Source organism: Pecten maximus, chromosome 4 (assembly GCF_902652985.1).
Source record: "Pecten maximus chromosome 4, xPecMax1.1, whole genome shotgun sequence".
Lineage (NCBI taxonomy): Eukaryota > Metazoa > Mollusca > Bivalvia > Pectinida > Pectinidae > Pecten > Pecten maximus.
In genome coordinates this window covers 51,099,794-51,243,972 of record NC_047018.1, presented here as the reverse complement: position 1 = coordinate 51,243,972, position 144,179 = coordinate 51,099,794, and the positions used below count along the sequence as shown (strand labels likewise).

The 144,179-nt window shown below is 37.7% G+C and overlaps 1 protein-coding gene across 5 annotated transcripts; it reads right to left on the bottom strand.

The window, feature by feature from the left end:
• Window positions 1-46,786: 46,786 nt before the first annotated feature.
• On the bottom strand, window positions 46,787-110,500 carry LOC117326374. Of its 5 annotated transcripts, XM_033883097.1 has the most exons (4): window positions 110,423-110,500; window positions 93,217-93,368; window positions 61,647-62,185; window positions 46,787-47,929 (listed from the first exon to the last, which is right to left on the bottom strand). In XM_033883097.1, exons 3-4 carry the CDS (start codon window positions 61,740-61,742, stop codon window positions 47,009-47,011), a joined length of 1,017 nt encoding a protein of 338 aa, XP_033738988.1. In that variant the 5' UTR covers window positions 61,743-62,185; window positions 93,217-93,368; window positions 110,423-110,500; the 3' UTR covers window positions 46,787-47,008. The 5 variants fall into 5 exon arrangements, with proteins under 5 accessions (XP_033738988.1, XP_033738987.1, XP_033738990.1 ...); XM_033883096.1 differs by lacking the exons at window positions 93,217-93,368; window positions 110,423-110,500 and adding an exon at window positions 66,155-66,631; XM_033883099.1 differs by lacking the exons at window positions 93,217-93,368; window positions 110,423-110,500 and adding an exon at window positions 65,836-65,933.
• Window positions 110,501-144,179: the final 33,679 nt, after the last annotated feature.

Below are 144,179 nucleotides of genomic sequence, written 5' to 3'. Positions count from 1 at the left end.
GTTATTGCTCAATAACGTAAAAAAAATATTACAGTTAATCCTTATAATTTAATTAACAACGATAAGAAACATTTTTATTAGGTTTAACATGTTTATTTTGCTCCAGATATTTAAAAACACATCGATAAATACAAAATCCCGTGAACAACGATTACTCCGCTGACGTCACAGTTTATTTTTTTATGTTATGAGATGATAACATAATTTGTTGAGCCAATGAAAATGCTTGTTACAAGCAAAATTAAATTATATGTATATAAAGTACATCATAATATTGCATAATGAGATCTGTATGATCAGGATCTATGACATATTTACGTCTCTATCCGACGTGACAACGTCAGACACGGACGTCAGGAAAACGTTCACATACAACTTTGTAACCAGCAAATTGCGACATTACTGTCAGACAAAAACACAACTTACATGTATGCACCCACTGGGTCACAACACAATCTCTGACACAGGGCAGGTTGTTCTTATATGAGTACAGCTGTAGACAAAAGGATTATTAATAAAAAGCTAAACCGAACTTATGTGAAAAATTGCGATTCTTTGACTTCTAAATTGGCACATACCAATATACCAGTATTTGAACGGCGACGTGATACACTCTAGATCATCTCTAACTACGTTACCAAATTATATGGGTTTATTTTCCTTTATATTGCTTCTGTATACTTTTCATAATGTTTGAAAATGACGTATTTTCAATAATAACAAATGTAGAAACACCCATACCCGGTCCGATTGGTGTCAGATGTATAGGAACTCTATCTGAATTCATCAACACCATCATTTTTGTCCTAAGACATCATCAGAGCAAGCGGCATGTACATGTTTGTACCAATAGCTTTTCATTGTTAGTTATGGATAAAATAAAATACGCTTGGTAATGGAACTAACGTACATTATCAACCGTAACAACCTTGAGATAATTTTGTCAGGGTATTGTGATAATTGTTTTTTTTTTTTTTTTTGCTTTTTTTTTTTTTTTTGCTTTTTTTAACAGTTCTTTGCTCTCTCCTGAGTTCTGTTTTTATCATACATGTCCGTAATACGGACGTTTTACGGATCGACCTCGTAAGCTTGCTCTTCCTCGTAAGCAATGTCTTTGTTAGTCCAACAATGGGCAATTATATGATAATCAGTTGAATTGATTATGCAAACCAAAATATTAAAAAAAATAACAGTCCATTTTATACAGCTACCAAGTGAAGCATTAATATAAACACAACATGTCGCGCGCTACGACGTATGTAACTAAATCGCCATCAATGGTTGGCAAAATGGTGATATATCGTTTGTTTGTTTGCTTATTTATTTGCTGGGTTTATCGCCCCGTTAACAGCCAGATTCATTCAGGGGCGGGGTCCTCTTGTAGTAGTTGGTGACTACCTCACTAAACAGCATACGAGAGGTTCGTTACATGCCATCGAGATCAATTGGAGTAAAGTGTCTTTCCCAAGGACACAGCTACGACAGCACAGACCAGTCCGGTTCTCAGCGTCCCGAGAAACACAAACCGACACGGGTAGGGAGTGTCGAACTACGTACCTCGGATCTCACCTCAGGTTACCTGGCCGGCGCTTTAAAGGACTGAGATATCGCGGCCGGTCTGGTGGAAACCAACAGAATTAAAATGTATCTTAGTGCATACTTGTTCGTTCTATAGTGGTTCAAGCTATACATAAGCTCTAAACAGTAAAACATCTGACTTGTCTGAATAGTAGTAAAGTCGCTCTATAACACCCGCTTACTATTTTTATCGTTTTGAAGACAGTGAATGAAATACATCTCCTCAACACGTTTGAACATCCCTTCATTTGGATGGAAGGCATCGTCGGTACACATGTGATCTGGCTTTAACTCCAGTCGACCCTGTGGAGTCACTAGCGCAAAAAAGTGTCGTATTCTTGTATAATTCATGTATTAGATCCAGTAATCTGATTGGTTCCGTAGAAAATTTCAATTTACCAATCAATAACGTCGTTATATATGTTCTTTGGCTTGATTTGCAAGATGTCCGATAAAAAAATCATGCCGAAACATAGATGAAGCCAGCATGATTCACCGTTTTTGTTTTAAGAAGCACTTTGATTGGTCTATGAAAATATGAACATTTATTGCTTTGTCAGATAATTGTGATACAATATTGAAAGCTGTATGTCCCACGGGTCAAACAAGTGAAAAATAGAAAAGTCTCCGATGAGACCGACGATTCATGGACAGTTATAGTCAGGTACTTTAAAATAAATCCTTGAAAATTGGAACATTTCTACTTACTAAACGCATTCTTCATTTTAAAAGAAATACAGATAGCTCCAAGTACAATTCCGTCATGCTGTGATTTTTCTTTACGTATATGTTAATATAAAATTATACGGGATGTACCTGAAAATGGAAGATACAATCTTCTAATTGTATCATATTCTTGGTGACTGTGTGACAATGTCCTAATTGTATCATTCCTGGCTACCTATGTGACAATCTCCATACGCCATGCACATTTCTTAAATAGTTCTGCCCGGATAATAAAGTAGGCAGATGTTAGGAAAATGAGAACATAGCATTAGATGTTTTTGTCCTGAGCCAAAGCGGCGATGATAATTGTAGAGTGTAGTAGATGGTATGCATTTCCATTTTTTCAGTGCAGACACAGTTTTTATATGTAATTGTCTTCTACAAGAAGTACACGTAAACTGGCCTGATTGCTCCAGAGACGACTGCTGAAGCAAAAGTACACGGGCATTGTCTGTTGGTGATGGTTATCAACCAAGTACACCATAAATCAGGTCATATCGGGGTCTACCTTCACCTCCTTCCTGTAATTTGCAACTCCATGAGAAAATTACAAATATTTATCATGTCGGCAAATAATAAATTAACCATGCAACAATTGAATGACGCAGTCATTTAAAGGAGTACTTTATGTTATCAATGGTTGAATCAGTGATACCCTTACTCAGTTGACTGGTATTGACAGAGTATTGACGATCTTCAAAGATCAGGGTCCGAAACCGGATACCGTAGTCCGAACATCAGCTTGTCGTACGCGGGGTCTTCGAAAGTACATGTTTTTTCTTCACATTATTTTTGTTAAGCATTAACTGATTAATTTTGAATGGTTTGAAAAAATACATCAATAAATAGTTTGAATGAAATAATGCGTTTTAAAACTTCTTCGATACATTTACTATAGAACAGATGATGATATAACTAGAAAAGGAGTGGCTTGGTTAATGCAACGATGAATCTGGGGATGTAAAGTGCGATGAGAGATGGTTATTGATTACACTAATACATTGATTTAATTATTTGCATGGACATTAAACTGATGGGTTATGAACTCTATGTTTGAAACAAACGATTGCTTTGACAAATTCAATTATCAATGAGCTGATGATCAATAGTAGTTGGTACGATATCGGCAATAACCGTATGTTCGTTAATTTTTGTCGAGGCTTGAGTGAAAAAGATCGGAGGTGTGTGGTGCTGAAAAAGAAGTTTTTTTACTGGCTTAACTCCCTGTCTGTTTTATGAAAACTTGGAATTCCAGGATGAAATATAAATAATTAAGTCGTAATTACGACATAGTTACATTTTATCTCTAATTACGACTTATTTTATAAATAATTAACGAATTGATTCGTATATTGTTGCAGGATATACAACGAGGACGAGGATATTTTGCAATTAAATTAATAACGAAGGCCGCAGGCCTGAGTTATTAATTCAAATTGCAAAATATCCGAGTCCGAGTTGTATATCCTGCAACAATACACGAGTCAAAGTTGATTATTTCTATTTTACCATGTTTTGTCTAGTTCTGAGATCTACATCTTCCTAATAGAAAGAAACCTCAGGAAATGTGTCGCTACATGGCTGTTACAATTCACAAGAAACGATAAGGCGCGCGTGCTAATGAATATTCAAAAGCTGACGTCAATCCAAAGCCAGTTGACCGCAACGCAATGTAGAAATGCTCTCCAAAGGTTGTCTGTGGAAATTGACCTTACAACATATTGTTTAGCAAAGTCTGCTCTGGGTTGATAGAAATTAACAATCTGGCAAATTTCTCCGTTGTAAAATACACGGTCTCCGACGTTCAAACGTTTTGGCGCCGCCATGTTTGTTTACAAATGCACGATTTTGGAGGGGAAAGATTGTAAAAGCCGTGACTCACGAGCGTGTATTACTGACACGAGAGTGGATTACTGGCAAATCATACACGGGTTTTAAACCAATCAAAACTGGAGTTGCATAGCAAACGTGGTAGAATATTTCGTAATTCATAGTTACATGTATCTCGTTTTATCGTTTGCCATGTTTTATTAATTCTTGTGCGCACTGGCTTTAAATATTGATAATAAGTCATATTGTTGTGTCACAAAACTAGACAATACCAATAAATATAAGATATACGTTCGCGACCACCAAAATAGAATTTCATGTCCTAACAAATTCCAGTTCAATGAGGCCCGTCATAAAGGACCCTCAAACTACCATCGCATTCTCTAATGAAGCTTAAACCGCAATCTTATTACCAAGCTCATAATTCACCATAGCATCAAAACAAGAACAATATCCATTGTGACTAGTGAGAAATCAGCCAATTGAAATTTGACTTTGATATCAACAAAATTACCGGTGTCATGACATGCCTACATATCTTCAAAATTGGACTATGTTTAAATTTCGAGAAATCGACCAAGAAAAAATGTTAAAAAACAACCTAGGCTTTGATAGGTTCGACATCGGTATCTGCAATTTGGCCATTGTGATCGACTGACTTCCAGAGGCAAAGTTTTCTGCAGACTATCGATGTGGACGGGGGTTCGCGTACATGACGAAGTGGGCGAATGTAGTCCCGCAGTTCCCGTTCAAGACGCAGTGCGGTCTTTGACCCGGTAACAGATCTATGATTGATATAGTGTACCCGTTGCTTAAGTTTTAAGCCTTTCTTCTATGTTGTGTAATTGTCACTTAGATGGCAGGAATACTAAAAACAATATCCTGTATGATTTAACTGGCCTTGGATTATCGCTATATTAGGAGTGGGCCTTTCCTAAACTGAAACTGTCTGACTACGTTACAGTTAAAGAGGCTTACCCGCAGACGGACCGGTAAACGGCACATCTCCGATCACTAAATAAACTTCAGTACACGTTTCTATGTGACAAAATTAGAGGCTTTCCGACTTTATTTCTTGAAAACAATTACAGAATATGTATTTAAAAGACGTTTTAAAACTCAACCTGAGAGGGAAATGTATGGAATATAACGGCAAATCTTTGTAAATCGCCGCTGCCTTTGAAGTTATCACTGTGCGGCACTGTGCACGTGCTTGTTTCTTTGATGTGTCAATCAAATTAGACTTATTGCGGGTTGCGATTAAATAAATAACATTTAAAAATGAGGTTTTAATATCACTTTTCAGCGTTTTATAAGGAAAATAAAATGAAAAACTCAACAATTCCAACAATCTGTCATGTGTAAAAAATCTTTTTCTATTAGCCAATTTTTCTGATCTCTCTGCGGGCAAGCCTCTTTAACAACTGGCTGGGGATTCTTTCGTCTGGGTATACATTCGATCGAGTCTGCTTGATTTATATCTGTCATGCTTGACTTAATTGTCCTTTTAACACTTCAATGATAAGAAGAGAATAGGGAGGAAATTGAACAATTGCATTAATTAAGAATGAGGCGACCACAAAATTCACCATTGTTGTAAAACTCTCAAAAACTGCAAGATTGTGTCGTGAAAATGATACAACGAAGTTTTCGTTACAACATACTACGTCTAAATAACGAGATATTAAAGTCGTAATGACACCATAAACGTCGTAAATACGAGATAAGTCGTAATAACGGGATAATCATCTCCTTATTCCGACATACTAAGTCGTTATAACGGGATAATCATCTCCTTATTACGACGTACTAAGTCGTAATAACGATATTATGTCATGATTTCTAGATAATAAAAGTACTTCCTGTGGCTTCCGTAATGAATCTGTGGGTTTTATTTCCAAACGATTACATTATATATATGTAGCGGCATGTTTTAACCTGACACGGTTTCCACTGTATTCATTTCAATGACTGGGCGAGTTCAAAGCATCTCTTCGTCTTGTTCAATAAGACATGCATGTTTAACGCTACTTTAAATACCTCTTGTCTATCTGATTACAATGCTTCATATCATTGGCGGTCATAGCCCTCAGGCAAGTCAAACGCAGGTATCGCCTAACCAGGGGAAACATAACAGAACATTTAATTCAGACATGTTTATCAATTCTAATTTATATGCTGGTACTACTGGTTTCCTATATCACTTACGTAAACCTGCTGGCTGTGATGTGGTCTCCGCTCAATGAAATGACCTGTGTGTGGTGTCCAGCACTTTATTACCCAGAAATACAATATGGCGTTACCTGTTACACCTACGTTTGAAGTTGTTAGTTTTATCACAATCTGGTGTCCAATTTTCACAATGATGCCCGTAAATATACACACCCATGGTATTAGACAAACCAGGCCGTTCTGAGTATCCAAAAATATGTCAGCGATGCGCGTCCTCGTTGCAAACGCCCCACACACCCTGTACCTACCCGTACTGATGTTTTACTCTGTACCTACCCACACTGATGTTTCACCCTGTACCTACCCGTACTGATGTTTTACCCTGTACCTACCCGTACTGATGTTTCACCCTGTACCTACCCGTACTGATGTTTTACCCTGTACCTACCCGTACTGATGTTTCACCCTGTACCTACCCGTACTGATGTTTTACCCTGTACCTACCCGTACCAATAATTAACCCTGTACCTACCCGTACTGATGTTTTACCCTATACCTACCCGTACTGATGTTTTACCCTGTACCTACCCGTACTGATGTTTTACTCTGTACCTACCCGTACTGATGTTTCACCCTGTACCTACCCGTACTGATGTTTTACCCTGTACCTACCCGTACTGATGTTTTACCCTGTACCTACCCGTACTGATGTTTTACCCTGTACCTACCCGTACTGATGTTTTACCCTGTACCTACCCGTACTGATGTTTTACCCTGTACCTACACGTACTAATGTTTTACCCTCTACCTACCCGTACTGATGTTTTACCCTGTACCTACCCGTACTGATGTTTCACCCTGTACCTACCCGTACTGATGTTTTACCCTGTACCTACCCGTACTGATGTTTCACCCTGTACCTACCCGTACTGATGTTTCACCCTGTATCTACCCGTACTGATGTTTCACCCTGTACCTACCCGTACTGATGTTTTACCCTGTACCTACCCGTACTGGTGTTTTACCCTGTACCTAACCGTACTGATGTTTTACTCTGTACCTACCCGTACTGATGTTTTACCCTGTACCTACCCGTGCTGATGTTTTACCCTGTACCTACACGTACTGATGTTTTACCCTGTACCTACCCGTACTGATGTTTCACCCTGTACCTACCCATACTGATGTTTTACCCTGTACCTACCCGTACTGATGTTTCACCTTGTACCTACCCATACTGATGTTTTACCCTGTACCTACCCGTACTGATGTTTCACCCTGTACCTACCCGTACTGGTGTTTTACCATGTACCTACCCGTACTGATGTTTTACCCTGTACCTACACGTACTGATGTTTTACCCTGTACCTACCCGTACTGATGTTTTACCCTGTACCTACCCGTACTGATGTTTCACCCTGTACCTACCCGTACTGATGCTTTACCCTGTACCTACCCGTACTGATGTTTTACCCTGTACCTACCCGTACTGATGTTTTACCCTATACCTACCCGTACTGATGTTTTACCCTGTACCTACCCGTGCTGATGTTTTACCCTGTACCTACACGTACTGATGTTTTACCCTGTACCTACACGTACTGATGTTTTACCCTGTACCTACCCGTACTGATGTTTTACCCTGTACCTACCCGTACTGATGTTTCACCCTGTACCTACCCGTACTGATGTTTTACCCTGTACCTACCCGTACTGATGTTTTACCATGTACCTACACGTACTGATGTTTTACCCTGTACCTACACGTACTGATGTTTTACCCTGTACCTACCCGTGCTGATGTTTTACCCTGTACCTACCCATACTGATGTTTTACCCTGTACCTACCCGTACTGATGTTTCACCTTGTACCTACCCATACTGATGTTTCACCCTGTACCTACCCGTACTGATGTTTTACTCTGTACCTACCCATACTGATGTTTTACCCTGTACCTACCCGTGCTGATGTTTTACCCTGTACCTACCCGTACTGATGTTTCACCCTTTACCTACCCGTGCTGATGTTTCAAATGTATAACGACACCATGTTTCTGCTAATTTGGTATCATTTTATAGCGGGCTAATAGAAAATCCGGCTGCACCCTTTCATACAAAACAAAACATAAAATGGCGATGATGTTTCGGTCGTTGTTGTCGAGTGTGACAGTATTTTGATGTGGTTTTATATCTACGGGTTGTATGACGTTCTCATCTTTACTTCGAATGGTTTAAAGGGTGGCAGTTTTGTGTAATTTTAACTAATGTGTTGACCCTTTCAGGGAACAATTTCTTTGGGTTAATGTTCGTTAATCATGTTATTGGTTATCTATGGTTGCCTGTATGATAGAATCACAAATTAAAACAATGATTGTATTTGAGGAAGTACGGGTCATTCATTTGTATTGTGTCATAACCGGGAAGACTTTGTAATACGTTCACGTAGAAGCTTTCCAAAAAGAGGGATACCAACAGACTTGTTATTGGTGAGCAATTATTTTAAAATCTGAGAAAGATGGGTATGTAGAAGCTGTTGAGTTATGATGCAAATTTATTTAAGAGAGATATAATGTGGTGTTCAGTGAGTCCATGAGCGGACAAGCGTTAAAACCTGTTTGTCGGGTGTTACTTTAGAGTCTCATACTCAGTATGTTAAAAATGTTTCTCACTGATTTTATCGATTTCAAACCATAGCCGCTGTGCGTGGAATAGCAAAACAATGTCCAAGAATCACGTTTAAACATTTGGATGCCTCTTCCTATATCGATCACATTTGCTTGTAATTAATTTCCCCGTGTGAACCCCTATGAAAATGACATCACGGACAGCAGATAACTTATCACTTCATGTCAAGTATGTTAGGGAACCAATCAAAATAGACAGATTATTAATATCTGTGTGAATACCCCACGATATGCAGCGACCAATTATAGGAACCACATAACCAAATTATAAATATATTGTGGGTTTCCAAGTTTTGGCAGAAGATTTGATAGGAAAGTGAATGCATCAGGGCTACTGATTGTATATTTAGGCGAGAGAAGTTTCCAAAGTTTTATGTGTGGGTTTGGCAATACATTAAGGGGCATCTAAACAGCAAATCCAGTCAAAACATTGATATTTTTACAGGCCTATAAATCCCTATTATGGTGCAATGTCACAGAAGTAACATGATGAACTGTTAGTATGTATCATGGCAAACCCTGGGTCTTGCTGTTGACATGTAATTTGTTAAGTTGTTTGTAAATTTCAACAAAACGTAAGAAAAATGCATGTTTCAGGGGGACATAATTAACTCATTTGTATCCAATATATTACACAAACTTGCCATGTCGTTTTGCTCACAAGTGTCTAAAGCACAAAATAGGAGCATTGGTTTGACCAGCTTTGACGTTATTATATGTATAAACGCTGTTTTTATTTTGACCTTGAATTGCAAATGGCTGTCGTGAATGATATCACACAAATATGGCATATAAGGAGGTATTTAAAACATCAAAAATGCTCTTATTAGACAATATAAAGTATTCTTGAAGTGGCAAGAAGACTGCTTTTATGAAAACATGTTCAACCGTTGAGTTTGGGGTAAAATATGCCTATTTCTGAAAAAGGCTGCAAACTCACCATTTTAACAAATTGACATTCAAATGTTCATGTTACTATGATGAGATGTCTTAAAAGTACGATATAGGAGTTTTGTTATTAACTGAAATGCCTCCTTTAAGCCATATTTGTGTAATATTATTCTCAGCTGCCATTTGCATTTCAAGGTCAAAACAAAATAAGTGTTTATACGTACATACAGTAAAATCCGGTAAAACAAATGCTCCTACCCTGTGCTATAGACACTTGTGAACATAACAGCATGGCTATTTTTCAGGTTTGATCATTTGCGTGACTTAGAATTATTCCATGCCAAATCTTACCACAAAGTTACTCTACAGAAGAAACTAGTAGCATCTATAGCATATTATTGGTGATTGTAAGAAGCTACATGTCCAAACAAACATTTTGGTATATTACATGACATTTTTTGTGCAAATCTTAAGGTATTTATTCGTGTTTGAAATTCAACACTATTCTGCTATATAGATGACCCTTAAGTGAATTATTTATTGTAAATCTAGGTGATTTTTTGATACTGAATTAAATACAAGATGTTGGTCCCTACATAAAAAAAAAAAAAAAAGGATTAGTGGACCAGAGTTGGAAACTCCATTTAACCAGGACAGTGGTAAACGTTAACACTATCGTCTATGGGGAATCATTTAATCAGGACAGTGGTAAACGTTAACAGTATCGTCTATGGGGAATCATTTAATCAGGACAGTGGTAAACGTTAACATTATCGTCTATGGGGAATCATTTAATCAGGACAGTGGTAAACGTTAACATTATCGTCTATGGGGAATCATTTAATCAGGACAGTGGTAAACGTTAACATTATCGTCTATGGGAATCATTTAACCAGGACAGTGGTAAACGTTAATATTATCGTCTATGGGGAATCATTTTGTTCCGTGGTTCCTATAAAGTTAACAGTAAAGCTCCTCGCGACCATGTCCTGGACGTCAGCTGGTGTGGAATGACAATACCACGTGGGAGGATAATTCAAAGGAAGCTTGGGGTTATGGCTGCGTGAAAGCAACCTAATAATATCACATTTTAAATGTTTTACTATTATAGTAATTGATGTTTAAATTGTTTATATTGCTTGTATACTACACTAATATTGCTATGGCAGCCAGGTCAAATGATACGAAATAATTGTAATTATACAGTATTACGTCCGTTATATTGGTGAGCTGTCTATTTAAAGTAACATGTTCGCGTCACAGAGGGGCTCGGGTTTCTCGCTGCAGTAATCATTCCTGTGTGCCGTAATGACCCGGGCTATTTTTGGAATAATAGCTGTTTTAGTGGAGTTAAGTAGATCTTAATCCCGGAACCGATAATAAAACCGACCTTTGATCTGTAGTGGTAATGGTAGTGTATTTAGATTGTGTCGCGATCCGACCTTGGGTTACTTAACTTGGACGACTTAAGCTAGCATTAATGCTATTCTAGATCTGGAAAAGTACCTAACAAAATAGGTATTGAATTCAAAATTATTTAATTCTTGGATTAATCATTAGAAACGATTAAAATGATTAGTATTTCATCAATAATACCGGTATCTATGTAGATATTTTTGGATAATACCTTTTGTATTAAATGCTACAAAAGTAGACTAACATTAATCTTCCTATAGATGGATTTTTTTAGAATGAACGTATACCGGGAAGTTTTCATAGCAGTCTGATTTTTGCACTTTTCTCTGTCTGGCTAATTAGCGAAATCGAGTTATTCGTCCAACATTGCCCGTACTGGTCGGCATGTTGTTAAACATGGTTTGGTCCGGCCTGGTCCGGACTCATTGGTCTAGAAACAAAATCTGGTCTGGCCTGGTCTGGACTCATAGGTCTAGAAACAAAATCTGGTCTGGCCTGGTCTGGACTCATAGGTCTAGAAACAAAATCTGGTCCGGCCTGGTCTGGACTCATTGGTCTAGTAACAAAATCTGGTATCCTTAAGGCGTTTTCCCCCCCTCAGCAATGTGTTTGGGAACAATGCCCGTGTCAGTACGTGTCACATATTGTTGTTAACGCTCTTAAATCTGCGTTTGTACTTTTATTTTGTGAATTTTGTGTAATATTGTTATACACGGTTAAAAAGTGCCAGTATATCTGACAGAACACTGACATTCCCGATTGCACCGAGCTCATGACACCCTACGTAGCAAAGTAGCTGTCTCGAATGCGATACTGGATATCATTTTGATCATGAGTGGTCACAGAAAATGAAGTCTCAATTTTAACACTGTTAGACATCACAAAACAGACTGGTATCAGCAATATGTTATATCAAGTACATGGACACATCACTATCATACTTTAAATACTGTGGAATACCGCCAATCTTCAAATCAACGTTTCTCTATTGACTTTTATCAGAATTTCCATCCATAAACGCCAGTGCGACAATGAAATTCTATATTTTAAGAAAGTCACATACATTCTCTACTAATCTGTGACTAAAATTAAAATCGGTATATCAGTATAATTGTCAAAGCTCTCATGATTAATCAGTGAACTTGAAAGTAGGTCAAGGTCAGTCATTTGAACAAACTGTCAGAGCCTTTATCGCAGGATGTTTCTTGTCCATTGTGAATCAAGCCAACAGATGGATTTAATATGGGGGTTCAAACATGATCTGCAATCCATTAAGATAAGCCACTTACAAATTGATAAGTTGTTGAAGCATGCAGTAGTAAAAACAGTATGAAGTGGTAGCGTCAAAGTCCAGAAGCAGGTAGAAGCTAATTTGTAATTCGTTGTGTGCTAAGTGTAGCAAGTAAGGAAACTTGTATTCGAACCAAGGATCCCGAGTATGGGTCCGAATTCAACCGATCAACGCCATACCAATAGGAACAGATTGACAAAACGTCTAAATAATTCGGACTTATTGACCATCAGCTATATATCTCGCGGAGATTGGCTATCAGCGAGGTCCAGTTCTAGGAATTGGTAAAAAGTGTGTGCTACAAGCTCAAACCGGCGACCTCTAGCTTCCTTGAGCGGACTTATCTTACCAATAGATTAACACGAATTTCGCCCTAGGTGTCAAGTCTAAGTTAGGGAAGGGACAATCAGCTCAGCCTGATAAGGATCCCCCAACAATGCAAAAGTTAAGCTTAGACATATCCTACCACTAGGATAAACAGAAATACATTAACGTAGGTACATGTGATATATCTGTCAAAATATGGTTTGGGGACAACAGAAATCCTGTGTGTATTTACGAGTGAAAGTGTTATAAATGATCAATAGTAAATTAATTCAGAGATTATACTTCATTTGTGGGAATTAATATCCCAATGATATGCTGTATACATTGTAGTAACCTTACTGTGTCAGACGTCATAATAGTCACATTTTGTTAATGCATTGTTTCATTTTTTTTTTTTTTGTATTGGGTTATTATATGTGTCGAGCTTAATATAACTCTTGAAATTCACACTTGAACATAGAAATCCATTCCTTTCAGTAGACAGATTTCTATTATCGTATCGTTCGCCATGAAAACGTTGGGAAATGTAATTCCAGGATTTGATTTAGCGGTATGAAAAAAAAAAGAAATTAATTAACATTTGTCATTTAAAAACTATTTTCCTTTTTTTCAATATGATTAACCTGAGTTAAATTGTAAGTTAATGTCATGTTACGCAATGCTAAATCACCTATAATTAAAATTGAAATATAATATTTCTTTCCACTTCTCCAGCCATTTGGAATTTTCAATGTCATTGTCACGAGGTCACAGTTGTGTTTGAATCGATGTGGAAATTAAACGAATAAAGCATGTTCATGATTAAGACTTTTCAATCATGGTCGCCGCTAAGGATTCGTTTTGCGGACGACGGATTAAATCATTAATTTCTCAAGAGGTAGGGCGATTTTTTCTCACTTGGCAGATTCGCTACAAAAGCCATTTTAATTGTTATAGTTATAAATTATGTATTTAATTAAAGCTTATTAAATATTGATTTGAACACCCAAACCATCATCATATTTCACCAATTTCTAAAATCAAGTGACGTTTCCAATCCATTGCAGGTGTCGAAATCGAGTCTGGAATGACGTTAGTAACCAAGTCTGGGATGACGTTAGTAACCAAGTCTGGAATGACATTAGTAACCAAGTCTGGAATGACGTTAGTAACCAAGTCTGGAATGACGTTAGTAACCAAGTCTGGAATGACGTTAGTAACCAAGTCTGGAATGACGTTAGTAACCAAGTCTGGAATGACGTCAGTAACCAAGTCTGGAATGACGTTAGTAACCAAGTCTGGGATGACGTTAGTAACCAAGTCTGGAATGACGTTAGTAACCAAGTCTGGGATGACGTTAGTAACCAAGTCTGGAATGACGTTAGTAACCAAGTCTGGAATGACGTTAGTAACCAAGTCTGGAATGACGTTAGTAACCAAGTCTGGAATGACATTAGTAACCAAGTCTGGAATGACGTTAGTAACCAAGTCTGGAATGACGTTAGTAACCAAGTCTGGAATGACGTTAGTAACCAAGTCTGGGATGACGTTAGTAACCAAGTCTGGAATGACGTTAGTAACCAAGTCTGGAATGACGTTAGTAACCAAGTCTGGAATGACGTTAGTAACCAAGTCTGGGATGACGTTAGTAACCAAGTCTGGAATGACGTCAGTAACCAAGTCTGGGATGACGTAAGGTGTGTTTCTCAAAGTTTCTGTATAAAGATATAATATCTTCATACATATATGTTTAAACCGAAAGAAAGCTAGGTTCCTAATTTCTTCTCATATCAAATTCCGTAGTTAGACAACTGACGGGGGAACAGATGTTTTAGAATAACTTGTTGATCCGAGTGTCGAGAACGAACCAAGTGAACGAGGATTATCAGTTTTTTCCTCCTCCTTTTCTCCTTCTTTAATTCTATTTGTTTATTTACAAATTTATTTTTCTATTTCTTTATTTTCATATTTTTAAGTAGAATAATTTTGTGTGGTTTTCTTTGATATAGAAGATAATTGTCTCCATGTATAAGTTTCTGTGTAATAAGTTTGCTCTACTAGTAAGTACACAAACACCAATCATTATCTTTATTAGTATACCTTAACGTTTCGAGGTCTAAGCTAAAATCAGAAGACAAATATACACCACGGTGTTTGTGAGACGCTAAATTGTATACTGCTGGTTTGTTCTTCAATGATGGCGAAGGATTCCATATTTTTACTTACTATCAGTGATTCCGTTTTTGCTGGATTAAGAAACTTAGATTGATCAGTCTAATCATTTATTTTAGAAAGATAGTTAATTGATGTTGATTTGTTGTAGGTAAATACATGTCATATAATTTAAGTGTCATCTTTAATTGTGCTGTCGTTGTCGGTGACATTATCAGACAAGAAATTAAAGTGATCCTAGAAGAGATCCCTAGGGAACTCCTGTCGTAATTTCCTCATGTGATGATGATTTCGCGATGACAACAACCATTTATTGTCTATTTGATAGATAAGATGAAGCCAATCAACAGCTTTCTTCCCTGAATCCGTGTTTATGATTGGTTGTATATTCCAGACGCTAGCAGGAAGGACAGCGCTAAATGTGTTTTAATATGAAACGACTAGTTTTGATCTTTACACGTTCCTGTGGTGACGTCGGCTTTTGGTTTATAATTTGTGTCTTTATTATGGTCATTGAAACACAAACCAGGATATTAACCGTTGTTGTAGTCCCATTTTGAACCAGATATTTCTAAAAGCACGTTATATTGTTCAGATTTTTATTATCATTCAAGAACATTTATTGTGATTTCATGTCTTATATTCTAAAACAATTTTAGTGATACCAATCAAATTTGATTGAATTCTTGTTTTATTTGAAAACCGCACTATGACATTCATACAGATATATCGGTTTGGGTTGTAAACATTTCACAGTTTCTACTTTAAATTAACCAAATATCGATGAGTCGAATATTTATCAAAAAACCTGTTTCCTGTTTTTGCCCTTCATCAGTCCATTATGGTTTTCCAGATCTATTTGAGGTTTAATTCGGATCCAAATGGCGAAATTCATATATCAGAAAAGGCGTGAAACATCTCTCTTGTCATTGGGTAATACATCTCCTGACCAATAGAAGATAACAACAAAATACACACCAAATAAACATCAGTAGATGAGGAGAGGAACTACGAACAGGTCGGCGCCTACACACAAGACCACACGAAACGCCTGGTAAAGGGCAGTGGTGTTGATAATCGGATATATGGAGTCCCCTCGAACACACACACACACACACACACACACACACGCATACACACACACACACAAAATAAAAATGAAAATAAAATAATAATAATGAATTTGATATTTAAATGTATCCCATAACTACGCTTGTTTCACAACTGATATGGTACGTGATGAAATTCATAGCAGTGTGTTATTGTTTTTTTGTTTGTTTACACTCACATCGCAGTGTGTAACCACTTTCTATGCCTCCGATTGGTCATTTGGGACAACCAACAAATCTGATTGGCTAATGCCCCTGTCACACTTTACCGGATTGGGCCACCGGACGTGAAACGGATAACATTTTTGGATATCCGGTGATGTTCGTCAATATCCGTTTTATGTCCGTTTTATGTTCGGTTGATTCGTTTCATGTCAGGTGATGTACGGTGCGTCCGGTGGTATCCGTTGGAAAGTTTTGTGCATGCACAAAACTTGAAACGGACAGTAACGGATAAGAATATTCGTTGGCTGTCCTGTGCATGTCCGTTTTGTCCTGTATACATCCTGTCATTGTTCGTTTATATGCGGTAGGTGTACGAGGGCATGCGTTACCCAGTCCGTTGATGGAACTTGAACGCATACGCCACGCATAAACCGGACCTTCAGCGGACACATAACGAACACATAACGGACACATAACGGACAAACACAGGATGCTTGCAGGATTAACACCGGACACGACGAATAGACAAACGGATTGAAAACGGATAACACGCACAGAACGGATGAATACAGAATACCTACAGGATACCTACAGGGGGAGGAACTGACTACCGACAGAAACTGATTAATTATCGCAGGCATATAAAAAGGTTCTTGGAAGCTTCCAAATTAGATTCACAGACAGTTGTCAGCATGGAATGTCAGACTAAAGTTTCTGTGCAGTTTAGGGCCGCCTTGCACTTCTTCTGTGTCTTTCGCTTTTGCAGGAACGTTTTGTTTTGTTGTTTTTTTTCTACCGCGAGGCATTTTGGCGAGGCAGTCAGCACTGTAACTTTTTGACAACTGATCGACGGAGAAATGCATATATCTTGTTTTTTTCTGCACGCGCGCGTTAATGTCCGTTAGGTGTTCGGTTCGTCCGGAATGCATCCTGTACACGTCCTGATTCACCGGTTCATGTACGTTTGTTGTTCGTTACTCATTCGGAGACACCCGGTTGGTAGTACGGTAGCCGATGTTCGTTATTGGTACGTTTTATCCGTTCCATATTCGGTGCAAGTACAGTCGTCAGTTTGGATTTTTCTACCGGACTGACAACTTTGCTACCGTATACCACCGGATAACAAAATTTCTATCCGTTGATGTCCGGTACACCAATCCGGTCAAGTGTGACAGGGGCATAACCTCTGGCCTTTGACCACGGACTATTTTTATTACTCTCACTTATTCTTTTTTTTTTTTTTTTTGTCGTCTGTCTTCAAAAGACAGCCTATAGGCCTGGCGAACTAAAACTGACACCCACCTCCACCTTGATTCTCGATATGCAGTGGACCCCGATAGCCATGAATGAATTATCAAAACAATAAACAAATGTAATACAAAATGGTTAAATCGCTGTCTGTAATCGTAGTCATTTGAATGAAGCGTCCGCGTCATCTAACACAGGTCTAAGCCTAGAGCTTCCCTTTTAGTTCGGTGTCATTCGGTACGGATATTGTACCAGCAGAAAAAAAAAATCAACGAATAAACACTTTCCTATCATTCCACTTACCTTTATTACGAATATATATATCCCAAATATAAAAATGTAAAAATCATTTTGAAACATTTGTCTCATGTCAGTAAACTGATGAGATTTCGTGTAAACACACTGACAAACGTAAAATACATATTGCTCAGCACTCCAGCTCCGTTTCCGAAATATTTGTTGAAATGCACGGTGTCTTGAATGAATAAATCTCAGAATGAACATTTAACATCACAATAACCAGTAATAGCATACCTACGAAATCCAGTAAAGGACCGATAATTGAATCGGACAATGATTAATCAAATATTCAGCGGTGACGTTCGACTTCGTGATGACGGTGTCGTCTTCGATATTTATTTGAGCGGAGTCATTTAAACAAGTTACTTATCAATAAATCACACAGACACAAGGATTGTCAAACTAATATTTCGTTTTGTTAAAGTATATCATGTACAAATAAATTACCGCTAAAGCTCGTGTCTTTTCAAAATTAGAAAATTAACTTACTCGAGTTGGATAAAAATGATAAACAATCTCCACTCGTATTGTATAATATACTAAAAATTAATGTAATTTCCATACATATATTTTCTTGCTACTGGCCCAATGTCACGAGTATATGCCTCTTGAGAAGAAGTCAAAAATGTGAATTGTTTACGACGCCTGGCGCTGGGTAAAATTCGCCTTCAATAGATAATCTTCGTTTAAGGTGACCTAAGACAAACATGTTTAGTATACTCTTTTCATGATTTCAAAAATCATTTCAATCATTTTTATCGCTTGATATCAAATTAAAATAATGAATCTTGACAAGCATAGGATAATTTGAGAAATACACTTCTGGTTTACCTAAACATCATTAATTTTGGAAGATTTGACAACAGCGACCTACTTTTAACAAGCTCATTACATCAAATTGAAATGGAATATTCTTATTTCTTTCTCTTCTTCCAATTAATTCGGACATAAGGTGAGGGTCGAAAAGTGGCAAACTGGTCAATACATCTGATGGACAACAACAATGTTAGTAAATAATGACGAACAGATTATTTCAGTTTATTAAAGTATCACAGCTTAGTAGTTTAAGGCGAGGGAAACTAAGAATGTAGACTAGTATAGCACAGCGTGGAATACCACATATTAGAGGGGTTTCTATAAGTTTATAAGTAACACCACAGACAGAATCAAGAGCAATGCTGTTAAAACTTAAAAAAAAACTTCCCAACCATCAGCTTCATTCTTACAACACGAGGAATGGAAATGCTTGTTTTATCCAGTAGTTCTTTAAGATCAGAAGTGAAGCAAATAATCAACCCCAATACTTAAAAGTTGGCATGATCCTCACAGATAATCTCAGAATTTGCAACATTAAAATGTTTGAGGACTTTCTTACCAAAGCGCAGAGACTGAAATTTGTCTCGGATTGATTTTATACCTTTAATGGCGAACTATTGTATTGAAATAGTTCTCTAAAACGTCCTTCAAAGTAATAAATTCTTACCCAGAGTATTGACTTCCCAATGAATATTGACATCTAAACAATAAGGGACTCGTCTTCATTACAATAAAAAAAAAGTCATTCATAAAAGTATGAAAATTAAGCGGACTAAGAATTGATTCCTGTGGCACCCCACTCACTTGTTTTGCAGCCCTCATTACAAGCTCATTACATCATTTTCGTCTCAGGTGACCTAAGACAATAGATAATCTTAGACTTCGTCTCAGGTGACCTAAGACAATAGATAATCTTAGACTTCGTCTTAGGTGACCTAAGACAATAGATAATCTTAGACTTCGTCTCAGGTGACCTAAGACAATAGATAATCTTAGACTTCGTCTCAGGTGACCTAAGACAATAGATAATCTTAGACTTCGTCTCAGGTGACCTAAGACAATAGATAATCTTAGACTTCGTCTCAGGTGACCTAAGACAATAGATAATCTTAGACTTCGTCTCAGGTGACCTAAGACAATAGATAATCTTAGATTTCGTCTCAGGTGACCTAAGACAATAGATAATCTTCGTCTCAGGTGACCTTAGACAATAGATAATCTTAGACTTCGTCTCAGGTGACCTAAGACAATAGATAATCTTAGACTTCGTCTCAGGTGACCTAAGGCAATAGATAATCTTAGACTTCGTCTCAGGTGACCTAAGGCAATAGATAATCTTAGACTTCGTCTCAGGTGACCTAAGACAATAGATAATCTTAGACTTCGTCTCAGGTGACCTAAGACAATAGATAATCTTAGACTTCGTCTAAGGTGACCTAAGACAATAGATAATCTTAGACTTCGTCTAAGGTGACCTAAGACAATAGATAATCTTAGACTTCGTCTCAGGTGACCTAAGACAATAGATAATCTTAGACTTCGTCTCAGGTGACCTAAGACAATAGATAATCTTAGACTTCGTCTCAGGTGACCTAAGACAATAGATAATCTTAGACTTCGTCTCAGGTGACCTAAGACAATAGATAATCTTAGACTTCGTCTCAGGTGACCTAAGACAATAGATAATCTTAGACTTCGTCTCAGGAGACCTAAGACAATAGATAATCTTAGACTTCGTCTCAGGTGACCTAAGACAAACATGTTTAGTATACTCTTTTCATGATTTCAAAAATCATTTCAATCATTTTTATCGCTTGATATCAAATTAAAATAATGAATCTTGACAAGCATAGGATAATTTAAGAAATACACTTCTGGTTTACCTAAACATCATTAATTTTGGAAGATTTGACAACAGCGACCTACTTTTAACAAGCTCATTACATCAAATTGAAATGGAATATTCTTATTTCTTTCTCTTCTTCCAATTAATTCGGACATAAGGTGAGGGTCGAAAAGTGGCAAATTCGTCAATACATCTGATGGACAACAACAATGTTAGTAAATAATGACGAACAGATTATTTCAGTTTATTAAAGTATCACAGCTTAGTAGTTTAAGGCGAGGGAAACTAAGAATATAGACTAGTATAGCACAGCGTGGAATACCACAAATTAGAGGGGCTTCTATAAGTTTATAAGTAACACCACAGACAGAATCAAGAGCAATGCTGTTAAAACTTAAAAAAAACTTCACAAGCCATCAGCTTCATTCTTACAACACGAGGAAAGGAAATGCTTGTTTTATCCAGTAGTTCTTTAAGATCAGAAGTAAAGCAAATAATCAACCCCAATACTGAAAAGTTGGCATGATCCTCACAGATAATCTCAGAATTTGCAACATTAAAATGTTTGAGGACTTTCTTACCAAAGCGTAGAGACTGAAATTTGTCTCGGATTGATTTAAACCTTTAATGGCGAACTATTGTATTGAAATAGTTCTCTAAAACGTCCTTCAAAGTAATAAATTCTTACCCAGAGTATTGACTTCCCAATGAATATTGACATCAATAAGGGACTCGTCTTCATCACAATAAAAAAAATGTCATTCATAAAAGTATGAAAATTAAGCGGCACCCCACTCACTTGTTTTGCAGCCCCCCCCCCCCCCCCCCCCCCCCCCCCCCCCTTGCTGTCCCCCAGTGATCATGAGACTGACGATCCCAGTCGATACCCTTCAATATGACTCCTGAGCAACAGGTCATGCAGAAGCCTGTCGAAGGCCTTGAAGAGACCTGTAAGTATAGCTAAACTTTGACCATCCAGAGCCTGTCGCAAGTCCCCAGCATGCGTAGCAAAGTAGTCTTGCCCTCGAAAACGATTCTATAGGCAGCCTAAAAGGATAGGAAATATTTTGCAGGATTCTTTCAAAGCATGTTTGAGATATTGGGAAGCATGCTGACTGGACTATAATCACATTTGTCCAGAAGGTCATATTTCTTATAAACTTACCTGAGCGAACTTCAGAGTACCCAGAAAAGTGAAACTATTGATAAAAATGTTTACACGATCAGACTGCTTTTTCAGTTTATCAACAACATTTATTTGTTTATAAACAAGTAACAAACACACAGCGACAATGATGTCACGTATTGTCAAGTTCGCTTACTCAAATCCTCAAGTAGTTTTACTCTGTTAAATGATCTGAACATTTCTATTGTGAAAAGCTCTTCAAGGATGGTACAATCAGAAATGTTTACTGATAAAAACATTTAATACCAAATCCTCGTAGTAAGTAATGTACAGTAGAAAGTGTTCTTCATTTCTATTAAGTGTGTATGGCAGGACGACCATGGAATGATATGGCTGAACCGTGACAATCAAATATCAAGGTCAACTGTATCATCTACGGTCAAGGTGGATGACTTGCAGATTGGTTGTGGTCGGTATCGTGATGGTGGACACTAAACCGTGGGCTGACCTTGGGACAGGACATTTACCCTGCTATTGTATGACCAGGTCGCCTCGTCATGAACTTTCGTTAATGGAATTTACAAAATCTCCTCAGGCTAAGCAAAATATGCTCTCTCAACGATTTAAACGTAAACTTGTTTTCAGAATGATATTAATATTGTTGTTTGTGAAGCAGTGTGTGTGTATGAGTATTATGATAATAAACAGAAGATACAAAAATAAGAAATAGTTGTGAATGTTTGGAGAGAGTATGAGACTGCAAACCTAAATGTCTGATAAATTCTCAAATGTATGGTAATACCGGACGTTTAATACAATTATAGAGTGGATCTCGGAAGAAGTATCAATGTGTCAATGGGGTTATGCTAAAAGATCGAGGGAAAACGTATGCATTCCTGATTGCAATATTGATGTGTTTTCTATATACCATCTTATCAGGTCAAGACATGTAAAGAGTTTTAACAACATAAGCACATGTCAAGAAGAACTTGTTATTCTAAATAAAAAGCAACCGCAATTTTTTTTAATTTTTATTTTTAAAGAGTAATCAATGTTGAAATGCAATAATCTGAGACTCATCGTTTGTGCAGTTGATGTTATAAGTGATTTACATGGTGGGTATCACCAGACACGGACTCAGATTTACATCGTGGGTATCACCAGACATTGACTCAGATTTACATGGTGGGTATCACCAGACACGGACTCAGATTTACAGGGTGGGTATCACCAGACATTGACTCAGATTTACATGGTGGGTATCACCAGACATTGACTCAGATTGACATGGTGGGTGTCACCAGATATTGACTCAGATTTACATGGTGGGTATCACCAGACATTGACTCAGATTTACATGGTTGGTATCACCAGACATTGACTCAGATTTACATGGTGGGTATCACCAGACACGGACTCAGATTTACAGGGTGGGTATCACCAGACATTGACTCAGATTTACATGGTGGGTATCACCAGACATCGACTCAGATTGACATGGTGGGTATCACCAGATATTGACTCAGATTTACATTGTGGGTATCACCAGACACGGACTCAGATTTAAATGGTGGGTATCACCAGACATTGACTCAGATTTACATGGTGGGTATCACCAGACATTGACTCAGATTTACATGGTAGGTATCACCAGACATTGACTCAGATTTACATGGTGGGTATCACCAGACATTGACTCAGATTTACATGGTAGGTATCACCAGACATTGATTCAGATTTACATGGTGGATATCACCAGACATTGACTCAGTTTACATGGTGGGTATCACCAGACATCGACTCAGATTTACATGGTCGGTATCACCAGACATTGACTCAGATTTACATGGTGGGTATCACCAGACATTGACTCAGATTTACATGGTAGATATCACCAGACAATGACTCAGATTTACGTGGAGGGTATCACCAGACATTGACTCAGATTTACATGGTCGGTATCACCAGACATTGACTCAGATTTACATGGTAGGTATCACCAGACATTGACTCAGATTTACATGATAGGTATCACCAGACATTGACTCAGATTTACATGGTGGGTATCACCAGACATTGACTCAGATTTACATGGTCGGTATCACCAGACATTGACTCAGATTTACACGGTGGATATTACCAGACATTGACTCAGATTTACATGGTCGGTATCACCAGACATTGACTCAGATTTACATGGTGGGTATCACCAGACATTGACTCAGATTTACATGGTGGGTATCACCAGACATTGACTCAGATTTACATGGTGGGTATCACCAGACATCGACTCAGATTTACATGGTAGGTATCACCAGACATTGACTCAGATTTACATGGTGGGTATCACCAGACATTGACTCAGATTTACATGGTAGGTATCACCAGACATTGACTCAGATTTACATGGTAGGTATCACCAGACATTGACTCAGATTTACATGGTCGGTATCACCAGACACGGACTCAGATTTACATGGTAGGTATCACCAGACATTGACTCAGATTTACACGGTGGATATTACCAGACATTGACTCAGATTTACATGGTGGGTATCACCAGACACGGACTCAGATTTACATGGTAGGTATCACCAGACATTGACTCAGATTTACATGGTAGGTATCACCAGACATTGACTCTGATTTACACGGTAGGTATCACCAGACATTGATTCAGATTTACATGGTGGATATCACCAGACATTGACTCAGTTTACATGGTGGGTATCACCAGACATCGACTCAGATTTACATGGTCGGTATCACCAGACATTGACTCAGATTTACATGGTAGGTATCACCAGACATTGACTCAAATTTACATGGTCGGTATCACCAGACATTGACTCAGATTTACACGGTGGATATTACCAGACATTGACTCAGATTTACATGGTCGGTATCACCAGACATTGACTCAGATTTACATGGTGGGTATCACCAGACATTGACTCAGATTTACATGGTGGGTATCACCAGACATTGACTCAGATTTACATGGTGGGTATCACCAGACATCGACTCAGATTTACATGGTAGGTATCACCAGACATTGACTCAGATTTACATGATAGGTATCACCAGACATTGACTCAGATTTACATGGTGGGTATCACCAGACATTGACTCAGATTTACATGGTGGGTATCACCAGACATTGACACAGATTTACATGGTAGGTATCACCAGACATTGACTCAGATTTACATGGTAGGTATCACCAGACATTGACTCAGATTTACATGGTAGGTATCAACAGACATTGACACAGATTTACATGGTGGGTATCACCAGACATTGACTCAGATTTACATGGTGGGTATCACCAGACATTGACACAGATTTACATGGTAGGTATCACCAGACATTGACTCAGATTTACATGGTCGGTATCACCAGACATTGACTCAGATTTACATGGTGGGTATCACCAGACATTGACTCAGATTTACTTCACAAACATAAGACGCTCACGCCTGAGAAACATCTGGATTCGTTTTCTTTGTGTTGTGTAGATCTTTTAAAGCACGATCTAAACGGTATTCTACGTGTGGGTCATTGATGTCAGTTATTTGATGAAGATTCAAAGCCTTGCAATACTTTTGATCATGCTGAATTTGTTATTTAAGTAGTTGAGTATTGCTGTCAACATACATTGTTCAGTTGTTTGAACGTGATAATCCGTAATCGTCGCTACCATGTACCCGATCTCTGGCAATTAGTCCGGTCCCATTTCAATCATACGGCAGGGATTGTACTATGTCACAAATATTAATGATTAAATACAGCTTAATGTAATATGAGTACATTCGCAACACTAACTGCAAAAAACAAGTTATTTTTTATTACGTTAAATTGTAACTTATTACATTAGTAGTTGAAACGTTTAACGGAATAAAATAAGTTGATAACACTAAGCCTAACGATCGCAGCCTTTAATGTAATAAAAATAACTTTATTACAATAAATGTTGCAATAGTGCGACCTTATATTATTCCAATATCCGACCAGTATTCCACTTTGTGTAGTAATTTACATAAACAGAGGTTGTCTCCCTTCGTATAATCAATTCAATCACTGCCTTCAAGGTACACACTATGTTTTCTCTGCATCACACTGACGCTTTCAATTTTCCTTGACGTCCCTGTTCTTGACATGGATCACCTCTGGTGTAAGTGATAGAGAAAGGTCTCGTCATTATCATCAACAGTTACCTCTAGTAAACGGTAAAATAAATCAGCAGAGAGGAAGCGTAGACACATGTAAAGGGAGGTTGAAGGTGAAGGACCGTCTCGGGAAACATAAACCTAGATATTGTTATTTAAAAAATCGTGTAAAACCTTCAGCACACATGTCAACTTTTATAATCATTTCAATGAGTTCTCTGTTGATAATACTGAACAGGTCCAGTATGTAGGCGAGGCACATGAGGAGGACAAGCACTGTATTTGATCAACTAGACCACAGGCGTCTGCCTCTGGTTAGTATTAATAGAAGGAAAATATTTGCCGTTTTCCTACTAAAAAGTAAGGTTTAATATTTTCTTTCTATTAATACAAACCGGAAACAGGCGCCTGTGACTAGATCAACCAAGCACTATTCATGAAATCCAAAAATCTATATCTGGACTGAAAAGAAGAAAATCCAATGGTTTGGACGGTATTCTTCATGAATGGCTTAATAAATGTAGTATATATTTGAACCCCGTTACACTGATTTTTTTTAATAATGTGTTGAATACAGGCATTTTCCCTGGGGCTTGGTCAACAGTAGTTGACAGGGTCGGGTACCGTATATAGCCGTAACCACCATAGAGTAATTAGTCTCGTCAGCTGTAGTACAGAACTTCTTTATCAGTTTTAGATAATCGTCTTATACAATGGTCAGTGTTATTAACAGTGTCATTACGGATGTCCAGTTTGGGTTTCGCCTGGTTTAAGCACGACTGGTGCTAGTTTTGTACTTCGTGCTATGATTTCCAAATCTCTAAATGATAATAAGCGATTTTTGTTTGCTTTGTAGATTTTAAAAGAGCCGTTTTGACTTTATAGATAGATAAAAGTTATTGTATAAATTATCCCAATAAAAGATCTGAGGAAAATTACTTAAAACAATCAAATCAATGTATAGTCAGGTGAAATCATGTGTTACCCTCAACGGGGGATGTTCAGATTTTTTGTAAACAATATGGACCCCGCCCAAGGCGAAATTTTGTCACCAATTATATTGTCTTTGTATATTAACGACTTTGAAAACAATTCTATTGAATTGGAGCGAATGATTATAAATTTGAAGAGTTTTACCACAGATTAAGCAACGAATTGATGACATAGCACGTCAAGTTATTTCTTATACTGGACAAGGCTTCGAGAGTGTCACTTATATAGTCACATAGCAAGTGATGTTGTTTTAAACCGTAATGTATTGACAAAAATGAGGACATCAGCACTTAATTTATTATTGAATCAGGACGTTATGTAAATATAGAAGGTGAGAATATACATGCTAATTGTTTGATCCTCATTATGATATTCAGGACGAACTTCATTTTGTCTTTTTGTGTCTTGTTTATCACGATAAGAGAACAAAGTGTTTAAAAATATACTATTGGAAAAAATATCCGTATTTAATTTAGTCGATTTTTTCAGTACTACAAATGAAAAAAAGATTTTAATCTTTACAGAAAGTTTGTTTACGATGCAAATATTTTGAGAAAATCATTAACGTAATGAGATTGCTCATTGTCCTTTTACCATTGTCCCGTCAACCACATGTATCATGTACTTGTATGCAGATTATGCAGATGGGCTGTAGAGCTTAATTTAATAAAAGAATTTAAAGTGTGATGTGTTGACGGAGTATCGCTAATAATGCGATTGAGTTAAATCTGGATTAGACATGTATATACTGGGGAATGCTATAAATGACACGGATTTGTTTAGATTGAGCACCTGTCTGTGTATTTTATAAAAGTGTCACATTGAGCGGACCGCTATAAGGTGGCACACGTGTAATACAGAGACAATGGATAAAGGCCGCTTGTATGTCGAGAGGAGAGCGTGAAGGATCAGTCTACCGTCCGCTGGTTACGGAGGACAACAGACTGCCTATTCCACGTCACTGATACTAGATCCCAAAGATATGTCCGGCTGTTTCAGAAAAAAAGTCATCTTATGAATTTTGATAGGGAGAATTCGGATAGGTATCAGCGTGTTTTGGGCAGTGATGCAGAAACAGTTGTTTGTAAACAATGGCGAAAAATCAAGGTGTTTGAAGACCAACCATGTCTGCTATGACAAGTGGGGCCCGAAGTATACTCCAATTATTTGGGGTTACTCACGTGACAGCGATCTATCTGCATGGATGGACAATTGTTATCCATACGAGTATTACATACCAAGGCCGTACGATTGTTAGCAGACATAATTTGTCCCCTCTCTCATACCACCACGGTAGATTTTCACCTTCTATACCCGGCTTCGTCATGCATAAAACTTAGATTTTATAGGTAACACAACTGTAGCCGGGCTTTGCTAGAAAAGGCGAAAAATACAAGCTTGACGCTCGTAGTAGAGACTGGTGTAATTACAAGTATTTCAACGCTTTATAAAAGATACGTCTTCTCATATTTGAAGATAAAATTCACAACTTCTCTTATGTGACGAGGTAGGATGGTGTATGTGAATGAGGCATTCTGAAACCTACCCGATGTTATGTGTATACTGCCTTAGTCTGTGTAGGGGTTTTAACCTTCATGGTTACATGGTTAATACACACGTACTCGAGGAATTCCTCCCTTTTTTAGTCGTCTGTGCAATCTTCAAACATTTACACCAAGCATACTACAATCTATATGTCGTAAAATGAAAGCGAGGCGTGATTAAAAGATCAGTATTATCATTCTGAAAGGGAAGAATCTTAATGAACCGAGGAAATTGTGTAAGATATATGTTCGCATATAGCAATCAGTATGATAAAACATGTCGTGTGTAATGGGTGACACTTTCACAAGTTTTACACAGGTAATCTTCTTAACTACATGTTCATGCTCCTAAAAGGATGGATTCTCGTCACCACAGTGACATGTTCGTTAGTGAAAGGACAGCTATTTGGATTGTGAATGGCCAGTTTGCCCAGTCTCGTATACGAGAGACGTAGACATGTCATCTCCAATACCGAACAGTCTAAAGGCGACTGGAAAACATTTATCAAACACATAACAAAAAGGTTTGTGTCCTTGTAGCAGTTAAACGAAGACGGTGTCAAGGAGACACCTACAGTCAGGGTCATATGAGGACGGGTGGCAAGAAACACCTACAGCCAGGGTCATATAAGGACGGGTGTCAAGGAGACACCAACAGCCAGGGTCATATGAGGACGAGTGTCTAGGAGACACCTACAGTCAGGGTCATATAAGGACGGGTGTCAAGGAGACACCAACAGCCAGGGTCATATGAGGACGAGTGTCTAGGAGACACCTACAGCCAGGGTCATATGAGGATGGGTGTCAAGGAGACACCTACAGCCAGGGTCATATAAGGACGGGTGTCAAGGAGACACCAGCAGCCAGGGTCATATAAGGACGGGTGTCAAGGAGACACCTACAGCCAGGGTCATATAAGGACGGGTGTCAAGGAGACACCAACAGCCAGGGTCATATAAGGACGGGTACCAAGGAGACACCTACAGTCAGGGTCATATGAGGACGGGTAGCAAGAAACACCAACAGTCAGGGTCATATGAGGACGGGTGTCAAGGAGACACCTACAGTCAGGGTCATATGAGGACGGGTGTCAAGGAGACACCAACAGCCAGGGTCATATGAGGACGGGTGTCAAGGAGACACCTACAGCCATGGACATATGAGGACGGGTGTCAAGGCAAAACCAACAGCCAGGGACATATGAGGACGGGTGTCAAGGCAAAACCAACAGCCAGGGTGTTATGAGGATAAAATTCAAAGAGACACTAACAGGCAGGGTCATATGAGAGCAAGAAAACAAAACGCAGAAAGCCAGAGTAGTGAGGAGATTTAGTACCCTAAGTGTTTACCAAGGGAAATATCTGTTTTGGTATCCTTCGTGTCCCATACATAGAATTCAAGACCTTATGGTATCAAAAAATGTACTATGATACATGTGTGTGTATCAGCTGTCAATCATGTCTGGTGTCTAGTACTGGTCATCCTTGCCCAATCTCTTCAGCATCACAATTGAAGATGTCGTCTATTCGTGTAAAAGTACACTATAAGTCTGGTCTAATCGATCGTCCTCGAACAGTTGCTAGATTCACCACGTCCCATATGATATCCTAATGTTTACAATTGACCAGCCGTCAACACAAAGCCGCAAACGGAGAAATAACATGTATGCTGCAGGCATCTTAAATATGGTGATTAAAATCCCAAACAGTTTATGTACATTTAAATGAGTGATGAATGGTCGATAGGAAGTTAGTTTATTTTATCCATTATAGATAGTGAAGCGGTTTGTACCAATCGCTTGCATCACTACGAAATTGATTACAGCCAAATATACGGAGTCTATCAAAAGAGCGACAACCCGGCGATCAACGACAGGGGCGATAAGATGAGACATATATCCGACCCTGTAATGAATTTGGGCATCATCAGATAATCGCAAAATCTCATTTCTTTCGTTTGAGATATGACCAGACGAAATGACTAAATGGCGATGACATCACTTGTCTAATATTCATTGGTAAGATGTTAACGTTTGATGACGTGTCAACTACCTATGAAATTGAATTACATCATTTTACTGTATATCGATATTCTAAAGGAGTGTCCGTTCACCATAATTGAATTTTTTTTCAGATATTCACCAACCTTCAATTTTACGTTGTCATCCCGCAAGTAACAAGTACTCTTAAACAGTTGAGATTTGTTTTAACTCTGACTTATAAATAGTCAAATAGCTTGTATATGGTATAACTGTATCCTATGCTTGGTATAACTGTGTACTCTGTTTGGTATAACTGTATCCTCTGTTTGGTATAACTGTATACACTGTTTGGTATAACTGTATCCTTTGTTTGGTATAACTGTATCCACTGTTTGGTATAACTGTATCCACTGTTTGGTATAACTGTATCCACTGTTTGGTATAACTGTATACACTGTTTGGTATAACTGTATCCTCTGTTTGGTATAACTGTATCCTCTGTTTGGTATAACTGTATACACTGTTTGGTATAACTGTATACACTGTTTGGTATAACTGTATACACTGTTTGGTATAACTGTGTACTCTGTTTGGTATAACTGTATACACTGTTTGGTATAACTGTATCCACTGTTTGGTATAACTGTATCCTCTGTTTGGTATAACTGTATCCACTGTTTGGTATAACTGTATCCACTGTTTGGTATAACTGTATACACTGTTTGGTATAACTGTATCCGCTGTTTGGTATAACTGTGTACTATGTTTGGTATAACTGTATCCACTGTTTGGTATAACTGTATCCACTGTTTGGTATAACTGTGTACTCTGTTTGGTATAACTGTATCCTCTGTTTGGTATAACTGTATACTCTGTTTGGTATAACTGTATCCACTGTTTGGTATAACTGTATACTCTGTTTGGTATAACTTTATCACATGTTTGGTATAACTGTATACTCTGTTTGGTATAACTGTATACTCTGTTTGGTATAACTGTATCCTCTGTTTGGTATAACTGTATCCACTGTTTGGTATAACTGTGTACTCTATTTGGTATAACTGTATCCTCTGTTTGGTATAACTGTATCCTCTGTTTGGTATAACTGTATACTCTGTTTGTATAACTGTATACTCTGTTTGGTATAACTGTATCCTCTGTTTGGTATAACTGTATCCACTGTTTGGTATAACTGTATACTCTGTTGTATAACTGTATACTCTGTTTGGTATAACTGTATCCTCTGTTTGGTATAACTGTATCCACTGTTTGGTATAACTGTGTACTCTATTTGGTATAACTGTATCCTCTGTTTGGTATAACTGTATCCTCTGTTTGGTATAACTGTATACTCTGTTTGTATAACTGTATACTCTGTTTGGTATACCTGTATCCTCTGTTTGGTATAACTGTATCCTCTGTATGGTATAACTGTTGACTCTGTTTGTATAACTGTATACTTTGTTTTGTATAACTGTATCCACTGTTTGGTATAACTGTATCCTCTGTTTGGTATAACTGTATCCTCTGTTTGGTATAACTGTATCCTCTGTTTAGTATAACTGTTTACTCTGTTTGGCATAACTGTTTCCACTGTTTGGTATAACTGTGTCCTCTGTTTGGTATAACTGTTTCCACTGTTTGGTAAAACTGTATCCACTGTTTGGTATAACTGTATCCACTGTTTGGTATAAGTGTATCCTCTGTTTGGTATAACTGTTTACTCTGTTTGGTATAACTGTGTACTCTGTTTGGTTTAACTGTATCCTCTGTTCGGTATAACTGTATCCACTGTTTGGTATAATTGTATCCACTGTTTGGTATAACTGTATCCACTGTTTGGTATAACTGTATCCACTGTTTGGTATAAGTGTATCCTCTGTTTGGTATAACTGTGTACTCTGTTTGGTATAACTGTATCCTCTGTTTGGTATAACTGTATCCTCTGTTTGGTATAACTGTATCCACTGTTTGGTATAACTGTGTACTCTGTTTGATATAACTGTGTACTCTGTTTGGTATAACTGTATCCTCTGTTTGGTATAACTGTATCCTCTGTTTGGTATAACTGTATCCTCTGTTTGGTATAACTATATCCACTGTTTGGTATAACTGTATCCACTGTTTGGTATAACTGTATCCACTGTTTGGTATAACTGTATCCACTGTTTGGTATAACTGTATCCACTGTTTGGTATAACTATATACACTGTTTGGTATAGCTGTGTACTCTGTTTGGTATAACTGTGTACTCTGTTTGGTATAACTGTGTACTCTGTTTGATATAACTGTATCCACTGTTTGGTATAACTGTATACACTGTTTGGTATAACTGTATACACTGTTTGGTATAACTGTATCCTATGTTTGGTATAACTGTATCCACTGTTTGGTAGAACTGTATCCACTGTTTGGTATAACTGTCTACTCTGTTTGGTATAACTGTGTACTCTATTTGGTATAACTGTATCCTCTGTTTGGTATAACTGTATCCACTGTTTGGTATAACTGTATCCACTGTTTGGTATAACTGTATCCACTGTTTGGTATAACTGTATACACTGTTTGGTATAGCTGTGTACTCTGTTTGGTATAACCGTGTACTCTGTTTGGTATAACTGTATCCTCTGTTTGGTATAGCTGTGTACTCTGTTTGGTATAACTGTGTACTCTGTTTGATATAACTGTATCCACTGTTTGGTATAACTGTATACACTGTTTGGTATAACTGTATCCTATGTTTGGTATAACTGTATCCACTGTTTGGTATAACTGTATCCACTGTTTGGTATAACTGTGTACTCTGTTTGGTATAACTGTGTACTCTATTTGGTATAACTGTATCCTCTGTTTGGTATAACTGTATCCACTGTTTGGTATAACTGTATCCACTGTTTGGTATAACTGTATCCACTGTTTGGTATAACTGTATACACTGTTTGGTATAGCTGTGTACTCTGTTTGGTATAACTGTGTACTCTGTTTGGTATAACTGTATCCTCTGTTTGGTATAACTGTATCCTCTGTTTGGTATAACTGTGTACTCTATTTGGTATAACTGTATCCTCTGTTTGGTATAACTGTATCCACTGTTTGGTATAACTGTATCCACTGTTTGGTATAACTGTATCCACTGTTTGGTATAACTGTATACACTGTTTGGTATAGCTGTGTACTCTGTTTGGTATAACCGTGTACTCTGTTTGGTATAACTGTATCCTCTGTTTGGTATAACTGTATCCTCTGTTTGGTATAACTGTGTACTCTATTTGGTATAACTGTATCCACTGTTTGGTATAACTGTATCCACTGTTTGGTATAACTGTTTACTCTGTTTGGTATAACTGTATCCACTGTTTGGTATAACTGTGTACTCTGTTTGATATAACTGTGTACTCTGTTTGGTATAACTGTATCCTCTGTTTGGTATAACTGTATCCTCTGTTTGGTATAACTGTATCCTCTGTTTGGTATAACTGTATCCACTGTTTGGTATAACTGTATCCACTGTTTGGTATAACTGTATCCACTGTTTGGTATAACTGTATCCACTGTTTGGTATAACTGTATCCACTGTTTGGTATAACTATATACACTGTTTGGTATAGCTGTGTACTCTGTTTGGTATAACTGTGTACTCTGTTTGATATAACTGTATCCACTGTTTGGTATAACTGTATACACTGTTTGGTATAACTGTATCCTATGTTTGGTATAACTGTATCCACTGTTTGGTATAACTGTATCCACTGTTTGGTATAACTGTGTACTCTGTTTGGTATAACTGTGTACTCTATTTGGTATAACTGTATCCTCTGTTTGGTATAACTGTATCCACTGTTTGGTATAACTGTATCCACTGTTTGGTATAACTGTATCCACTGTTTGGTATAACTGTATACACTGTTTGGTATAGCTGTGTACTCTGTTTGGTATAACTGTGTACTCTGTTTGGTATAACTGTATCCTCTGTTTGGTATAACTGTATCCTCTGTTTGGTATAACTGTGTACTATATTTGGTATAACTGTATCCACTGTTTGGTATAACTGTATCCACTGTTTGGTATAACTGTATCCACTGTTTGGTATAACTGTGTACTCTATTTGGTATAACTGTATCCTCTGTTTGGTATAACTGTATCCAATGTTTGGTATAACTGTATCCACTGTTTGGTATAACTGTATCCTCTGTTTGGTATAACTGTGTACTCTGTTTGGTATAGCTGTATACACTGTTTGGTATAAATGTATCCACTGTTTGGTATAACTGTATCCACTGTTTGGTATAACTGTGTCCTCTGTTTGGTATAACTGTATCCACTGTTTGGTATAACTGTATCCTCTGTTTGGTATAACTGTATCCTCTGTTTGGTATAACTGTGTACTCTGCTTGGTATAACTGTATACTCTGTTTGGTATAACTTTATCCTCTGTTTGGTATAACTGTATCCTCTGTTTGGTATAACTGTATCCTCTGTTTTGTATAACTGTATCCACTGTTTGGTATAACTGTGTACTCTGTTTGGTATAACTGTATCCTCTGTTTGGTATAACTGTATCCTCTGTTTGGTATAACTGTATCCTCTGTTTGGTATAACTGTATCCTCTGTTTGGTATAACTGTGTACTCTGTTTGGTATAACCGTATCCTCTGTTTTGTATAACTGTGTACTCTGTTTGGTATAACTGTGTACTCTGTTTGGTATAACTGTGTACTCTGTTTGGTATAATTGTGTACACTGTTTGGTATAACTATATCCACTGTTTGGTATAACTATATCCACTGTTTAGTATAACTGTGTACTCTGCTTGGTATAACTGTGTACTCTGTTTGGTATAACTGTATACACTGTTTGGTATAATTGTGTACACTGTTTGGTATAACTGTATACACTGTTTGGTATAACTGTGTACACTGTTTGGTGTAACTATATCCACTTTTTGGTATAACTGTGTCCTCTGTTTGGTATAACTGTATCCTCTGTTTGGTATAACTGTGTACTCTGTTTGGTATAACTGTATCCACTGTTTGGTATAACTGTGTCCTCTGTTTGGTATAACTGTATCCACTGTTTGGTATAACTGTATCCTCTGTTTGGTATAACTGTATCCTCTGTTTGGTATAACTGTGTACTCTGCTTGGTATAACTGTATACTCTGTTTGGTATAACTGTATCCTCTGTTTGGTATAACTGTATCCACTGTTTGGTAGAACTGTATCCTCTCTTTGGTATAACTGTATCCTCTGTTTGGTATAACTGTATCCTCTGTTTGGTATAACTGTATCCTCTGTTTGGTATAACTGTATACACTGTTTGGTATAACTGTATCCACTGTTTGGTATAACTGTATCCACTGTTTGGTATAACTGTATACACTGTTTGGTATAACTGTATCCTCTGTTTGGTATAACTGTATCCACTGTTTGGTATAACTGTATACACTGTTTGGTATAACTGTATCCACTGTTTGGTATAACTGTATCCTCTATTTGGTATAACTGTATCCACTGTTTGGTAGAACTGTATCCACTGTTTGGTATAACTGTATCCACTGTTTGGTATAACTGTTTACTCTGTTTGGCATAACTGTATCCACTGTTTGGTATAACTGTGTACTCTGTTTGATATAACTGTGTACTCTGTTTGGTATAACTGTATCCTCTGTTTGGTATAACTGTATCCTCTGTTTGGTATAACTGTATCCTCTGTTTGGTATAACTGTATCCACTGTTTGGTATAACTGTATCCACTGTTTGGTATAACTGTATCCACTGTTTGGTATAACTGTATCCACTGTTTGGTATAACTGTATCCACTGTTTGGTATAACTATATACACTGTTTGGTATAGCTGTGTACTCTGTTTGGTATAACTGTGTACTCTGTTTGATATAACTGTATCCACTGTTTGGTATAACTGTATACACTGTTTGGTATAACTGTATACACTGTTTGGTATAAGTGTATCCTATGTTTGGTATAACTGTATCCACTGTTTGGTATAACTGTATCCACTGTTTGGTATAACTGTGTACTCTGTTTGGTATAACTGTGTACTCTATTTGGTATAACTGTATCCACTGTTTGGTATAACTGTATCCACTGTTTGGTATAACTGTATCCACTGTTTGGTATAACTGTATACACTGTTTGGTATAGCTGTGTACTCTGTTTGGTATAACTGTGTACTCTGTTTGGTATAACTGTATCCTCTGTTTGGTATAACTGTATCCTCTGTTTGGTATAACTGTGTACTCTATTTGGTATAACTGTATCCACTGTTTGGTATAACTGTATCCACTGTTTGGTATAACTGTATCCACTGTTTGGTATAACTGTGTACTCTATTTGGTATAACTGTATCCTCTGTTTGGTATAACTGTATCCACTGTTTGGTATAACTGTATCCACTGTTTGGTATAACTGTATCCTCTGTTTGGTATAACTGTGTACTCTGTTTGGTATAGCTGTATACACTGTTTGGTATAACTGTATCCACTGTTTGGTATAACTGTATCCACTGTTTGGTATAACTGTGTCCTCTGTTTGGTATAACTGTATCCACTGTTTGGTATAACTGTATCCTCTGTTTGGTATAACTGTATCCTCTGTTTGGTATAACTGTGTACTCTGCTTGGTATAACTGTATCCTCTGTTTGGTATAACTGTATCCACTGTTTGGTATAACTGTATCCACTGTTTGGTATAACTGTATCCACTGTTTGGTATAACTGTGTACTCTGTTTGGTATAACTGTATCCTCTGTTTGGTATAACTGTATACTCTGTTTGGTATAACTGTATCCACTGTTTGGTATAACTGTATACTCTGTTTGGTATAACTTTATCATATGTTTGGTATAACTGTATACTCTGTTTGTTATAACTGTATACTCTGTTTGGTATAACTGTATCCTCTGTTTGGTATAACTGTTTCCACTGTTTGGTATAACTGTGTACTCTATTTGGTATAACTGTATCCTCTGTTTGGTATAACTGTATCCACTGTTTGGTATAACTGTATCCACTGTTTGGTATAACTGTATCCACTGTTTGGTATAACTATATACACTGTTTGGTATAGCTGTGTACTCTGTTTGGTATAACTGTGTACTCTGTTTGGTATAACTGTGTACTCTGTTTGATATAACTGTATCCACTGTTTGGTATAACTGTGTACTCTGTTTGGTATAACTGTGTACTCTGTTTGATATAACTGTATCCACTGTTTGGTATAACTGTGTACTCTGTTTGATATAACTGTATCCACTGTTTGGTATAACTGTATCCACTGTTTGGTATAACTGTATACACTGTTTGGTATAACTGTATCCTATGTTTGGTATAACTGTATCCTATGTTTGGTATAACTGTATCCACTGTTTGGTATAACTGTATCCACTGTTTGGTATAACTGTGTACTCTGTTTGGTATAACTGTGTACTCTATTTGGTATAACTGTATCCACTGTTTGGTATAACTGTATCCACTGTTTGGTATAACTGTATCCACTGTTTGGTATAACTGTATACACTGTTTGGTATAGCTGTGTACTCTGTTTGGTATAACTGTGTACTCTGTTTGATATAACTGTATCCACTGTTTGGTATAACTTTATACACTGTTTGGTATAACTGTATACACTGTTTGGTATAACTGTATCCTATGTTTGGTATAACTGTATCCACTGTTTGGTATAACTGTATCCACTGTTTGGTATAACTGTGTACTCTGTTTGGTATAACTGTGTACTCTATTTGGTATAACTGTATCCACTGTTTGGTATAACTGTATCCACTGTTTGGTATAACTGTATCCACTGTTTGGTATAACTGTATACACTGTTTGGTATAGCTGTGTACTCTGTTTGGTATAACTGTGTACTCTGTTTGGTATAACTGTATCCTCTGTTTGGTATAACTGTATCCTCTGTTTGGTATAACTGTGTACTCTATTTGGTATAATTGTATCCACTGTTTGGTATAACTGTATCCACTGTTTGGTATAACTGTATCCACTGTTTGGTATAACTGTGTACTCTATTTGGTATAACTGTATCCTCTGTTTGGTATAACTGTATCCACTGTTTGGTATAACTGTATCCACTGTTTGGTATAACTGTATCCTCTGTTTGGTATAACTGTGTACTCTGTTTGGTATAGCTGTATACACTGTTTGGTATAACTGTATCCACTGTTTGGTATAACTGTATCCACTGTTTGGTATAACTGTGTCCTCTGTTTGGTATAACTGTATCCACTGTTTGGTATAACTGTATCCTCTGTTTGGTATAACTGTATCCTCTGTTTGGTATAACTGTGTACTCTGCTTGGTATAACTGTATCCTCTGTTTGGTATAACTGTATCCACTGTTTGGTATAACTGTATCCACTGTTTGGTATAACTGTATCCACTGTTTGGTATAACTGTGTACTCTGTTTGGTATAACTGTATCCTCTGTTTGGTATAACTGTATACTCCGTTTGGTATAACTTTATCATATGTTTGGTATAACTGTATACTCTGTTTGGTATAACTGTATACTCTGTTTGGTATAACTGTATCCTCTGTTTGGTATAACTGTATCCACTGTTTGGTATAACTGTGTACTCTATTTGGTATAACTGTATCCTCTGTTTGGTATAACTGTATCCTCTGTTTGGTATAACTGTATACTCTGTTTGTATAACTGTATACTCTGTTTGGTATAACTGTATCCTCTGTTTGGTATAACTGTATCCACTGTTTGGTATAACTGTATACTCTGTTGTATAACTGTATACTCTGTTTGGTATAACTGTATACACTGTTTGGTATAACTGTATCCACTGTTTGGTATAACTGTGTACTCTATTTGGTATAACTGTATCCTCTGTTTGGTATAACTGTATCCTCTGTTTGGTATAACTGTATACTCTGTTTGTATAACTGTATACTCTGTTTGGTATAACTGTATCCTCTGTTTGGTATAACTGTATCCTCTGTATGGTATAACTGTTGACTGTTTGTATAACTGTATACTTTGTTTGGTATAACTGTATCAACTGTTTGGTATAACTGTATCCTCTGTTTGGTATAACTGTATCCTCTGTTTGGTATAACTGTATCCTCTGTTTAGTATAACTGTTTACTCTGTTTGGCATAACTGTTTCCACTGTTTGGTATAACTGTGTCCTCTGTTTGGTATAACTGTATCCACTGTTTGGTAAAACTGTATCCACTGTTTGGTATAACTGTATCCACTGTTTGGTATAAGTGTATCCTCTGTTTGGTATAACTGTTTACTCTGTTTGGTATAACTGTGTACTCTGTTTGGTTTAACTGTATCCTCTGTTCGGTATAACTGTATCCACTGTTTGGTATAATTGTATCCACTGTTTGGTATAACTGTATCCACTGTTTGGTATAACTGTATCCACTGTTTGGTATAAGTGTATCCTCTGTTTGGTATAACTGTGTACTCTGTTTGGTATAGCTGTGTACTCTGTTTGGTATAACTGTATCCTCTGTTTGGTATAACTGTATCCTCTGTTTGGTATAACTGTATCCACTGTTTGGTATAACTGTGTACTCTGTTTGATATAACTGTGTACTCTGTTTGGTATAACTGTATCCTCTGTTTGGTATAACTGTATCCTCTGTTTGGTATAACTGTATCCACTGTTTGGTATAACTGTATCCACTGTTTGGTAAAACTGTATCCACTGTTTGGTATAACTGTATCCACTGTTTGGTATAAGTGTATCCTCTGTTTGGTATAACTGTTTACTCTGTTTGGTATAACTGTGTACTCTGTTTGGTTTAACTGTATCCTCTGTTCGGTATAACTGTATCCACTGTTTGGTATAATTGTATCCACTGTTTGGTATAACTGTATCCACTGTTTGGTATAACTGTATCCACTGTTTGGTATAAGTGTATCCTCTGTTTGGTATAACTGTGTACTCTGTTTGGTATAGCTGTGTACTCTGTTTGGTATAACTGTATCCTCTGTTTGGTATAACTGTATCCTCTGTTTGGTATAACTGTATCCACTGTTTGGTATAACTGTGTACTCTGTTTGATATAACTGTGTACTCTGTTTGGTATAACTGTATCCTCTGTTTGGTATAACTGTATCCTCTGTTTGGTATAACTGTATCCACTGTTTGGTATAACTGTATCCACTGTTTGGTATAACTGTATCCACTGTTTGGTATAACTGTATCCACTGTTTGGTATAACTGTATCCACTGTTTGGTATAACTATATACACTGTTTGGTATAGCTGTGTACTCTGTTTGGTATAACTGTGTACTCTGTTTGGTATAACTGTGTACTCTGTTTGATATAACTGTATCCACTGTTTGGTATAACTGTATACACTCTTTGGTATAACTGTATACACTGTTTGGTATAACTGTATCCTATGTTTGGTATAACTGTATCCACTGTTTGGTATAACTGTATCCACTGTTTGGTATAACTGTCTACTCTGTTTGGTATAACTGTGTACTCTATTTGGTATAACTGTATCCTCTGTTTGGTATAACTGTATCCACTGTTTGGTTGGTTGGTATAACTGTATCCACTGTTTGGTATAACTGTATCCACTGTTTGGTATAACTGTATACACTGTTTGGTATAGCTGTGTACTCTGTTTGGTATAACCGTGTACTCTGTTTGGTATAACTGTATCCTCTGTTTGGTATAACTGTATCCTCTGTTTGGTATAACTGTGTACTCTATTTGGTATAACTGTATCCACTGTTTGGTATAACTGTATCCACTGTTTGGTATAACTGTATCCACTGTTTGGTATAACTGTTTACTCTGTTTGGCATAACTGTATCCACTGTTTGGTATAACTGTGTACTCTGTTTGATATAACTGTGTACTCTGTTTGGTATAACTGTATCCTCTGTTTGGTATAACTGTATCCTCTGTTTGGTATAACTGTATCCTCTGTTTGGTATAACTGTATCCACTGTTTGGTATAACTGTATCCACTGTTTGGTATAACTGTATCCACTGTTTGGTATAACTGTATCCACTGTTTGGTATAACTGTATCCACTGTTTGGTATAACTATATACACTGTTTGGTATAGCTGTGTACTCTGTTTGGTATAACTGTGTACTCTGTTTGGTATAACTGTGTACTCTGTTTGATATAACTGTATCCACTGTTTGGTATAACTGTATACACTGTTTGGTATAACTGTATACACTGTTTGGTATAACTGTATCCTATGTTTGGTATAACTGTATCCACTGTTTGGTATAACTGTATCCACTGTTTGGTATAACTGTGTACTCTGTTTGGTATAACTGTGTACTCTATTTGGTATAACTGTATCCTCTGTTTGGTATAACTGTATCCACTGTTTGGTATAACTGTATCCACTGTTTGGTATAACTGTATCCACTGTTTGGTATAACTGTATACACTGTTTGGTATAGCTGTGTACTCTGTTTGGTATAACTGTGTACTCTGTTTGGTATAACTGTATCCTCTGTTTGGTATAACTGTATCCTCTGTTTGGTATAACTGTGTACTCTATTTGGTATAACTGTATCCACTGTTTGGTATAACTGTATCCACTGTTTGGTATAACTGTATCCACTGTTTGGTATAACTGTGTACTCTATTTGGTATAACTGTATCCTCTGTTTGGTATAACTGTATCCACTGTTTGGTATAACTGTATCCTCTGTTTGGTATAACTGTGTACTCTGTTTGGTATAGCTGTATACACTGTTTGGTATAAATGTATCCACTGTTTGGTATAACTGTATCCACTGTTTGGTATAACTGTGTCCTCTGTTTGGTATAACTGTATCCACTGTTTGGTATAACTGTATCCTCTGTTTGGTATAACTGTATCCTCTGTTTGGTATAACTGTGTACTCTGCTTGGTATAACTGTATACTCTGTTTGGTATAACTGTATACACTGTTTGATATAACTGTATCCACTGTTTGGTATAACTGTATCCACTGTTTGGTATAACTGTGTACTCTGTTTGGTATAACCGTATCCTCTGTTTTGTATAACTGTGTACTCTGTTTGGTATAACTGTGTACTCTGTTTGGTATAACTGTGTACTCTGTTTGGTATAATTGTGTACACTGTTTGGTATAACTATATCCACTGTTTGGTATAACTATATCCACTGTTTGGTATAACTGTGTACTCTGCTTGGTATAACTGTGTACTCTGTTTGGTATAACTGTATACACTGTTTGGTATAATTGTGTACACTGTTTGGTATAACTGTATACACTGTTTGGTATAACTGTGTACACTGTTTGGTGTAACTATATCCACTTTTTGGTATAACTGTGTCCTCTGTTTGGTATAACTGTATCCTCTGTTTGGTATAACTGTGTACTCTGTTTGGTATAACTGTATCCACTGTTTGGTATAACTGTGTCCTCTGTTTGGTATAACTGTATCCACTGTTTGGTATAACTGTATCCTCTGTTTGGTATAACTGTATCCTCTGTTTGGTATAACTGTGTACTCTGCTTGGTATAACTGTATACTCTGTTTGGTATAACTGTATACTCTGTTTGGTATAACTTTATCCTCTGTTTGGTATAACTGTATACACTGTTTGGTATAGCTGTGTACTCTGTTTGGTATAACTGTGTACTCTGTTTGGTATAACTGTATCCTCTGTTTGGTATAACTGTATCCTCTGTTTGGTATAACTGTGTACTCTATTTGGTATAACTGTATCCACTGTTTGGTATAACTGTATCCACTGTTTGGTATAACTGTATCCACTGTTTGGTATAACTGTTTACTCTGTTTGGCATAACTGTATCCACTGTTTGGTATAACTGTGTACTCTGTTTGATATAACTGTGTACTCTGTTTGGTATAACTGTATCCACTGTTTGGTATAACTGTTTACTCTGTTTGGCATAACTGTATCCACTGTTTGGTATAACTGTGTACTCTGTTTGGTATAACCGTATCCTCTGTTTTGTATAACTGTGTACTCTGTTTGGTATAACTGTGTACTCTGTTTGGTATAACTGTGTACTCTGTTTGGTATAATTGTGTACACTGTTTGGTATAACTATATCCACTGTTTGGTATAACTATATCCACTGTTTGGTATAACTGTGTACTCTGCTTGGTATAACTGTGTACTCTGTTTGGTATAACTGTATACACTGTTTGGTATAATTGTGTACACTGTTTGGTATAACTGTATACACTGTTTGGTATAACTGTGTACACTGTTTGGTGTAACTATATCCACTTTTTGGTATAACTGTGTCCTCTGTTTGGTATAACTGTATCCTCTGTTTGGTATAACTGTGTACTCTGTTTGGTATAACTGTATCCACTGTTTGGTATAACTGTGTCCTCTGTTTGGTATAACTGTATCCACTGTTTGGTATAACTGTGTACTCTGTTTGGTATAACTGTATCCTCTGTTTGGTATAACTGTGTACTCTGCTTGGTATAACTGTATACTCTGTTTGGTATAACTGTATCCTCTGTTTGGTATAACTGTATACACTGTTTGGTATAGCTGTGTACTCTGTTTGGTATAACTGTGTACTCTGTTTGGTATAACTGTATCCTCTGTTTGGTATAACTGTATCCTCTGTTTGGTATAACTGTGTACTCTATTTGGTATAACTGTATCCACTGTTTGGTATAACTGTATCCACTGTTTGGTATAACTGTATCCACTGTTTGGTATAACTGTTTACTCTGTTTGGCATAACTGTATCCACTGTTTGGTATAACTGTGTACTCTGTTTGATATAACTGTGTACTCTGTTTGGTATAACTGTATCCTCTGTTTGGTATAACTGTATCCTCTGTTTGGTATAACTGTATCCACTGTTTGGTATAACTGTATCCACTGTTTGGTATAACTGTATCCACTGTTTGGTATAACTGTATCCACTGTTTGGTATAACTATATACACTGTGTGGTATAGCTGTGTACTCTGTTTGGTATAACTGTGTACTCTGTTTGGTATAACTGTGTACTCTGTTTGATATAACTGTATCCACTGTTTGGTATAACTGTATACACTGTTTGGTATAACTGTATACACTGTTTGGTATAACTGTATCCTATGTTTGGTATAACTGTATCCACTGTTTGGTATAACTGTATCCACTGTTTGGTATAACTGTGTACTCTGTTTGGTATAACTGTGTACTCTATTTGGTATAACTGTATCCTCTGTTTGGTATAACTGTATCCACTGTTTGGTATAACTGTATCCACTGTTTGGTATAACTGTATCCACTGTTTGGTATAACTGTATACACTGTTTGGTATAGCTGTGTACTCTGTTTGGTATAACTGTGTACTCTGTTTGGTATAACTGTATCCTCTGTTTGGTATAACTGTATCCTCTGTTTGGTATAACTGTGTACTCTATTTGGTATAACTGTATCCACTGTTTGGTATAACTGTATCCACTGTTTGGTATAACTGTATCCACTGTTTGGTATAACTGTATCCTCTGTTTGGTATAACTGTATCCTCTGTTTGGTATAACTGTATCCACTGTTTGGTATAACTGTATCCACTGTTTGGTATAACTGTGTACTCTGTTTGGTATAACTGTATCCACTGTTTGGTATAACTGTATCCTCTGTTTGGTATAACGGTATCCTCTGTTTGGTATAAATGTATCCTCTGTTTGGTATAACTGTGTACTCTGTTTGGTATAACTGTATCCACTGTTTGGTATAACTGTATCCTCTGTTTGGTATAACTGTATCCACTGTTTGGTATAACTGTGTACTCTGTTTGGTATAACTGTATCCACTGTTTGGTATAACTGTATCCACTGTTTGGTATAACTGTATCCTCTGTTTGGTATAAATGTATCCTCTGTTTGGTTTACCATCAACTTCTGATGAACGAAGAGGTTACACGTTAACATATTAACTGTAGGTCAGATTTATGCTCGAATAAGTGACTTACAAGTTTGTTGAAACGACGCTGACATACTTTCAAGGCCACATATTTCAAATATATTAAAATATTTTCAACGTTTTCTGATTTACCCAGATTTTTGTATCTTAGCCAGTACCACGCTGAAAGGAAGGGTAACCAAATTTGTTCAAATGGCTGACTTTGACCAACTTTCAAGGTCACAGGGGTTAAATGTGTGGAAATATTCAAATAATGATTCTCTTTAATGAAAAGGTCAGTTACCTTGATATAAGACAAAGGGCTACCAAATCTGATCAATTGAACGACCTTGACCTACTGTCATGCTCACTTGAGTCAGATGTATTTAAACCCTATAACATTTTTCTCAGTAATTAAGTGGCTTATGATCAAGCCCCATTAACCATTATCCAGAATTTCGACTCGGTGTTTTTCAAAACCGAGACATTGATATATCAAATCACAATGATGTTGTTGCACAAACGATTGCATGATATGGAGCATTGTTTTCGACAATTTGTGCCGTTTTCGCTACGTCACAATTCTTCTGGTCTACCGAACTAGGTATATAGCTAATGTCTTACCAAAAAATCCAAAGTCAAGGTGATTTAATTAGGTAAAACCTGGGTTTTTTTTGTCTTAATTCTTACCAGAAGAAAACATTGCATCTTGGATCTTCGCCCTGGAATTGCTAACGATGATCAGAATTTGTTCATTCTAAACGTCGACAAAAACAAAAAACATTGAGACGTATGTTTTTTTCAGAATTTTTATATTATATTTTATGTTTTGTAGAAATTTTACAATAATTTAAATAGTCATAACAAATACCACTTTGATAGCGATAACTTTCACCCTAACATACATAACACTACCACACGCCCCGCACCAGCATGCTCGACACGTACTGCTGCTGCTGCTGCGAGCCCGAAAGAGTTCTCTACTCACTATGGCAATATCAACTACAATGGTTTATGGGCCATTTGTAAGGTTTCGTCAGAGTTCATTTTCCCCAAAAAACTTCCTAATATGACTGTTTGCTGTAAACGTAAAAGTTTTGGAAAAACATTGTTTGCCTTTCCGCGTTGGATTGTGTTTGTGTCCTAAGCGCGTGCGTATCACGGGTGATCACCGCGCCCGTACACACAGGACGGACCCCGTCATTGAACACATCTATCTTGGTATGCCTGTGGATTTCTGGAAGGAGGCCCCTCCCGTGCACACTTGTCATGCTTCTTGCTTGAATGTCCGTCGCCACGGAGCTTGTGTTACGTGGAATGTCAACAGAACCGACAGTATGCGAACCCCATAACAACAATAAATGCAGTATTATAATATTCATAATTAATAATATATCACAACACGTAAGCATGTCATTAGATCATTGCACGCATCCTTATCACGTCACCGCCCGTGCACAAGTCCTGTCTTGACGGGCGGTATATGTACTGGCTACACAACGTCAACCCCAACCCCAACCCCACCCCGCCCCCACCCCGCCCCATCGCTGGATTTCATAACATACGTAATAAATATATGACTCTGGCTAGTAAACTCAGGCCGGAGAGCCAGCCAGGCCTGTCTTTAGTAACAACAAGTGGACAACAATCCTCCAGCAGAATCCTCAATAACAGTACACAGTAAGCTGCGGCACCATTGTATCACAGTTGGCGCATGCGCAAGAACACATCACTGTAACGGTAAATCCCTAGTCTATAAATATCACACGTCTCTCGGACGTCGCCGTCGGTTTTTCCGCTTTTGTTTGTTCTTTGGATTACCACATTCACACCATACGTTGACGTGGAGTTTCTCGAACACCCATACCTCCTCGTACGTCGTGTTGAGTCCCACTGTAGGAACAGGGTTACACCGATTTGGGTCCATTTTAAATAAGTTGATTGTGTATCCCTGCTCAACGCACTCGTTTAATTTATAATAACACAACTTTGTTACACATTCCACGGAATTATAATACTTGGGAAAATAACCTGGTTTAGTTTTATTCCATTTCTTTTTCATTTTACATTTCCATGACAAGTGTTCTTTCCGTTTTAGTTTCTGTTTTAGTTTTCGCCTTCTGCCCCTGCGGGAACCCGCCCGCTTGTGTCTTACATTTAATTGCATTAATCTTTGGTAAAATGTCACATCCTCATCGAAATCATCTTCATCCTCCTCTTCCTCTTCAATAATCGCTCGCCGTTTTCTCCGTCTCATGAATTTCATAGAATCTAAGTACGCCGAGTCCTGCGTTCGAACGGTTGTGTCCTGTGAGTTTCTGTAACTGCCATCACTCATTGAGTTAGAAATCGAATCTATATCTAAATCGAAATCATCCACTGTATTACCGAATTCATCATCGTCATCATCGTTCTCGAAATCATCGTCGTCCTCTATAGAACGTTCTCTCAACGTGCTCCTTTTCACATCCTCCTCGTCCATAGCCATCCTCGATTCGTCGTATAGTTTTCCCATACGATAACGGAGATGTTCGGGGTCCACGGGACTACAGCGGGGAACTGTGATTTCCGTGATGTTACTAAGCTTTGTTGGGGGCGGACGTTTTCTAGGGTAAGCCAATGCTGGGCTAGTCAACATCACAAAACAAAGCACAAGGAACAGAAACTCACTGCTTCTCTTTGGCTGAAAAAAAAAAGAATAGATGGCATTAAATAACGAGAACACAATATTCATGAATTCAAAAAGGTTTATATTTCTTTAAATGTCTTAAGATCAGTTTCATGATTAGGTCGCCAACGAGAGCAAGATAAACCAGGAATTACACCATTTTTCGAAAGTTTTCTCGATCACAACAACAACTTGTATTCCAACGATTCGAAAAAGTCATGATGACAATTAAGCTAATGAAACATTTCCAAAGCAGCGTCAAATCGCTGATATTACCTCATTTACTGGTCAGCTAGTCAACAAATACAAAAGCTATTTACATATCAAGACTAATGTGCTAACATCTCCCTATTAGATAAGGAATTTCATCTTCTACGAAGGGCTGTAGAACTTCTTTTGTAAAAATACCATCCATACTCTTGTGGATGCGAAGCCTTTTATATAAACAGTAGGCCAGGTTCACCCTCGGGTCAGAGGGGCAGGGCCCAATAGGAGAAATTAGTTCATTCTTTAACATATTAATTACTATAATACGCCTTGTGAAGGAATGACAGGATTTTGTCCAAATTTGATCAATCCTTTAAAAGACTTTTCTTTCTGATATGGATTTTCATCATATTAAGTCTGGAGAATTATTGGTTTAAGTAGACACACTGTTATATAAATGAAGGTTCTGGCTCGCCAGGGTGTGAGGGCACGAGGGCCGATAGGGGAACCAGGGATGGCTTTGGAACTGTTCTTTAAGGCAAAATGAACTGAATATGGTTAAATTTAAAAGCATATTCCCAGGGGAAGAGACACGAGGCCAAATAAAGTCGGAATTGGTTGTTAAAGATATTCTTATTGCACTTCCGCTAAATACACAAGCGCAACAAGTATCCATCCGTCACTTATATTACATCACGAATGACGATGATGTACCCGATGTGCTCAGGATACGTCGAAATATAATATGATGGATTTTCTAAATATATGAACTCCGGATACCTCATAACGATGGCTAAAGGGTACATTGTTAAAGTAACGCCAAGTGCAAGGAGAATTCTGAACTTTGTATGGACAACGACTCAGATGTCAGTAGATATAGAAGATGTGTACAGGATAGTATAGAGAACACACTTTACTCAGAGTAGCAAACACTAGCGAACAGTTGTGATATATAAAACACGTACTGAAGCACGTGCATGTTTCCATATACAGACGTTAAACTCTGCCTCCTGTTATGAAGTACATACATACCGCAACACAATATAACATTTGGTTATGTAACGACAATCCACTTTGATATACAATTGTTAGGGCAAGCTACTTTAAAACTGTAAGAGGCAGGTATCCTATGGAGCTCCATGTAAACAAACAGGATCACACAAATCTACACGATGTGTACACGAAGTCTACACAATGTATGCACGATATTGTATCGCGCAGACGAACGTGCGTACGAGGACCGATCGAGACTAAGTGTGTCCGATAGTTGTAGCGGTTGAAAGAAATTTAGGAATTTATAACTAATATTAAGAAATGCGGAGCGGTTTTTATAAAAAGGTTACATAGTCTCTGTAATATTCTGCCTAGGATTCTACATGTCAGCTTATCCATCTTAGAGTCTATTTTAGAAAATAAAATTAAATATTGTGATTTTTTCAACCAGATAGCAGCCGCTTGTGATCAACGAGGGCTCCGGTCCGCGACCTTATTTATCATCACTCACCATCGAGGCGTGAAGTGTCGAGTGTCACATACAGAGAAATTATACCGAACATCCCCGGGAATACATCTGTACGCTTCAAGTGCTAACATAGTCCACGGACCAGCACACGACAAATGATTTCCACGCCATGTTGTGTTGATACATGTATATAAATGATAATAAACATTGAATTCGTTGACTCCGGGATCACCCGCGATAGGCTGTAAACATTCTTTTAGAAGGATTATACATTATTTCAAATGCATTTACCTGTATACTCTATTTACCTGTTTTTTACCTGTATATTTACCTGTTTTTACCTGTATATTTATCTGTTTTTTACCTGTATATTTACCTGTTATTTATCTGTATATTTACCTGTTTTTACCTGTATATTTACCTGTTTTTTACCTGTATATTTACCTGTTATTTATCTGTATATTTACCTGTTTTTTACCTGTATATTTACCTGTTTTTTACCTGTATATTTACCTGTTTTTACCTGTATATTTACCTGTATATTTATCTGTTTTTTACTTGTATATTTACCTGTTTTTTACCTGTATATTTACCTGTATATTTACCTGTATATTTACCTGTTTTAACCTGTATATTTACCTGTATATTTACCTGTTTTTTTACCTGTGGTAAGTAAGAAACTGACTATAATTGGTTTGCATTAGTCTCACAAATTCAGCGCATTTCTTTGTTCTTCAAAACACACCCCAGCGGCTACATGTGTACACTATTTTATACCTACACACGTTGACTATGTACGCTATTTTATACCTACACACGTTGACTATGTACGCTATTGTATACATACCCACGTTGACTATGTACGCTATTTTATACCCACACACGTTGACTATGTACGCTATTTTATACCTACACACGTTGACTATGTAGGCTATTTTATACCTACACACGTTGACTATGTACGTTATTTTATACCTACACACGTTGACTATGTACGCTATTTTATACCCACACACGTTGACTATGTAGGCTATTTTATACCTACACACGTTGACTATGTACGCTATTTTATACCTACACACGTTGACTATGTACGCTATTTTATACCTACACACGTTGACTATGTACGCTATTTTATACCTACACACGTTGACTATGTAGGCTATTTTATACCTACACACGTTGACTATGTACGCTATTTTATACATACACACGTTGACTATGTACGCTATTTTATACTTACCCACGTTGACTATGTACACTATTTTATACCTACACACGTTGACTATGTACGCTATTTTATACCTACCCACGTTGACTATGTACACTATTTTATACCTACACACGTTGACTATGTACGTTATTTTATACCTACACACGTTGACTATGTAGGCTATTTTATACCTACCCACGTTGACTATGTACACTATTTTATACCTACACACGTTGACTATGTACGCTATTTTATACCTACACACGTTGACTATGTACGCTATTTAACACGAATCATAGAAATACGTATTACTTTAGTATTCAGCTGTTTATGCTTATGCTAAATAAAAGCTTCATTTTTTTCATACAGACTCAAATTTAATACATAATTCAAACTATGATTGTAATATATGTACACGTCCTTGATACGACTCGCTTTGTATTTTTGTCATTTCTAAATATTGATGTGTGTTTCGATCCCACCGTTGTAAAATACAAACGCACAAATGTGTGGACAAAGTATTGTATTTGGGGCATTGTGTCATCCAACACCTGAGCTGAGATTCATCTGTAATAATTGGGGGGGGGGGGGGGGGGGGGGGGGGGGGGGGGGGGTTATAAAGTCATACAAGTATAATGTATTGTCACACAAGTATAATGTATTGTACAAATATAATGTATTGTCGTACAAATATAATGTATTGTCGTACAAATATAATGTATTGTCGTACAAATATAATGTATTGTCATACAAGTGTTATGTATTGTCATACAAGTGTTATGTATTGTCATACTAGTATAATGTTTTGTCACACAAGTATAATGTATTGTCACACAAGTATAATGTATTGTCATACAAGTATAATGTATTGTACAAATATAATGTATTGTCATACAAGTATAATGTATAGTCACACAAGCATAATGTATTGTCGTACAAATATAATGTATTGTCACACAAGTATAATGTATTGTCACACAAGTATAATGTATTGTCATACAAGTATAATGTATTGTACAAATATAATGTATTGTCACACAAGTATAATGTATTGTACAAATATAATGTATTGTCACACAAGTATAATGTATTGTCACACAAGTATAATGTATTGTCACACAAGTATAATGTATTGTCATACAAGTATAATGTATTGTACAAATATAATGTATTGTCATACAAGTATAATGTATTGTTATACAAGTATAATGTATTGTCGTACAAGTATAATGTATTGTCATACAAGTATAATGTATTGTACAAGTATAATGTATTGTCATACAAGTATAATGTATTGTCACACAAGTATAATGTATTGTCGTACAAGTATAATGTATTGTCATACTAGTATAATGTATTGTCGTACAAGTATAATGTATTGTCGTACAAGTATAATGTATTGTCACACAAGTATAATGTATTGTCGTACAAGTATAATGTACTGTCGTACAAGTATAATGTATTGTCATACAAGTATAATGTATTGTCGTACAAGTATAATGTATTGTCATACTAGTATCACATGTCTCAGGTAACAACAAGACATGTATCTTAATTCATCCAAGTTTATAGGTGCACATATCTTTAAAAGAGCTTCTGTTCACACATATTTGTTACAGTACCCTAACTAAAGTTTACTATATAATCATATTTTCGTTGAATCCTGATGGGTCGAGATTTCACAAATATACCAATACAAAGTGTAGTATCAAAATGTGTAACATTATAATCAATTGTGTGTTTTATAGTAAGGCTTACTTAGCAATTTTACATATAATCATTATTATTATGTATCTCAGAATAGACCTATACCAGGAAATATCTCATACATGATGTGTGTACCTGTTTGCGGTTATGGAAATGAGAAATCTATAGCATAGAATGTGTGCGAAATAAAGGAAAATATATGTGTGCGAGTCTCATAAAATGTTTTCGTCTGTATGAGCGAACATGCAAATGAGATATATAAATAGGGTTAGTGTATGTAAAGGAGTACATGTATTTGTCTCTCATTTACTCTACAGTGATGAAAAATCTGAATAACAAGATACAGTTTGTAATTATCGAAAAAAAAAAGAAACAACACCCTCCCGTCATTATACCGGAAACAACATCCTCCCGTCATTATACCGGAAACAACATCCTCCCGTCATTATACCAGGAAACAACATCCTCCCGTCATTATATCAGGAAACAATATCCTCCCGTCATTATACCCTAAACAACATCCTCCCGTCATTATAACCGGAAACAACATCCTCCCGTCATTATACCGGGAAACAACATCCTCCCGTCATTATACCCGGAAACAACATCCTCCCGTCATTATACCGGAAACAATATCCTCTCCTCATTATACCGGGAAACAACACCCTCCCGTCATTATACCCGGAAACAACATCCTCCCGTCATTATACCAGGAAACAACATCCTCCCGTCATTATACCGGAAACAACACCCTCCAGTCATTATACCGGGAAACAACATCCTCCCGACATTATACCCGGAAACAATATCCTCTCCTCATTATACCGGGAAACAACACCCTCCCGTCATTATATCAGGAAACAACATCCTCCCGTCATTATACCCGGAAACAACATCCTCCCGACATTATACCGGGAAACAACATCCTCCCGTCATTATACCAGGAAACAACATCCTCCCGTCATTATACCGGGAAACAACATCCTCCCGTCATTATACCAGGAAACAACATTATCCCGTCATTATACCGGAAACAACACCCTCCCGTCATTATACCAGGAAACAACACCCTCCCGTCATTATACCAGGAAACAACATTATCCCGTCATTTTACCCGGAAACAACATCCTCTCGTCATTATACCAGGAAACAACATTATCCCGTCATTTTACCTGGAAACAACATCATCCCGTCATTATACCGGGAAACAACATCCTCCAGTCATTATACCAGAAACTACATCCTCCCGACATTATACCAGGAAACAACACCCTCCCGTCATTATACCAGGAAACAACATCCCCCCGTCATTATACCGGAAAACAACATCCTCCCGTCATTATACCCTGAAACAACATTATCCCGTCATTATACCCGGAAACAACATCCTCCCGTCATTATACCAGGAAACAACATCCTCCCGTCATTATACCCGGAAACAACATCCTCCCGTCATTATACCCGGAAACAACATCATCCCGTCATTATACCGAGAAACAACATCCTCCCGTCATTATACCGGGAAACAACATCCTCTCGTCATTATACCGGGAAACATCATCCTCCCGTCATTATACCGGAAACAACATCCTCCCGTCATTATACCCGGAAACAACATCCTCCCGTCATTATACCCGGAAACAACATCCTCCCGTCATTATACCCGGAAACAACATCCTCCCGTCATTATACCCGGAAACAACATCCTCCCGTCATTATACCAGGAAACAACATCCTCCGGTCAATATACCGGAAACAACATCCTCCCGTCATTATACCAGGAAACAACATCTCCCGTCATTATATCAGGAAACAACATCCTCCCGTCATTATACCAGGAAACAACATCATCTCGTCATTATATCAGGAAACAACATCCTCCCGTCATTATACCAGGAAACAACATTATCCCGTCATTATACCGGGAAACAACATCCTCCCGTCATTATACCAGGAAACAACATCCTCCCGTATTTATACCCGGAAACAACATCCTCCCGACATTATACCAGGAAACAACATCCTCCCGTCATTATACCCGGAAACAATATCCTCCCGTCATTATATCAGGAAACAACATCCTCCCGCCATTATACCAGGAAACAACATCCTCTCGTTATTATACCGGGAAACAACATCCTCTCGTCATTATATCAGGAAACAACATCCTCCCGTCATTATACCGGGAAACAACATCCTCTCGTCATTATACCCGGAAACAACATCCTCCCGTCATTATACCGGGAAACAACATCCTCCCGTCATTATATCAGGAAACAACATCCTCCCGTCATTATATCAGGAAACAACATCCTCCCGTCATTATATCAGGAAACAACATCCTCCCGTCATTATACTGGGAAACAATATCCTCCCGTCATTATACCGGGAAACAACATCCTCCCGTCATTATATCAGGAAACAACATCCTCCCGTCATTATACCGGGAAACAACATCTTCCCGTTATTATATCGGAAACAACATCCTCCCGTCATTATACCCGGAAACAACATCCTCCCGTCATTATACCGGGAAAGAACATCCTCCCGTCATTATACCGGGAAACAACATCATCCCGTCATTATACCCGGAAACAACATCTTCCCGTCATTGTACCGGGAAACAACATCCTCCCGTCATTATACCAGGAAACAACATCCTCTCGTCATTATACCGGGAAACAACATCCTCCCGTCATTATACCAGGAAACAACATCCTCCCGTCATTATACCGGAAACAACATTATCCCGACATTATACCGGGAAACAACACCCTCCCGTCATTATACCGAGAAACAACATCCTCCCGTCATTATACCCGGAAACAATATCCTCCCGTCATTATACCAGGAAACAACATCCTCCCGTCATTATACCAGGAAACAACATCCTCCCATCATTATACCGGAAACAACATTATCCCGTCATTATACCGGAAACAACATCCTCCCATCTTTCTGTGATTTCACTATTAACAGTATCCTTCCTGTCGACCATAATGGGAAATGAAGCCAGGGAATAAGTTGGCCGGTGTGTTATTTCCATATTTCAGGTATTTTACTTTGTTGGATCGTAATGTTTTCATTGTTATTAATGTGAATTTACTCTTATGGGAAAGTTTTCAGTTTTGTTTCTAAAAACATCAAAGGGTATTGTCGACTGGTATTCAAACCCAAACTCGAAAAAACGAAATATTGGAAATCTCGTGCCATCTCCATATAAAATTGTAGTAATTTAAATTATTCACAATTAGTACCGGTATTTCGAAGACTTTTCAGAACCCAACTGACTTCGCGACTTTATCGTATTAATGCACTCATGTTTTAACTGTCATCGTCCTAAATCATCAATACAAGTATTTAAATAAGATCGCACGTGAAAGAATGTTAAATCTATTTTGTTCAAATATTTCGAGACATGAACTAGTTTGTCACTTAAACAAAAATACTATTCTTGCCAAACCACTTACCCCATTTGTAAACAAACCAACATCATACCGTGTCCGATATAACTGTGCTTAAAGCTCACAGTGCAAGTTAAAAAGCATCAAATTGAGATTAAAAAAAAAATTACATGTACAGATTTCCAAAAATCGTTTCCGAGACATCCCCCAATTATGGTAGTGTCGCATCGAAGGACGGGCAGACATTTTTCTTTTTTGTTATGCGTGGATACGAGCCGCTATAAAAGCGCGTGCGTACATTGAGATCAGTCTATATTAACCGGAACAAGGACGTTAAGCCCACCATCAATCAATCAATCAATCAGAGATCAGTCTATCGATACACGCGCATAGCGACACATCTCTCCATTATACATAGTATACGTTCTCAATACACTCGCCAATGAGTTTTTGTTCACATTGTACGCAATTAAGGAACTCGAATATGGAATTTGAAGAGGTAACTTTATATATATACATATATTTTTTATTTTACAATAAAAGAAAGAAAAGAAAGTATTGACAATACAAAATATTTGGGCCTCAACAAAACATGCACCTAATGAAAGAACAACTTTACAACTGTTACAGTATTATATCCATAGTTTCCATCGAAATATTTTCCGTGCCTTCGTATTATTTGTACACATGTCATAACGCAATTATAGCGTGGTAAAACCGCACTACTGCACTACAACAGCCCTACTGTAGTGTAGACAATAGGAATACATCCGAGGAGTGCTAGTGTAGATGCGAGTAAAAATCGGAACTCCTCGGACTGTTAACTTGTTATAAAAAAAGGCTGCACCCACGAAAAACACGTGAGAAGATGGATAGAGTATTTGGGATTAATTCGTTATGCATTTTCCAGCATTTATTTGGAGACTTTATTTTCAACAAGACTTGAAAGATAATTAAGAGACACTGACCATCTTTCTGCTCAGGTTTCAGGTAAGTGCTTCTGTTTGGTGTCGTTCGCGAATACAGTTGTAGGTCACGTGGTGTACACACCTGAGGTTAGAGTGAATGCGAGTGTGACGAAGCACGTTCTTTTTATAGCAGCGGCGGCTTGGTTGTATCCACGCATAACAAAAAAGAAAAATGTCTTCCCGTCCTTAGATACGACACTACCATAAGTGGGGATTGTCTCGGAAACGATTTTTGGAAATCTGTACTTTAGCTAATGTGTGACTACAGAACGTCACTAGCCACGTGTTTAGCTAGTGTGTGACTACAGAACGTGACTAGTCACGTGTTTAGCTAATGTGTGACTACATAACGTCACTAGTCACGTGTTTAGCTAGTGTGTGACTACAGACCGTCACTAGCCACGTGTTAAGCTAGTGTGTGACTACAGAACGTCACTAGCCACGTGTTTAGCTAGTGTGTGACTACATAACGTCACTAGTCACGTGTTTAGCTAGTGTGTGACTACAGAACGTCACTAGCCACGTGTTTAGCTAGTGTGTGACTACAGAACGTCACTAGCCACGTGTTTAGTTAGTGTGTGACTACAGAACGTCACTAGCCACGTGTTTAGCTAGTGTGTGACTACAGAACATCACTAGTCACGTGTTTAGCTGTGTGACTACAGAACGTCACTAGTCACGTGTTTAGCTAGTGTGTGACTACAGAACGTCACTAGCCACGTGTTTAGTTAGTGTGTGACTACAGAACGTCACTAGCCACGTGTTTAGTTAGTGTGTGACTACAGAACGTCACTAGCCACGTGTTTAGCTAGTGTGTGACTACAGAACATCACTAGTCATGTGTTTAGCCGTGTGACTACAGAACGTCACTAGTCACGTGTTTAGCTAGTGTGTGACTACAGAACGTCACTAGCCACGTGTTTAGTTAGTGTGTGACTACAGAACGTCACTAGCCACGTGTTTAGTTAGTGTGTGACTACATAACGTCACTAGCCACGTGTTTAGCTAGTGTGTGACTACATAACGTCACTAGTCACGTGTTTAGTTAGTGTGTGACTACAGAACGTCACTAGCCACGTGTTTAGCTAGTGTGTGACTACAGAACATCACTAGTCACGTGTTTAGCTGTGTGACTACATAACGTCACTAGTCACGTGTTTAGTTAGTGTGTGACTACAGAACGTCACTAGCCACGTGTTTAGTTAGTGTGTGACTACAGAACGACACTAGCCACGTGTTTAGTTAGTGTGTGATTACAGAACGTCACTAGCCACGTGTTTAGCTAGTGTGTGACTACAGAACGACACTAGCCACGTGTTTAGCTAATGTGTGACCGATATATATATGATATGTTGCTATAAATATTAAGACATTTATATTGACAACTCATTATTTCATATAAAATGTATAAAATATCGAACAATATTCCATACCAGTCGAGGTCTGCTAACTCTCACAGCCGAAAACTGACGTGTTCTCATTATACTATAACAACGGACTTATTTATTTTATGGGTTTTTTATATTTAATATAAGGCATAGTGCAGGTCAACTTACTGTTATCTGTCCGCCGAGGTTCATATCTGTCCGTCCGTCCGGTAAGACATTTTCCTGTGTCCTACATATATACACGCTCACGTGCCGTCAGAACGTCCTATCAAGTAGTACCGCTGACATTTCTATATATGTACCATATGATTTCCTCGTCGTCTGCGTTACGAAGGAGTTCAGTTTAAATACGCCCCCTAATCTGTCGGTGTATAATATCTATAAAAATAAATATGCGTCATCATGCTAAAAAGAAGGTTTCCCCAACATACTAGAAATTCTTGGTTAAAGACAAGATGTTAATACTATCCTATATATAGGCTCAAGTGTTTGTTGTAGTGACTTCGCTAAAAAAGGCTTCTGAAAAAAACGTAGAAGAGGGTTTTGTTTAAATTTGGGTGGGTGTTTGCCGTTTTAATTAACACATTCAATAGGGCACTCAATTCTATTGAAGCTATGGAATGCATTTTTCACCTAAATATTTTTGAGTTTGAATAAGGCCATGAAAGATTTAATTTCAAATTTCGTCAGCTTTCAAAATATCCGATTATGGATACACAGTAGCTGCAGTTAGAGCCTTGTCCGAACACCTGAACATTCTGTATCGATAGCGAATGATTCAGACCAGCTTTCCTATGGACAGGTGGAATTACACAGAGTGTGTTTAATGTAGAGTGTGTAAAAAAATCAGTGTTGTTAGAATAATTCAAACACAACAGAAACAACAACCTCATTATAAGCTCGTTGTTCTGACGAGGTTAGTCATCTGAACACAATAGGCTTTCCTCACTTCTAGGTAGCGATTTACGTAAGGATCAAATGTCAAATACCAACTTGCACACACAATTATCATAATGTTAAGACGTTGGCTTATAAAATAGATATGGTTATGTACTTTGTGCTAAACACGTTTTAAAAAACTAAAAAAAACAAAAAAAAAACGCTTGGGTATACAGAGTTGCAAAAAGAAATTCCGAATTTATACTGAGGCTACATCAGTCACACACAGAAATCCCTAATTTATACTGAGGCCACAACACTAGTCACACACAGAAAACCCTAATTTATACTGAGGCCACAACACTAGTCACACACAGAAAACCCTAATTTATACTGAGGCCAAATCAGTCACATACAGAAATCCCTAATTTATCCTGAGGCCACATCAGTCACACACAGAAAACCCTTATTTATACTTAGGCCAAATCAGTCACATACAGAAACCCCTAATTTATACTGAGGCCAAATCAGTCACATACAGAAAACCCTAATTTATACTGAGGCCACATCAGTCACACACAGAAAACCCTAATTTATACTGAGGCCACATCAGTCACATACAGAAAACCCTAATTTATAATGAGGCCACAACACCAGTCACACACAGAAATCCCAATTTATACTGAGGCTACATCAGTCACACACAGAAAACCCTAATTTATACTGAGGCCAAATCAGTCACATACAGAAACCCCTAATTTATACTGAGGCCAAATCAGTCACATACAGAAAACCCTAATTTATACTGAGGCCACATCAGTCACACACATAAACCCTAATTTATACTGAGGCCCATCCTTCACCATTACAGAAAACCCTAATTTATAATGACGGCCACAACCACCAGTCACACACAGAAATCCCAATTTATACTGTAGGCTACACATCACACACAGAAAACCATAATTTATACTGAGGGGGACCAAATCAGTCACATACAGAAACCCTAATTTTTATATACTGAGCCCACCACCACCAGTCACACACAGGAATAACCCTTTCTCTATAACTGAGGCCACAACAGTCACACACAGAAAACCCTAATTTATACTGAGGCCAAATCAGTCACATACAGAAACCCCTAATTTATACTGAGGCCACATCAGTCACATACAGAAACCCTTATTTATACTTAGGCCAAATCAGTCACATACAGAAACCCTAATTTATACTGAGGCCACAACAGTCACACACAGAAAACCCTAATTATACTGAGGCCACAACAGTCACACACAGAAAACCCTAATTTATACTGAGGCCACAACAGTCACACACAGAAATCCCTAATTTATACTGAGGCCACATCAGTCACACACAGAAATCCCTAATTTATACTGAGGCCACAACACTAGTCACACACAGAAAATCCTAATTTATACTGAGGTCACAACACTAGTCACACACAGAAAACCCTAATTTATACTGAGGCCACATCAGTCACACACAGAAACCCTAATTTATACTGAGGTCACATCAGTCACATACAGAAACCCCTAATTTATACTGAGGCCACATCAGTCACATACAGAAAACCCTAATTTATACTGAGGTCACATCAGTCACATACAGAAACCCTAATTTATACTGGGGCCACAACACTAGTCACACACAGAAAACCCTAATTTATACTGAGGCCACATCAGTCACACACAGAAACCTTATTTATACTGAGGTCACATCAGTCACATACAGAAACCCTAATTTATACTGGGGCCACAACATCAGTCACACACATAGAGGGAGAAATTGTGTCTGTTTCCCTTAATACTAGAGGGAGAAATTGTGTCTGTTTCCTCTAATACTAGAGGGAGAAATTGTGTCTGTTTCCTCTAATACTAGAGGGAGAAATTGTGTCTGTTTCCCTCTAATACTAGAGGGAGAAATTGTGTCTGTTTCCCTCTAATACTAGAGGGAGAAATTGTGTCTGTTTCCCTCTAATACTAGAGGGATAAATTGTGTCTGTTTCCTCTAATACTAGAGGGAGAAATTATAACAGTTTCCTCTTAAAAGGGAGAAACTATCGCTGTTCACTATAAAACTAGGAGGGGAAATTATCATTGTTTGTAAAACCAGGGTGAGGATGTGGGGGACTAGAGGGGCCAGACACCAAACCGGAAACTTTACTACACTGTCAGTCTATAGAGATATGACTGCAACTGACCCGTATGCGTGCAGACTATGACACAAGAAAAGAATGTTTATATATCTACATCTATCTTGATCAGGTCAACAGTAGGTATACATGTGAGTTTGAATCAAACGTCCTACTCTTACTTTAGACTACAGCGTGTGTCGTCGATAAAGTAAACCACGTTTACTCTTCTAGAACATCTGATCGTAATAACCTTGTAATTTTTGCAGGTTGTTCCAGGTAAATCTATCTTTTGGGTAATATTTTGCTCTCGTTTATTTTGATGCAATATTTCAAATGTGGAAATACGTACCTGTGTCACAATCGAAGGAGAAAACATTTCACGACCATTGGACCGGTAACTTGAACTTCTCACGGCTGTGTTGGCTAGGAGTCTAAATGGAATCATATCAGGCAGCGCAAAAGCGCCGGGGTGTCGACTCGCCGGTCTCACCCACGGGACGCTCTGCCATCTCCCTTGTATAACACAAACTCCCTCAGCCGTATTTAATCCACAAAATAATTCCCAATTTTTTGCTATATATCACAGGTATAATCCGGAATGTATTGATAGTCACATCCAGGCCCGTGTTTTTCCAGTAAGAAGGGCGCCGTGACTTTCTCTCTCATTTACAACGGTGTACACTCTGGTACTGCCCAGGTGACATCAACAACATCAATAATCCAAACGGAATTATAACATGTGTATCCTCGGAATTAACACTTCAGAATTAATCCGTCCCGTATTATCCGAACATCATTGAGGTATCCTAGCTCGCTCGCCACACATGCATGCCCCGCCGGACACCAGCATCAATCCATGTTATACACGTCCAGTGTATGGAGTCATGCCTGGAAAAATTCAAACAAATTTCTCTTATATTACACAATAGATGTTTATTATTGATTACTTAATGTTTTCGTCCAGTACAAAATCTAACGAGTCTTATAATATGTAAAAAGTGTTAAACAAATCCAAGAGACAGTGTACTTTGTTATTATAGCCGGAATGTGGTTACGAAAGGCTAAGTTGGGTTTTTTCGCTCCATACTGTTTGACCAGATACCCAATGTGTATCAGTCCGATCACATCGCGGCGACATAGAATATATAAAGCGTTCTGTGACTCATAAAGCTTATATAGGATGGAAATGTGGTTCATCAACATATCCTAGAATCGATCATGTCCGTGCTGTACTGCCCACACCCCAACGACCCAACGACGGTCCGCCCCACCGCCTCCAACCGACCCTATCAGTTTCCGGACCGACTGTATCAACCCTTATACCAACTTTTCCTTTCTAAACCATCTTAAAAAAATTGTTATATATATGTTATATATATTAAAGCCAAATCTTATGTGTTTTCACAAAGGCTCTAACACACTAATAATTCAGGAAAGGCACGAGTGATTTTGTTTAAATTTGCGATTTTTGCACAAGTGACAGTGGTTACCCAGCTGATGGCGGTGTACCACCGTAGGAGGACCTGCGGTACACATTCTGACATATTTGGCTGGGCAATGATGCGTATGGACGGCAAGTGTCGCGTGGTGTCTCCCAAATTCCGACACGACAACATTCCTCACCGCGCGCGCTTGTCTCATCATTACGCAGTATGTAGTTTTCCTTTACATTGACTTTAGTTACGTTCAAGTCTATAAAAAGCACGTGTATAGTTTCCCCTTATTAGTGCCCTTAAGGATATTTACCGTTATTAGCATGAAACACGTACTTATTAAACGCACGTGCGAATGTATTGTCACACTGTTGCCTCATATGAGGTCGGGCCTTCCCACGTTGAGTTCTGATAAAGCACAAACCGAACCGCCGAGTTTCAGGTATGGCAAAAGTTTTAATTAAAGGTGACACCGACCACAGGTAAGTTATTTACCTGTAACATGTGTATGAGAGAGATCAGCGTATCTGTCCAGGTGTCAACATACCGAGGGAGGGGGTACCCGTAATAATCTCACGCAATTCACATACCCGGGTCTGATGACGTACGAGGAGAAAATACCTCGAGTGCTTGTGATCGTCTATAAACCAAACTTTGGTTTCTAACGAGAAAGTTTCAATTCTTTTTTAGTTCGTTGTGTTAGCACAGTGTTCTGGGTCGTTCCTTGTACACAATGGGTAAATATAGCAGTAATCGGCCTATAGAACTCTATGTTAATTACTTAAACTATGCTGTTTAGCACACAGCCATATTATATTCTGAATAAATATTGGAGTTTGATTAAACATACCTTTTTTTCATTCCACAATACTTTACTTAAAGAACGTGTGGTTTGGAAACTGGGCGTTGAAGTTTTGAAAGTGAAATTCATCTGACATGTAATTGGTTACGGCCCTGTCAGTAGTAAATACTTGTATATTTATTTCAGTAGTAAATACTTGTATATTTATTTCAGTAGTAAATACTTGTATATTTATTTCAGTAGTATCATAATTCCGATACATACAACACACAATTTCAGATGTTCTAGGATTTTTTACTGACTCAAATTGTTTGTTATATCTATAACAATAGAATATATATATTGGAATGTAGCGTAACGCAATAGTTCAAAGCATTCAAGAAGATTCCAATAAGATATGGACCTTATGGCCGAAGGATCTGTAGGATTTGAACCTACACTTGTATAAAATCTACCTGTAGGATTTGAACCTACACTTGTATAAAATCTATCTTTAGGATTTGTAATTGTAAAATCTGTCTGTAGGATTTCTATGTGTAGGATTTGTTTTATGAATGATTTTTACCTGTAGGATGTACACCTGTAGGATTTGTTTGATGCAGGATTTGTGCCTGTAGGATTAATACTTGAAGGATTTGTACATGTAAAATTTATACCTGTAAAATCTACCTGTAGAATCTACCTGTATGATTTGTGCCTGTAAGATTTGTACCTGTAGGATTTGTGCCTGTAAGATTTGTACCTGTAGAATTTGTGCCTGTAAGATTTGTACCTGTAGGAATTGTACCTGTAAGATTTGTACCTGTAGGATTTGTACCTGTAAGATTTGTAAATGTAAGATTTGTAAATGTAAGATCTTCCTGCAGACCGACTTTCCCACATGACAACATTGCTGTGTACGAGTTGGTTTCTCACTAGCACGTGTAGACCTAACAATGTAACCCTTGAAATGATGGCTATTTTATCTGTAATATTTGTCAATTATCACTACATTTGTATCCAATATCACCTTAACGATAAGATGAGAGTGCCAATATCAGCTCCTAGTACGATATGCCGTGAATGTAACCCAGTTTGTATCCGCTTGCTCTGTAGTAATTTGTGGGGGACAGAGTATTTGTTTACGATGGTGATTCACAGCTTCCTGGTGTTGGACTACTCGGTCCCAGGTTTGGACAGACTTGCAGTCCATCACAACCTGATGAGTAATACACAGATCAATGGATGGTCCGGGCAATGCTTGGAAGGGGGAATGACCACGCGCCGGCCGGACACACGCATGGATCCTGAGGATGGACCGTTTATCAGGGGTCAGGGGTCAAGCGATCATATGAATCAAGGAAAGAGTGTCCGATGTCCACTTTATCGAACTCCTACTGGTCAAATAGTCGTCTGGCTTGCCGTCAATTTTCTTAGAACGAATTACACAAGATATATTGGAATCAACACTTACCGCCCAGACATCACAATGTATAGATTTATACAACTAATTTCTGCACAAACACGATTCAAACCTGTTCAAACAACGTTCTATCGTCCATATTTATCTGAACAGTGAAATATTTAGTCTGTCACAACTTTATCATATATGGGCCTTCAGTTCATTCCCGACTATTCCATCAATACTCGAAAAAGTTCTGGCAGCCAGTCCCACATATTCACCAAAACTCCAACGATCTCGTGGCTACATTATAACAAACATTCCTATCTATACTATTTTAAACATGTGTCTAAAACTTCATATACAGATACATGGTCTAAACTCTGCCATTTACTAGATCCCAACACTTTTTTTGTTTGTTTGTAAGCCCCAACTGTCAATCATCAACGAAATACGAAATCAATAAATATATCCCCTTATTAGATAAATTATTTTATTCACACATACAAAAAATAATTTTCGTCTATCAAACCATCAAAAAAAATAAAAATTCTAGCGTACAGTAAAATACAACATTAATTACACAACACCAAAAACAATACATGTATATATATCTTTTCAACCTCCTGCAATTTTTTTTTTTCAAAATATCATTAATATTAATATTACCAAAAATGTATGTCGAACGAATCAACCCCCCAACTAATCTTCTATCTCAACATGTATACACACAACCCGGTATGTAAACAATTCTTAATACAGGAACAAATATCTGAATAAATTAACGCGCCGTTAATACCCCATAAAATTGATATCAATAATATCACACAGATATGTATATTAATATCCACAAAACCTGTCCACAACTTTACTCCTTTATGTCGTTAATAATCAACTAAACAATACGTAACTATATACTTACCAGAACTATACAAAGAATCCGTGATATTTAAAAGTAAATAAAATTCTGAGATTGATGAAACAGGAGTTTTAACTGAAGATCCAACAAAAGGCAGATTTCGCAACAACAGGCAACAGGCACCTGGACACACAACGGTATGTGGGCTCGAGAAATGAAATACGTTCAATAATCTCATGAAAATTATTCAAATATTTTTTGAATATTTGACTAGTGTACTAGTGAACACGGAAACCCCCGCAGCTATCACCCCACCGATCAACGTAACATTGCTGATAGGTAGAGATATTTGAACTATGAAGATGTACAATAGATTGTTTACCTGTTGTTTATAAATATCAACATAGTAGTTTCCAGGTATCACGTATCGATCGTAACTCCAGGTAACTAAAAGTGACACATGTTAGGAACCACAAGGGTCCCTGCACCGATAATCCCACAGGAATTCTACACACTTTTTTCCGATACGTATTTCCAATAGCCAGAGGTGAAAATAAAGATTTGAAAACCACTTGTATATCCCTTTCCGAGGGTGAAACACACACACTGCTACGGGACGATATGTAGCATATATATTTTCATAAGTACTGCTAATGACGGTATGGTTATGATGCGGAAGTCACAATGCTGCATCGGACTTTAGCCAAGCACGTGGACAGATTACTCCATACTAACTGTATGTCTCGTAGTGGACTAATCAGTTTGCGTTTAAAATCCATTGGAATAAAATGTTAAGGCTTAGAGCGTTGTAGAATACGTCTTGTCACAGGCTCGCTATGATACTGTGTGTGAGCGTCTCGCTCGGTGCGCACAGGTATGTCTCCAGATTTGTCCGACCCTTCCTTAGTGGGACGGACCCGCTGTCTACTTTCGTTATACACTTAACCACCACCACATCGCCTTGGCCTTCATCGGCATAGCTCTTTCGACTTATTTGCGGTAATTCAAAACTCAAACGACTGGAGAAGTTGTGATTTTTTTTAAATCTAAAATTGAACATTTACCAAATCGGCGGCGGCGAATATTTGGTGAACCATGCAAGATTAAATACGGCCATTATAAGATCAGTCTTACCGTAGACACTTGATATAATTAATTGCAACTAATTGATGCATTGCGTTAAGATTAAAGTAGAACTCTATGTGTTCAGTCTGTGTCACCAGACTAAAAGTGTCAGATAACACTCATTATACATGTGTGTATAACGAATAACTAATGCATATTTATATTGATATTAAAACATTTAGATCCCGAACCTATATACTTCATCTTACGCTTGTGGCATTATTTTGATAAATACTGCAAAGTGAACTATCCCTCTGCTTTAATCAGTATCTGTCAAGGTGTGACAACGCGGCATTCCTGACAATCATGCAAGAAAAACAAAACGGGGAAATAGGCGCGAGTAATGATTATCATCAAGGCGTGAAATCTCCTAAACAGAATAGGATGACTCTCATAAACTACATGTAGTGATAAACATATATATTGTAGGTCATACTAAACATATATATTGTAGGTCATACTAAACATATATATTGTAGGTAATACTAAACATATATATTGTAGGTAATACTAAACATATATATTGTAGGTCATACTAAACATATATATTGTATGTAATACTAAACATATATACTGTAGGTAATACTAAACATATATATTGTAGGTCATACTAAACATATATATTGTATGTAATACTAAACATATATATTGTAGGTAATACTAAACATATATATTGTAGGTAATACTAAACATATATATTGTAGGTACTGTAATACTAAACATAGATATTGTAGGTAGTAATAAACATATATATTGTAAGTAGTAATAAACATATATATTGTAGGTAATAATAAACATATATAGTGTAGGTCATACTAAACATATATATTGTAGGTAGTAATAAACATATATATTGTAGGTCATACTAAACATATATATTGTAGGTCATACTAAACATATATATTGTAGGTACTGTAATACTAAACATAGATATTGTAGGTAGTAATAAACATATATATTGTAGGTAGTAATAAACATATATATTGTAGGTAATACTAAACATATATATTGTATGTAATAATAAACATATATATTGTAGGTAATACTAAACATATATATTGTAGGTAATACTAAACATATATATTGTAGGTCATACTAAACATATATATTGTAGGTCATACTAAACATATATATTGTAGGTAATAATAAACATATATATTGTAGGTAATACTAAACATATATATTGTAGGTACTGTAATGCTATACATATATATTGTAGGTAATAATAAACATATATATTGTAGGTAATACTAAACATATATATTGTAGGTACTGTAATACTAAACATATATATTGTAGGTAGTAATAAACATATATATTGTAGGTCATACTAAACATATATATTGTAGGTACTGTAATACTAAACATATATATTGTAGGTAGTAATAAACATAATGTACAATATGTAGGTATTATAAAATTTAATGACATTAATTTAGGAAGTATTCCATATTAAGCTGATTCCTAAAACCTCCTATATGACCTGGTGGAGTCCTGTAATAACTGTCTGGTATTATAAATACCCATCAACAAATGCATTGGCTGTTAAAAGAGAGTTTAGAAAGATTGTACACAATCTGACACACCTGTGTCACTTCATACAGCCGATATATGTGATGATTACCGCCATGTATATGGTGATAGGTAATAATACCACATCGGTATGTACCTGTGTACAGATAGAACCCTGACTGTGTGATTCTCCTTTGTATACATCAGAATGCTAGTCATATAACCTCACTATATATGGGTATTCGGAGTCAAGCAACTATAAAAATGAACTTACATATTTTTCATGCTTTTTCTTTGTATACAATCTTGGGGTTTGAATTCCTGCGTCAGCTATGAATTGTGAACTGTACGTGGCTTGATTACCAACCCAAGTTATGTTTGTTAAGTAGGCATCGCTAGGGAAGTTTTCACCTCAGCGGATTTACACGGTTACATGGTGTTACACGTGTACGTGGTGTTACACGGGTACGTGGTGTTACACGGGTACGTGGTGTTACACGGGTACGTGGTGTTACACGGGTACATGGTGTTACACGGTTACATGGTGTTACACGGGTACGTGGTGTTACACGGGTACGTGGTGTTACACGGGTACGTGGTGTTACACGGGTACGTGGTGTTACCCGGGTACGTGGTGTTACACGGGTACGTGGTGTTACACGGGTACGTGGTGTTACACGGGTACGTGGTGTTACACGGGTACATGGTGTTACACGGGTACATGGTGTTACACGGATACATGGTGTTACACGGTTACATGGTGTTACACGGGTACGTGGTGTTACACGGGTACGTGGTGTTACACGGGTACATGGTGTTACACGGATACATGGTGTTACACGGTTACATGGTGTTACACGGTTACGTGGTGTTACACGGAAACATGGTGTTACACGGGTACGTGGTGTTACACGGGTACGTGGTGTTACACGGATACATGGTGTTACACGGATACATGGTGTTACACGTGTACATGGTGTTACACGGGTACGTGGTGTTACACGGGTACATGGTGTTACACGGTTACATGGTGTTACACGGGTACATGGTGTTACACGGGTACGTGGTGTTACACGGGTACGTGGTGTTACACGGGTACATGGTGTTACACGGGTACGTGGTGTTACACGGGTACATGGTGTTACACGGTTACATGGTGTTACACGGGTACGTGGTGTTACACGGGTACGTGGTGTTACACGGGTACGTGGTGTTACACGGGTACGTGGTGTTACACGGGTACATGGTGTTACACGGGTACATGGTGTTACACGGGTACGTGGTGTTACACGGGTACGTGGTGTTACACGGTACATGGTGTTACACGGGTACATGGTGTTACACGGGTACATGGTGTTACACGGTTACATGGTGTTACACGGGTACATGGTGTTACACGGGTACGTGGTGTTACACGGGTACATGGTGTTACACGGATACATGGTGTTACACGGTTACATGGTGTTACACGGGTACGTGGTGTTACACGGATACATGGTGTTACACGTGTACATGGTGTTACACGGGTACATGGTGTTACACGGATACATGGTGTTACACGGATACATGGTGTTACACGTGTACATGGTGTTACACGGGTACGTGGTGTTACACGGATACATGGTGTTACACGGTTACATGGTGTTACACGGGTACGTGGTGTTACACGGGTACGTGGTGTTACACGGGTACATGGTGTTACACGGGTACGTGGTGTTACACGGGTACATGGTGTTACACGGTTACATGGTGTTACACGGGTACATGGTGTTACACGGGTACGTGGTGTTACACGGATACATGGTGTTACACGGATACATGGTGTTACACGGGTACATGGTGTTACACGTGTACATGGTGTTACACGGGTACATGGTGGTGTTACACGGGTACATGGTGTTACACGGATACATGGTGTTACACGGTTACATGGTGTTACACGGGTACATGGTGTTACACGGGTACGTGGTGGTTACACGGTTCATGGTGTTACACGGGTACGTGGGTTACACGGACTGGTGGTGTTACAGTGTAATGGTGTTTACAGGTACATGGTGTTACCGGTACATGTGTTACACGGGTACATGGGGTGTTACAGGTTGTACATGGTGTTCCGGTACATTGTGTTACACGGTACGGTGGTTTACACGGTACTGGTGTTACACGGGTACGTGGTGTTACACGTGTACATGGTGTTACACGGGTACGTGGTGTTACACGTGTACATGGTGGTGTTACACGGGTACGTGGTGTTACAGGTGTACATGGTGGTGTTACATGGTTACATGGTGTTACACGCATACATGGTGTTACAGGTGGGTTTTACACGTGTACATGGTGTACGGTTAGTTGTGTACAGGGGTGGTGTTACACGGTGTACATGGTGTTACACGTGTACATGGTGTTACACGGTTACATGGTGTTACACGGTAACATGGTGTTACACGTGTACATGGTGTTACAGGGTACATGGTGTTACACGGGTACATGGTGCTACACGGGTACGTGGTGTTACACGGGTACATGGTGTTACACGTGTACATGGTGGTGTTACACGTGTACATGGTGTTACACGTGTACATGGTGGTGTTACACGTGTACATGGTGTTACACGTGTACATGGTGTTACACGGATACATGGTGTTACAGGTGTACATTGTGTTACACGGGTACGTGGTGTTACACGGATACATGGTGTTACACGTGTACATGGTGTTACACGGTTACATGGTGTTACACGTGTACATGGTGGTGTTACAGGTGTACATGGTGGTGTTACACGGTTACATGGTGTTACACGTGTACATGGTGTTACACGTGTACATGGTGGTGTTACAGGTGTACATGGTGGTGTTACACGGGTACGTGGTGTTACACGTGTACATGGTGTTACACGGGTACGTGGTGTTACGCGGATACGTGGTGTTACACGTGTAGATGGTGTTACACGGGTACGTGATGTTACACGGATACATGGTGTTACAGGTGTACATTGTGTTACACGGGTACGTGGTGTTACACGGATACATGGTGTTAAACGTGTACATGGTGTTACACGGGTACGTGATGTTACACGGATACATGGTGTTACACGTGTACATGGTGTTACACGTGTAGATGGTGGTGTTACAGGTGTACATGGTGGTGTTACACGGGTACATATTAGGTCTATAACATCAGATGACGATTGTGACGTATTAGGTCTATAACATCAGATAACGATTGTGACGTATTACGTCTATAACATCAGATGACGATTGTGACGTATTAGGTCTATAGCATTAGATGACGATTGTGACGTATTAGGTCTATAACATCAGATGATGTTGTGACGTATTCGGTATATAACATCAGGTGACGATTGTGACGTATTAGGTCTATAACATAAGATGACGATTGTGACGTATTAGGTCTATAACATCAGATGACGATTGTGACGTATTACGTCTATAACATCAGATGATGATTGTGACGTATTAGGTCTATAACATTAGATGACGATTGTGACGTATTAGGTCTATAGCATTAGATGACGATTGTGACGTATTAGGTCTATAACATTAGATGACGATTGTGACGTACTAGGTCTATAACATCAGATGACGATTGTGACGACATTGTATTAGGTCTATAACATCAGATGACGATTGTGACGTATTAGGTCTATAACATTAGATGACGATTGTGACGTACTAGGTCTATAACATCAGATGATGATTGTGACGACATTGTATTAGTTCTATAACATCAGATGACGGATTGTGACGTATTAGGTCTATAACATTAGATGACGATTGTGACGTACTAGGTCTATAACATTAGATGACGATTGTGACGTTTTAGGTCTATAACATCAGATGACGATTGTGACGTATTAGGTCTATAACATCAGATGACGATTGTGACGTACTAGGTCTATAACATCAGATGACGATTGTGACGTATTTGGTCTATAACATCAGATGACGATTGTGACGTACTAGGTCTATAACATCAGATGACGATTGTGACGTATTAAGTCTATAACATCAGATGACGATTGTGACATATTAGGTCTATAACATCATATGACGATTGTGACGACATTGTATTAGGTCTATAACATTAGATGACAATTGTGACGTATTCGGTCTATAACATCAGATGACGATTGTGACATATTAGGTCTATAACATCAGATGACGATTGTGACATATTAGGTCTATAACATCAGATGACAATTGTGACATATTAGGTCTATAACATTAGATGACAATTGTGACGTATTAGGTCTATAACATTAGATGACGATTGTGACGTATTAGGTCTATAACATCAGATGACGATTGTGACGTACTAGGTCTATAACATTAGATGACGATTGTGACGTATTAGGTCTATAACATCAGATGACGATTGTGACGTATTAGGTCTATAACATCAGATGACGATTGTGACGTATTAGGTCTATAACATCAGATGACGATTGTGACGACATTGTATTAGGTCTATAACATCATATGACGATTGTGACGACATTGTATTAGGTCTATAACATCAGATGACGATTGTGACGTATTAAGTCTATAACATCAGATGACGATTGTGACGTATTAGGTCTATAACATCATATGACGATTGTGACGTATTAGGTCTATAACATTAGATGACGACTGTGACGTATTAGGTCTATAACATCAGATGACGATTGTGACGTATTAGGTCTATAACATTAGATGACGATTGTGACGTATTAGGTCTATAACATCAGATGACGATTGTGACGTATTAGGTCTATAACATCAGATGACGATTGTGACGTATTAGGTCTATAACATTAGATGACGATTGTGACGTATTAGGTCTATAACATCAGATGACGATTGTGACGTATTAGGTCTATAACATCTAGATGACGATTGTGACGTATTAGGTCTATAACATCAGATGACGATTGTGACGTATTAGGTATATAACATTAGATGACGATTGTGACAGTATTAGGTCTATAACATCAGATGACGATTAGGTCTATAACATTAGATGACGATTGTGACGTATTAGGTCTATAACATTAGATGACGATTGTGACGTATTAGGTCTATAACATTAGATGACGATTGTGACGTATTAGGTCTATAACATCAGATGACGATTGTGACCTATTAGGTCTATAACATCAGATGACGATTGTGACCTATTAGGTCTATAACATCAGATGACGATTGTGACGTACTAGGTCTATAACATCAGATGACGATTGTGACGTATTAGGTCTATAACATCAGATGACGATTGTGACGACATTGTATTAGGTCTATAACATCAGATGACGATTGTGACATATTAGGTCTATAACATCAGATGACGTTTGTGACGTATTAGGTCTATAACATCATATGACGATTGTGACGTATTAGGTCTATAACATTAGATGACGATTGTGACGTATTAGGTCTATAACATCAGATGACGATTGTGACGTATTAGATCTATAACTTTAGATGACGATTGTGACGTATTAGGTCTATAACATCATATGACGATTGTGACGTATTAGGTCTATAACATCTGATGACGATTGTGACATACTAGGTCTATAACATCAGATGACGATTGTGACGACCTTGTATTAGGTCTATAACATCAGATGACGATTGTGACGTATTAGGTCTATAACATCAGATGACGATTGTGACGTATTAGGTCTATAACATCAGATGACGATTGTGACGACCTTGTATTAGGTCTATAACATCAGATGACGATTGTGACGTATTAGGTCTATAACATCAGATGACGATTGTGACGTATTAGGTCTATAACATCAGATGACGATTGTGACGTATTAGGTCTATAACATCAGATGACGATTGTGACGTATTAGGTCTATAACATCAGATGACGATTGTGACGTATTAGGTCTATAACATCATATGACGATTGTGACGTATTAGGTCTATAACATCAGATGACGATTGTGACGACCTTGTATTAGGTCTATAACATCAGATGACGATTGTGACGTATTTGGTCTATAACATCAGATGACGATTGTGACGTATTAGGTCTATAACATTAGATGACGATTGTGACGTATTCGGTCTATAACATCAGATGACGATTGTGACATACTAGGTCTATAACATCAGATGACGATTGTGACGACATTGTATTAGGTCTATAACATTAGATGACGATTGTGACGTATTAGGTCTATAACATCATATGACGATTGTGACGTATTAGGTCTATAACATCAGATGACGATGTGACGTATTAGGTTTATAACATTAGATGACGATTGTGACGTATTCGGTCTATAAAATCAGATGACGATTTTGACGTATTAGGTCTATAACATTAGATGACGATTGTGACGTATTAGGTCTATAACATCAGATGACGATTGTGACGTATTAGGTCTATAACATTAGATGACGATTGTGACGTATTAGGTCTATAACATCAGATGACGATTGTGACGTATTAGGTCTATAACATCAGATGACGATTGTGACATACTAGGTCTATAACATCAGATGACGATTGTGACGTATTAGGTTTATAACATCAGATGACGATTGTGACGACCTTGTATTAGGTCTATAACATCAGATGACGATTGTGACGTATTAGGTCTATAACATCAGATGACGATTGTGACGTATTAGGTCTATAACATCAGATGACGATTGTGACGACCTTGTATTAGGTCTATAACATCAGATGACGATTGTGACGTATTAGGTCTATAACATCAGATGACGATTGTGACGTATTAGGTCTATAACATCAGATGACGATTGTGCCGTATTAGGTCTATAACATTAGATGACGATTGTGACGTATTAGGTCTATAACATCAGATGACGATTGTGACGTATTAGGTCTATAACATTAGATGACGATTGTGACGACCTTGTATTAGGTCTATAAGATCAGATGACGATTGTGACGTATTAGGTCTATAAGATCAGATGACGATTGTGACGTATTAGGTCTATAACATCAGATGACGATTGTGACGTATTAGGTCTATAACATCAGATGACGATTGTGACGTATTAGGTCTATAACATTAGATGACGATTGTGACGACCTTGTATTAGGTCTATAACATCAGATGACGATTGTGACGTATTAGGTCTATAACATTAGATGACGGTTGTGACGTATTAGGTCTATAACATCAGATGACGATTGTGACGTATTAGGTCTATAACATTAGCTGACGATTGTGACGACCTTGTATTAGGTCTATAACATCAGATGACGATTGTGACGTATTAGGTCTATAACATTAGATGACGATTGTGACGTATTACGTCTATAACATTAGCTGACGATTGTGACGACCTTGTATTAGGTCTATAACATCAGATGACGATTGTGACGTATTAGGTCTATAACATTAGATGACGATTGTGACGTATTAGGTCTGTAACATTAGATGACGATCATGACGTATTAGGTCTATAACATCAGATGACGATTGTGACGACCTTGTATTAGGTCTATAACATTAGATGACGATTGTGACGTATTAGGTCTATAACATTAGATGACGGTTGTGACGACCTTGTATTAGGTCTATAACATCAGATGACGATTGTGACGTATTAGGTCTATAACATTAGATGACGATTGTGACGTACTAGATCTATAACATCAGATGACGATTGTGACGACCTTGTATTAGGTCTATAACATCAGATGACGATTGTGACGTATTAGGTCTATAACATTAGATGACGATTGTGACGTATTAGGTCTATAACATTAGATGACGATTGTGACGTATTAGGTCTATAACATTAGATGACGATCGTGACGACCTTGTATTAGGTCTATAACATCAGATGACGATTGTGACGTATTAGGTCTATAACATTAGATGACGACTGTGACGTATTAGGTCTATAACATTAGATGACGATTGTGACGTATTAGGTCTATAACATTAGATGACGATTGTGACGTATTCAGTCTATAACATCAGATGACGATTGTGACGTATTAGGTCTATAACATTAGATGACGATTGTGACGTATTCGGTCTATAACATCAGATGACGATTGTGACGTATTAGGTCTATAACATCAGATGACGATTGTGACGACCTTGTATTAGGTCCATACATGACGATCTATTTGATAGCATTGCCTTGACACTTGTTGATGAATAGCGCCATGATTATTGTTAATATTCATTACCTGTGGTTTAAATGCTTTGCATCACCGTGTACTCATACGATAATATTAGTTTTATTTAAATAATAACCAGGGATTCAATCTTTCACATCAGATGTCAGATGTTTTCCCGCAGACGGCGCTGTTGTCAACTCCAAGTCGTGACCACGTGGAGGTCTGCCAGTAGGTAAAGTAAACAGAGGTTTGCATATGTTTCCACAGTACGAGAGAGACGGGGGGACCACTAACATGTTTCTGACTATATGCAAATTGCTGAAAGGCACTTAATCATTACATTTACATACACATATGTGTGGATATAACTTCCTATGGGTAACAAGTACCGAGTGATCCTCACATCAAATCGCTGGGCCAGATTTGTAAACATCTCATTTAAATATTGTGATATGGTTTATGTTGATAAATGAATCCAGCGTTGCGAGATTTAATGGGAAGTCCGAATTTGTTGAACATAGCTTAATAAGTCAAAGAGCGTGGAAACATGCATAAAACCTAGACGGATACGTCCTAAATTTACAGATAAGTTGTCCAGAATCGGAGAAAACCGGAAAAAGTCCAAACGGGGAATGAACTAGATAGAATAAACCCACAGCATTTGGACACTCGTGAAGGACTACTCTAACACATGCTTACCCTACCAAGATCTTGTTTAACCTTCCAGAATATTTGAGACAAAAGATCCTACGACTGTAGAGTTTGGTGTCGTGTGTTATACTGTATAGCGATGAAGTCCTGGGTTCTCACGCTTATCAAGATCTGAGAGTTAATTTTCCGTATGAGTGAGCTTAAAAGACTTTGTAGGAATCGTCTTAATGATTAATTCAGCCATCATCTCAAGGTCATATCAAGGTTAAATATAAAAATAAAACTAACAGGTAAACAGCCTACTAATGTTTATGATCTTGTCCCTTCAAACACTGCATGTTCTATAAATAGGTACATGTTTTACCGCGGTATACCTGGGCATTCCATGAACTAGGAAATATGTATATTTATATACATTAGCTTTCGGGGTCATTGTTCCATGTTATAACTATATTTGATAAGTAGGTCCCTTATTTGTATAATGTTTGGAGGGTTTTGTTAGAAAAATCACATATCTCAAACCTTACAATCAACGCCAACTCCCACACATTAAATTCCATTAACTTGTATGTTGCGTTTTGAATGTAATTATATAAGAATTAAATGCATCTTTCCAGAATTAATGATTGAATGTAATTGACATGCAAGGACATGATGGAATTCAATCTTACCATCGGTGACGTAGAATATGACGTCACCTTGGATAAGATCTGGTCTAAACGATAAAACAACTGTTGAAACCCGTCCATCCCATTGGGTCGTAAGTCAAAGTCACATCCAGACTGCCAATAATTAAATGACCATTTATTGACCATTTCTTTTTTTCAGAAACGTACAATATGTGTCCCTTGGGATATATGTTTCTTTTTCTTAGTTATTTGAAAGTAAAATGCAAGGACAGGCAATAAGTCTGTAGCGGGGCAGGTCGTGCACATCTGATCATTGTATCATCAGTGACCATTATCAATACCGTGAACAGAGACAGAATTTATGAAGCACATACATGCTATAGACCCATGTTATGACGAGAGTTCATGTCTCAATCCTATACAGAAGTTCCTAATGTCCAGACCTACGTCGGCACGAGATTGCCAGTTGTGTTAGATATATCACAAGGCGTTGCTGACCGTCGCCAATAAGTGTTGAGGTTACATTCCGGAAAAATACCATGGATTCCCTTCATCACTTCATACATTGTTGAGTCTTTACATCTCAGGATGTGGCAATGATTCTCGGTACTTAAGTGTGTATACAGGCCTGAATGGCCAGTGTCCATCTTGTTTTGTCCTCGAAATGTCCAGCTGGGATGCTCTGTTGACCACCAATGCTGTATAAAGGGCCGAATTCCGCTACATCATCGTGTAATTTCAAAATAAACATGTCGCCCTTCTATAATGTCGACAATGTGTAAAGGTAATGGAGGCAATGAGTTTGTTCAATATCATAGTCACACTTCAAAGCCCCGCAAAACATACGTCATCTTCACGATTTTATTTAAATTCAACAGCTGTAAGATTGATAAATACATTATTTCAAATCTTCAGAGGGATATGTTAGCAATATGGGTATTTACTCTAGCCTTGGAAATTGTGCGGGTACCGACGCGGAATCTCAAAGCAGCTACTCGCGCCTCACCTCACTAGCTTGCTCTACATCACATAATGTAGGCCAGGGACTGATAAAAACATGATCCACTCATTAGAACATAAACACTTTCTGTTGAGCAAAATTTACGCATTCGTCCAAGCGTGACTGTATTTTGTATCAGAAATATGTGATAGAATACCAGAAATAGCGATCAATAGGTTCACGAGGTAGAACAAGTCTTTACATGTTTCGTTCATCATTTTCTGCGGCTGCTGCCTCCAATCAAAGACCGACACAGTAAACTGCTGACGTCATGCACCAAACTACTTGCCACGCATGCGCTATGACAGCAAATGATAAATAAACTACATGGGCATAAATATTGTACTGTCTTGATCGTCAGAAATTGTAACCGGAGAAATGAAAAAAAAATTAGTTATTTATTTATGTTGTTTTTTTCAAAATGTCCCCGCTACCGCGGTGTTGCAAAGTTCTAGAGAGAATACCGTCGGTGATTTTCTAAGGACTGTTCTATGAAATGTCTATAAACCCAAGACAGCTTAAACTTCCTGAACTACCGTAGGTCGGTCTGAGTGTCACAAATACAAAGTTACGTTTGAAATAACATAAACAAAAGTTATATATAGTGTCTTAAAAACTCACCGGATGTTTCAATCACCAGAGTACATCTGTTAAAGTATCGGCCATGAATGGTATGATACAAGATGTCTGTACAACCAAGGCGGACAGCCTCTAACCTTGCCACCAGCGAAGTGCTCGTATCCCTGCCTTTCCTGCGGTTTCTACTAAAGAAAGTATCCTTGATTGTTTAAAGTGAAGCCAAAGAGAGACCAAACCTATTTACGTTCTGTGTTATAGACTTTATACCTGGTAAATTTGTTTAATGCTTTACACCTGAAGCTTGTTGTGGTCAAGGTAAAGCTACAAGGCGTTATTATAAGGGCGTATACTGAGTGTACGAACCCACAAACATCCCGCCGCGCGTCACGGGTAAAGTCATTACATCAACATGAGGATGGGGCATATCACATGTACTGGCATTCAAGATTGACAGATTCTGGCATACTTACAGTTTTCTTTATAGACAATCAAATTTATTATCCTGCACCGAGTTGTCCCTGCCAGAGAAACCCGTATAATGCATATCTTCCTTTAAGACGTAAAACCGGGAAAATCCATAAATCTTTATCACGGCCGAAGGCCACTCCATGTAAATTTTCTAAAGATTAAATATGATTAATTCTGCTTTGCTGTATTTAATTTGACATGTGAACATTTGAGCCATGGTAAGATTTAGACGTCAATAAGTAGAAAGGTGGACAGGAAATAGTCGAGAACATCAAATGGAACCTGATCGTTTGTTTCCCTTCTTCCCGACAAACCATCCCAGAAAAGGTTGTATACAGGAGTGATTCCCGATTGGCGTAGGAAGTGAGAACATCACGTGGAATATATTTCTGAAATCTATACGGTCTGACCCGGTTCTCATTTTGGGAACATGACATTTGATCTAGATTAACATGACACATTGTTCCAGGATATAAGTTCTTTATCCTCGTCGCACTTCATCATGATTCTCTGTGTAAATTCATAGTTAACCCATAATTCCCCTGGGTTTGAATTCAAATTTTAATATCTCCCCGGACGCATTGCATTCCCTTCCATATCACCCCTGTCAACGCCTAGTATCATTACCAGATTCTTGGAAAACGCATTTGCACCTTATTATGAGGTAAAATTCACGAGGAATTTTACATATTTTTCAAAATTATGAATATTTTAATTAATTTGTTTCGTCAGATAATTTTTGGAGGACTATTGATAGCTTTCGGTACACTTAAGGGATAACTATTTCTAAAATACATTTAACACACGTACTCCGTGTGGTACGTGGAAATATACCCGACGACATGGCCCCTGGTCTAAACAGATACGCAACAAAAGCCACGCAATACGTATGTATACGTAAGTGTCGCCATGGACTGACTTAATCACATCTCATATTCGGTAGCAGAGTCTAAAGAAAGGCCCCATGCCTTCACAGACTTTCATAAATGACAGGGTCGAGCCACAACATAATTTACTGCCTGACCCTCATAACTTTGTTTCTGAAATATTAAAAACCTCCATATTTGCACTATTTGACGCATTCCTGTCGTTGTTAATGTCGCCAAGTTCATTTCTTAAATGACGTTCACACGACAATGTCAGGAGAGTCGGCGTATACTACATCGGCTTGTGATAGGCACCGTTATCAAAGACATGTATGAGGTAAACCACTTCTGTGGCTGGCTGTTAAGTTGTGATCACAATAACGTAGATGTCAGACGGTTCCTGTAGATAGATACATATCATAAGTGACCGTTCTACCGATCGAATTATTTACATTTTTTCTTTACAGTGTCAAACTGCTGACTTCCAACCTATGCCCACCGTGGGATTCTCAACCTTAATTTCTGTTTAATCGGGATTTACCTAGCGCTTGAATTCAATAGCGGATTAACTTCTGTCTATAGCATGTGGTTAACGCCGACAACGCTTGTGAAGATCGACACGCCCTCGCCTCTCGTAAGGAATGGCGGGTCGTATGGACATCATTGTCTGATCGACTAAAATCTGAGGTATCTACTTTTTCGTGAAATGTCTAGGTGCTTTAAAGTGTATCTTTACCCTGTCTACCCCGATACAAAAATAGTTTAACAACGCGAAGGTCAGTCAGTGTAGATATTGCACAAACAATTTTGGAAACAGCACGCATAATTCAACTGACTACCCAACAGAGCTCAATATCTCTATACAAGTACTGTAACTTTGCTAAAAGGGCTGCTATTTGGCTGTTGTCCCACACGGGGACTCGTCTGTAGGTGTAAGATACTGTTGTAAACACCTCTATACGTATACATGTGTATGTTTCGCGCTTTATTTGATGACCGCGGATATAGCGAAATTAAACCCCACTGTTAACAAATAATTATACAGTAATAGGTCGAGTTTCTGGTAACACAACAATGAAAAAAATTTACTGACGTGACACTATTGAATTTGTTGAAGATCAATAGTTCTCATATCTCGATCTGGGTATAATGTTCGTATGAAATGTTTTTCAAGGTGGCTTGTCACGCGCACATTGTCTTCAGGAACAACGAAGCAGTACTCATGTCACCGGCAATGACACGTTCCAAATGGCGGTTCGAACGTTTGACGTAAAACAAGGAGCAGCTGTCTCGAAATATGTGCATCTCGTTTATGTAATCACCAACCCTATATTTTGTTAAATGGAATTTCAATCCAAAAAACGTTCAAATAAAAACATATAACAATGAGAGGCATGTTTAAAACCAATCTGACTTTGCGTAGTCCGCGGGATCGTCTTCTTAACCTTCATCTGTATCTTCTCAATATGTTTATCTAATTGAAGAATGCCTCTCTGAAGAGAATTTACCACATGTTAATTACAGGCTTCAGGATACGGCAAGAATGAACTTCAAATCCTACATTTAAATAAAGATTGTAAAACAAAAACAAGAAGATTGGTTTGTTAAAAAAATCGATAAAACAACAGCCAAATGTTAAAGGTGGTCACCGCCGACGCAAATGGCAGTTTTGTAATGAAAGTGTGCTAATTAAAGATGGTTTTTATAATTAATCTAAAGTAACGCTGGTCTCTGAAAAATGTGTGATTACAAAAATATAGATGAAAATTCCTGACCAATCTAAATCGTCGAGACGACGAGAATACAAGTCATGTAAATGAAGCTCCGATATAAAGCTCCCAGTTCCCATAATACCCTGCAAACATCTGATGTTCTGATGTAAACACATATGTCCCGCAAGAAAAACTGCTTGAAAATAAACATTAAGTAAGTACTTGACAAAAAGAGAGAATAATATGTAACAAAGACAGTATCCAAAGATATTTTGTCGAAGAAAGATCTATAAATATAAAGACTGTTTGAATATCATCAAACAAGAAAAGGAGAAACCTGTATCCAACTTGATACCGTACGTACTTGGAACAGGAGGGTGAAAGTAGCCTAACCCTGTCTCACACCACTTTCTTATACGTGCACTATGACTTTGTCAGGGATTTTTGTTCATCTCAATAAGAGCTTAATGAATGAAAAGCAAATTCTTTCAAAAAAAACTCAATCAAACATTCGATAGTTCGATAAAGTTATTTACTGAAATAACAAGAAATATTTTTAAAAAAGATAAACGGCATAGTTATAATGTAAAACTGCTGGTGAAATAAATCAATGAATTAATGCGTTTCAGCACGGATAACAAAATTATATCAGTTAGAATCATCTTTGGTGATAATAAGACTGCATTTGAATCAGGAACATAATTTTATTAATGTGTCATTTGAAAAGATACATCCACTTATTCTGCTTGCATTCAATATTAACTTTCGTTTAGTTTTTAACTGCATATCTGCATTTTGCATCTACCGCTACATTGACCAATCACATACTTCATCTTGACCAGTAACGCCACCTGTCGCGTCATATCCGGGGCTAAAAGAAGATTATACGGCTATGCCGAAAAATAAAGCTCCTAGTCCGAGTGCTGAAGTCTTGGCCGAGGCTAGACATACTATCATTGTTTATATTACGACCGTGGTCAGAGGATTCAATATAGATATGCAATTTCACATTATTTGATTCTAATTTCCAAAGATAGAACAAATAAAACAAAAACAAAACAAACAAACAAACAAACAAAAAACAAACAAAAAACACGAATAAATAAATAAATAAATAAAAAAAAATGGATACTGAAATTGTAAACAATGCCACTCAGCAGTCTATTGTCCAACGTCTAATTGAAAGTGTGTTTATGAGCGATACCTGTTCAAACCTTGAGACGTTTCGTGACAACCTGACATAGGTGTACATACACATGTACATTGTACCTACATAATGGATACATGTATGTGACACTCATCACATCAAAAGTCACACATTCCTACCGACACAGTGTGATATGTGTTAAACAGTTTTAATAGAGGGCCTCAGAGGATTTAGTCATTTATTAACTTATAATGAATGACAATGGGGGAAAAAAAAACAAAGGAAAAAACAAAAATCATTTGTCTATCAAAACAGGCATACAAGCGTAAAGTGTGCACTGATCTACCCTTTTGTATGGAGATCGGGATAGAGTTTGTTTACGGAAAAATGTCGTCCGTGAAATAAACAGGGCAGACGACCACGACAAGGTGTGACGCGGTGCACTTACATGACTAGGGCGTGCACTATTTTCTTTTGGGCAACGTCACCACAGGAGGCAGAAGGTGGTAAGATGGATATGATACTGTGACCTTTGTTGTCACAAAACAAAAGTGGATATGCGGATGAAGAAAATGAATTAAACCAAGGAAGCAGGGGACACGTGTTAACATACCAACACTATATAACGTACCGTGGGTCTAGAGACCCTGATCTGCCAACCCGCATCTGCATTGTACTACATAACATCCAAAATTCGACAGGTTTGAAAAATGATTTCAGCGCCGACGAATGTTTCAATGTGAAAGGTCGTCAACAATGATTAAAAGACACGGATAAATGAGAGGCTAGCAAAGCCGAAGTAAACTTGTGTCAGATTCACTAGATACGGTAACATTGCCAATATGGAAATGTGCCATGTCAATTTAAGGAGGTCTTTGCGCCGACACAGCGTGTTGACTTGGGAGTATTCACGTATAAAGTCAAGTGTGTTTGGTAAGCAGTTAGTGTCAACAGTGTTCTGAACCCACAGATCTACACTCAAGGTCACTTTGTAATGAATTTTTACTTAATTCTCAAAACGTATCCCGACATCTCTTGTTTCGTTTTGTTTTCATCGATGCATACAGATTGGGTTATTTGCACGTCTGCTACCAAATGACCCCGTTATACACTATATTATACACAGTGAATATTACAATTTAATACGAAAAGTGGCACTTTCTGATACAAGTGTATTATCCAGAATTTCCTGAGTGGACATCGCCGTAAGGAGGAGAGTCTGTATACTGACAAAGGCCTCCCGGCTGTCGGGCGTTATTTCTAACTTCCGTCCGTATTGTCAGTATATGGATGACCGTGGTTCGAGGCATCGTGGGAGGTTTGACCACAAACAGGACCACTTTTTGCTGGACACAAGCGATCACTTATTAAATCAATAAAGTCATGTTTGCCCGACTCGTATGATATGGTATAACCAGGAGTAGGAAAACCTTGAGCAAATCTAAACTACACATAGTAAGGAGCTTATGGTGTATTGTGTTTCGTGTCTTCATTTTCGTTAATTAAAAGTACAAATAATGTTACAAAAAGGACTGTATGTCTAGATTTATCTTTGTATGAAGAGATCGTCACTGTTATTGAAAAGAAAAGTCGATTGAGGATATAAACACTGCCATGTTTGAAAGTGACAAATTATTTCTCCCGTACTCAGGTGATGAAGACATATCGAACGGAAAGCATGAATCTCTTAATGTTCATTTCATACAAAGTTATGACTTTGCAAAAAGAAGTGTACGCATTTACTTTTATTCAAAATACCGCTGACAATTATTGCGACTATATTTTGATTGATGGATTCGTTAGTTAGATGAGGATTCCGCGGCAAGGGCTCACCAATTGTATTTTTTTACAACAACTTTACTCCGGTGATAAAGAAATGATAAACATGGCCACAAATCCGCTATGAAGAGATCAAACAGCTGTATGAGCTATCACCAATTCATATTATCGTTATTTCAGGATGATTGAAGAAAATTAGGGAAATATTATCAATGTTGTAGGTAACTGGCTATTGTAGTCCGTCTAAATATAAGATGTACAATTGGAGATGTTGAATTATGGTATTTAAACGTCACCATATGCATGTTAAGGATATATCGTCATTTGAAGCAGAAAATCTTGTTTTTTTATTTACAGCATCTGTTTCTGGTTTATATAGACCTCCAGATTCGATCTTAATTTCAACAATGCCATCAACTGAAAGATGCATAAATTTTGGTAAAATGTTAGAAAACATTTTGATGTTGTGATAAAAATACATTCACTTGTATGACAAGGACATCAGGTTGAAATATTACAATAGGTCCGTCTAGGTTTCCTCCTCGGATTGTTAAATCTGACCAGGCTCCGATATGAAGATATACTAGCATTGAGATATGATGTCTCCAACAATGGCAGAATAATGGTAATGGAGTTTGTCACCGTTGGTATAAATGTGTTGAGGCAGCATTTTTGTGTGTCAACATGGTCCATGTGATATATATCCTTGTCAACACATGTATTATATGTTGTGGTTCACCTTCCCTGGTTGTTGTGGTGGTTCATTTTCCCTGGTTGTTGTGGTGGTTCACTTTCCCTGGTTGTTGTGGTGGTTCATTTTCCCTAGTTGTTGTGGTGGTTCATTTTCCCTAGTTGTTGTGGTGGTTCATTTTCCCTGGTTGTTGTGGTGGTTGACTTTTCCCTGGTTGTTGTGGTGGTCCACTTTTCCCTGGTTGTTGTGGTGGTTCACCTTCCCTAGTTGTTGTGGTGGTTCACCTTCCCTAGTTGTTGTGGTGGTTCATTTTCCCTGGTTGTTGTGGTGGTTCATTTTCCCTGGTTGTTGTGGTGGTTCATTTTCCCTAGTTGTTGTGGTGGTTCATCTTCCCTGGTTGTTGTGGTGGTTCATTTTCCCTAGTTGTTGTGGTGGTTCATTTTCCCTAGTTGTTGTGGTGGTTGACTTTTCCCTGGTTGTTGTGGTGGTTCATTTTCCCTGGTTGTTGTGGTGGTTCATTTTCCCTAGTTGTTGTGGTGGTTCATTTTCCCTAGTTGTTGTGGTGGTTGACTTTTCCCTGGTTGTTGTGGTGGTTGACTTTTCCCTGGTTGTTGTGGTGGTCCACTTTTCCCTGGTTGTTGTGGTGGTTCACCTTCCCTAGTTGTTGTGGTGGTTCACCTTCCCTGGTTGTTGTGGTGGTTCATTTTCCCTAGTTGTTGTGGTGGTTCATTTTCCCTGGTTGTTGTGGTGGTTCATTTTCCCTAGTTGTTGTGGTGGTTCATTTTCCCTGGTTGTTGTGGTGGTTGACTTTTCCCTGGTTGTTGTGGTGGTTCACCTTCCCTGGTTGTTGTGGTGGTTCATTTTCCCTAGTTGTTGTGGTGGTTCACTTTTCCCCGGTTGTTGCCATGGTTCTGATTTGGGCCGAATTCTTTTTAGAAGATATTCCATGTGACACTTCTGACAAATGCGTGCGCGTGCTTGAAGGTCTTTGCGGACATCAACCCTTGTTGAATCAGTTTATCCAAGAGCCATTTTGATTTGCGGATTGTTTACATTTCTTGTACATCAACTGTTGCCTTTTTCATTTACTATAGCTCACAACATTCTCCACACAATTATATTCAATTTTTGGACAATTACTTCCAAAATGCAAATAAAACAATAATAGTCCAATAACGACCATGAGCCTACGTATTATAAGGAACATTTTAAACTATCTAATATAAAAAAAAAACAGGACCATTATCACTTATTTCTGTATATCAACACAAATTTGATCGCAAAACAATAAAGAAAACTACATTCATTACTCTATTATTTTTGATACAAAAGATAATTAGCAAAGTGATGTTTGGGTTTGTTTACGAATTCAAGAATCTTACACCTGTTTAGTATCACCTTTGAATGATTAATGGAGACTTATAATATAGAATGAAATTGCAAATCACTTCGAGAATATTTTCTGTATGTTACAAATAGGTAATCGACTATTACTTTCACTTTGAGACTTGTGCACATACACACTAGGATGTTACTTTCTAAGGGACCTCAGGTTTTCAATCCTGATGTTTTTCATCATGGATACATGAAATCTCGAAAACAAAATAAGTTAGTAACATCAACAGCCAGCCCGGTACTGATTTATCATAGTTATTTTCTTCGCTTTTATGCTCATATATAACTTTGTTTTCTATAGGTTTAAGGTATACATACATGCTCATGTTATATTTGTATCTTACAGTAACATTTGCATCAACCACAAAGTGAAGCTGCATTTATATCAATTCTTGTATATATTGTAAAGCTTATAGTTTGTAAATGTTACCGATATGTAGCAATATGCATCGCCTTAACTCTGAAATATCGCAACATCTAGCAATGGTAAAATATCGGAAATACCCAACCATCAGTGCTATGTCATTTATGCATTTCTTAAAACACGCCAATTTTCTTCTTCAAACGACGACTTCATCCATCAACTCCATGGGCACCTGTTTTGTGACGTCAGAAATCATCGTTTGATCCCCATTGTCGGTGTAAAAGCCTTCCTACAGGTAGCTAGCGTACATGCGAGTTTAAATTCAGATCTGGCATGTTCCTTGGGGATTCGAAGTGTCACATGACCTCGCTACACGACACCAGGGTCTACGACCTCGGACACTCCCTGATCGCGTGTGGAACTAACTCGAGTCTGATTCACGCCCATATAGGTTAACCTCCCAAATACAAAGACATCTAGCATGAACAACCGTCTTTTTTCAGGACGTTTTTCTTCAAATGACCAAACGGTATCGGGTAGAAGCTCTTCCGGACAAGTGTTCGATTGAGTACTAGGGTGTTTTGTACGGAGATCTGGTTTCGGTGTATTTTTACATCAACACGGATGCATTTTGTAAACATTGACGAAGCTATTGTATCCCCACATGTTAAGAAATAGTTAAGTATGCTAATATCTACAAAAGTCTACATTTCATACGTATATCAATCATATATAATGACTTTAATTTAATTCTGCCCCTGCGGGAAGATTTATATGCTTTTTAGAATTTTGATGGTTTCCGGAAGACATATCTTGGAATGAAGAAACATTGTGTACTTGAGTGTGCATATAGTTACCTACAGCCTACTCTTCTGTGTCCGTTTGAGGACGAAATAAGGACATCATTAATTTTGAGCTCACTAACGCCTACACTTAATGTGTTATTAATCCTCGGTGTGTCGCAAATCAACAGTGATGCGTTGAGAGAGTGACGTAAAGGTGAAATGGGTTACGTCACGTTTTCTCAGGATGAACGAGCACGTGATTCGGTGTTATGTAGTGTATTATGAACTTAATAGAGACCAGCATCGTACAGGTAAACGTTTACTACAATGTACAGGTAATAGTTTACTACATTGTACAGGTAATAATAGTTTACTACATTGTACAGGTAATAGTTTACTATATTGTACAGGTAATAGTTTACTATATTGTACAGGTAATAGTGTACTACATTGTACAGGTAATAGTTTACCATATTGTACAGGTAATAGTTTACTATATTATACAGGTAATAGTTTACTATATTGTACAGGTTATAGTTTACTACATTGTACAGATAATAGTTTACTACATTGTACAGGTAATAGTGTACTATATTGTACAGGTAATAGTTTACTATATTGTACAGGTAATAGTGTACTACATTGTACAGGTAATAGTTTACCATATTGTACAGGTAATAGTTTACTATATTATACAGGTAATAGTTTACTACATTGTACAGGTAATAGTGTACTATATTGTACAGGTAATAGTGTACTACATTGTACAGGTAATAGTTTACTACATTGTACAGGTAATAGTGTACTACATTGTACAGGTAATAGTTTTCTATATTGTACAGGTAATAGTTTACTATATTGTACAGGTAATAGTTTACTATATTGTACAGGTAATAGTTTACTATATTGTACAGGTAATAGTGTACTACATTGTACAGGTAATAGTTTACTACCTTGTACATGTAATAGTTTACTACCTTGTACAGGTAATAGTTTACCATATTGTACAGGTAATACTACATTGTACAGGTAATAGTTTACTATATTGTACAGGTAATAATTTACTATATTATACAAGTAATATTGTACTACATTGTACAAGTAATAGTTTACTATATTGTACAGGCAATAGTTTACTATATTGTACAGGTAATAGTTTAATATATTGTACAGGTAATAGTTTACTATATTATACAAGTAATAGTGTACTACATTGTACAGGTAATAGTGTACTACATTGTACAGGTAATAGCTTACTGCATTGTACCGGTAATAGTTTATTATATTGTACAGGTAATAGTTCAGCATATTCTACAGATAATAGTTTACTATATTGTACAGGTAATAGTTTACTACATTGAACATTAACCTAATACAGACTTGATCCAGTGGTTATGTAATACAAACACGTTTGCGATGTCATTTTATACTGAAGACCAATCTGAGAATATATCTAACGAAGGACAATCATATTTACATGGGACAGTCTACTTTCTTCCGTTCTAGTCGTAACAAGCTGTCTCTGAGTTAGCCTTCAACATGCCTCACTATAGGTAGAATTCATACACACGCGGTGAAATAACCTTGTCTGAATACCGCCATTTCAATGGAATGCCTTCGTACAGACACCGTGTTTTATTTAACGATATAAAAACATACCTCGCGTCCCTAAAATCGCGCTGTAGTTATGTAAGATATGTAACAAGCCGACAGGTAAGTACCCGAAACCATACCGACATTTGGTTTTCCACAAGTACGAGGTCAATTTTAAGTCGTTCAGCAAAATATTTTTAAAGAATTTTGATAATGTACAGATGAGATATGACTTTAATCACGAATATGTAATATATGCCATACGACAGATCTTGTCCTGTATAAATATGGGCCGTCATACACAACTTCAGATTCCATTGGAAAATGCAAACACTTATATGCTTCCTTTCAATAAGCTGTGACAGTTGGCAAAGCTTTACTTGGGTGTGTGATTTTGTGTTCCATCATATTGAATTGTTTAATGTTGAGTTTGTATCTGTTTACAGTGGTCCTATGATCAGGTAGATCAGGTTTGATTTGGATAATGATAACTTTTGATTGATAACTTTAAGATAGGGCGTGTCCACTTGTGACCATGTATTACGATGCTGTGTCCACTCAACATTCTCATATGGTTAGTTATACATATTTGCTCTCATAAGAATAAGTAGCCTTTTATCATTGATAACGTGGTGCAAGATAAAAATGTTTCTTAATTGGCAATTGATCAATAATGGCGAATTCTTATAGACCAAGCTGTCGATTAGTACACACGTTTAACTGCTGGTAGGCGCGTTTTACAGCGATAGAATTAAACACTATATATCAAAACTTTCTATTTCGTGTGAGCATCGTGAATTTGAAGTTATTCTATTAAATGTAAACTATTTCTATCTATTATTTCTGACTTTACATGCTTTTACAGTTGCTATAGTAACATTGTATATCGAGTTGTCCGGTTGACAATTGATATCACACATAGACCATGATGTGTATCTACGATATCCCTATAGACGAATGATCCTTAACAAAGGTACAGCGTATTGTAATAACAGCTGTAACAACAACAGTTATAGCTATATAACTATATAACAGTTATAACTAAATAACAGTTATAACTAAATAACTATATAACAGTTATAACTATATAACAGTTATAACTATATAACGGTTATAACTATATAACTATATAACAGTTATAACTATATAACTATATAACAGTTATAACTATATAACTATATAACAGTTATAACTAAATAACAGTTATAACTATATAACGGTTATAACTATATAACTATATAACAGTTATAACTATATAACTATATAACAGTTATAACTATATAACAACTATAACTAAATAACTGTTATAATTATATAACAGTTATAACTATATAACTATATAACTATATAATAGTTATAACTATATAACTAAATAACAGTTATAACTATATAACTAAATAACAGTTATAACTAAATAACAACTATAGCTTACTAACAGTTATAACTATATAACTAAATAACAGTTATAACTATATAACTAAATAACAGTTATAACTATATAACATCTATGATCATATAACAGTTATAACTATATAACTAAATAACAGTTATAACTATATAACTATATAATTATATAACAGTTATAACTATATAACTAAATAACAGTTATAACTATATAACTAAATAACAGTTATAACTATATAACTATATAATTATATAACAGTTATAACTATATAACTAAATAACAGTTATAACTATATAACAAAATAACAGTTATAACTATATAACTAAATAACAGTTATAACTATATAACTAAATAACAGTTATAACTATATATCTATATAATTATATAACAGTTATAATTATATAACTAAATAACAGTTATAACTATATAACAATTATAACTATATAACAGTTATAACTATATAACAGTTATAATTATATAACTAAATAACAGTTATAACTATATAACAGTTATAACTATATAACAGTTATAATTATATAACTAAATAACAGTTATAACTATATAACAATTATAACTATATAACAATTATAACTAGTTATAACTATATAACTAACTAACAGTTAAAACTAGTTATAACTATATAACTAACTAACAGTTAAAACTAAATAACCAGATAACAGCTGTAAGTTTACAATGAAAGTAACCTCTATCCCAATGTTAACATTTTTTGCCATTTCCAAAGATTTTGATATGTATATGAAATTGGACTTTTCAATCCATATTGCTGGAAAGCTCCTTCTAGTACTGTAGGACGTATGGGCTGTCATTGTCGTGCGCTTTAGAAAGACGCTTTACCTCAATATCTCTCGAATTTATGTAGTGGGCCTCTTCAGTAACCTGTTCAGGAGGCACATGCAGCAACTATTTACTAAAGAAAGACCCGGCTCAAAACAACCCTGTCTATTCTCATTTCTTTGTACCGAGTCCGTTCCGAACCAAATGTATCAATATTGGGCATTTCCGATCTCATCCGTTTTGACCACCTCTCTGTTCCAATTTCACATGCCTTTTTACAAACTTCGGTTGGAATTATGGAATCAGTTTATTCTTATTTCCTGATCAGGTTATACGATGTTTTGATGTAACTAAAACATTTTATCATATATCTCCTTAACACGTGGTTATTGTTTACCATACACACTGTGCAGTAAGTCTTTTTCTTTCTTTCTTTCTTTGAGACAGGTATACGATTCTTTCTTCCTCTTGAAAAAACAACAACCGTATACCCGACCCGCGATTTATGTTTTCTTCATCCCTGAGCGAGATATCCTTTCTTTTCTACAGGACAATCTGCAGTTATCTGCGCTCGATACAAATCACATATTCGCTTCCAACGGAGGTGTCGCCTTGTCACGGAGACCCGCCATCCCCTCATGTAGTGGAATTATTGCTTTTTTTTAAGATAAATTTTCACTATCTACCCCTGTCGTCGTCTGGGTTGAATGTACTGTGTATTTATAAACCTGTGTATGTCTGGCCAAAAAGCAGGTAAAACAGCTACCTGTTTTATCTTTCAGCAGCATAGATAGATATATAAATAAACTGATCTTACTCACCTTGTATTGGAGTCCATCAGTGCTGGACAGTATTGTCCTTGTTCAGAGCAAACAGAATCGACATTTTCCTAAATCCAATTCAGAGGTCACAACACACTTCCAACTCGATCGGTCGCTAAAAAGTCTTTATCTCTTCAAAATATTTTCTTACCCTTAAAATAAACAGGAAAAAAATGATTGGATATCATGTGACAGTATCTATATCCTATATCGTCCACCATTATCTGTATATTAAATAGTTTACATTTCTGTTGCCACATAACATACCTTTGTAAGTAAACGGCTTCCGTTACCTGCATAATTAGCAGTGAACAGGTTAGACTGTGTATAAGTGACATAAAGTGTGTGTCACATCACAGCATAGCTCCCCAATGTTCACCAAGTATGTGTAGGCATTGTAAGAAGTAAGATGTCGAGTGTGTGTAGCTACATATTTGGCATAAATGTCCCGGGGTTGATTAAAATGCAGGATCCTGCATGCTATCGGTATGTGTAGGTAGGGGATAAACAGATTACACCAGATCACGCGCTCACCATTGTCATTTTCAAATGTTTACGATTTTTTGTCGCTAAATTTCATTACTAGTTTCTTTGCGGAACTTCCGGTGTTGGGACCTTTGACCTTAACGGAAATACAAACGGAAAGGACTCGGACAGGTGTATTGGCTGGGTTTTGCACCATCATCTTTCTGTACTTTACAATTGAACAGTAAGTATTTCAATAAATCGCGTCACTGACGAGTATTGAGATTTTTGACAATATGACGTGCTAAGCCATAATGTAACGCACTTCCCCCTTGTCAAGCTCTGGTGACAAGTAATTGCCCAGAACAGTTGTCTGTGTGAGATTGTACAATGTGCACTAGTCTAGATAGCTTGTTGCAGTACAGGACTTGATAGAGAAGTCATTATGGTACTTACGGGCTATTTTTACGTGGTTAAATGTGCTATTACGTTCAAGTCGAACAAAATATTATTAGGAAATAAAAAAAACGACATTGCTAGAATGTCTTCATAAATTCTGACAATATCTTTGACATTTCAATCAATTATTTAAGAAAATGAGGTAATGAAATATAATGTTATGGGGTGAGATGTATCTGCGGTTTGTCATTGTAAGTACTTTTCAAACTTAATGTTAATCTTTACAATTGACTTTATCTAACCTAGAATCATGAGAGTTGTTCGCCAATCACGAGTTCGATGTTCATACTTCTTTAGGTGACAGTTTGTTGTTTCGAAATAATTCATTCTTAATTAACATTGATGCCACATTTTATATGAGTAATTAGTCACCTGTTGTAAAGTAACAGGGCACTGCTGATGGTATTGACAAGGTTCCGGATGCTTATTGAAATTTGTCGTCATTTCTTACTTAGAAATGAACTCTATCAGAGCGTTTATAAGGTCTGCACGGAATTTTGATTTGCTTTATTTTACGGAGATCAACGTCCTCCCAACAGTCAGGGTCACACTGGAACACAAACTAGATAGGCTTATATGAGGGCGAATGCCAAGGAGTAACAAACAGTCAGGGTTATATGAGGGCGGAGATCAAGGAGTAAGACACAGTCAGGGTTATATGAGGGCGGAGGTCAAGGAGTAAGACACAGTCAGGGTTATATGAGGGCGGAGGTCAAGGAGACACTAAAAACCAGGACCGTATGGGACCGAATGCTTAGAGGACACGAACAACACGGGTCACGTGAGGTGAAGACGGATGTCTGGGAAGATGATGACATATGAGAATGGAGGATGAGGAGACTTCAACAGCAAGAGACTGGTGCTAAGGGGACAGCAAAAGAGGAAAAAAATAGAAAGAAAATGCAGAAATAAAAAGTAAAAGAAAAAGTCAAGATTCCATGGGTTGTACTTGAGGTAGTTTGGCCGTGGTGACCTTACCTGTTCACAAGGTAGCGATCTACTAAGGAAGAAAGTGAACTCGTTCTCGATGATTGACACGTTTGTGCTATCACAGCTTTGTAAGGTGAATTCTTCAGTCAATAACCTCGCCAGGGCTGTGTACGTCATCAGTTTATTTTGGCAAAACCACAAGAGTGATACTTTACGAGGATGTGGTTGATATTCGTTATTGCACAATGGGCTCGGATTGGTCAATGCAGGTTTTCGAAATTAGCATCACATTTATAGTGTGGGTAAAACAATGACTTGAACACTTCCTTATAAGGTACCAGTAGGTCCATACGGACTCAGATACCGCGCTCGTCCGTCTGTAGGTCGTCGTTGAAGCACGGGTCTCGATTTGTGTGTGTAGACCCCAATCTTCTCTATACAGAGTTATCGGCTAGTCTCTGTCCGAGAATCGGAAACCTATTAGTGGATAAAGAGGGTGACATTGGCCGCGATAACCGGTCTTTGTCGGTTCTGATGTATAACGCGAATTAGTCGTTTACAAACGGACTCGGCCTGGGGTGTGAACACATATGAATGTAAAGCTAATGTGTCCGTATATCAAATCATTATCGGTAAACTTAGCAATTTTACCGATAAGATCATTGGTACGACTATGGAGAAACGTACGCCAGTATTTCCACCCGACACCCCTATAGTCCACAGGGCGCCCGACTGTGTTGTCGGGGCCAGTCAGGTCCAACTTGACCAAAGAACGTTGTGACCTTATCAGCGAAGGCGTTTATTTTAGAATTACTGTGTACTTTTTCATTGAAATATTGCGTATAAATAACCACTATGGTACTGTATCTCAGACATGTCGTAGATCATGGGGATCAACAGATTTCATTACTTTGGTAAGGTTGTCTATAATTGGAAAAAGCAAACACTGATGTTGTTGAAAAGTGATCATTCGGAGATGCCGACGTTGGGGTTCCTTGTTGCTATATAGGTTACGATTTGGTCGCCGATTAACGTCAGCACTATTCCTCTGATGCTACTTTATTGAGATACAAATTGTTACCTAGATATAAACGCTATGTGTGACCCTGCCCTCCTCTATATCGGATACAAACTTAAAACTTCAGCATTACACGGTCAGAGAAACTCTTGTCACAGAGGCGGGAGAGGGTTTAAGTAATTCGTTTATAAAATGATTCATTCAAGATAAATACGGGGATATGTTAACCTCAAACATCATTCCTCTTTTTTAATCTTGCACTGTTTTCCTACTTCAATCATTTATCACATCACAAATGTATGGTGTCAAAGAGAGCCTGAGAGCTATGCTGACACCGTACAATCAAACAGTACCGCTGTGTGTGTCTCTCTTTCAGACCGACACAACTTTCTCTCCTTAAAAGTCAATTCCTACTTCAGCTATTTACACATTCCATTGTAGCTGAATCCATATGTTCAAACTATGGCGGGCTAGAAACAGGCACAGGAACAACACAAACTCGTAGGCTTTGAAGTTTGTTCACAAGTCGAGATTTAGTACGGGGTTTGGGTTAAAGGTCAGAAGAGGCTGTCGTGTTTGGTTGTGGATGTAACCTTGCGCGCCAGTGTAGACACAGCAGTCGTCGGTCGTGCGCGCCCTACTGGGTTTGAAGTGTCGTGTGTTTATTCTTGAGGCTTTTGGGACAATTACTCTTAACCTTTTCAATACAAACTTACAAATACTGTTTAGTATTTTTCTGAAAATAGACGTACTTCTATAACTAGACATTGAGCATACATCTGTTTAGAGACTAACTGTACTCTCGTGAGGACGCCCCGCTGTCACAGAAGAAACGATCCGTGCCCCCGGGACCATGATACAGCAGTTCATCCCATTCAATACGCTGTATGTATAAATAGTGTGGGATGTGCTTACAGGGGTCACAAGAGTTCACCGCGCGCAGCCCCGGGTCAGATACGATTTATTTCGTTAGCTGAAAATACATACACTTGTATCACAATTATTCGAGGGAAACAATGTGGTCAAGAAATAAATGGTATAACTCGCATCAATCTGTTTTGTTATCAAACATTTATATTGGGAAAATGTGGTCAAATAAACAGTTTCAAGCGCGATTGAAATCAAGTGGTTAAGATTTCCTCAAAAATATATGTCAACATTAACAGCATCACCCCGGGTCCTCACTAAATTAAAGTTATTTTGACAACTGAATGTGATCACCACTCTATATGCAATGAGTGAACTTTCGTCACCTCTAATATGCCAATTTTATTTAAGCATTACATTTGCCAGTCGTGATGACATCAACAATTCCCGGTACCAGTGAAACGGGGAAAACACAGACGGTATAACCAGTCAATGATAACCAGTCCATGTCCGGCCCCTATTGGGGACAGCGACACTATAAACATGGCATTCGACGGTTTTCAGTTCCTTTTCCTCCGATATGAAGTTGAAATTTTCGATGTTCGTTGCAGTCCAGTCACTTTACTCAAAAATATATACTAAAGCGGGACAAAATTGCAAAATAATTCATTTCTTATTTGAATGGTAGGTACCTACAGTATAACATGGGAAACCTCTACCAAAATCGACCTTTAAATGTATTTTAGGCCTTCTAGGAAATCAAGAAAATAAGAGAAAATAACATGTTTAACCCTCTTTGAAGTGTACTTTATCTTAATCTTGTGTTATGATGGATATGTAAAATTAACAGTATAGTAAGTCATCTAACGGGCATACAACAGAGTTCGTCAAATTGTTCAACTCGGGTATTGGATTGACTAAAAATATTGAACTACCATTTCTGCTTAGAATCAGTTTTAACTTGACGATAATTGATTTTGTAATTGGTTGTTGGTGAAATACTAAGTTTGGTAAGAAAACCTAACAGTGAAAACATCATTACATGTATTTTCTAAAATGTCCGCGACTTTGAACAACGAAAATCTTTGTTTATCCGATTACTTGATCAGCTAACCAGAAATGAAAATGTCGTGAAAAAAATGTCAAGTTCAGCATTCATACAACTCCATATTTTTATTGTAATTGTATAAATAGTTTAGTGGAATTATATAACATCACCTTTAATAACCACACAGGTGTTCGTCAAGGAAATTCCATTTTTCATAGAATTAATTCTGATATTAACTTTACCGCATCTAAGCCCTTGATATCCATACTTTTTTTGTATTTATCAAATCGTATCATATCGGGGGAGGGTTCTAATGTTAAATTTCCATAGGCGTTGACGGTCCACCGCCCACCCCCACCCCCACCCCAATTAAATGTTTATCTTATCTTCAGTTTCATTCCTGCATGGGGAGTAAAATATTTGTAAAGACAAGACGTTACATTACAAAAATACAATAAATAAAAATAAAACCATTATAAACACACAAAAAAGAGGATTAGAAAAAGGAGAACAATTAAATAATAGTAATAACTACACAAACACACAACGTCTCTTACACATACAGGTACAGGTACTATGCACACTATAAGTAAATTGGCATATTACTTTTAAACACATATACTCAACTGTTGTTGTATACTAAATTGCTGTATCAAACAACTTTTTCTTTGAATTTCATTTTGCAAGGCAATGGTCAATTACAATGTGGTACATTTTATTATACTGTATAGATAGCTATAGGTTGTTACACATGTACTAAATTTGTTTATCAAAATCCATTAAGACATACATGAAGTATCTAAATCTCAACAACCTGTGAACTACAACAGCAATGAGTACAACCAAACTAACTTTCGAACATCACTTTCAAATCCCTCCATATTTGATCAAATTTTTCAATACAAGCATTTTGATTGACAATTCTTTCTCAATATCATATTTGGAACTCAAAAACTCATTCAAACTATTTAGATGTAGTCGTTGTTTTTTCCTAGACGTAGAATATATATATAATCTCACATACATAATTAAAAAATTAAAGGGCAATGGAAAAGGGCTTGATTCCTCAAAAACTACTGTTTCTACTCTAAATTGTATCATTTTACTAGTATTATCATATATTCTTGTTTGCAAATCTTGCCATAATTGAAAAGACTGTGGACATTCCCAGAAAATGTGTACTATGGTTTCGATTTCTGTATTACAGATAGTTACAAATATCATTGTCTAAGACGCCGATAGTTTTTAGATAGTAATTTAGTGGAAGAATGCGGTGCTGTAGTCGGTATTGAAACCATTGTATTGTTGCATCTTTGGTAGTAAGAGAAGAAATCGCAGATATTTTTTCCCATAGTATACTCCTAAAAGTATCTTGCTGCTTCCATTTTTGCTCTGATATTATCAAACCTATATTGCCTTCAATTAAACATAAATACATATCTTTACATCCCTTTTTACTTTTTAATAAGACATGGATATGACTTGGTATAAGAGGTCTTACTATTATGTTATCTAACCCTAGGTTTAAATTTAAGGTTTTACAACTTTGTTTGATTGTGCTACAAATACTATGATAGAGTAAAAAGTTGTTTGATTCTATACCAAAGTTTTGTTTAAAATCAGTAGAGGACAGAAATTTGTTCTCTTGATCAATTAAATCACATACATTTTTGACGCCTTTATTAAACAAGTTTCTGTTAAAAAAGTATTTCCAATATGAAATAGCGGGTTATACCAGATAGGCGGGTTCATGAGTTGTTCAACTCTAGCCTGTTATATTATCAAAATGCAAGTTGTATAAATTGGGAAATAATTCAATATGGACTTTGAAAAGTTTCAAATCAGCCCAACAACCCAACTTTAAATTTCATTAGATGAAAACAAAATCCCTTTTTTAGGAAAACTAAACATGCATGCCATATTTCAATGCATTTATTCTAACCTTATATAGATAGGTATTACTTTAAGCAATAGTCATGGTGCATTAATTCTATTAAGGTTATACAATTTGTATGTATTATACATGGACTTGTCTTGTAGTAAAGTCATTCAAGCCAGTATAATCTAAGAATTAAATATCACACTGCCAATAATGTCAAGGAGCCAATCATGCTTATTTTCCTGATTTCAAATATGGACGAAGAGGCATTTGCATAAACGTTGATTTTTGTAGTCTGATCCGCTGTTATAAGATATCTACAATTCAAACATCTTGTTTTCTGTTTCATCATACATACCGATAAAAAATGAAATTTTGTTGCAATTAGGTCAAATATACCAAACTCATTTCTGTCCATGAGCTCTAAACCGTTTACATTGGGCAACACGAACTTATCATTGCTCTAAACCGTTTACATTGGGCAACACGAACTTATCAAATCCATTCCTGTCGATCCACTGACCATTACTATCACTGTATACTTTTCAAAACAAGTGATATTGACAAATTTCCAGTCGACAGACAGCGGAAGTTATGTCGCAAGACATGAGACTAATCGGGGACAACTATTAATGGTCTAACTTTATACACTGTGTCTGTACAATGTGACTACGTGAGGACAACGTTATTTGCACTTCATCCCCTGTCTAAAACGCCTATTGGGGACACACTGCATATCGCTTCCTTGTCACATGACCGCCTGCTCTTACAAGTGATGAATGGCGGGAAATGGTCGTTACGACTGCCTCGTTATCGTGCTTTCATTGACCTGTCAAAATGATGGAAACGAGGCCACCTCAAACATTTACAACTACGTCCATGTACTGTCACGTATCGTTTGAGCATAGAATAGCTGCAAGTGATTCTACGTCAGTCGTAAATACCTGTAGTTACCTGGTGAGATGTACTACGCTATCTACCTGTAGTTACCTGGGAAGATGTACTAACCTATCTACCTGTAGTTACCTGGGGAGATGTACTAACCTATCTACCTGTAGTTACCTGGGGAGAGGTACTAACCTATCTACCTGTAGTTACCTGGGGAGATGTACTAACCTATCTACCTGTAGTTACCTGGGGAGATGTACTAACCTATCTACCTGTAGTTACCTGGCGAGAGGTACTAACCTATCTACCTGTACTTACCTGGGGAGATGTACTAATCTATCTACCTGTAGTTACCTGGGGAAATGTACTACCTATCTACCTGTAGTTACCTGGGGAGATGTACTACCTGTCCACTTGTAGTTACCTGGGGATATGTACTAACCTATCTACCTGTAGTTACCTGAGGAGATGTATTAACCTATCTACTTGTACTTACCTGGGGAGATGTACTAACCTATCTACCTGTAGTTACCTGGGGAGAGGTACTAACCTATCTACCTGTACTTACCTGGGGAGATGTACTAACCTATCTACCTGTAGTTACCTGGGGAAATGTACTACCTATCTACCTGTAGTTACCTGGGGAGATGTACTACCTGTCCACTTGTAGTTACCTGGGGATATGTACTAACCTATCTACCTGTAGTTACCTGAGGAGATGTATTAACCTATCTACTTGTACTTACCTGGGGAGATGTACTAACCTATCTACCTGTAGTTACCTGGGGAGATGTACTAACCTATCTACTTGTAGTTACCTGGTGAGATGTACTAACCTATCTACCTGTAGTTACCTGGGGAAATGTACTTCCTATCTACCTGTAGTTACCTGGGGAGATGTACTAACCTATCTACCTGTAGTTACCTGAGGAGATGTACTAACCTATCTACCTGTAGTTACCTGGGGAGATGTACTAACCTATCTACCTGTAGTTACCTGGGGAGATGTACTAACCTATCTACCTGTACTTACCTGGGGAGATGTACTAACCTATCTACCTGTAGTTACCTGGGGAGATGTACTGACCTATCTACCTGTAGTTACCTGAGGAGATGTACTAACCTATCTACCTGTAGTTACCTGGGGAGATGTACTACGCTATCTACCTGTACTTACCTGGGGAGATGTACTAACCTATCTACCTGTAGTTACCTGGGGAGAGGTACTAACCTATCTACCTGTAGTTACATGGGGAGATGTACTACCTATCTACCTGTAGTTACCTGGGGAGATGTACTACCTATCTACCTGTAGTTACCCGGGGAGATGTACTACGCTATCTACCTGTGGTTACCTGGGGAGATGTACTAACCTATCTACCTGTAGTTACCTGGGGAGATGTACTACGCTATCTACCTGTACTTACCTGGGGAGATGTACTACCTATCTACCTGTGGTTACCTGGGGAGATGTACTACCTATCTGCCTGTAGTTACCTGGGGAGATGTACTACGCTATCTAACTGTAGTTATCTGAGGAGATGTACTAACCTATTTACCTGTAGTTACCCGGGGAGATGTACTATGCTTCAGTAATTAATTGATAAATCAAATAATTAATAAAAGGTCTAGGAACCATAACTGTGTCCATATCAAGAACATAATTGCTTACCTCAGGCCACAACATTTCTAGAATCAATTTATTTACGTTATTCCGTACAAAATATATCTAGCAGCAGATTATCATTACTTTGTTCCATGTTAAGGCTAACTTCTGTATATTGATACAGTCCATATTAAGGCTAACGTCTGTATATTAACACATTCCATATTAAGGCTAACGTCTGTATACAGATGTGTGGCCTTAAAATAGAATGTGTTACTATACGCGTAGCCATTCCATGTGAACGCTACAATCCTGTCTATTAAAAAGGACATTTTATTTACTCGTTAATATCAAAGTACAATATATCCAACACGTTAGCAAACATTCCCCATATTCCTCCAAAGATTGAATTTGATGTGTCGCGTTTATGACGATAAATCCCGAGCATTTGATTAAATCCGCGCGTGCTCTTGAAGTAACCGTTTACAAGTTATTGAGATAATAAGTTTATATTGAGACTACAAAAAGCGAAGACTATGCATGCTACTTTATTCTTGACAAACTTTTACGTATGTGATAGAAGTATTAACGTCAGACCAACCTAATTCCCGTAATGACCAACACCTCAAACCCATCAATTAGACGGCCCCTAGAGCAAAACAAACAAACACGTACAAGTGAAGAATAGTGTCGTCTGCTGAAACACTGACATCATGTCTTACTATAATCAACGTACCTAAAGTATTCTAGCATGAACAAATAGTTGTCCGCACGTGAATAATGCAATACTTATATCTTATTGAGCTATCCTTGGAATTTTACTTTAAGTTCAATACTAAAACATCTGTAGTGTTAGATTTTATCCCAAGCATCATAACTACCCAGTTTTTAATTAAACTTTTAGAGCATACATTGTTAAAGTTCTTTTTATTATTAAGTTGGATGTTAGTATACAATGTTTGTTTCCCCGAACCAGTGATATCATTTTTATATACCGTATAGCGGGACATTTTAGCGGGGCTTTAATTTGGCGATTTGGCGGGTCCGTATAAAGATCGCCAAAATTTAACCCGTCAAATTTTAACACCGCCAAATAAAAAGACGCGAAAATACAGTTTTCGGCATTTCTTACCAGTCGCTAATCTCAGATGACATTATATAACAGGTCGACTGTAAGAGCGTTGTAGCGTGGTCGGGGGATGATGCTGGTGATTATTGATTGAACAGACAAATACCATAGACATTAATCAAATGAATGAGAGAAGAATAAAGAATGTTTTCAGGAACCTGTCATGTGGAGTGAGAACAGCCAAGCATACATATCTTTGTAGCATACTGTAAAGTATTCTTCTCACACTGCTGTCTAAGCTATTGACACATGTTGTAAGTAATGCAATCAGGGGTCTAATATGTCACTGTAACTACACATTTAGACTTATTAAACACATCAGGACAGCGATAGCTCAGTAGGTTAGCTCGCCGGCCATTTAACCTCAGGTAAATGTCCGAGGTGCGAGGTTCGACACTCCCTACCCGTGTTGGTTTGTGTTTCTTGGGAAGCGGAGAAACGGGCCGGTCTGTGTTGTTCTGGTTTTGTCCTTGGGCAAGGCGTGTTATCCCAATTGATCTGGATGGCGTGCGACGGGCCTCTTGTATGTTTTCCAATGAAGTAGTCACCAACTACTACAATGATACCATGGCTGTTCGTGGCGCAATAAATCAAGTAAACAAACAAACACATCTATACAGACATTTGTGCAGTTCGGAAACGTGGTCAACCACGTGACCTTATTCAATGATGCATGGAAGCGCGTCGCCTAGATGAAAACGTATCCATTGTGTCGATAGCCCAACAACCTGTACAGTGTTGCAAACAAGGACTGTTATAAACCAAGATATACTGATTTCTGTATTCGGCTATCGCGCTTTTATCCAACAAATTGTACAGACACAGAAGAGAAGGAGAAAGAAAAAAATCTTGCCAGTCATGGTTCTATTCATCGGAAAGTGTCGATAGGCAATTGAATAGAAAAAAACCTTAGGACGGGTATATCATTATGCATTAACTGTTCCATCGCTGCTAAGTAAGGGGAAGTCCCCAGCTCGTGAATTCCAGATGGTAGATGATAGACCTGATTTCGTTATATCTTATTGTATGAAATTAAATAATTCATTCGCGCTGCCTAATTCGTGTTACATGAAGCATGAATCGTTAATGGACTATCTGGCCATCTCTTCTCGCTATCTCTCTGGTATGTGTTCTTCTGAGATCGACATTCCTCACCAGTCTCTAACAAAGACCACGTCTGCGCAGCAGTCACTGTAACCGTCAACATCAGTTCACAATGCCTGCTGTACGTCGCTGGCAGTTTTATGAGTTTTGCAATGATGGTCCTCTTTGTTGACCTAGATCTTGGTAGAAACATGTGTTACGAAAGACTAACTCCCAGGTAAATATCGCAGGGCGGGATGTGCTTCTACAGCTTTATAATATGTAGTATTATAAACTCGTCTTTGTGTGTGAGGATCGTTCACCCGGTATCTCATGAAAGCTAAGAAGTTCGCCAAATCGAATGCACGTACATATGTACTCCTTTACGGGACAAGTACCAACCAGACCTAACGTACCACCGCCTTGCCATCCACAGACAGTCTGTCGATTTTGGATCGTGCAGTTAAATACTGTAGCTGACGTTCATGCATAGATAAGCTGACAGAAGAAGAAATTTAATGAAATAAGGTTATTAAAATATCCAGCACCCGATAAAATCACGTTAAACTTTATTTGATATGTTTGTATTGGGGTTATTGAAATGTCTCTTACATAAGCTCATTTTATCCATAAAGATTAGAAGTGCTTTATATCATTCTTCCTATAGGCATTCCCCCGTACACGTCCGTGTCCTTAGGTGGCACTTTGAAGTTACTACCGGAATGATATTAAACATACTCTTACAGATATGGCGGCTGCACTTCCGAATCTTTCAATAGTTAGAACGACATGAAATATTAGTGATTTGCCCCGCCTGTCCTTTATTCCTTCAACGTAGCTTGATGTATGCATAAAAGGTAAGTTTAGAATTGAATTGCCCCCCACAAAGCCATTGATACAAACGGCCAGCTTCATACTGGTTTGGTATGTAGGTAAGAAACCATACATATGGTCCTTACCTGTCGTTAAATCCAGATACTATTAGCTGGATATAAAACCTTTATCTCCTCTGTGCATGGTTGATGAATATTCAATGTAGCCATGCTTGCCTGTTTGAACGAAAATGGTGGTATCCAGCTGACTAGATCATATCTCCGCTCACGGTTCGGGTTAACAATTCGGCAGTCTTAAAATGACACTCGATAAAACATTAAGCTTTGATGTTGACTAAGTAATAGATATCTTTCCAATCGCATCGAACTGAGACAGTGACTGGCCTGGCAACATGACTGTTTCCACTAGGTATACCCATCATTTACTGAGGTGTCGGACACAACAATAGGCCTGAACCCACGGGGAATAAAGCCCACAATTCACTGAGGTGTCGGACACAACAATAGGCTGAACCCACGGGGAATAAAGCCCACAATTCACTGAGGTGTCGGACACAACAATAGGCCTGAACCCACGGGGAATAAAGCCCACAATTCACTGAGGTGTCGGACACAACAATAGGCTGAACCCACGGGGAATAAAGCCCACAATTCACTGAGGTGTCGGACACAACAATAGGCCTGAACCCACGGGGAATAAAGCCCACAATTCACTGAGGTGTCGGTTCAAACAACTTGAGTGGTCCCACGGGATATACACCCCACATTTACTGAGGTGTCCGGCCACAGGACTGGTCCCACGGGATATACACCCCACATTTACTGAGGTGTCCGACCACAGGACTGGTCCCACGGGGTATACACCCCACATTTACTGAGGTGTCCGGCCTGACCACAGGACTGGTCCCACGGGATATACACCCCACATTTACTGAGGTGTCCGGCCTGACCACAGGACTGGTCCCACGGGGTATACACCCCACATTTACTGAGGTGTCCGGCCACAGGACTGGTCCCACGGGATATACACCCCACATTTACTGAGGTGTCCGGCCACAGGACTGGTCCCACGGGGTATACACCCCACATTTACTGATGTGTCCGGCCTGACCACAGGACTGGTCCCACGGGGTATACACCCCACATTTACTGAGGTGTCCGGCCTGACCACAGGACTGGTCCCACGGGATATACACCCCACATTTACTGAGGTGTCCGGCCTGACCACAGGACTGGTCCCACGGGATATACACCCCACATTTACTGAGGTGTCCGGCCTGACCACAGGACTGGTCCCACGGGATATACACCCCACATTTACTGAGTTGTCCGGCCACAGGACTGGTCTCACGGGATATACACCCCACATTTACTGAGGTGTCCGGCCTGACCACAGGACTGGTCCCACGGGGTATACACCCCACATTTACTGAGGTGTCCGGCCACAGGACTGGTCTCACGGGGTATACACCCCACATTTACTGAGGTGTCCGGCCTGACCACAGGACTGGTCTCACGGGGTATACACCCCACATTTACTGAGGTTTCTGGCCTGACCACAGGACTGGTCCCACGGGGTATACACCCCACATTTACTGAGGTGTCCGGCCTGACCACAGGACTGGTCTCACGGGATATACACCCCACATTTACTGAGGTGTCCGGCCTGACCACAGGACTGGTCCCACGGGGTATACACCCCACATTTACTGAGGTGTTCGGCCACAGGACTGGTCCCACGGGATATACACCCCACATTTACTGAGGTGTCCGGCCACAGGACTGGTCTCACGGGGTATACACCCCACATTTACTGAGGTGTCCGGCCTGACCACAGGACTGGTCCCACGGGGTATACACCCCACATTTACTGGGGTGTCCGGCCTGACCACAGGACTGGTCCCACGGGGTATACACCCCACATTTACTGGGGTGTCCGGCCTGACCACAGGACTGGTCCCACGGGGTATACACCCCACATTTACTGGGGTGTCCGGCCTGACCACAGGACTGGTCCCACGGGGTATACACCCCACATTTACTGAGGTGTCCGGCCACAGGACTGGTCCCACGGGGTATACACCCCACATTTACTGAGGTCTCCGGCCTGACCACAGGACTGTTCCCACGGGGTATACAACCCATATTTGACATCTCATATGTGTCTATCTGATAAGAACGAAAGAAATACTATGTTTTTAAAATATTATTAATAATCAGGCTAATTTATCAGTTTCCTCTAGTTTTTGCTGTTGTCTGAAGAGCACCAGAGAATCTAAAAGAGACAAAAACAAACAAACAAACAAACATACAAACACAAAAAACAAAAAACAAAAACCCACACATAGCTTTGGCCTGTATAAAGTGACCAGGTCATCCGGTCATACCGTAATATATAATTAGTAGTTATGTACCTTCCTAAACAAACCATATTTTTATGTGTATGGATCTTCAAACTCTTTTCACCTTTACATTAAATGTCATTGATAACGCCAAGACGACTGCATTATATATATATATATATAACATGGTTTTGGAATTTCGACATGGTCTTTGCAGTGCTTAAATGTAAATTGTACATTTTACGAAGCGTAGACCGCCAACAGATCGTTAGATAGTGTCCAATATGTTACCATGTTCCTAAAACCAACACCGCGTCACTGGGATTGGCAGCAGACTAGGGGAACAAGCATCGCACAATCGGTGTAAAACGAATGACGGCTTGAAAACATCGCTAAGAAAACAAACCATGGAAGACGTAATGGTATAAACCTATGGAGAAGATGGGATAATGACTCTTCAATTGTTAATATGGATTACCTAATCTGTCGCCGACAATGTCAATATTCCAATTAAGTTTGGGAAGCCTTGCTTTTCTCCGCAGTGGGGTGTTGGGGGAGAGTGACACTGCTGTCAGCCATAACGACTTAGCACTGGGAACTGCCTGCTGGTACTGTGCTCTATTGCTGCTTCAACGACCCAAACTAGCCGTATAAAACAATCACGCTTTTTTATGACGTCAGAGGATCCTCTAATTTTAAAGAACTCATTAAAATGTGTACCTCGTACCAACATCTCGAGTCAATGTCCCCTATTTTAGAAACAGAGAATCGCCAATAATGACAGGGGCATCTGTTTTGGTCACTACTTTGCGATCTTAGTTTACAGTCTCCAGCTGCGCCAGTATTCGGCTTTCCGTTTTTCAACATATATCCCGCATACTAGATGAAGATGACGTAAGCACCAACTACACGTCGTTTGAGAGAAAAGAAAGAAAACAAATGTTACGGAAAGCCAGTACGACAGGCTAAAAGAGAAATGCTTAATGTTTAATCCTTTATGATAAATGCTTAATAAACCTAAAAGCCGAAACTTGTCTGCTTTGAACAAAACAAAGGCGATATTGTTTACAACCTATCCTTTCAGCTCGATTGTCCAATTTTGAAAAGTAAGTTTTTTTTTCGGAATTACTTAATTATATTTTAGCATTTAGCTTGTTGTGTTTACTTTCCGTACATAAGCTATAATTCTGTTTTCATTATCTAAAGGTTTGTCACACGGAATACTTACAACACAAGGCTTTGTATTGGAATGAGAGAGACTGACAAACTATTTACAAATTGTCAAGCGAAAGCGCAATTTTGTTAAGCATTTCAAAAAGGGAACGAGATAGCGTAACCGAAACCAGAGGACGGCATTCTTAACAAAGAAGACAAGACGAATTGACTAAACAGAACACAAAATAAGAGCTGGTATTTAGAGTTAAGCTGTCTTAGCAGAAATGGACGAAGTGACTCAATCAAGGCAATCTACGGACTGAATAAACCAAGGACTTTTTAACCTAGAGCCTGGGGCGAAGTGTCTGAATGGAGTCAATATACGGACTTTTTAACCTAGAGCCTGGGGCGAAGTGTCTGAAAGGAGTCAATCTACGGACTTTTTTTACCTAGAGCCTGGGGCGAAGTGTCTGAATGGAGTCTGAATGGAGACAAGTTACGGACTTTTTAACCTAGAACGTGGGGCGAAGTGTCTGAATGGAGTCAATCTACGGACTTTTTAACCTAGAGCCTGGGGCGAAGTGTCTGAATGGAGACAAGTTACGGACTTTTTAACCTAGAACGTGGGGCGAAGTGTCTGAATGGAGTCAATCTACGGACTTTTTAACCTAGAGCCTGGGGCGAAGTGTCTGAACGGAGACTTTTTAACCTAAAACGTGGGGCGAAGTGTTTGAATGGAGACAAGGTACGAACTGATTAAACAATACACTGATGCCATCATCTTATTATAATATACTGATGACGTCATCTTAATATAATATACTGATGTCGTCATCTTATTATAATATATACTGATGTCGTCATCATAATATACTAGTATGGCCATCTTTTTTGTTTCAATTTAAACAAACAAGATATTGAGCCCAGTACATCATTATATCTACTTTATTTCGGTTTAAGGATACAGTGATTTGCTATATAACCAAAAATGAGCATTGATCACTTTACTTCCGGTATGATATTTAGACGGAAGTTCGCTTTACTTCCGGTATGATATTTAGACGGAAGTTCGCTAAGTTGTCGGTAGGCGATGATTATATACTGCTTTTTAAAAATTCCGACATGTAGAACCATTATGAAATGCATCTTCTTTGTACATAACAAATAACTTTCTATGCATATTCAAATGACCAAAGATAGGAGTTACATCATAATAGGTACATTCCGTGAATATTACAAACCAGCAAAAAATATGGGCTGGCTCAACTTCACAAACATAAATTTTAAATGTTGATACATTAAAAATGGCTATAAACGCTATGTTTAATGGTTGTATGCGGTGTCGGGATGTATACAGTATTACCTGTACCTGTATATTAAGTGCTATTTTGGTATCTCCATCCGACAAACCGTCGCTATATTTGGTATAAATCTGTTTTGTTTACATTTGTTTGTTATTTCATCTATTTTTCAAATTGAACTGCTATCTCAGTAATGGTCTTACCTGACTGTCACTGTTCGGCCTGTAGGGTCCGAGAAGACACTCCACGGAGAGGGTTGGTACCGGTGTCCCACTTGTGTGCGCTACAGCGACCACTTAGGACCGCCCTGTGACAGACAGTAAGACGTCTCGTGCATATCGTAACACATTTCCGCTTTCGTTTTTATTTCAAAAACAGGCCTCTGATCATTTGTATTTCTTTTTTTAGGTTATTCTCGTTAATTCTTTATATTTTAATAGACTAACTATTCGAAATGCTAATAGGGCTGAAGTCAAATTCCGATGTGCCATATCCTGTCAACAGAGACAGGGGGCGGGGTTTTGAAACTAATTTATATTCGGAACGGATAGAGATAGCATAGATTTCTATTGTTACAAAATGTACGCGGTGTTCGTCCCTTCTCTGTCAATCAGTTGATAGGTGTTAGCTGGTCCAGAGTTACACAGATAGTATTTGCACTTAGTCGAAGGGGGTGGTGTGGGGTGTGGTCCTAGAGGCTGTTTCGAGACATCAACACTCCCTTTCATACCATTGCATTATAAAGCTGTTTTGATTTATCCATCAATAGACAACAAGAGATTGAAGTGTTTAAAAATCAATTACTTTCCAGTCAATAAATTTTCTATTGCCCATTTTTATATATTGTTAAGAATGTGTGCCCTTACTCATGCGGGGTCCTTCATGATGGGGATGTGCTTCATTGAATATCTATAACCGAAAATGTCTTCATCTTGTTTGAATATACATGTGTGTATAATGTCAGTGTTGTGTGAGATGGTTAAATGAGGCTTTCATTCCTCGACTCTGAGCTTTATTTAATATCTTAGACGTGATCGTTCGTTAAACGCACACGTCAGTAACTACAACGACATGCTCGTCAGCCAGGCATGTGACGTTACGGAACATTGAGCTATTAAACGCCATAGGTTTTCTATCTCACGTTCTATTTTTGTTAACTCATTAATCACTAGGGAACCCTGAATATGGAGATGTTCTTAGTGATCTACACACACAGCAGGCTACTTACATAACATATTACAACAGTAGCGACACCTGGAGTTCTGTAGTGAAATTAGCTCAATATACAGGAGTCTTAACGTTCTCTAATTCAATCACGTGTCCACAGTTCATGCACAAACTGGTGATACTCAATGTTGTTAATTTTACACATTGGTGTCCTTTTAACCACACCATAAGGATGTCGTCAGAAATAACGTAGTTCAAAATGGAGCATGTAACCGCAATGTTTTACGAGATTAATCTGAAAATGATTTCCGTGTTACGTCGAAGCAGTCAATCTATTTAAGTTGTCTGATTGATCGACTATAGCATTCGGATTAATTTGGGTGTGAGTGTACATTATAAATGGCCAGACAGACATTGTTAATGCATTTTAACGTGTAGTAGATACTCCGTAGTTTAAACCTTCATGCTTCAAGGCGTGAACACTAGTCTTATCCATACTTTCAATTCGGTTCAATTTTTTTTTATTATTTTTTGTAATTAAAAGTCTACTTTATTGGCTAAACATGAACAGAATGCAAATATCAATACCATGCGATGCTAAATCAAAGTGGATGCGGGCATGTCTTCCTCAGCTCTAATGACTGATGGAGAAACACGTCTGAAGTATGATCTTCGTATTCGACGACATGATATTTGTAAAATTGGTTGGGTTAAAGATATGCTCAGACTAGAGATAGAACTTGGATTTAACCGGATGTTTAATGGAACATTGGACAAAAATGTAATTCATCATCAAGTAAACTACATACAGGTTCTACATTCTTTACATTCTGGGAATATTTCAATCTGTCTTTTGTTATTTCAAGGTCATTGTCTTCAAGGATTAAAATCAGGTAGATAAAGGAATACTTATCTTCTGTAGAGTTACGGTCTTTGCACGAATTTATTTGATTGTAGCTTGATTAGCTTGAAAAAAACGTAATGGTTTTGCTGTCAACACGATTTTAAGTACACGGATCCACCAAATTGAGAGGGGTGATACACGACGGCTGAATTGGCTTCTTACACACCTCGAGGACGACATCAGTAACCAGATAATCTTACACACCTCGAGGACAACATCAGTTATCCGGGAAATCTTACACACCTCGAGGACATTATCAGTTATCCGGGAAATCTTACACACCTCGAGGACAACATCAGTTATCCGGGAAATCTTACACACCTCGAGGACAACATCAGTAACCAGATAATCTTACACATCTCGAGGACATCATCAGTTATCCGGGAAATCTTACACACCTCGAGGACAACATCAGTTATCCGGGAAATCTTACACATCTCGAGGACAGCATCAGTTATCCGGGAAATCTTACACACCTCGAGGACAGCATCAGTTATCCGGGAAATCTTACACACCTCGAGGACAACATCAGTTATCCGGGAAATCTTACACACCTCGAGGATAGCATGAGTTATCCGGGAAATCTGACACACCTCGAGGACAGTATCAGTTATCCGGGAAATCTTACACACCTCAAGGACATTATCAGTTATCCGGGAAATCTTACACATCTCGAGGATAGCATCAGTTATCCCGGAAATCTTACATACCTCGAGGACAGCATCAGTTATCCGGGAAATCTTACACATCTCGAGGACAGCATCAGTAACCAGATAATCTTACACATCTCGAGGACATTATCAGTTATCCGGGAAATCTTACACACCTCGAGGACAGCATCAGTTATCCGGGAAATCTTACACACCTCGAGGACGACATCAGTAACCAAATAATCTTACACACCTCGAGGACATTATCAGTTATCCGGGAAATCTTACACATCTCGAGGACATCATCAGTTATCCGGGAAATCTGACACACCTCGAGGACAGCATCAGTTATCTGGGAAATCTTACACACCTCGAGGACAGCATCAGTTATCCGGGAAATCTTACACATCTCGAGGACAGCATCAGTAACCAGATAATCTTACACATCTCGAGGACAACATCAGTTATCCGGGAAATCTTACACACCTCGAGGACAGCATCAGTTATCCGGGAAATCTTACACACCTCGAGGACGACATCAGTAACCAGATAATCTTACACACCTCGAGGACAGCATCAGTTATCCGGGAAATCTTACACATCTCGAGGACAGCATCAGTTATCCGGGAAATCTTACACACCTCGAGGACAGCATCAGTTATCCGGGAAATCTTACACACCTCGAGGACAGCATCAGTTATCCGGGAAATCTTACACACCTCAAGGACAGCATCAGTTATCCGGGAAATCTTACACACCTCGAGGACAGCATCAGTTATCCGGGAAATCTTACACACCTCAAGGACATTATCAGTTATCCGGGAAATCTTACACATCTCGAGGATAGCATCAGTTATCCCGGAAATCTTACATACCTCGAGGACAGCATCAGTTATCCCGGAAATCTTACATACCTCGAGGACAGCATCAGTTATCCGGGAAATCTTCAAATACCCCAAAAAATGATCAAACATCCGGAACATCAACAAAATCAGGAAAATCGGGATATTGCCAAACATCCGGGACATTAACAAACATCCGGGACATTACCAAACATCCGGGACATTAACAAACATCCGGGACATTACCAAACATCCGGGATATTACCAAACATCCGGGACATTACCAAACGTCCGGGACATTACCAAACATCCGGGACATTACCAAACATTCGAGACACTACCAAACACCCGGGACATTATCAAACATCCGGGACATTACCAAACATCTGGGACATTACCAAACATCCGGGACATTACCAAACATCATGGACATTACCAAACATCAAGGACATTACCAAACATCCGGGCCATTGCCAATCATCCGGAACATTACCAAACATCCGGGACATTACCAAACATCCGGGACATTACCAAACATCATGGACATTAATAAAATTTGGGATATAACCAAAAATCTTGGATATTAACAAACATCTGGGACATAACCAAACATCCGGGATATTATATAATATATCACGAAACGTGAGAATTTGTAGAATTGATGTCCGCAATGAGTCTAATATACAGACTTAATTTAACTCTAAATGTTATCAAAATACAATAATATCAAAATACAATATCATATGAAAATATTCGGTGTATTTTGTACAAAACGATATTCTCTGTAATAAATGTGATCGATATAATATGTACCCTTTGATAATAAGAATTTTATACATCACGACTTTGTCCGCATTTAGCATTTTGTCTGATAAATACTGATTGTATAAACCGCCATCCCCACTGTTCATGATGATGAACTTCCGGCTGTGTTAATTGCTCACGGAAATAATCTTAAATGTCAGCAGAAAACACACACTTCAGTGGGAGGAATGTTGTTCTATTGAGATCAATTTCATCAAAAACATGAAATGCGAAGTCAGCATTCTATTGTCATCCTTTCTACGTAACAAATATTTCTGTCGGTTAGATTGTGTGATCGAATGCACCGTTATGACATTTAATTGTGTGGCATTTTTTATATTTCCTGGATGACAAAGACAAATGTTTACATACTTACTAAAAAGTTGCTGCCCGGTTATGATGTGTTGTTAGTCGGGACACTAAAACTACAGTATCAATGACCTGTCTTCCTGAACGACAGAAAGTCCTGCTGATATCGATGATTCGGACTCCGGGTAAGTTAAGTATTGAACTGCTTTCAGTTGGCAATTATGGGCTGATAATGCAAACTTGACAAAGGAAAATTTAATGAAGTGCACATTGGTGTGAAGGGTCACATTTGTCATTGGATACAATATTTACATTTGATGGTGTAGGGGTGTGGGGTTATATTTGATGGGGTAGGGGTAACGTTTGCTGGTGTAGGGGTTATATTTGATGTTAAAGGAGTCGACTGTTCTGTATACTCTCAATTTGTGTATGAGGACGAGAACATCACAGTATCTAGCTCCGACAAAGATTGGAAGTGGAATCTCGTCTGTAAACATTGAACACTGAGATGTACAGCCCGAGGTCTGTGACCATTGAACACTGAGCTATACAGGACCAGGTATGTGATCATTGGACACTGAGATGTACAGGCCCTGGTCTGTGATCATTGAATACTGATATTTACAGGATCTGGTCTGTAAACATTGAACACTGAGATGTTCAGTCCCTGGTTTGTGATCATTGCACAGTGTGATATACAGGACCAGGTCTGTGATCATTGAACACTGTGATGTACAGGACCAGGCTTGTGATCATTGAACACTGATCTACAGGACCAGGTCTGTGATCATTGAACACTGTGATGTACAGGCCCTGGTCTGTGACCATTGAACACTGTGATGTACAGACCAAGGTCTGTGACCATTGAACACCGAGATGTACAGGACGAGGTCTGTGATCATTGAACACTCAGATTTACAGGATCTGGTCTGTAAACATTGAACACTGATGTACAGGACCAGGTATGTGATCATTGAACACTTTGATATACAGGACCAGGTATGTGATCATTGAACACTATGATCTACAGGAACAGGTCTGTGATCATTGAACAACTTCATATACAGGACCTGGTCTGTGATCATTGAACAACTTCATATACAGGCCCAGGTATGTGATCATTGAACACCGAGATGTACAGACCCAGATCTTTGATCATTGAACACCGAGATGTACAGGCCCTGGTCTGTGATCATTGAACACTGTGATGTACAGGACCAGGTATGTGATCATTGAACACTGAGATGTACAGACCCAGGTCTGTGACCTTTGAACACTGTGATGTACAGGACGAGGTCTGTGATCATTGAACACTGAGATGTACAGCACCAGGTCTGTGATCATTGAACACTTTGATCTACAGGACCAGGTCTGTGATCAATGAACAACGTGATACACAGGACCTGGTCTGTGATCATTGAACAACGTGATACACAGGACCTGGTCTGTGATCATTGAAAAACTTCATATAGAGGACCAGGTATGTGATCATTGAACAACTGCATATACAGGCCCAGGTCTGTGGTCATTGAACACCGAGATGTACAGGCCCTGGTCTGTGATCATTGAACACTGTGATATACAGGACCAGGTCTGTGATCATTGAACACTGTGATATACAGGACCAGGTCTGTGATCATTGAACACTGTGATATACAGGACCAGGTATGTGATCATTGAACACCGAGATGCACAGACCCAGGTCTGTGATCATTGAACACTGAGATGTACAGGACCAGACCGGAGACAACCAGACTGGTTTACCCACCGAACACCACCTGTTGGTAACACTTGTTTAATGACAAGTAATGGGGTTAGTAACCGTAATATGTGTTCAATGACAAGAAAAGTGGCTAGTTACCGTAATATGTGTTCAATCGTTTCAATGTTATTGACTAGTTCAATGACAACTAATTTCTAAATCAAATAAATCAGTTAAGTAATTTCTTGAGGTATTTGAACGGGTTTGACTATTCCGTGTTCAATCGGATGGTGGCGTAAGTCGCGAGCACGTCAAACACACCTAGAACGATTCGACATGTACGATAGGGGAGAGACTAATTGGCCGGAAGTCAGGGGGTGAATATTTCACACTGTTACCGTGTTAGACAAACAGAGCCGGCACATTTAAACTTGCTCGGACATTTAAATAATTCTAGATTAATGCCGAAGTACAGCATTAACGCTCCTCATTAGCACGATCCATTTCCTATATAGAGACAAATTAATCTAACGTTAATTGTTAAACTGAAGTAGTGGTCGTACATTTATTTGACTGATCTAATAGTATTTTAGAAGGTTTAGTTATGCCGATGATATTGCAATATGTTTGATATTTCCTTATAAATAATTTCAGCTAGCAATTAAGTAGATATTGTCTCCCAGCTCTCAATCTACCATACGGTGTATCTGAATTTTCAATAGCGGAAAAACATCTCACATTTTCTTATCAATGAAATCATCTGGCAAAAACAACGAGGAAAGATTTAGTGACAGTTTATCAGTTGAAACACGGTTGTCTCATGTTCAATGCCCCCGTAAAGTTACGATGTCAAAAGCTCGGAGCTTACAGCCTGGCCCATACAACATATCGTCCCTGTGGCGTTGGCTATGACATTTAATTAATATATGTTATATAATATGTTAAAAATCCATAAAAAAAATCCAGTTATTATACGAGGTAAATGAAATCAGATTGCCCTCCTTGGCCTCGGCAATAACGTTAACTTTGATCAGTGCGTTATGATGATTAGGCAAAAATGCGATACCCCGAAAACCGTTTTATTTACACGTGTTATCAGGCGTTCTGTAGATATAATTGTTTTCGACAGACGTTTACACAATATACCTATGTATGATATATACGACAACACGCGGTTAACAGTCTATCAGTGTATTAGGTAAGGGTAGCATTTCCACGTGTTTCTAATTTCTATGATCGATTGTTTTATAACACTATTCACGAGATAACATTCCACTAAAGTAGAACTTGATGTGCGTACAATTTGTCGTGTGTAAAATGGACATGATGAAGCACGTTGCTCGGTTAATATGACAGATTTCTGGCAACTGTTCTTGTCTATTTATCTTATACTGTTTTTGCAATAACAATCACGTGTTTGATATTCATTGCACCAAATACGTCACCGCATGACTGAACGAATACAAACAAAAGAAAATTATTAATCAATCAAGCAAAAATAGTCCCCCTCAGTGTGATAAATATAAGCGATTTATGGCAAAATTAGGACTGAACTATAATGAAAGGCGGGGCTCTTTCATTTGGAGATTTCATCACTGGTGTCAATGTCCCAGAGCGAAGTGTAAGTCGTGTTTTGCCTGTCGCGTGTATTTCACGTGTATGCTACTTTAAGCCTACATAACGAGCCCCTATACGCGGCCATTGATATACGTTTATAACGGTAATCATTGTAAATAAAGTTTGTCTATGAAGTGTGTTTGGTTTATCATACGTGTTTAAGATGACACTTCCAATGTACAGTAAATATTTACGGTGTATAGCAGTCTGATATATCTCACGTGTATCTCACTTTACACGTGTAATTAGATTACTCTGAAATGTTGTTGACATTCTCTATCATGCTGACACCGAAACAATTATGTGTCATTATACTGTACCACAATCCAATACTGGGCATCTTCCAGGATGCAACGAGGACCAATTGTAATGCCTTTTCTCTGCCACGCACCAATGCTCGACGACAAGTCTTCGTGCAAGTATTTCTCCACCAAAGTTAATAACAAGTCTACAAGTGTTTCTCCATCACGGGTTAATACTCGACTACAAGTCTACAAGTGTTTCTCCATCACGGGTTAATACTCGACTACAAGTCTACAAGTGTTTCTCCATCGCGGGTTAATACTCGACTATAAGTGTTTCTCCATCGTGGGTTAATACTCGACTACAAGTCTACAAGTGTTTCTCCATCACGGGTTAATACTCGACTACAAGTCTACAAGTGTTTCTCCATCGCGGGTTAATACTCGACTATAAGTGTTTCTCCATCGTGGGTTAATACTCGACTACAAGTCTACAAGTGTTTCTCCATCACGGGTTAATACTCGACTACAAGTCTACAAGTGTTTCTCCATCGCGGGTTAATACTCGACTATAAGTGTTTCTCCATCGTGGGTTAATACTCGACTACAAGTCTACAAGTGTTTCTCCATCGCGGGTTAATACTCGACTACAAGTCTACAAGTGTTTCTCCATCGCGGGTTAATACTCGACTACAAGTCTACAAGTGTTTCTCCATCGCGGGTTAATACTCGACTATAAGTGTTTCTCCATCGTGGGTTAATACTCGACTACAAGTCTACAAGTGTTTCTCCATCGCGGGTTAATACTCGACTACAAGTCTACAAGTGTTTCTCCATCGCGGGTTAATACTCGACTACAAGTCTACAAGTGTTTCTCCATCGCGGGTTAATACTCGACTATAAGTGTTTCTCCATCGTGGGTTAATACTCGACTACAAGTCTACAAGTGTTTCTCCATCGCGGGTTAATACTCGACTACAAGTCTACAAGTGTTTCTCCATCGCGAGTTAATACTCGACTACAGGTCTACAAGTGTTTCTCCATCACGGGTTAATTACTACAAAAAGAAAGTTTCATACGTTTTTCGTTAGATGTTCGTGAGCTATACATGTTCATTGTATTGATTAAAACAGACGATATTGTTTGTGTTGAAATATCGTATACCAGGTATCATTTAAGCATTGATGTCATTTTTTTTTTTTTTAGTTTCATCGGGGTATGAAACAAATTTTGTTTGCAAACTGTATGAATCCGCGTAGCGGATTCTTACAGAAGTTTCCAAACAAAATTTGTTTCATACCCCGATGAAACTAAAAAATAATTGACATCAACGCTTATAATTAATTTTTGAAAATGATTTTCTAATTTAAAACATGTTTTATGTACAATTTTACTGGTTTTAAATGGGATTCCTTTTCTCAAATCAATACGCAACGTCAATTGTCGTATTGTGACGTCACATTTTTCGCGCCATTCTCGGAATTTCTTTCATAGAAGAATGAAAAGAATTTTTCGACCAATCACATTTGAGTATTTACCATGAAAACAAAGAAAAAATAATTATATACGTATGAAACACGTTGTTGAGATCTACGCTGTGTTGAGGTGAAGACCAGAAATTAAATCTCAAGGTCAGATATCATTACTGTTTTTAGTGCCTAACTGCAATGCAGTCATGGTATTTTTCTTGATTCTGTTACTAAGCATCATATAAACATGACAATTATAGTGCCCATATGAACCGGTCCGTCCGGGTATTGTCTCCAGAAACCTAACCGACCCAGACTTTACAACACGGGCCGCGGTGGCCGAGTGGTTAGGAGTCCCGACACTTTATCACTAGCCCTCCACCTCTGGGTTGCGGGTTCGAAACCTACGTGGGGCAGTTGCCAGGTACTGACCGTAGGTCAATGGTTTTTCTCCGGGTACTCCGGCTTTCCTCCACCTCCAAAACCAGGCACATCCTAAATGACCCTGGCTGTTAATCGGACGTTAAACAAAATAAACCAAACCAAACATTACATCAGGTCATTCACTCATTTTAAGGAATTCAGCCAAAAAAATACACGATTCCGACAAACTACATTGTATTTTGTCAATTGATTCAATATTTTTTTGTTTACTTTGTTTCTTTTCATTAATTTATTTTTGCATGTTATTCAGATCCCTATACGCATGCTTAAATGACCTTTAAACTGTTCCAGTATTGTTTTCACTGTCAACCGAAACACGATATAGAATCTTGCCTAGCTGTCAGAACCTGATACACGAGAGAAGTTTGTCTACATTGCGTAGATTCGTTTTTTGTTAACTGTAACAACTTGATCTTTCGATAAGACCGGAAAGAATGTTAACAACTATTTATAATTGAATAGTTTTATAACAATAAACATGATAAATAAATAAACAAAATGTAGACATAGAGCTCTGAAAGTGCTGAATGATAGAAATTCGGGCTCGATGTCAATTAATTTTTTTCCTCAAATGGAGGGGTTATGTTACCCCCGTGTCCATATGATGCCGACAATGTCACATGCGGACGTAAGGTCCTCACGGAAAACGGTGATTAAGGCTCGTGTAAATAGCAAAATGCAGTGATATTTAACAAGCCTATAGGGACTTAGCAAATTGTTAATATGTATCATGGCATTTCAAGGTCAAAAGAAAATCGATGTTTATGTCTTTATAAAGTCCCATCTGGCCAAACAAATGTTCGCACTACCTGCTATAGACACTTGTGAGCATAACGGCATTTTGTGTAATTATTGTTTTATCCACATGAGCTTTCTGTGTTCTCATGAAACTTTTACGCATGTTTTGCCGAAATTAACAGGTTGCTTAACACATTAAATGTCAGAAGCAAGACCCATGGATAGTCATGATACAGATTAAGAATTGGTCAAGCTACTTCTGTTCCGTTCCACCATAATATTGATTTGTATTCTTGTAAAATATCACTAGATTTGCTATTGATATGAACCTTAACAGAGCTACATAGTAAAACCAAGGTTCCGTCTCCACATGCTATCAATATGAAGACACGTGATGTTTTCTTGACTGAAACTTTGCAGGCATTAAGAAAATGTCCGTTGTCCACCCCGACTTACGACGGAAACCGGAAGTTGATATAATTGATCCCGGTGTCACTTAGAATTGAATTGAATTAATATTAGTTACGGCGTCAATAAAATTCCTCGATGTCCGAAAGATAGAATTGCTTTAATGTCACATAAAAGTTTTAAGTCTTGTATAAGTTACAAAACACTTACATGTGCATCCAAGATGACTTGACGAATCGCATCCAAATGAAAAGACATATATGTTTTTGTCTATTAAATCAAATGTTTTGGTTACTTTTCACACGGATTTAATTTGAAAAGCGCAGCTGCTTTGATATCAAATGCTATTTACCAATGTAACTTAATGACAAACATGTCTGTTTTACAAGAAACATGCCATTCGTCCGGATGTTGAGACAGTCACAACCATTTCTTTCCAACCCGTGTATGACTCCGTTTGTTTGCTGTTTGCACTAAAGGGACTGTGTTACCCGAAGTATGTGGGATGGTATGAGCGAATTCGTCAGTAATTAGTGGTTATAAACTTACCACTGTGGATATTTCAGTTGTCTGTGTTTCTCAAATTTCTAAATAGTTCCACATGAACGGACGGCTTTGTGAGTGTAGAAAACTGTAGAATTATTCAGCAGAAAATCGCACTGTCTATGACCTGAAAATGTTGTCTACCAGGCTCTAGGCTGTGTGGTTATGACCTCTGAATGTTGTCTACCAGGCTGTAGGCTGTGTGGTTATGACATGAGAATGTTGTCTAGTAGGCTGTAGGCTGTGTGGTTATGACCTGAGAATGTTGTCTAGCAGGCTCTAGGCTGTGTAGTTATGACCTCTGAATGTTGTCTAGCAGGCACTAGGCTGTGTGGTTATGACATGAGAATGTTGTCTAGTAGGCTGTAGGCTGTGTGGTTATGACCTGAGAATGTTGTCTAGCAGGCACTAGGCTGTGTGGTTATGACATGAGAATGTTGTCTAGCAGGCTCTAGGCTGTGTGGTTATGACCCGAGAATGTTGTCTAGCAGGCTGTAGGCTGTGTGGTTATGACCTGTGAATGTTGTCTAGCAGGCACTAGGCTGTGTGGTTATGACTTGAGAATGTTGTCTAGCAGGCTCTAGTCTGTGTGGTTATGACCTCTTAATGTTGTCTAACAGGCTGTTGGGTGTGTGGTTATGACCTCTGAATGTTGTCTACCAGGCTGTAGGCTGTGTGGTTATGACCTCTGAATGTTGTCTAGCAGGCTCTAGGCTGTGTGGTTATGACCTGAGAATGTTGTCTAGCAGGCTGTAGACTGTGTGGTTATGACATGAGAATGTTGTCTAGCAGGCTCTAGGCTGTGTGGTTATGACATGAGAATGTTGTCTAGCAGGCTCTAGGCTGTGTGGTTATGGCATGTAAATGTTGTCTAGCAGGCTGTAGGCTGTGTGGTTATGACCTGAGAATGTTGTCTACCAGGCTCTAGGCTGTGTAGTTATGACCTCTGAATGTTGTCTACCAGGCTCTAGTCTGTGTGGTTATGACCTCTGAATGTTGTCTAACAGGCTCTAGGCTGTGTGGTTATGACCTGAGAATGTTGTCTAACAGGCTGTAGGCTGTGTGGTTATGATCCTGGAATGTTGTCTAGCAGGCTGTAGGCTGTGTGGTTATGACCTGAGAATGTTGTCTAGCAGGCTGTATGCTGTGTGGTTATGACCTGTGAATGTTGTCTAGCAGGCTGTAGGCTGTGTGGTTATGACCTGAGAATGTTGTCTAGCAGGCTGTATGCTGTGTTATGACCTGTGAATGTTGTCTAGTAGGCTCTAGGCTGTGTGGGTAAGCAGGATTGCTCGGATAAGTTGCGCTCTATTTTCATATCTGATTGGAATTTTTTTATTGTGATCTGATTTTTTTACTGTGACGTGAGTTGAATAAGCGTCAATGTTAGCGGTCAGTTATCCCCCGATCAGGCCCCCTAGGATCGCCATTGTTTTATATATATATATATATATATATATATAGTGTTCTTCCGATGGAATCGTCATTTTGGGCGTTAAATGTGATATGTTAACACGATCTACAGCATGTCGAATAATGATCTTTAGATTCAGAAATGATTGCGGAACATTACTACTCATAGGAAGCAGTGTATGAGTGTGTGATAAACAAGTATTGTTACACAACCATTTGTTCCCGCTTATACGATGCGACCTTTAGGTTAAAGCATTATTATATCAGTCGCGTGTGTCAGAAATTGGACACGCGCTTTTTAACCTGTAACCTTGACTTTGTCGTTGTCGCTAATCGACGAGGATTATAACCGACAGCAATGCTTGTGGTCCTTCTCTGTCATGGACATCGGTGTTTAGAAGCACATTTTTATCATGGTCTGATTAATGAGAAAACATCTCTCCGTAACGTAATAGCACGAGACACGCAACGTGTTCTTATCCCGTCACTGAACACAATTGGTTAGGGGCAGGCCATACACCTCTGCCTGCCTGGGCGTCATTAACTATAAAATGTGCTACGTCCAAATACAAACGACAACAAATAGACAAATCACTGAAGTGAGTTTTGTCCATATTTATTTTTTAGTTGATATACATTTTTTTCTGTGACATATTTGTCCACTGTAGCGATCCTAGCAAAATTTTAACTTGATTTAACTATTTCTTGATAACTTAGTGTATATACAATAAATAGCTTTATTTATGTGTATAGACCGTCAGTTATTGTATATAGACTGTCAGTTATTGTATATAGACCGTCAGTTATTGTATATAGACTGTATTGTATATAGACTGTCAGTTATTGTATATAGACTGTATTGTATATAGACTGTCAGTTATTGTATATAGACCGTCAGTTATTGTATATAGACCGTCAGTTATTGTATATAGACCGTCAGTTATTGTATATAGACTGTCAGTTATTGTATATAGACCGTCAGTTATTGTATATAGACCGTCAGTTATTGTATATAGACTGTATTGTATATAGACTGTCAGTTATTGTATATAGACCGTCAGTTATTGTATATAGACCGTCAGTTATTGTATATAGACTGTATTGTATATAGACTGCCAGTTATTGTATATAGACTGTCAGTTATTGTATATAGACCGTCAGTTATTGTATATAGACTGTCAGTTATTGTATATAGACCGTCAGTTATTGTATATAGAACGTCAGTTATTGTATATAGACTGTCAGTTATTGTATATAGACCGCCAGTTATTGTATATAGACCGTCAGTTATTGTATATAGACTGTCAGTTATTGTATATAGACTGTATTGTATATAGACCGTCAATTATTGTATATAGACTGTCAGTTATTGTATATAGACTGTCAGGTATTGTATATAGACTGTCAGTTATTGTATATAGACTGCCAGTTATTGTATATAGACTGTATTGTATATAGACCGTCAGTTATTGTATATAGACCGTCAGTTATTGTATATAGACTGTATTGTATATAGACTGTCAGTTATTGTATATAGACCGTCAGTTATTGTATATAGACTGTATTGTATATAGACCGTCAGTTATTGTATATAGACTGTATTGTATATAGACTGTCAGTTATTGTATATAGACTGTATTGTATATAGATCGTCAGTTATTGTATATAGACCGTCAGTTATTGTATATAGACCGTCAGTTATTGTATATAGACAGTCAGTTATTGTATATAGACTGTATTGTATATAGACCGTCAGTTATTGTATATAGACCGTCAGTTATTGTATATAGACCGTCAGTTATTGTATATAGACTGTATTGTATATAGACCGTCAGTTATTGTATATAGACCGTCAGTTATTGTATATAGACTGTATTGTATATAGACCGTCAGTTATTGTATATAGACTGTCAGTTATTGTATATAGACTGTCAGTTATTGTATATAGACCGCCAGTTATTGTATATAGACTGTCAGTTATTGTATATAGACTGTATTGTATATAGACTGCCAGTTATTGTATATAGACTGTCAGTTATTGTATATAGACTGTATTGTATAGACTGTCAGTTATTGTATATAGACAGTCAGTTATTGTATATAGACTGTATTGTATATAGACTGTCAGTTATTGTATATAGACCGTCAGTTATTGTATATAGACTGTATTGTATATAGACTGTATTGTATATAAACCGTCAGTTATTGTATATAGACTGTATTGTATATAGACCGTCAGTTATTGTATATAGACCGTCAGTTATTGTATATAGACTGTATTGTATATAGACTGTCAGTTATTGTATATAGATCGTCAGTTATTGTATATAGACTGTATTGTATATAGACCGTCAGTTATTGTATATAGACTGTATTGTATATAGACTGTCAGTTATTGTATATAGACTGTAATGTATATAGACCGTCAGTTATTGTATATAGACTGTCAGTTATTGTATATAGACCGTCAGTTATTGTGTATAGACCGTCAGTTATTGTATATAGACTGTATTGTATATAGACCGTCAGTTATTGTATATAGACCGTCAGTTATTGTATATAGACCGTCAGTTATTGTATATAGACTGTATTGTATATAGACTGTATTGTATATAGACTGTATTGTATATAAACCGTCAGTTATTGTATATAGACTGTATTGTATATAGACCGTCAGTTATTGTATATAGACCGTCAGTTATTGTATATAGACTGTATTGTATATAGACTGTCAGTTATTGTATATAGACCGTCAGTTATTGTATATAGACTGTATTGTATATAGACCGTCAGTTATTGTATATAGACTGTATTGTATATAGACTGTCAGTTATTGTATATAGACTGTAATGTATATAGACCGTCAGTTATTGTATATAGACTGTCAGTTATTGTATATAGACCGTCAGTTATTGTATATAGACCGTCAGTTATTGTATATAGACTGTATTGTATATAGACCGTCAGTTATTGTATATAGACAGTCAGTTATTGTATATAGACCGTCAGTTATTGTATATAGACTGTATTGTATATAGACTGTATTGTATATAGACTGTATTGTATATAAACCGTCAGTTATTGTATATAGACTGTATTGTATATAGACCGTCAGTTATTGTATATAGACCGTCAGTTATTGTATATAGACTGTATTGTATATAGACTGTCAGTTATTGTATATAGACCGTCAGTTATTGTATATAGACTGTATTGTATATAGACCGTCAGTTATTGTATATAGACTGTATTGTATATAGACTGTCAGTTATTGTATATAGACTGTAATGTATATAGACCGTCAGTTATTGTATATAGACTGTCAGTTATTGTATATAGACCGTCAGTTATTGTATATAGACCGTCAGTTATTGTATATAGACTGTATTGTATATAGACCGTCAGTTATTGTATATAGACCGTCAGTTATTGTATATAGACTGTATTGTATATAGACCGTCAGTTATTGTATATAGACTGTCAGTTATTGTATATAGACTGTCAGTTATTGTATATAGACCGCCAGTTATTGTATATAGACTGTCAGTTATTGTATATAGACTGTATTGTATATAGACTGCCAGTTATTGTATATAGACTGTCAGTTATTGTATATAGACTGTATTGTATATAGACTGTCAGTTATTGTATATAGACAGTCAGTTATTGTATATAGACTGTATTGTATATAGACTGTCAGTTATTGTATATAGACCGTCAGTTATTGTATATAGACTGTATTGTATATAAACCGTCAGTTATTGTATATAGACTGTATTGTATATAGACCGTCAGTTATTGTATATAGACCGTCAGTTATTGTATATAGACTGTATTGTATATAGACTGTCAGTTATTGTATATAGACCGTCAGTTATTGTATATAGACTGTATTGTATATAGACCGTCAGTTATTGTATATAGACTGTATTGTATATAGACTGTCAGTTATTGTATATAGACTGTAATGTATATAGACCGTCAGTTATTGTATATAGACTGTCAGTTATTGTATATAGACCGTCAGTTATTGTATATAGACCGTCAGTTATTGTATATAGACTGTATTGTATATAGACCGTCAGTTATTGTATATAGACCGTCAGTTATTGTATATAGACCGTCAGTTATTGTATATAGACTGTATTGTATATAGACTGTATTGTATATAAACCGTCAGTTATTGTATATAGACTGTATTGTATATAGACCGTCAGTTATTGTATATAGACCGTCAGTTATTGTATATAGACTGTATTGTATATAGACTGTCAGTTATTGTATATAGACCGTCAGTTATTGTATATAGAATGTATTGTATATAGACCGTCAGTTATTGTATATAGACTGTATTGTATATAGACTGTCAGTTATTGTATATAGACTGTAATGTATATAGACCGTCAGTTATTGTATATAGACTGTCAGTTATTGTATATAGACCGTCAGTTATTGTATATAGACCGTCAGTTATTGTATATAGACTGTATTGTATCTAGACCGTCAGTTATTGTATATAGACCGTCAGTTATTGTATATAGACTGTATTGTATATAGACCGTCAGTTATTGTATATAGACTGTCAGTTATTGTATATAGACTGTATTGTATATAGACTGTCAGTTATTGTATATAGACCGTCAGTTATTGTTTATAGACTGTATTGTATATAGACTGTCAGTTATTGTATATAGACTGTCAGTTATTGTATATAGACTGCCAGTTATTGTATATAGAATGTATTGTATATAGACCGTCAGTTATTGTTTATAGACTGTATTGTATATAGACTGTCAGTTATTGTATATAGACTGTCAGTTATTGTATATAGACTGCCAGTTATTGTATATAGAATGTATTGTATATAGACCGTCAGTTATTGTATATAGACCGTCAGTTATTGTATATAGACTGTCAGTTATTGTTTATAGACAGTATTGTATATAGACTGTATTGTATATAGACCGTCAGTTATTGTATATAGACCGTCAGTTATTGTATATAGACTGTATTGTATATAGACCGTCAGTTATTGTATATAGACTGTCAGTTATTGTATATAGACCGTCAGTTATTGTATATAGACTGTATTGTATATAGACTGCCAGTTATTGTATATAGACCGTCAGTTATTGTTTATAGACAGTATTGTATATAGACCGTCAGTTATTGTATATAGACTGTATTGTATATAGACCGTCAGTTATTGTATATAGACTGTATTGTATATAGACTGCCAGTTATTGTATATAGACTGTATTGTATATAGACCGTCAGTTATTGTATATAGACAGTATTGTATATAGACTGTATTGTATATAGACCGTCAGTTATTGTATATAGACAGTATTGTATATAGACTGCCAGTTATTGTATATAGACTGTATTGTATATAGACTGCCAGTTATTGTATATAGACTGTATTGTATATAGACCGTCAGTTATTGTATATAGACAGTATTGTATATAGACTGTATTGTATATAGACTGTCAGTTATTGTTTATAGACAGTATTGTATATAGACTGTATTGTATATAGACTGTATTGTATATAGACTGTCAGTTATTGTTTATAGACTGTATTGTATATAGACTGTATTGTATATAGACTGTCAGTTATTGTTTATAGACTGTATTGTATATAGACCGTCAGTTATTGTATATAGACCGTCAGTTATTGTATATAGACTGTATTGTATATAGACTGTATGGTATATAGACCGTCAGTTATTGTTTATAGACAGTTATTGTATATAGACCGTCAGTTATTGTATATAGACCGTCAGTTATTGTTTATAGACAGTATTGTATATAGACTGTATTGTATATAGACTGTATGGTATATAGACCGTCAGTTATTGTATATAGACTGTATTGTATATAGACTGTATGGTATATAGACCGTCAGTTATTGTTTATAGACAGTTATTGTATATAGACTGTCAGTTATTGTATATAGACCGTCAGTTATTGTATATAGACTGTCAGTTATTGTATATAGACTGTATTGTATATAGACTGGCAGTTATTGTATATAGAATGTATTGTATATAGACCGTCAGTTATTGTATATAGACCGTCAGTTATTGTATATAGACCGTCAGTTATTGTATATAGACCGTCAATTATTGTATATAGACTGTATTGTATATAGACTGTCAGTTATTGTATATAGACTGTATTGTATATAGACTGTCAGTTATTGTATATAGAATGTATTGTATATAGACCGTCAGTTATTGTATATAGACCGTCAGTTATTGTATATAGACCGTCAGTTATTGTATATAGACCGTCAATTATTGTATATAGACTGTATTGTATATAGACCGTCAGTTATTGTATATAGACCGTCAGTTATTGTATATAGACTGTCAGTTATTGTATATAGACCGTCAGTTATTGTATATAGACCGTCAGTTATTGTATATAGACAGTCAGTTATTGTATATAGACTGTATTGTATATAGACCGTCAGTTATTGTATATAGACCGTCAGTTATTGTATATAGACCGTCAGTTGTTGTATATAGACCGTCAGTTATTGTATATAGACTGTATTGTATATAGACTGTCAGTTATTGTACATAGACGGTATATTTGTATATAGATGTTATATTTGTATATAGATGGTATGTTTGTATATAGACTGTATATTTGTATATATTTATATTTCCACTCAATTCAGACTCAATGAACCTACCACAGTTAACTCGAGTCATTTTTCAATATTTACCATTGTATGGCACTGCCACTATATAACCCTACCAATTCAGTTGCGTGTTCACCAGCCTATGAACTGCCAACAGGAAGTGATCTCTGCTACTGGTAAGCGCGGGAAATTTGAATTTGAAAATTTCAAAACAAAAATCGCATGACAAATAAAAAATCGCAGATGGTAAATATAAGAATTGAACGGCTTTCAGTTGGCATTCATAGTCAATATGAATGCCAACTGGACAGAGGCAAATTCCATGAAGCGCGCTACGTTCAATGCTTAAATGAACTATATCAAGTCCGGCGTAGGAATACATTTGTCGAGCTTGGACTATATTTTTTTAATTCCTTTTCAAAAGTGATCATATTTATATGAAATATATTCCTTTCAAACTAATATTTGTTTTAATTCGCTATTAAGTTTGTTCACGAAAGAAATCCTAAAAGTATTAACCATATGTAGACGAAGAGTGATGACGTGGTACATTTTGGTAAGTTCTGTGGTAGACTTGCACAAGTCCCTATTTGTCAAAGACAAAATATTGTACAAAATATCAAAAAAATATAAATATAAGGATTGAATAAAGTTATGTTGAGGTGTATGGGGGTATAAACCTCAATAGGTCTTGAGACAAATTTATTATGAACTGTCTCAAGACCTATTGAGGTTTATACCCCCATACACCTCAACACAACATTATTCAATCCTTAAATAGACGGTATGTTTGTATATAGACTGTATGTTTGTATATAGACTGGTATGTTTGTATATAGACGGTATGTTTGTATATAGACTGGTATATTTGTATATAGACTGTATGTTTGTATATAGACTGTATGTTTGTATATAGATGGTATGTTTGTATATAGACGGTATGTTTGTATATATACAGCGTTAATTACTATGTCTTTGTTTTATTCTGATGGAGTGTATTGAGCATTGGCAGTAATTTAGTATAGACGTTCACATCATTTACAGAAAGTGTACTAGGGATTGCTCATATATTCGTCTACTGTAATTTATACATATGTGGTTTCGCTGACATCTTTGATTATCGGTTGTTGAATTTCTGATATTATTTCTCTTGCATGCTTTGCACAAATAGCGGTTTTTTTAAGGATGGAAACGAATCGGATGCAAATTGTTACGGGCGCAATTCCCCGCGCTAACGTAGGCTAGGAAGAAAGACGCCGACAGTGTAGGTGTGGGATACGTCACCCCGGGGACCACCTGCAATTACTACAGTAACTGTTTTATTTCTAACGTTTTCAGAAACGTCTGGATACGTGCCTCCGGGAATGAAGGTTAAAGGTCAGACGCCCACATACCCGTGTTCCGTATTTGTGACGGGTGGTGTAGCAGCACGCGCAGAGAACCGCCGTGGGTGTGAGAGAGATAGTTTAGTGGAGGTATTATCTAAGGAGCTCGTGGACATGTACTGTATACAAAGTAGCTACATGTTAAAGGGGCCAAAATTCAGGTACAATAGTACGGTTCTAGTATCACCATCAATCAATGTCACCAATCTGCTATTTATAAGTAAGCAATTGATACAATGTGATTATTTTGAATAATTGATTGGTATAAATGTTTTCGCACAAATACGTTTTAATTTTTCTCTAGGTGGCGTTGTGGAATGCGGCTTGTTCCCGTGCGATAAGGCGCGATGATCCGTTATGATAATGGAGTTATCACAGTTCTATAAGTTAGGATATCGTTAGTAAAACGTCCGTCAATGTTCTGATCGTAACACTGATCCTTGTTACAGGTCAGATACTGGTAGAGATAGGAAACCTCAGTACAAGGCGACATGTGGACATGCTGGTCTGTCAACTACAACACCTATACCACACTGGAGGAGGACAGGAGAGCCATGTCTGGGTATAAAGACCCTGGTCTAAATACCCCGGCCTCCATTAGATTAATTACACACAGATAACGATCTTTAACAGATAATAATTAAGTCTACGTCACGGCTCGAAGTGGACGACTTCGTGTTGAAATCTTTCACGAGGAAGTTGACAGGTCATCATGACTTTTAACAATTAGTACTTGGGGATTTTCTTGCTGTCTTAATACGGCCCTATTGTCGTTAACTGTGATGTATACACGACACTAATGTTGCTCTCCCTTCTGTTTTGTATTCCATAGTTTAACATAAACCATACACTGTCGAGCTGCAGCTCAATCGGACGAGCATCCTCCAATGCTATCCGGGTGATGATCGCCGATGTGAATTCCTACTCGGGCGGGTTGTGTTTCTGACAGAAGCTGAGATCACTCGCCGTTCTGTACTGTTGCGGTTGTGTCCTTGAAAAGACTGTGCCCCAATTGGTTTGAATAATACAAGAATTGCCTCCCGCGTGTTAGCGTTCCGTCTCCAAATGACTATGATTTGAACGGGGCGATATACCCCAAAGAACAAACAACCCAGTACGTGTTCAGATTGCTCCAATCGATGTCAAGCAAGAGAAAGCAGCAATGTATCGCCGTTTGTGTCCGCGCTGTTTTATTGACACCTAGCAACAATGTCACAGACATTTATGTCAGAATATGGTACTATAGGACTTATCCTCTCGCCAGTAAGTGTCAAAACATCTAGCGTTTCGCCAAAGGCCGAGTTGACAATCTTGATGCTGAGGTACCCCCTCCTTTCATTTTAGCGGGAAAAGTTCATGCACCAGCGAATATTGTTCATTCGTGGTATCCTCCCCGTGACTGCCGTGTTTAGGGTTTAGATGATCATGCCGTGTCACCAGTCTCCTTGGTAATGCGAACCCAGGCTATCTGTAATGGGACCACCGCTCGGATGTGCCGCATGACGTTCGGTGCAGGCACGACCCATACACTCTCTTGTTTATGGTGACGATGACGTTTACAGCCAAATTAAAAATCACGGGGTATATGTCTGTACTATTCTGTAAGCTACCCAGCCCACACACACGCGCTGTCTATTGTTGTCCTGAAACTTCTTGGTGTTCGCAAGCAATGAAAGCCGACGATGACAGCTTGTAGCCGAGCTAGCGTGCTAATGGACGACAGCATCACTAATGCACGGATGTAGATACAGATTCATATCTAGATACTTGTGTGGTATTGTTGAAATTCTCACTTCTATACAAAGATCAGTTTAATATACAATTTCGCGCTATTTCAAGCATAGCAGTTGTGGTTCTGACGTATGCTCTTTAAGAGCTCAGTGTCAGGTTTCATATAGTGCCGTAGTCTTAAATTTCCAATTTGAATTTCTACCGCTGACAATATCAAAATCTTGAAAAATTTCCCTACATTTTACTTGGAAACCTTTATCACTTCCGTAAAAGTTATATTTCCATCTCTCTGCTACACGTCAATAACAACGTTTCCATCCTCACATTCAAACGTTACATGGAAATCATGAGACTGGTAATACTGTCTCGATAGTACATACATCCTACATGTACCTAGTACATACATCCTACATGTACCTAGTACATACATCCTACGTGTACCTAGTACATACATCCTACATGTATCTGATACATTTATATGTATATATGGGGGCACAGAAGTAATTCCAACAGTGTGGACAGTGAAAGATGTAAAAAAAATCGAGGCAATCCGCCACTTTATCAAGACACAAAGAATATAAATACAATCATATGACATATAAATAGTACAAGAAAATACAATTAGATACAGTAAGTGTAATACCTAGTGCAGTTAAAAACAACCCTTTGGCTGGCGAGGGCCGAAGGTGGATGGCAGAGAGAATGTACACAGCCATGTTCTATGATGGAGTGATATGCGACCAACGGCCAAAGACATTCGAAAATATCCCGCCGAAGAAGCCGAAGTGCTAACAGACATTTCGTCCCAAAATGATTTTATATGGAAACAGCGTAGCAGCCCCCGAAAGATCTCAAGAATCAGTGAGTACGAGATAACCAGCTGATTACATGAAAACTTTCATCAGAACTTAGTTACAGTGATATGACTACCTAGAAATGTATAGAAACTTGTGGGCGATATTACATAGAAACGTGTGGGCGATATTATATAGAAACTAGTGGGCGATAGTACATAGAAACTTGTGGGCGATATTGCATAGAAACTTGTGGGCGATATTACATAGAAACTTGTGGGCGATATTACATAGAAACGTGTGGGCGATATTACATAGAAACTAGTGGGAGATATTATATAGAAACTTGTGGGCGATATTACATAGAAACTTGTGGGCGATATTGTATAGAAACTTGTGGGCGATATTACATAGAGACTAGTGGGCGATATTATATAGAAACTTGTGGGCGATATTACATGGAAACTTGTGGGCGATATTACATAGAAACTTGTGGGCGATATTACATATAAACTTGTGGGCGATATTACATAGAAACTTGTGGGCGATATTATTTAGAAACTTGTGGGCGATGTTATATAGAAATTTGTGGGCGATATTACATAGAAACTTGTGGACGATATTATATAGAAACTTGTGGGCGATATTACATAGAAACTTGTGGGCGATATTACATAGAGACTAGTGGACGATATTACATAGAAACTTGTGGGCGATGTTATATAGAGACTAGTGGACGATATTACATAGAAACTTGTGGGCGATATTATATAGAAACATGTGGGCGATATTACATAGAAACTTGTGGACGATATTATATAGAAACTTGTGGGCGATATTACATAGAAACTTGTGGACGATATTACATAGAAACTTGTGGGCGATATTACATAGAGACTAGTGGACGATATTACATAGAAACTTGTGGGCGATATTATATAGAAACATGTGGGCGATATTACATAGAAACTTGTGGACGATATTATATAGAAACTTGTGGGCGATATTACATAGAAACTTGTGGGCGATATTACATAGAGACTAGTGGACGATATTACATAGAAACTTGTGGACGATATTACATAGAAACTTGTGGGCGATATTATATAGAAACATGTGGGCGATATTACATAGAAACTTGTGGGCGATATTATATAAATATTTGATTACAAAACACCATGATGCACTATCGTCCATGAAATAGTAATAAATATAACAAGTATGTTGTGTATGAAGTCTGGAAAACTCTCAACATATCCTGCAGAGAATCAAATGGGTGATCGTCCATGAGAACAAAATCATAAAATCTATTAGGACTGTACAAACAAAAAATCACGAGTACCAAGATGTCACTTCGGGATACACTGTTAGGGTTTGGTTTGGTTTGTTTTGTTTTTGTTTAACGTCCTATTAACAGCCAGGGTCATTTAAGGACGTGACAAGTTTTGGAGATGGAGGAAAGCCGGAGTACCCGGAGAAAAAACCACCTGGCAACTGTCCCACGTAGGTTTCGAACTCACAACCAAGTGGTGGAGGGCTAGTGATAAAGTGTCGGTACACCGCGGCCCCCACTGTTGGGTACTTTCGAGAAACAATCGATATAGTATTGATCAACACTGAGATATAATTCGTGTAGATCATTGGAAATCTCTATGAATTGAGAAAAATATGTTTATAGATATATACTCAAATGAAAAGGGGATGTTTATAATAGAACTAAGGAAACGTCAAGTAAGCGAGGTGTATCTTAAGATATGATAAAAAAATTGATGTCAACTTCCTGCTTCAGAATGAATTTTACTATTACGTAACTCGTGATTTTATCATATAGGGAATATTTTGATTACAATTTGTAAGATAGTTTATAATCGTGATGTTACTAGAGAGTTCCATGTCGAAACGTTCCTATAACACACGAATGACCGACCGGTTACAGGTCCGGATTGTCTAAACGTCCATACAGGGTTAGAATATCTCAATAACACCTAGTTACTGTAGTGAAAATGCTAAAGCTTTGAAGTCACGCGCTAAAGCTTTGAAATCACAGGTACGTCACTGATAAAGTGAACACAAAACTGTGAATCGATGGTCAAACATTGATGACCATGGAACTTGAGGACCATTGGTCAGTTTTAAATTCCTGAACAAATTTGTGGAAAAAAATAATTTTAAAAAATAAGGATAATCATCAATTCCAACTTTGTTATAACAGGCCTGTCGACTGACCCAAGTCTTCAGTTAAAAGCTGGCTACAGAGTTTGTACTTTGTTATAACAGGCCTGTCGACTGACCCAAGTCTTCAGTTAAACGCTGGCTACAGAGTTTGTACTTTGTTTAAGAGCTCTCCTAACACTTTTATTGTATAATGTAATGACCTTGTAAATGTTGTGTTATCTCAAAATTCATTGTATTCCACAGTAATAATTCATATTAGTAACAAATCTAGTAATCGTGTCGAGCCATTATAGGAGAATTTATAAACAAAACATTATATATAGCAGTTACTGTAGACCGACTTGTCTTTTGTTAGATAAATTGTATATATCAAGTTAAATTGTATGTTAATAAAAGTTAGAAGCTGGTTACATGGTGAGTTTTTAGTTTGTTTAAGGTGAAACTTCCTAGGGAAACCTATCCTAAAATACACGGGATTCCGATTGTTAAATTAGGGATGACACAAGCTCCATAATGTTAATAACAACGCCTGTCACAGGTATCGGAACCGTGCAATGATGTGGAAATACGAATATCTACATGTTCAAAATTACAAGTCCGGCCAGCATACTAGAGAAACGTTACATGTGTAAGTTTGTTTATATATACAAAAAATGTATGTACTGCCCCAGACTTTATGTGTTATCGACCCACCTTTTTCAGTATTTATTGCATTGCCTTTGTATCTATCACATAATCCTTGTTAATATTTAAACCTGAACATTTTCCTCCTTATTAGTGTAAGTTGTTCTTATTAGCTAAAGTTTACCTAGAAATCAATTCAGACATTCACTAGGAACTCGTGTCTGCTTCCTTTTTTGGAAGTCTATATCTGCTGAAGATCAATTTAAGACATTCAAGTGCACGTGTACTGAGGTATTTTAATAGGGGCTGCGATAAAATCATCGTGATCAGTCGCGATCGGTCAGAGCGCCGGCCACGTAACCTCTAGTGACGACCCGAGGTTCGACTCTCCCTACGCACCCGTGTCGGTTTGTGGTCCCGGGCCAGTCTGTGCTGTCAGGGTTGTGTCCATGGGTAAGACACTTTACCCTATTTTTTATGGATAGTATGCGACGGGCCTCCGGTATGTTGCTCAGTGAGGGAGTCACCAACTACTACAAGGATTCCCCGCCTCAAAATTACCCTGGCTATTCACGGGGCGATAAACCCAGCAAATCAACAAAGAATCAAGCAAACAAACATACAAACAAACAAACAAACAAACGAGTATTCCATTATGTGATGTCAATGTCTGCCATTTAAAATACAAAAAAATACTTACCGTATAGAACACCGATACAGTATCCGCGAGCTCCCTGTCCGGCGCAGTCATTTATATCCGTTTAATAATTTTCGAACACTAAAATATCCATATTGAACATTGAGGACACTACTCTGCTATATCGTTAATGTCACAGTCCAGTCCCGGTATCGTCACAGAACTGATCAAAATCTATTCAGCGATAAAGAATATCACCAAGCCTTGATAATCCGATAAATCACACAAAAATTAATTTAAAATACAAACAGGGAAAATGGTTATCACTAATTATGTATTAATTAAGGGGGATTATCTTTTTATTTCACACCCGATCGTGTAACTTTTGCACGGGGCTATAATTTACACGCCATGAATTTCCCCGGCGCAATCGATAAGTCTGGCCAGGGGATTATACCACATCTACCCTGTGTGACTCAAATTCGGGATAACAACTGAACAGAGGGGGACCTTTTAATTCCTAACACCGAGACTGAATAGAGGGGGACCTTTTAATTCCTAACACCCAGACTGAATAGAGGGGGACCTTTTAATTCCTAACACCCAGACTTACTGGGGGGGTTGTCATTGTCTCACTTGTCGCTTTCAATACGTGTTTATTTAATTTATTGATTTTTTTTTAATTTTTATAATCTGACGAGTCCAAGCTTGGAGCTAAGCTCACATTTATCATTAAGTCTTGTTTTTTATACTCGGCTCGAGGTATGGTGTGGGTATTTCTACCATGTATGTGCCGTCGGCCAAAAACTAGCACCGTCACGAGTTGTGTACATACATGTATACGTTATGGACATCTCTCCAAATCATCAAATCAAAATGTATGTTTTGTGTAGGTAAATTAATAACGACGGGTACACAGAAGGGTCAAAAATCTCGGATACGAAAACAAATCCGGAAAATATTATTGTATGGGTCAAAGGAGATGACATAATGGGCACGTTTGTGGTTCAATTGTTATGTATCAACAAAACTGAATTATACCGATACCTTAAATATGAAGGTCATGACCTTGGACTACAATACCTTTAAACCGTTTATTAAATGTTCTATTATGATGTTACTTACGGTTCTCTTTAAAGCTGATCCATGAATTTATTCTATAAATAAACACTCCAAATCACGCCCATTATCCGGGGTATTATAGTATTATTGACCAGCGTCTGCCTGCTCTATTCTAGAATTTACCAAGTAGACAATAATATCTTCTTTTTTTAATAATTTTACTGTCTTACTTAAACATATTCATGATCATAATGACATTGTATCTGTATCTCCTAATTTATACTACTACTCAACAATTCACAAAAAAAAACAAAAAAACATTGGAAATTTCTAAGTGAGAAGATTTTTTTAACATATTATATTTCCAGTATTTCAGCTATTGGTTTATCACCGCTGATTACTTTTCATTACGAACGGTCTTTTAATATAATTAGTATTTTTTTTGTACCAGATACCGACAGCAACGGAAACACACAAACCTAGTTTTGTGGTAGAATGATTAAATTCTTCCTTTTATTTTAATATACTTCATTGACTATAAATAACTACAAGATTAATAAATGCCTGGTTTTATATCTTCAAAACGTTAGTTTTGTCTTCATTATACCTAGAAGGCGATTTGGGAGACAAATACCAACCGAGTATTAGATAAACTGACGGCATGGATAAACATACATAAATAGATAAAAATACCGGAAGTTGCCTAAAGGTAACTGCGCAGGGGTCACGGCCGGAAGGAAAATGCTGCTGGCGGAACTTTTATCCCATTTATCCCTTTCCTTTCTCTGCCCCCCCCCCCCCCCCCCCCCCCCCCCCCCCCCCCCCCCCCCAGCTCCCCTAGCAAATACTTCCATCCGTGTATTTGTGTCCTGAAAATGACCATCAATTGATTAATGTCAATTAGTTAATGATGATGTAATCCCGGTAAATACTAATATACCATGTACCTCCAGGCTCGATCGGTTGAACTTAAGACTAGTAATCCAAAGGGCCTGGGTTCGATCTCTAGCGGAGCCAGTATTTAGATTTAATCAGTCAAGTGCATCTGTTACATTGATACGCCTGGTAGTAACTTACACTATGCATCATCTTTCCACATCGAGACTAGACGGGCTCCTGGTGGGGGCGTGGACCTTGTCGATATGATCCTAGTGCATAGCATGACCTTGAATAACGGGTACATCAGTTACCTTGAATTACGGGTACATCCGTGACCTTGAGTAATGAGTACATTCGTGACCTTGGATAACGGGTACATCCGTGACCTTGAGTAACGGGTACATTCGTGACCTTGAGTAACGGGTACATTCGTGACCTTGAGTAACGGGTACATTCATGACCTTGGATAACGGGTACATTCGTGAGCTTGGATAACGGGTACATCCATGACCTTGAGTAACGGGTACATTCGTGACCTTGAGTAACGGGTACATTCGTGACATTGAGTAATGAGTACATCCATGACCTTGAGTAACGGGTACATTCGTGAGCTTGGATAACGGGTACATCCATGACCTTGAGTAACGGGTACATTCGTGACCTTGGGTAACGGGTACATCCGTGACCTTGAGTAACGGGTACATTCGTGACCTTGAATCACGGGTATATCCATGACATTAAGTAATAAGTACATCCGTGACCTTGAGTAATAAGTACATCCGTGACCTTGATTAAAGGATACATCTGTGACCTTGAGTAACGGGTACATTCGTGACCTTGGGTAACGGGTACATCCGTGACCTTGGGTAATAAGTACATCCGTGACCTTGAGTAAAGGATACATCCGTGACATTGAGTAACGGGTACATCCGTGACCTTGGGTAATAAGTACATCCGTGACCTTGAGTAAAGAATACATCTGTGACCTTGGGTAACGGGTACATCTGTGACCTTGGGTAATAAGTACATCCGTGACCTTGGGTAAAGGATACATCCGTGACCTTTGGTAAAGGATGCATCCGTGACCTTGGGTAAAGGATACATCCGTGACCTTGAGTAATGGGTACATCCGTGACCTTGAGTAATGGGTACATCTGTGACTTTGGGTAACGGGTACATCCGTGACCTTGAGTAATAGGTACATCCGTGACCTTCGAGTAACGGGTACATCTGTGACCTTGAGTAATGGGTACATCCGTGACCTTGAGTAATGGGTACATCCGTGACCTTGAGTAATGGATACATCCGTGACCTTGGGTAATAGGTACATCCGTGACCTTGAGTAATGGGTACATCTGTGACTTTGGGTAAAGGATACATGTACGTGTCGCGCTGGATTTATATGAAGCTGACTTGCAGCACGTACTTCGCGGGAGATGTGTGACTGATGACACGAGCACTTCAAAGTCAGTGGCGACAGTATCCGGGAGGTCATTTTTTGACAAACAACAAAGCAATTGGATTGAAGACTTGACCAGGATATGAGCGATGCGTGAGGGTCTTTTAATCATAAGCGTTGAAATGCACGCCGTTTACTGATAGTGAAAAATACCGCCAGAACTACCGCTCCCGCTGAGGACTGGAGAGGTGGCTCGCCGCAACAGATCTCTGAACGAGAGTACTTGGCGACCTTCAAATTTATCGCTCGTCATTCCTCATTCTAAATATACGTAATTAATGCTTTATAAGGAAATCCTCCATGTGATTAACAATAGGTACGGAATTCCTCAGCAGTCTATCTAATCTACAAACACTTTAGACTGTACTTCTAAAGTACAAACTGGCATAATAAACACATTTTTTCCAGAACGAAAATAAAAATGTAGTCTACCGGTTAAGCTACCATGATAATACACGCTTGGCTGTTTATCTGAATTAGTATTTTCAGCACTACCGCTTTCTGAGAGAATATGCAAATGATGGCATTTCACCCCTGTCGATAATGATTTTGAACACACGTTTAACATGTATGATCGCAAAACTACGTTCACACATAAGAAATAATATTAACAATGTTTTAATACGATTTAACTCGTTACGTGACGAACGCAGGACCAAACCCTGTCCACGCCAGATCAATTGATATGATTTTATTAGGTATAATTATCACATGCTTTAAACAATCTATTATGAATAGATATAAATATTTCTGGACACTTGTCTTAAAATATGTATTAGATAGTGGACATTCTCGAGGATGTAATATGTATTATAGTGGACATTCTCGAGGATGTAATATGTATTATAGTGGACATTCTCGAGGATGTAATATGTATTAGATAGTGGACATTCTCGGGGATGTAATATGTATTATAGTGGACATTCTCGAGGATGTAATATGTATTATAGTGGACATTCTCGAGGATGTAATATGTATTATAGTGGACATTCTCGAGGATGTAATATGTATTATAGTGGACATTCTCGGGGATGTAATATGTATTATAGTGGACATTCTCGAGGATGTAATATGTATTATAGTGGACATTCTCGTGGATGTAATATGTATTATAGTGGACATTCTCGTGGATGTAATATGTATTATAGTGGACATTATCGAGGATGTAATATGTATTATAGTGGACATTCTCGAGGATGTAATATGTATTATAGTGGACATTCTCGTGGATGTAATATGTATTATAGTGGACATTCTCGAGGATGTAATATGTATTATAGTGGACATTCTCGTGGATGTAATATGTATTATAGTAGACATTCTCGAGGATGTAATATGTATTATAGTGGACATTCTCGAGGATGTAATATGTATTATAGTGGACATTCTCGTGGATGTAATATGTATTATAGTGGACATTCTCGAGGATGTAATATGTATTATAGTGGACATTCTCGAGGATGTAATATGTATTATAGTGGACATTCTCGAGGATGTAATATGTATTATAGTGGACATTCTCGAGGATGTAATATGTATTATAGTGGACATTCTCGAGGATGTAATATGTATTATAGTGGACATTCTCGAGGATGTAATATGTATTAGATAGTGGACATTCTCGAGGATGTAATATGTATTATAGTGGACATTCTCGAGGATGTAATATGTATTATAGTGGACATTCTCGAGGATGTAATATGTATTATAGTGGACATTCTCGAGGATGTAATATGTATTATAGTGGACATTCTCGGGGATGTAATATGTATTATAGTGGACATTCTCGAGGATGTAATATGTATTATAGTGGACATTCTCGAGGATGTAATATGTATTATAGTGGACATTCTCGAGGATGTAATATGTATTATAGTGGACATTCTCGAGGATGTAATATGTATTATAGTGGACATTCTCGAGGATGTAATATGTATTATAGTGGACATTCTCGAGGATGTAATATGTATTAGATAGTGGACATTCTCGAGGATGTTGGAAACAGAAACGGCTGGGTATGCATCGATTTGTACAATATTAAATGTGTATTTCAAAACATTTTTCATTAAATCAGAATAAAAGTTCTTTAAAAACATACCACAACCAGATTCGAGAAGTCAAATCCCGCTAGCTTTTCTCTTTTATTTGGGATTTCCATTTCGGAATTTCTTTTATTTTCGTTGTGTTTCTTTATATTACTTCCCTCGGACAATATTCCTCAAAACAAAGACATGCAGATAATGCTGAAATATTTCCATGCAAACTGATAAAAAATTGAAAATACATTCTACATAACGAATCTAAAATCTTTAAACTGTACAAAAGATAAACATATTCGGACATATATACAAAGTTTTTTTTCTATTTCTTTATAAATGAAATACATTGCCTATTGTCCTTTTATCAAAGTCAATAAATGTTAACTCGGTTTGAATACACATATTATCTCTAAAATCAAGCTTATGCAAAGAAATGTTATTAGGGAGGAATGAGACCAGGCTAGTCTTCATTGGGAAATTTACATATTCCGACTAATGGTGAAAGTTTGTGAAAGTTTGCATGACGAAGGCATAAAAATGCGAAATGAGGTCGCCGCAAAAATAAGTTGGTTTAAAGCATCAGAGAAATCGTGAATGTCTTCTCAACATAAACCAACTAAAAAGGCCTGAAACACAATACCATTAACATATAAATATCCATTATCAGATATCAAGTTTCATATGATGCGTTAGTTAAATGGGGGACTAGACGATTGCTGCTTGTGATACGGGTCCACCATAATAAACAACTATCTATATTTAGTACATTTAAATTTCAATTCCTATGATTGAACTTAATTTACTCATATTTCAAAATAACTTCCTTATTTTTCGACAGTTTTAGCGATACAGTAACCTTAGAACTTTAATTCTATTTTAGTAGTCTGTGCTTGTTTCCATCGCGCCTTTTATTACACGAAGAATGCCAAGACATAAAGAATTATTTGAATTTTTTTTTTTTTAAGATTTGATCTTGCCAAGAGTATCAGTTCTGAGTGATCACTCAGTCTATTAAGCCAATCATCAGGACATAGTGTGGGTCACGTAATTAATCCCATGGTATGTTGTTCTTTACAAATCCGCTCGATGACAATTTAACGTTTCATTAGACACGTAGGTCCCTACATTTAGTTTTATTCAGACATCTAGTTGACGTGACTGGCCAGTTTGTATGTGATGTTTGTGCTTCCTCGCGACTAGAACGGGACACAGGGGATAATTTTCCAGCGGGAGACATCCGCCCCCCACACGGAACGACAACGACCCCGTGA

Bases quoted from the DNA above. Each gene is read 5' to 3' on its own strand.
- LOC117326374 (XM_033883097.1), bottom strand. From the start codon at position 61,742: ATGATTCCATTTAGACTCCTAGCCAACACAGCCGTGAGAAGTTCAAGT. The intron at 47,930-61,646 runs GTACGTATTTCC...TTTTTTTTTCAG, and splicing joins CTCCTTCGATTGTGACACAG to CCAAAGAGAAGCAGTGAGTT.